The sequence below is a fragment of the Calypte anna genome, chromosome 6 (assembly GCF_003957555.1).
Source record: "Calypte anna isolate BGI_N300 chromosome 6, bCalAnn1_v1.p, whole genome shotgun sequence".
Taxonomy (NCBI): domain Eukaryota; kingdom Metazoa; phylum Chordata; class Aves; order Apodiformes; family Trochilidae; genus Calypte; species Calypte anna.
This window is the reverse complement of record NC_044252.1, coordinates 4697928-4828735: the sequence shown is the minus strand read 5'-3', so window position 1 is coordinate 4828735 and position 130808 is coordinate 4697928. Positions and strand designations below refer to the sequence as shown.

General features: G+C 41.8%; 1 protein-coding gene across 1 annotated transcript; it reads left to right on the top strand.

The window, feature by feature from the left end:
- Nucleotides 1-31868: 31868 nt before the first annotated feature.
- Nucleotides 31869-130490, top strand: ZCCHC24 (zinc finger CCHC-type containing 24). The gene is made up of 4 exons (XM_030453422.1): nucleotides 31869-32407; nucleotides 49614-49814; nucleotides 115469-115633; nucleotides 124454-130490. The coding sequence occupies exons 1-4, from the start codon at nucleotides 32168-32170 to the stop codon at nucleotides 124565-124567; spliced, it is 720 nt and encodes a 239-aa protein (XP_030309282.1). The 5' UTR covers nucleotides 31869-32167; the 3' UTR covers nucleotides 124568-130490.
- Nucleotides 130491-130808: the final 318 nt, after the last annotated feature.

Sequence of the window (130808 nt, the reverse complement as noted above, 5' to 3'; positions counted from 1 at the left end):
TAGCTAAATTTTTTTCAATAAACCTTTTTTTTTTCCCCCTACAAGCATTCTTTGAAGATGAGTTGCTCACATGGAAGCATTTAGAGAGCCAAAATAATAAAAGTGAAAAATAAAAACCTCTAGTGTTGTTTTCCATTTAAATTTCATTTGCCAAGACACCCGAGTAACCTTGCTGATGAATCACAGCATTATACAACTTGGGCAGGGAATAAACTACTTTTTTTGCAGCTGGATTTTTTGTCAACATTCTAAGAACCTCCTTTCCAATGTTTCCTTCCCTCATACACAAACTTTGTAACAGGTGATTGCATTTAGAACAGAAATAAATTTGATGGACATGTTCATGCTTCTTAAAGCAATACCTCTTGTTCACCCATCAGCTCCTTTTGGTGCAGGGGCTGTTGGTTTGGGGTTTTTTTTCTCCTTCCACAATACCATCACGGCCAATCATTGAAATCTAACAGCTGTGATAAAAACTCAAGAAAATAAATGCCTTTTCTTTTTGCTCCTCTCATCAGAATTTTAACTGGCACCACAGAGGCCAAGACAGCTCCCATAACAGGAGTAGTTCAAAGCAGGTGAATGCGTGTATTTCAATATAAGATTGGCTTATTGTGGCTTAGTGGAAGTTATAAATTTATTCCCAGATGACCTTAAGCCTCATTGATAAAGATCTTTTTTTTTTTGATGTAGAGGTAAAGCTAAACACCAAGGCAGGATTTGATGCAGAGTGGAGTCCAAGGTTCACTAGAGAGGCAGATGGAAAAATTAAGAGCAGCTCACATGGAAAGGCAGCTGGGGATCATTGTGCTCAGTCTGCATCACTATAAACCATCTGACTGTGCCAGCCAAGTTAGCTCTAATAGGAGACATCTATTAACCAGAGAAATTTTGAGTGAGACAGGTTAGGAACCATTCATAGGAGCTGCTCCTCCCATCTGATGAGGACACAGTCACCTCTACAAAGGGTTACTTCCAAGCAGGAGTTGGGAAATACACCAACACGTTTCTGCAACTTAAGTGCTGTTATTTTTTCATGTAGAAAAGCCCTTTGAGTATCATGCCTGGGCTAGAAGGGATGTATGAGGAAGTTTGTACTTCTGAAACCAGCCCAGTATTTATTCCGGATCCAGTTGTGCTCACTTTGAAGTCAACTGCAGTGTTCCATGGGTTTAACCAAGGACCAGGCTAAGGCTCAGTTCTTTGAATCCCTCCATTTATCCAGCCTCAGTGGCTCAAAGTCCCACACCTTTGACCATGCATTCATAAACAGAAAACTGGGCTAGATCTGGAAGCATATGGAATATTTCCCTGACAAGGAAGCCATTGTATAGAAACCTCCCTAGCTACCATTTTTAGACAGTCACTGAACATATTTCATTTCTGGAAATTTTTCCACAGGAATGGCAACCTCCAAGCCCAAGCTTTTTGGGAGCTGTAGCAAAACCCTCCTCCTGGAAAAGCTGTTATGGGTAGCAAATGAAAGAGGTACCATCATGCAGCAGCTTTCACAGCATCTTTTAATCATTAAAAAATAATTAAATTGATGAAAACTGGTGAAAAGTGACCCAAGTGTATGCAATATAGTATTGCCTGCTTGCAAATGTAGGCAGCCCACAATAATAGCTTTAACTTCTATCTTCAGAATATCTTGACTTGACAGAATCTAAATTCCCAAACTGCCTCAGAAGCAGAAATAAGCACTGGGGGAAAATATGTTAGCAATATGAATCTTGTGACTAAGGCTGTACTATTCAATCAATGCCAGAAGTGCTGCTGGGGTTCTTAGAATCATCATAGAATCAACTGAGTTGGAAGGGACCTCTGGGATCATCAAGTCCAACCCTTGATCCACTCCTGCTGCAGTTCCCAGCCCATGGCACTGAGTGCCACATCCAGTCTCTTTTTAAATATCTCCAGACACGGAGAATCCACTACTTCCCTGGGCAGCCCATTCCAATGTCTGATCACCCTCTCCATAAAGAAATTCTTTCTAATATCCAACCTAAACCTCCCCTGGCACAACTTGAGACCCTGCCCTCTTGTCTTGCTGAGAGTTGCCTGGGAAAAGAGCCCAACCCCCCCCTGGCTCCAACCTCCTTTCAGGGAGTTGTAGAGAGTGATGAGGTCTCCCCTGAGCCTCCTCTTCTCCAGCCTCAACACCCCCAGCTCCCTCAGCCCTTCCTCACAGGAATTCTGCTGGATCCCTTCACAGCCTCCTTGCTCTTCTCTGGACCCTCTCCAGCACCTCAATCTCCTTCCTGAGCTGAGGGGCCCAGAACTGGACACAGGACTCAAGCTGTGGCCTCACCAGGGCTGAGTACAGGGGCAGAATCCCTTCCCTGGACCTGCTGGCCACACTGTTCCTGATCCAGGCCAGGATGCCATTGGCCTTCTTGGCCACACTGCTGGCTCATGTTCAGCTTCCTGTCAATCCAGACTCCCAGGTCCCTTTCTGCCACTCTGTGCCCAGCCTGGAGCTCCCCATGGGGTTGTTGTGGCCAAAGTGCAGGACCTGGCACTTGGCCGTGTTGAACCTCATCCCGTTGGAATCAGCCCTACTCTCCAGTCTGTCCAGGTCCCTCTGCAGAGCCCTCCTGCCTTCCAGCTGATCCACACTCCCCCCAGCTTAGTGTCATCGGTGTGAATTTGCTAATTATGGACTCAATCCCCTCATCTAAATCATCTATAAAGATATTAAACAGAACTGGACCCAACATTGATCCCTGAGGGACACCACTGAGACCACCTGAGGCCACCAGCAGAAGGTGATTCAGCTCTTCACAGCCCTTTCTATCCCTCTGGGCAGTGCTGGGTGCTGCCCCCTTATCAGCTGATTGGCCTCACCTGGGACCACCAGCATCTCTTCCCTGCTGCATCTCATACTCCACAGGGAAAAGATTCCTGATGCTTTTTGAAAAAAGAACACAATGATCTTTCAAGATCCCTTCCAGCCCCTAATATTCTGTGATCTCCATTATTAGAAGAAGGAAGAAGATGGCTTTTTTTTTTTTTTGAGCAGTGAACCCTGTCTCCTGCTTTGTTCAAGATGACAAAAATCATTAAATCCACTGAATTTAAGTGCTCCTGAACATGAAGAAATTATATGGCACAGTTTATACAGTATCAAACAGACTGACCATGTGCAATAAGTACTGATCCTGCTTTCAATAGGTCCCTCATAAAGAAGTAGCTTATGATTTAAAAAAAAAAATCAAAACAAACAAAAAACACCACAAAAACACCTGTTTTGGTGTATTACTGTGATCCTTTTTCTCTGGATATATAGCTATGTAGTCTAAATCACACAGCTGAACATACAGAGCATTAAATACTAACAAATCATTTTCTTGTATTTTATGCAAGAAGTTCTAGCTCCAGCAATGTATTTATGTAATTCCTTGACCCACTAATTCTTCCCTTTAATTCTATTCAACACCATATATGATGTTGGTTCAAACAAGTGACAAAGTGTCACATGAGAAGTGCCAATTTTTTGTCACCTCAAACATCTAAAAATACACAGTTACACAAAATATGAGAGGCATTTTCCAAAGGAGGCCAGGTGAATTTCTGAGTTACAGAGCTGGATGTTAACTTGCACATTGAATTACTGCTTCCCTTCAAGAAAATGTCAACAAGACCTCCACATAAAGCCCCTTTCTCTTCACCTTCAGCAGTGTTACACCTGATACCCCCACAGGGACAGTCACAGCAGAGTTGCTGCCAAGAAGAGACAAGGCCACTCTCTCCTTTTCCACCCTTTGCTTCCAGCCAGGATTTCTTTGATCCCTGTTAGACCAGCTTAGCTGTAGCATGGATTCCTACCAGGAGTGTAGACCTAAGAGCTTTAAGATTTCTGACTCTCCTCTGTATCTCTGTAACAAATTTCCTGGCAAAAACCACAGGAACAGTTTACTGGTAAGGTCAATATAATGGCACAATTTGGATGACTGGTTTTCTAGAATAAAATGTGACTGCAGCCATTTTCCTTAAGGGTTTCCAAGAGGGAAAGCATGCATAAACATGAAGTATAACCTACTATATTACAGATATTTATTGTACATATGCATATACACACATATATTCTACACATCGTACAGATATACATACATATATATACCTTGTACATATATATACATATATATCAGACATATATGTTATATTATATACATAGCAACATACCTTTTAGGACTGGTTTTCTAACTAAATCCAGCCTGGAATTGGAAGGACTCCAGCATGCAGTTCCTAAGGTAACCACAGAAACCATCCTGTGCAGCTGATGTAGAGAAGAAAACAAGGATGTTTGCTCCAGTTAAAATTACAGGAAGTTTACCAGCTAGTTTTAATTGATTTTTTATTGTTTTATAGTCTTTAAGATCTTAATATCTAACCTGACCTTTACCTGAGCCCTCATGTGTTCTGTATGCATTTTGAACCAAAGTTTGCTTTAACTCATATTAACAACTGGGATTCTGTACTAGGATTTCAAACCAGTTCCAAGGAACAGAGTTGGATAACAGGAAAAGGGGCTTATTGAGATAAACACACACACACACCTGCACCTCCAGAGTTTAAGCTCCCAGTGTGGGAAAATAAAAATATTTATCTAAGTACCTCTGAATGCAAGTGCTCTGGGTGAGTGAGAAATCCAGCTGAATGAGTTCTAGATCTCATCTGGGACTCATCTCATAGGGATAGTTTATCCCTATGATAATTATTATCTATTAAGATTATCTGTGGTTTTGCAACACCACATTGAACCCTGCTTCACCATCAAAAATGATTTTCAGCCCCATAAATTTTCTGTGTGGAAACTTAATGACAAAAACAATTACTCTTTTATTACTATTATTATTATTATTATATTTCTTTTCTTTTAAGCCCTGTCTCAAGGAAATGGAGAGTGAAGCAACATGGGCAAGACTACACTCAGCAGTATCAATAGATTTTCCTAAGCAAAGCAAGACTTGAGCAGTTGAGCAGAGGATTTCCTTCTCTTGGAGCAGAAGAAAATCAAGATTTTCTGACAGGTCCACAGGAAGTTGAAGACCCAGCCACATGCTGTATTTCAACAGCACATTTTCAAACATTACCTTTGCATTTTCTGTTGAAGGATACTTGATTTGCAATAGAATTTTTGTTTTTTCAGAATTTTGTATATAAACCAAATACAAGTGGAGATGGTTTTTTCTAGCACTACCTGGACTCTGTTATGCCCTGTACAAGGCAGGAGGTTTGCACTAAGCTGGCTGTGGTTAATCCAGTGATTAAAACAGCTATGGTTCTTTATAAAAGCTGTACTAGATTAATTCACTTTCCTATTGGTCTTTCAGTTATTTTCAACAGCAGTGCTTTGGGATTCTCCATACTGCAAGTGCAGGTTAAAATATTAAAGAAACATTTCCATTATAACTGGGATGTAAACTGAGAAAGTGTCAGCTATACAAATACCTACACCTATGATTTCACAGACTTGATAATCCTTGTGGTTACAGACACATACTCCAGGTTTCTAGAGATTTAGAAGGAAAAGGTTATCACCCCACAAATATTAACAAAATATTAACAAAGGAAAAAGATGTTTTGTGAAGTTATTCAAATGACATTTTGTCCTTTTAACTGACCCAGATTTCTGTAGGTCACTGGCAAGTTATTAGGAGACATCATCATGGTGGAGTTAATCAAAACCTTTTATTAACCAATGATTCAGGGATGAATAAACCATTATTAAATGATAATTAAATGGTGGTCAAACATTCCTCTACTTACTAGCTTGGATGCAGTAAGCCTGAGAGCTAATATAAAACTTTGCTGACCTCCCTGGAGATATCAGATGCTGGGTAAGGGATCTCTTGACCTTGTGGAGTAACCTGGAAAGGTGTCCTTGCTCCAGGGGAGATCCCCAGGAGATCTCAGTGGGCTCTGGGAGCTGTGGGTATTTGTGTCACCAAGGAACTGCCTCCTGGTCAAGCTCCCTTTGGTGTCTGTAGCAGCTTTAGTTCTGCCTGGCCCCAGCTCAGGCTTGTCCTGTTAGCACCTGCTAAGACATCACCTAAATCCCCTGGGTTCCTGAAATGATGCAGCAATTCAGAATAGGTGCATCCACCACACCATACAGTTTGGGAAACAAATACCTCCCATTCTTACATCTCTTATGACTCCTGCATAACTATTCCATACTCTGGTCTGACAGCAATATTACTGTGATGACTTCCTCCTTACTTACTCATCACTTTGCACTTCTATTCCCTCCTCAGGTCTGTGCCCCTCTTTCTTATTTGTGGGGTAATTCTGTGGGGAAAGGAGTGCCTGTAGTTTATTCATGTATTGAGACTGTCAAAACAGTGCTGGAACTGAAGACATAGCTACCCAATGAACAGGAAGATCTGGGAAATTTTGGGTCACTGGAGGTCTAGCATGAGACCAGTGTTTCAGATTTCCTTCCACACTATGGGAAATAAACTTCAGTGTGAGGATAAAAGCCAAGAGCACTCCAAAAGTATAAATGCCAAAAAAGTATAAATACAGCTCTTTGTATTTATTAGTCAAAATTGAAAGGCTTAATAAAAAAATTCCAAAGACTAACAAAACTTCAAGTTCAAACTGTAGTTAAAAGTGTAATTTAGACCTTCTTATCATTGCATCTGAAGCCTGCAGGGGTTATTATGTACCCTGAAAGCTCTGGGGAGCTCCTTCAGCTCAGTGATGATATGGGTCAGCACCTCCCCAAACTCTGCCTCCAGCTGCAGCTGTGTCCAGCTGTGGCAAAACACTTGTTTGGGGCATAACTCTTGGAACATAACAAACTTGGGCTCGTAGACAGAAGGAGCATAATCTTCCCATGACTCAGCCCTGACTCACTCAGGAGCCTTTACCACATTGAGGGAAAACCACTTTTAGCACAGATGATCTTTCACAGCAGAATGCTCAAAATATTCTGCAACCATTAAGGAAAGCAAACACTGGAAAAATGCCTTTCATAGGTGTCCCAGCCTCCCCTGGGAAGCATCCTAACCACAGATGAGGGACCAAATCCTGAGAGAGCTCACTAACACAGTATTTAACTCAAAGGGAATAAAACCAGTTTTATGTTCTTGGGATTGGCAGCAGTGAGGCAGCATTTCTATAAAGGGAAGGAGTTAAATTCAGCTTTCAAGTTAGAGGGTTTTTCCAAACATTGCCTATTCAGCTGAGGCTTTGAAGCAGTAAATTCTACTTGCCTTGTCCTGAAGTAGCAGGCAGGCAGAGCTCTTGCCCTGCAGCTTCACCTGGGCTCCCAGCAGAGTCCTTGCACCCCAGCCCTGCACATGGAGGAAGCCTAATTATATCCCAAAATATTGCATTTGTATATTTAGGAGCAATATGAAGAAAAAAAACCCAAGAAAAACCAAACCAAACCTCAACAAACCAAAAAACCCCACAACATTTTGTTAATTTTTACAAAGCAGAAGCCATCAGGAAAGTCTGATGTGACTCAAGGCATGAAAAAAATGCCAGCTCAGTGCTAAAAGGTAGAACTCAAACCTTCAGTCTCTTTAAATACATCACATGGTGAGTCAGAGCCCTCTCCTGGAAACAGGGAAAGACGTTTGGTTGTTCCTTTAAATAGTGCTGTTTAACCCCCACGGATATTGAACACCCACAAATATGTGCCACTGACATTCCTGCTTCCTTCAATTTTAGCTGAATCCTAGAGCAGGGACTGAAAAATGAGAAAACCCTGTATGTGAGGCTCAGATGTGAACAGACCAGATTTGGGGAGGTGTCCAAGCTAACAGTTCAGCTGCAGACTGTGACTAGTTGGTTTTATTTGTTTGTTTAATCTCAACTGGTGGATCAAAATGCTGAGATTTCACAAAATCCAAGTATCCCAGGAAGATCTATGCACAGAATAATATTGATTTTATCTTAGAGTTACACATAGACTTGCCAATAGAGGGAGTCCTTTTACTGGCTACCAGAACTAGTGAATATTCACAGAAGTTTCCAATAATAACTCTATCCCTGCTGTGCAGCTATCATTGCACTAATAGCAAAAATGAAAAAGGTTTGCAACCTAAAGTCACCTCAGGGTATTCAGCAGATCAAAACACTGGGCTGTATCAGCCATCCAATCACTAGAAGCGCACTGGAGAATTCAAGTGGCCATTTGTATCATTACAGCAATTATATGTATGGGCCCAGCTCTGAAACATCCATGAGAATAATTACTTTTAAACACATTGAGAATAATTATGTCAGATAACTATGAAGTTCCCCTCTGCTGGCAAATCAATGTTTAACTGTCCAACTCGTTTGAGTTCTGATGTTGTTAGGGCCTGGCAAACAGCAGCTATTTTGTTAACCCCTGCTGTGGGTTAAAAAAGAAATAAAAATCATCTTCTACGTTGTAATTTCCTTCAAGTGTTGCACAAGTTTAGTCACAACCAGAGTAACCTGTGTACAGTAAGATAATCCCAGCTGCACTTGCTCTTTCATCACAACATGAACCAAACTTTATGCTGAACTATCAAAATGTTAATTTAGTATTTTGGAAACACTGTTGGGATCCATATTCTTCCTGCTGCTGCTTACCCTCTATGCGATGTGACCAGTTCCCTTCTGTCTGGATGGGAGGACTTCAAGAGCTGATCCAATGATGATCCAAGGGTCCAGGTGATGCTCATGTTCCAGATGAGCTTGGATACAGCATCTCAGTGCACTGAAGGAAGGTACAAAAACCACACAGAAATAACATCTGTGCTTACTACACCAAAACAAACTCTTCAGAACTACAATGGGTTGCCAGAGCTGACAGAGTTCTGTGGAAGTATAAAGTAAGTAAACCAAGACCTGAGCAGCTCTCATGTTTCCTCACCTAGACTTGTGGTGACTTACCATAAAGACCAAAATATGAGGTTATGGTCACAGCTTTATGGCACTGGTTCCTCCTATCACACAGAAAGTGACATTTCTAGGGCAGATAGGATTCAAGTGCTCATGAAGAAATTCCTAAACTTCTGCATTTGTTCTGCTTGACATTAAAAATAAATGCAACAAAAGAGAGAGGAGAGAGGAGGGAAGGAAAAAGGAGAGGAAAGGAGGAGAGGGGAGGAGAAGGCAGGGCAGAGAATGGAAGGGCAGGGAAGGGAAGAAGGGGAAGGGCAGAGAAGGGCAGGGCAGAGAAGAAGGGGAAGGGCAGGAAAGGGCAGGGCAGGGATAGGAAGGGAAGGAAAGGAAAGGAAAGAGAAAGGAAGGGAAGAGAAGGGAAGAGAAAAGAAGGGAAGAGCAGGGCAGAGTGGGACTGGGCGGGGCAGGGAGGAGCAGGGAAGAAGGGGCAGGGAAGGGCAGAGAAGGGAAGAAGGGGAAGGGATAGGGCAAGGAGGGGATGGGTAGGGAGGGTATAGGAAAGGAAAGGAAGGGAAGCGAAGGGCAGAAGGGGAAGGGCAGAAAAGAAGGGGCAGGGAAGAAGGGGCAGGGAAGAAGGGGCAGGGAAGAAGGGGAAGGGCAGGGCATGGAAGGGAAAGGCAGGAAAGGGCAGAAAAGAAGGGGCAGGGTGGGGAAGGGAAACGCAGAGCAGGGAAGGGGAATAGCAGGGCAGGGAAGGGAAGAAGGGTAAGGGCAGAGAAGGGTGGGGAAGGGTAGGGAAAGGTAGGGAAAGGAAGGGAAAGGCAAGGCAAGGAAGGGAAGGGAAGGGAAATAGGGGAAGGACAGGGTGGGGAAGGGCAGGGGAAAAGGGGAAGGGCAGAGAAGGGAAGAAGGGGAAGGGCGGGGAAAAGGGGAAGGGCAGGGAAGGGAAGAAGGGGAAGGGCAGGGCGGGGAAGAGAAAGGCAGGGAAGGGAAGAAAAGAAGGGGCAGAGCAGGGCAGGGAATGGAAGGGCAGAACAAGGAAGGGAAGGAAAGAAGGGGAAGGGCAGAGATGGGCAGGGCAGGGAAGAAGGGGAAGGGAGGGGAAGGGCAGGAAAGGGCAGGGGAAGGGGCATCACCTGCATCACCCCCCTCCCCTCCTTTCACTGCGCCCTGGGTTTACACAGAGATTCCAGCAGCAATCCTAACCCAATGAATTCTCCTCTGAAATCAGTTCAGGATGGGCAAACCAGTGCCAAGTAAACTCAGAACTGAATCAAAACTGAACCTAACTGGTTATGAGAGCCAAATAGAAGATTTTTTTTCCTTCTTCACTTTCAAATGAGTAAACCTCTTCATTTTCTACTCCTTGTTAGCACTGCAAACAGATCAGCTTTGCAAGTTTTGGACGTCTGGCCATTTTGGATAAACATTCCAACCTTTTAAATATTTACAGACTAAACTCCAGAGCTAAATGTTTATGCTGAGCTGAGTAACTTCAGCATTATATTTAACAGAAAGGCTACTAAAGTAGTATTGTTTCAACCAGCAGGTGAAGACACACACTACTGAAACAACCAACATTTTCAAGGAAGGCATTAATATTAAGCTGTCAGGAAATATTTTTTACATCTTTATGTAGTAGGCATTATAGTTGGAATACATAAAACTTACATGGTTGGAATACATAAAACTTACATGGTTTCTAACTTTAAATCTATTCCCAGGCCTTTCGAAAATAATTAATTATAACTATTAACTTAGATAAAGACTAGAATGTGGCTTTTTAGGGGTTCAAATAGTGCATACTTCTACTTCTTGTTTAATATGAGATAAACCTTTATCCTTGTTTTTTAAGGAACGTGGCCTGAGATATCACCAAGAAGAGGATTAGGATCCTATTGTTATTCCTGCGCAGGACACAAGTGAAATGTCACTTGGATTTAAGAATGCCTTGTGTTCATTCTGACAGGTGCCACATTACACAGGGTGGACAACTGGTTTAGTCCAGCAGACAGAGTTTCTGGAGCAAAATATCTGTTCTCAGCCAAATTAACTCATGATTTTAACTCAGTTTTAACTCATGATCTAGCTTTTGCCTGCTCAGGTTCATTTCAAACTTGTCCCTCTCTGCCTGGTATTTTTATTTTTCTTGGGGACAGCAAGAGTATCTAATAGTGTGTGAATCAGAAAATGTGTCACTCACTCCAAAAATATCATTTCACTTGCAAAATGAAAACAAACTGGGCTACAGCATTGCTTCTAAGGAGCAGAAAAACAACTTGAAGGGAGCTGGATGGTGGCATCAGCTCAAAAGGTGTTTTAGTCTTGGCTCAGCTGCTTATGAAAGCAAAAAAAAACCTTTCCCTCTTAAAGCAATGATGCAGATATGAGTATTTCTTAACTTGTGTGGTTCCCCTCCAGGTAAGGTTTGGATGGATGTGTTTTCTGCAAGGTCAGGAGAGCTTTCCCTGGATCAGCTCCTGGTGGGTTCATACCACGACACCTTTCCTGTTTTGCACATGACAGCACAGTGACCTTTTTCAGACACCAGCTGCATGTGTAAGATTTCTGAGCTGGTTTAATACAGTTCCAACAGGCTCAGACAGCACAAAGCTGGAGGAAAGAACTCTTGGCTGGAAGCTTTTTCATCTCTAAAGTCCTTCAGAACACGAACTCCTGAACAAATTGAATGAACATGAATAAATTGAATCCAAAGAGACCCACCTGAGGATTTTAACTGGGTTGCCAAACTCCTAAATGTGATCACTTGCAGCATTTTAGTTTTGCCTTTTGTCCCTTTCCTTAGCTAAGATTATTTTCACTGTGTCAGAGCAGCTCTGCTAGAACTTCAGTCAGATAATATCAAGTTACCAGAGACTCAGTACAGACACATCCTTTCTGATGGACCCCAGGTACTCAAGCAGCAGCTCCTGAACCAGCTGTTAAAACCTGGAATCACTATTTCTCTTCCATAAAACTCCTTCAGCTATGTTCCAAATGGCAGGCTGCCCCTCACACCCCATACAATTTTCTGAAAGTTCTAAGAGACCAAAAATGTCCAGTGGTTTACCATATGTCTATTTCTTTGCTATGTTGGAGATAAAGTGGGGTTTTCAAAGGAACTAACATCCTCTGTTATATTTTAAAAGGATTTTCAAAGAGAGGGCAGCACCAAAAGCATGGAAATTACCAAGAGAAATGGAAGGATATGATGGGTGAGAAGCACTGTTTTGTTCTTTGTTTCCATTTTTTTTTTACTAAGTTCAAATGCAGAGGCAGTAGAGACACTGAAAGTCCTGATGGTGATCTATGAAACTGGTGCAGAGGAGAGAGCTGCATTTTAAGATGATTTATATCAGCCAATTATCACTGAAATTACACCAGAAGACTTGGCATGGATCTCACTTTTTCCAAGACTACTGGAATCACAGTTCAAACCAGGATGCTCCATCCCCTCCTGCACATTTCTTTTGCTGTCTGGCCTGAGAGCATCTTTGGGGCACCTTAAAGACAGCAAAGAAATTGTCTGAAATCATCAGGTTTGTCCCAGTGGGGGACATGATCTTGAAATAGAGCTGTTCTCTGGGTGTGAAACTGAATTGCAAAGCAGGACTTTTGACTAACTGAGAGCATCTGATAGTCCCCAGAGTGGGAATCATTACTCATAGTTAACAAAGCCTTTTTCCTATAAGAACACTCTTGCAGTATGTAAGACAGAAGAGCAGGAGATGATAAAGGCAGCCTTCTTTTGGGGGAGCTGCAGCCTCTGCAGCCAGAGGGAAATCCTCTCCTCCTGCCTTAGGCTCTTCTGCTTTTCCATTGCCCAGAGGAAGCTTCCGCTGCTCTTGCCATCCAGAAAGGAGGATGCAGACAAAGCTGAGACAGAAACTGTGTTGTCCTGCAGGGCACTGCTCTCCAAACATTTGGGAAACTGATTCAAAGGCAAGAAGTGAAGAAAATCTAGAAAACCATCATCATTTCTATCCCATTCCATGGCAATGCAGCATGTCATCAGTAAGCCACCAGCTTCAAGGTGGACCATCTCCCTTCACACACCATGAAAAACAACTCCAGGGAACCATATGGTGCCTGCTTGAATCCCTCAGCAATCCCTCTGCCCAGCCAGACCCATAAAGAGGATGCAGGGGCTGCCTGCCTGAAATTCAGTACAGGACTGGAGCTGAATTCTCTCTTCTGACAGCTGCTTGGTAGCGTGCAAGACCCTCGCTGCTGAGCCCAGATCAATCCTCAACAGGCACATGTTCACCTCTTAAAATAGTACATTCTGGCAACAGGTTGTAAAAAGAACACAGATCCACATGCTATAAAACCTAATTACCAGCACAGCCCACAGCATGGCCTGCCCTTGCCCAGGATCTGGAGTAAAAGAAGGTTTCACTCCCCAGGACTCCTGAGAGCTCAGCATGGTGACTTTCCACCCCTGCACTACACTCTGGGGTGTAAATCTATTTGAAATCTCTTTTTCTATACTGAAATGTCTTTACAGGAAGAACATCAGAGTGGCATGCTAAAATTGGGGAAGAAACATCATTGATTTGTCTCGTTGAACCCCATGCCAGAATAAGGCTGCTCCCACCTGCACATTTGCTCGTGCTCCAGCCACAAGCTCCTCCTGTTTCTGAAAAATTGGTTCCACTGCCTCCAGCTTTGCAAACTGATAGAGTTCTCCAGCAGCAGAGTAGAAAATTTCCCCAACTACAGCCTGTTAGTTGATGTTATGCCACTGTTTAATTACTCACTTCCTTCACGGGTGCTTTTGTATTTAAGGTACTTGCCAGCATTTACCTTCAATACTCTGCATGAAGATTTTTTTTTTTACTTTAAAAACCAAGCTGAGTTACCTGGGTAAGAGGACTTGCTTCAGAAAATTCCACAAAACAATTCCTTATGCTTCTGAAGAAAGTTTACACTCAAAATCCACTTGGATATCTAGTCAGGAGAGGCCACATGAAGCAGGAGAGATCTCCCCTCAAGATAACCCTTTAACAGCTCTCCCTTGGAAACTGGATACACAGAGGGATTGGAATAGAGCAGCAGAGAATGCATGCTTAGAACAAGAGAAAACAGCAGCTGCTACTGTAACTGCTGGGCATTTCTGCTTTGGAGACAGCTTGAAAATTGCAAAGAGGTGGTAAGAACCAGTAAATTAAAAAAAAAAATTAAATAAAGTCTCTAATTCAGCGTGTGTAATCTTAACCTCTCCTGAGTGGCCACCTGAACACAATGAAACAAGGAGAAGCTAAAGAGAAGTCACAGGAGATTTAGGTGGGATTTTGAACAAGATGCTAAGTCCAGTCCCAAACTCGTGAGCTCTTCCTAATCCTATCTTTAATGAATTATCATTTAAATTGACACAGCTACTGATCCTATTACTGGCTAGGTACAAAAACCACTTTATAAGAGTAATAATTCCACAAGCACTGAGGTTTCTATTCAACAGACCATCTCATGTCTGCAGATCAAGACTGGGGCACAGCACTTCTGGCAGGGAAAAAAAAATAATCTCAGTCCTCAGTGTAATTGCAATAAATTGATAATTAACTGCTTAATATGCTGTGTAATGAAAGGTTGAGGGTAAGGTGAGAGAGATGACTTGGATCTCTGCTAGAGTCTGATACCAGGAAGGCTCCTTTGGATCCTCCAGATTTACAGAGGCTGTTAGCTGAAAAGAAAACACTGTGAGGATTTCTATGAAGCTTCTGTGAGAGGCAACAAAAGTTGTGCTTTCTGAGAAATGTACCCAGAATGAGAATATCTCCTGCTGGACAGCTTGGACAAAGAACTGGGACTGCCAAGAGCTGAGGAAAGCTGCCAAAGGAGAGAGAGGAGAAAATCAGGCAACAGAAAAGCACTAACATTTTATCAAGGGAATCTTCAGGGAAGGGAAGAGCAAACTCACAAACACCACCAGTCACCATACACAGAACACTGAAACAGGAAAGAGCCAGAAATGTCAGCTGGGGAGCACAGCAAAAGAGTTAGAACAGGAAGCAGGGAGATCACATTACAATCATTCCAAATGGGGGATTTTCAGAGAGGGCCCAGATAGACCATAAACCAAACAGCTACAATCCTAGAACCCTTTTTAGTGCTGTGAATAGTGGAAAAAAAAATCATATATGTGCTGGAGTTAGGATGCTCCACAGTCTAACCCACAAGCATCCTTTTATGGATTCCCACCTGTAACCTGCAGGAAACAGATTCTCAGGTTTGACTTGGTATCAGGGCCCATGTATCAGACACTTTCAGGTTATACATGACTTCCAGTCATCAATATCTGGGCTTTGCTCAATAATTGGCTGGACAAAAATAAAATTTATATCAATCCTTGCATGAAAACCAGACAAAGCAATTACAAGCCTATGCAGAACCAGTGTTATGAAGGTAATCAGTTGTTAAGACCATGAGTTGAAAAATAAACCTTTTTTTTTTTTTCTCCATATCCAAGATAGGTAGGAAAAACCCAAAAACCAGACACCAGCATATTCCAGAATATTTCCAGAAAATACAACCCATGAGATGGTACCAGTGAAGCAAGAGAATATTTATGTTCTGTCCTCAAATAAACTTTTTTTTTTCCTCATTCAAAGCAAGCATTCTGCCATGAACTTTCATATGAGTTTGGGAAGGAATTTCAAAGAAATACCTGAAGTTTTTTTCCACCTCTCATATAATCAGGCCTGACTTTAACAAGAAGCTATACCTGACTGTGGAAACCGAGCTGCTGCCTTAGTGCCACAGAGAGATTAGATACTACTAAAATTAAGACCATGGAGCCACATGTCATGCTTTGCAGCATAGTTACTTCTCTTGTTACCATCTTCAGCATAAGCTTCTTCAATTTGGTGAAGTTACACAGGTGATGTGGCCATGCAAATGTAAATATGAATGCATTTTGTATTGCAAGTCAACATTTATACCTGCTACTGGAGGTTTTATTTTAACTTCAGCTGCACCTGACTCATAATATCCTGTTTTATTGGTTGGAACGTGCATATAAGAATATAAAAAAACATGGCATACATTTATTTGAATATTTCAGGCAAGCACCTATGTAAGGATCTCGATTGGAACTGGCTATAAATTATTATAAAAACCATACAGTAGCTGGCACTGAACTCTACGTGGCAGTAATGTACCAGCTCAGTCTGTACAGCCAAGGCTTAAAATAGGTAGGGGATTATATGCTGCAGGTGTAAATAAAGAGCTATGGGCCTTGTGAACTTTGAGGAAAAGAAATAAACCCTGAAAAGAAACTCTAAAGAGTTTATTATTTCCCACAACTTAGGGAGAGCATCTCCCTCCTCTCAGTTCTGCATGATTTTGGAAAATCATCCCTGCCCTTTGCTGTTCTGAGAACAGGAATCTGAAAAATCTAATTTTATTTTGAGGTCATCCTGCCCGGCTTTGTAGGATCTTTTGGAAGAGAGCTCTGCAGTTTTCCACCCTCAGACATCTGATAGCTCCACTAAAATTAGCCCCATGGCAGTTCCTCTGTTGGAGATCCACCTACTGCTGAGCAGAGCTCAGAATCCTCCTGGACCCTCCAACCACTGCTGCTGCCCCAGGGGCTGAAACAGAACGAGTCTCAGTGTGCTCTGGAAATCATCATTAATAAATTATCCCCCAAATTAACCACATTAAAAGTGCATATATTTCTGCAGATGAAGCAGACACAACTTCCACTGTTCTCTGACCACACGAGGCTCTGTGTGTGTGTGTGTGTGTGTGTGTGCAAGTCACTGAGTTTATGAAGAACATCTTAACATAGTTTGTACAGCTGTGGCATCATTTTTTCCCCTTTGCATTACATTTTCCTCTATTCCTGTCCCAACCAGTTCAAGGCTTAACAAAATCAACAAAATGCCTCCATTACTTATTAAGAGCCAGTGGTTACAAGAGCTTGACAAAATCCTGCTTCTCTGAACATCCACTCTGATAGCTGAGAGACATAGGAACCAGTCCCTCACCCACACTTAAGTGTTTTTCCCCAAAATCACCAAACCCAGGAAGGCTGCTGGCATGCCCAGTAGTACCTAGGGACACATTCCTGACAAGCAGCAGGCTTTGCTTTATATTTTAATTCATCTACATCAAAGAGTTGCATTCTGTGTTTAAGTAGAATCAAAGATGATGTCAAAAAAAAAAAAAAAAGCTTATAAAAACTTTATATATATAACTTTTATATATATATATAACCTTCATATATATATATATAACTTTTATATCAAATTGCACATGGCAGTTTGATAATTTAGCTTAGTTTCTTATTAAAGGAAGCTTTATAACATCTAACTTGTTAATCTAACTAAAATATCTCTTTTTTTACTGAGATTAAAGGAGTACAATGAAAAAACCTCACATTTTCAGAATATGAGCCAGCATTTTATTATATCCATATAATCCATATATAATTATTATATCCATTATATTTATATCCATATTTTAACTGTTCAAGGTAACAAATGAGATAAAATTTCAGCTGATAAAACAGAACGTATTCAGAAATAAACTGATTTAATAAATAAATTAACAGCCCAAATCACTTTCCATTATCCTGTCACCTTCCTGTGGTGAGAAGATATTAAGACAATACATCCAATGAGACACTTGATAGCAGTCTTGCTCTTCTTTCCATTTAATTATGTGTAATTATTCTATAGTTGGACCTTCCAAATGAGAACCTACAGAGAACACCACAGTGAAGCTTGGAGCAATCAAGTCCCTTTCCTTCTATAACACATAAGGCTGTAGGAAATGTCTTTTTCCAGAAGCAGGGAAACTTGAGCCACCTCAAAAGATGAAGACCATGGTGATCATAAGCTAAATTGCCATGAAATTTGGTATGTACAGAATGTGAAGAGAGGAATGGAGTAGGTAGGGAGGCATCTTGCCAAGGGAGAGCATGCTTGATAGCATCTTCCCATAGGGAATAGAATATCACTCCTCTGCCATGTGGCCTTTTTGTTATCACTTTCCAGCTTGTTTTTATTTCCTGACTTTATACTGGTAGCATGGAGGAAGTCTGAATTCAGCTTTGAGGGTATAGAGAGGCAGAGAAGAACATGGAAGTTGTTAAAGGAGTCTATAAAGGTTCTATAAGCTTGAAGTTAAAAGGTTTTATTTGAAGGTGATTTTTGAGCAGGCAGATGACAGAAATCTGTCTCCTCCAGTGAAGTAAATTAATTAGGGGAAAAAAAAATCATCCCAGGAGGTACACAGAGTTTTGATATCCAAAAGCAAGGAACACAGTGGGGCTAAGAGAAGGACTCTATCCTAGAAAACAGTGCCTATTGCAAGTGATTTGGAATCAGGATGATCCCTCCAAGCACTCCAGTTTCTTAGTTGTACAAGCAAGAGTTCAGGTGCTGATTTTTGGTGTGGAAGTGATTAATCTCTATAGATGGTTTTGAGGAGGTGAACAAGAATCCTGTGCTCAGGTGACATACACATTTTAATGAGAGAGAGCAGAAAGGAAACACTTAAAAAATAAATATATATATATATAAATGATTTATTTCCTAATGAAGGTCTCAAATTATTTAATCTAGCAAAATGAAAAGGCAAGGTAGCAGGATAGCAGAAAGGAAACACTTAAAAAAATTTTATATATATTAATTAACTATTTCCTAATGAAGGTCTCAAACTATTTAGTCTAGCAAAATGAAAAAGCAAGGTGAATACAGGACAAAAGAACTTCCACAGAAAGAAAGCATTTCATAATTCAAAAGATCCCTTTACCTGGGAGGAGGGCAAATAAAAAAGGCAAAAGCAAAAACCAACCCCAAACTGATAACTTGTGGCTGTGAGGCTGCTCTTAATGCAGAGGGAGTTGGATCACTGGAGCTGATGCCCTACTTGTTGCAAGGGTGTTTTTCAGCTCAAGAAGATATTTTTAGCCCAAGATAATAGGAAGATTATACAATTCTTGGCAAAATTCACTATCTTTCATACTAGAGTTGGTCAGAGTAAACATTTCCATAGTCCCTGCCAACTTTAAATAGTTAGACCCTTCACACAGCATTCTCTGGTGATGTTTTGGATGCACTTTTCCATGCAAAATCCCATTATCCACCAAGGTGTCCAGCAACATCTAGTGTATATATTTAATAAGGCAACAGTAAAATGGAATAAATATGAGCACACACAAGGAAACCCTTAAGCCCAGTGCTAAAATGCAAACCCAAGGGAACCAAACCATATTCCAGCCATGTCTGCAGGGCTGAGTGGTCAACTAATTAGGTGAAGTCTTTTTGTAGACAGCTGACTGAGTCATATAACAGGGATTTAATTTTTTTTTTCCATTCCTTTCCAAGGAAATGACTGAGTAGACTGAAAGGGAATAAACCCACACATCAATAAAAACCATCAGAAAGAAAACACACAACTGAGTCAACAGGTATTCTGTGCCTGGACAAAGTTAGTTACTACTGCTAACACAGCAAAAAATAAAGTATTTGTGCTTGGATATCCAGGATATATACCAGGAAATACCCAGAAGTTCTTCCCTAAGCAATTTAAGAGCCAAATGAAAGAAATAAGAAATAAGAAAGAGGTATATGGGTGCAGGCAGCCTCCTGAACTCCTACATTTAACCACCAAAAAGCAAAGAGTCTGTATGTTCTGGGTACAAAGCATTCCCTTTTCCTTTTGATCACTATATTTTTTCCATTTGCTTCTTTCTGACCTTGATTCTTCTACTTGAAAGATCACCCAGGCCAAACCCTGGCATATCCCAAATTTAAACTCCATGCTCCTGATAATGCAAAATGGGATAAAGAACCAATAATTTTAGGGCTTTTTGTTTCTTTATAGTTACTAGGATTTTTTCAAGGACCACCTTTTATTTTTTTGTGCTTTTCACCATAGACTGTTTCTAACACCATTTAATTCTTCAACAACATTTGTCAAACCAAGGAATTAATCTGAAAACATTCAAACTATTCATTTTTCCCCTCCTATTTGTCTGCACTACAAGCAACACATCAGTGAAGGGAACCTTTAACCCTGCTTTTCATATCACATTTTTTCCTAATCATGATCCCAACAGGAAATCTCTGCTGCATGTACTGCAGATGAGAAAACCCCTCCAGCAAAGGTGGGTTTTTTTTTTTGAAAGAAATGTTTGCAATCCCCTTGGCAGAGCTTGAGGCCACTTAGAGCAACTCTGCCCCAAGAGGGAGGTCATTCACTGCACATACAGAATTATCTGAATAATCAATTCCCTTCCTAAAGATCCCCAAGTTTGCAGCAAGTCCAAAGGGTTTTGGACAAATTCTGTAAGATGATTTAGCTTGAGCTAAATGTCAAAAACCTAATATGATGTCTCAGGCATTGTGCACGACAGAGAATGAACAATAATACAATTTGTCCATAGTAAAATATTCCTTTTCTGTTAAAAATTAGGAACAGATTTTTTTTTTTTCTGGACATGTTTGAAATCCATTTTTCCACCAAATCTGATCATGCATTACTGAAAAGATTAAAAAAAACCCAAAAAACCCATTATACTTAGACCACATTTTGTCTTGGGTGAAAAGTGGGAAGGAAAAGCTGCACTAAGTGCTGACAGATGACCAAAAACCTTCCAGGACTTTAACTTAATGTCCATGTAGAAAAAGCAACAGAATCACTGGGTCTTACAGTAATCATTGGTCAAAACAAACATCTGGGACAAACACAAACATCTGGGATAAACATTCTAGTAGCCACTTTTTAAGCCTGGAAACAAAAAAAAAAGGTAATTGCTAACTATAACTGCTGCTGGATCAAGTCTGAGTGATGCTCTCTTTATCTTAAGCCAGACACAGCCTGAAGGAGGAGGAAGCAAAATGGGGTATTTTTAAAAATAGTGCTTCAAAGCAGAGGAAAATAGATTTTTTTTTTTCCATTTTCATTTCCTTTCTCTAAAAACTTATAAAGTATCCTACAAAATTTACCACCTCTTTTAAATTCTTCATCTGTAAATTGTTTCATGAAGTATCATTAATAAATGAAAATACGTTCCCTCCCCTTCAACAGTTTGGCTGTGCTAATAAGTTAACAGAATAGGCAACAGTGGAGTTTCTGTGATGTTCACAAGGCACTGGGAAGAGCTGTGTCCCAAATATTAGGAAAGACAATAAATAGTTGTGAGCACACGTGTATAACCAGAGACAAGCATACTTAATCCTGCTAGGGGAGAAATAGAATAAAAGCAACACAGATTTCCACAGATGTAGAATAATGAAGGCTGGGATAAGCAAATTTATGAATTATATTATGGATAGATGTATTAAAGGATGGAAAGCAGCAAGAGAGTCATGAAATGGTGTTCTGAAGGGAAGGCTTTCCAAAGTAATGCTTAATAACTTATTCCAATCTTAATTTTTGTTTAAAGTTTTGTCTTTTTTTTTTTTTTGTAGATGAATTAATTTATCAAAAATTATCTTTCCTACATATGATTTCTTCACTGTAGATGGTGTGGGAGCAGTGGGTTGGGAGGCCTGGCTACTCCCCATCCACATCTGGCTCTGCTTTTTCTGGGCATGCAGATGTGGAGGAGTTCACACAAATCTGCAGAGCATTGAGGAAAAGTGCATTTCAGTTCCATTCCCTCCCTCCCAAGGCTTCTCAGCAGAAACTACATGCAAGCAATGACTCACATCCAGCTGCCAGAAAAACAGCAAAATTCCTTTTGGGCTGCAGCATTAAATAAACCCAACCCAAAATACAACAACTTTTGCTGTGCCCAATGCCCCTGACCTCCTGAACCAGATTTTGGGTAACATCTAGAATGCTACTGATGGTGATTATTATTCTCAGTTCCCTGTTCTCATTCAGAGGAGGAAATCTGGAGTCCAAGGGCCTGAAATTATTCCCATGATTGGATGTACAGCATTACTGGGAGTCCAGCAAGTTTTCCCAGAAGCAGGGAGGATGAGCAGAGATGAGACGGAGAAGGAACCATCCTGGTCAGCAGGGACCCCTCAGGACTGCAGCCAGGCACACAGAGTTATGCTGGTTGCAGGGGCAATAAATTTAACACCTTTTGTAACTTCAACATTCACATTTTCCAAACTCCTGGTTTGAGACAAAAGCTGGCAGTTTTTCTGTGCTGTGAAACTATAGGAAGCTTTCCAACTGCTCAACATTTTTTTGTCTGGGGTTTTCAAGTTGCTATTGTTCTTAAAAAAACAACAACAGCAAAACAGAACAAACAAAAAAAAAAATTGCCAATAGAAATCTGGAAAACCACAAAGTCTGTCAGAGGAAATAAATTCACAAAGCAGCTCTCATCTGAAGAGAAGTAGGAGAAGAAGGGGGATGAGGAGGAAAAGCATGTTCTGTGTTGCCTTATATTGAAATACTTAAAATGCTATTATGCAAAAAGAGCTTCAGGTTATTAAACAAATTGCTGTAAAGTGTAATTTCTTAATCAAAAGAGTAATGGGCATCAAATGTAAAGTCAAAACCAAATAACTCTGCATTATATGCCAGTAAGACCTGCCAAGCCTTGAACTCTTAGACAGGTATATTTGGGAAAGCAAATCTTTAGTATTTTTAACCAAAGCTACACACTGAGGTTTGTAAAGGAGACACTGGACTTATTCCAGGAGATGGAAGGACTCCAGGTGGAGTCAGGATTCTAGGAGCAACCATGGCAGACCCAGAGCTTTCCACTTGTGGGATGAAAGGACAGCTTATTAATTCTGGGAATCTGTCACAAGCAGCCAGTGGAAAAAAAAGGGAACTGGAGATATTCCAGGTGAGATGTAACAAAAATGGTTTGCAAACAAAGCACTCACCACAACCTAGGGGGGGGTTATTGGTTTTGTTTTAATTCTGAACTGGGTGTCTGCTCCAGAAATACCAACAGCCCAGTTTAGCTGCACCTACCTTGCTGTAAGGGCAGAAGTTGGACAGTAATAGAACTTTTAGGGGAAAAAAAATGTTAAAGTGCTAAGCTTGTAATAAATAACTAGCTTATGCTTGAAACCTCAGGGCTTGGGCAGACACTTAAAAGGCAGCAAAACACACACATGGCCAAAAGGACTGCAGAGCTCCAAAAAGCCCTGAAAGTTTGAGTTTTTGTTGCCTTCACTTGAGGATCAATCTCCAAGAGCTACAGGCATTAGAGGACACTGCAAGGTGACCCTAAGAGACATCTCTGGTCCTGGGAAGGACAGGAAAAACATTATTTTTGTTTTCCTGAAGTATTCCACAGGCTTCAAGTGAGCAGGCTCAAGGTTCCAAGCCTATCCCAGCCTCAATGCCTCGGTGCCAAAAGGCAGCCAGGTCCTTTCAAGTCACTGCTTTGCAGTGGGGTTTCTCACTTCTAGCAGTGCTGCAACTTTACCATGTTGAGGGTGTGAAAAGAAAGGAGTCAGTGAAATGAAAGCTTTTACAGTTCCCCAGTAGCCTCTGTCACTCAAAACCCAGCCACTCCTAATCCCAGTTCTAATAAACACTGGAAACCATTCCCCTAAAGCCCATGTTGCAAAGCAGGGTAAAGGGAAGGTTTCAGACAAGAATCCCAGGGGATGGCAGCAGCTTTAGCAGCCAAGGCAGCTCATTAGAAAAAGGCAAAAACTAGCTCAAAGGTAAACAAGACCTTTATTTGATCCTTTAAAGATGACAAAATTCAGTGGAACAAATAGATTTCAGAACATCTCAGCTCTGTGTGTGGATTGGGCTTTTTGCACACTGGGCAACAGACCCCACTGCTTCTGGGATAACACATAATATATATATATGTGTGTTTTCTGTGTCCTTCAAAATGCAGGAGGGACATTTTGCCATTTTGAGCCTCTTGCTAAGAGCAATACTCAGCTGAGAGCCTTCTTTCATACTGCTAGAGAGGAGAAAGCATAAAAAGGGATGTAACTGGGAAAAAAAACCCAAAAACACATGGGAAATGCTGTAATTCTTCCTAGATGGATGGGAGGGGGAAAGGCAGGAATTTGCCTTCAGTCCCAGGACCAGTACAAGAGAAATCTTTCAAGAGCAAGGAGGAAAAATATCTCAGGTAGGCTCAGTTAGAGAACATCTAGATCAACACTTTAGCCCAGACCAGAAACACACTCCTGCCATAAATCTTGGGATTGTTGTCTCTTGCTCTGTTTTAATTCATGTTTCAGAGCACACACAACACACCCCAAGCACAAATCTGTGCCAAAACATGCTCTGAGTGCTGAAAGGCATCCAGGCTACATAGCAAGACTAATTCTTGTCATAAGGAGGAAAAAAAACCTGAAATGAGCAGGGTGTGGATGCCAGGTCCCTTGATCCTGCTGTAAGAAATCACTGCTCCCAGAGCACAGAACTCACTCCTGTAGCTATAATCCTATATCTATCTATCCCAATCCTATATCTATCTAATCCCAAATGTATCCATCTGGGTTGGACTGCTGCTTTCCCAAACAGCACCCAAATTTTTATGGGCTGAGGAAGGGAACAAAGGAATTACTGATAAGGAAGAATCCTGTAAGGGAAAGGAGGTGATTAAAGCAGCAGGTCAATAAGAATGAGGCCTTTTTCCCCCCAATCTCTGGGAATTACTACAAGCCAAGATAATAAGTTTAAGAAAGGATATATGACTCTTTCAATTTCTACTGAGTTATAGCTGAATGGTTTTTAGGCTTTCAATGGAATATGCAGGTACCATGGAGCCATAATAGTCAGATTAAAAATGCATTATAGATTCTGAGGAGCCTGAGCTATATCTCTGGGTAACTCAGTGGAATTTATTAGTCCTTGCAGACTGGCTGCTATTATGATCAAAAGCAATTACTCATGTTAAAAGTGTGACTGTCAGTTTAAAAATGTCCCAGTGTAACCCAAGCCTCCTGTGAACACACAGCTATCCAGAAGAGAGATCTTTAGGGGGTATAGCATGAATTATTTATTTATTGGCCTTCTAGAGTCATTCTTTTCTAAAGAATTACAGTCACATAACTACAGTGCTAGAGAGAACAAGAGGACCTTTGAAGTGCAGAAACAGTACAAGATAAAGGTATTTTAAAAGAGAGGATTGAACCAGATCTGAACCCAGTGCAAACTGTCCAACTCCAACTGAAAATGAATTATTATTTGGGAAGTACTTTCACAAATTGCACCTCCAGCTGACACCCCGGCCACAGTTAACCACAAATCAAAGCCAAACCACCACATTTTCCTGGGGATATTAGTTGTTACTGTCAGTTCCCCTCAAAAGACTTCCAGGAGAATCATAATTTTGACAATTTTTTCAGCACAGTCGTCTTTTCAGTTCATCAAGGTGAAAAGTTGAAAAAGAGCTTCACAAAGGGATGTTATTTCTAATATATTGTTATATTCTTTACTAAATATAGCTAAGTTTGAGCCAAGTGAAACTTTTTTTGTAATACTCAGCTTCCCAAGCAATGCCTGGTATTTTTCTGCTGAGAGACCAAACCCACTATATAGCTAAGTGTTTGGGGTTTCTTTCTAGTTGCATGAATCCTCTTATCTCACCTCAGGACATCTGGCAAGAGAGGAAAACCAATGCAGGAGACTGACATCTTCATTCAAGTCACTCATGACCTAGAAAAAAAGCTGTCTGAAAAGCTCTTCTTGTGCTGTGCCTCAGTGTGGATGTTGCCATTTGTCAGCCCCACTTTGCTCTCCTGTGATGCAGTCAAAATACAGATGCTCACACTGGAAGGAAAATGATTGGCAGGTACCAAGTCACACCAGAGATGAAGGAGAAGGTGAAATTTTATCTGCAGAACCTATGGATTGGTCTGGACCTCCCCAGATCTCACTAGCAAGGGATAAAACCCTTTATCCCTAATATTATGAACAGAAAAAAAAAAAAAAAAGAATTTATATCTGTTTCTTTGTGAGTAATCTGTGCTTGAGTGTCCTACTTCTCAGAACAGTAGATAACAAATTTCTAGTTCTTTAAGATCTTTTTTATTGTTGTTATTTCTCCTTTTCTCTGAACTCAAGAGAGGGAAGATGAACACATGCCAGTGGCTAAATTCCCACTCATCACCACCTCCCTCATTCAAAATACATTAGTGACTAAGGAAAAAAAAACTACAGAGAGAAGGTCCAATCATATCCTATGTACTAGAAGTGGTAGCAAACAAACTGCATATCCCACACAAGTTAAATAAATAGATACATACATCCTAGAACATGAACCATTTTCTTTTTTTGGAAAAAAAAAGGACCCAGAGACTCAAGATGTTTGATTTCAGTTCAGTTTTTCCTGAGCAAACATTGTAAATGAAGACAGCATTTTGTGTGAGACTTTTCCCCAACTCAAAGAGATCAACAACCAAAAAATCAGCCAGCTCAAATCCCATTATATTTCTCCCCAGACCTGGATAAATTTTTCTCAAAGAACATTTTGCTGTAGCATTCATTTATTCAAAGCTTTTCCCATGGGAAAAAACATCTTTGATGCACGCAATACATAACTGTGCCCTTAGCAAAGCTGGAATTTGGCAATTGCAGGAACACCCAATACCTTTGACTTCAGTGGTATGGCATTTCTGCTGGGGAGCTGAAGCTGCTTTCCTGAAAGATGTTCTACCTGGAACCATAAAAGGCAACCAGTGGAGAGGGAAGCCACCACGAAAAAAAAAATAAAATGGGATTTTCTAGACTTATCCTTTATATTTTCCCAGCATAAAACCATGCAAGGCCGTTTTGCTAGGGTTTGTAACTGGAGTATTAGGGTTATACTGGGATACCCACCCATTTTTGATGCCCATATTTATAAACATATCAATTCTGATGCACTTCTAAAATGTGTCTTTGAAAGCACTGATGGAGAGGAGTGGTTTTTTCTCAGAGGATTACAGTGACAGGGATGCTGTGGCAGAAACAGGGGGAAATTTCACCTGGAAAATGTGTTTCTGTATCTACAGAGTCACTGTATGGTCACTGTGTGGTCACTGTATGGTCACTGTGTGGTCACTGTGTGGTCACAGCTTGGCCTGAGACAAGTGGAAGAAAAAGTGCAACCAATATTAAAAGTAGGAAAATAACCTTTGTGGTTCTTTTCACGTAAAAAATGCAACATTTGGTCATTGCCTCTCCACATTTCCTAGCAAATACAACATTCCATAAGGCAGGAACACTGGCAAAAGAATTTTGGACCAATTACACCCTTGCAGACTTCCTCAGCTTTCATTTTCACTCTTCATTCAACAAGTTATTAGTGTTAATGATACCCTTGGCTAATGCCATCCTCCCAGGACCAGGTGGTGCACGTTAACACCTTCAAATTAACAGCTAAGTTTAAGATAGAGATACTGGGAGGCTCCATCAAGCCTTTCTGTGAGAAGGTGCTTGTCTCATTAATGGCAAAGGATCAGATGAGCACTTGCAGGCTGGTACCAGTTTTAACTCAGGAAGGGATGGCCCTGTGCTTGCTTCTCCTTCCCAGTTGCTGCTGCCTTACTCTGCCCTCATCTTTAGACTCCCATCTCTTGGATTCCTCTGTCAAGCAAGAGAAATTAGGATGAACTAAACAAGAGGAATTAGCTGCTTCAACTTCTGTTTTGGACAGAGCTGCTGAACTTTTGGATCAGTGCTAGAGACCAGGAGATCCTGCCTTTAAAAACAACAAAAAAGAACATTTGAGAAGCCTGGGCTTTGGCTGAAGAGCCTGCAGAAAGCTTTACAAAGCAATTTAAAAATCAAACCAGGCTTTCTCCTGCAGGTACTCATAGCCAAGGTGTCTTGGGTGCAATTACTCAGCAATGCACCCACATCTTCACACACAGGAAGCAGGGAGGACCCAAGACTTGAAAGACAAACTGGCCAGGGGCAAACCCTGCATGTTCCAGGATGATGTGTTGAATCAACCACCCACTTGGTGGTTTGACATGGTCCCAAGTCGTGCTTCACACACTACTCACAGCTAATCATTACTGCTCGTGGCAAATATACACCCAAATTCTGCATATGAATGAACTAGGAGTTCATATTCAACCTTTGGCAGAACTTTGTGTCAAAGCAGAGGAGGAAGAGTAGTGGTAGGGGGAGAAAACAAGAGTTCTGACTTTTGTACCTGAGCACTGGGTTGCAGCTGAGCCTTTAGGTAGGTGTGAAAACACGTGGTGTAAGATACCCAGGCACATGCATTTCCCAGACTTGCTCTCAGAAACTTTGGTTTGTGCTGTTTCATTGCTGGCAGCAGAACTGTTGTACCTACACAGCAAGCACAAGTGGCTGTAACACCCATCACTCAGAGATGCCACCTGCAGAGGTGCTTTTACAGTTTACAACTCTGCTGAAATGCCTTCTCGTAGTTTGAAGAGAGCTTACACACTGTTTCCACTGCACAGCTAAATTATTTCATAATCAGATAAGAATCTCTGCGGCAGCACACGAAAAACATTCCCTTAGAATATTCCAGAATGGCCTGTTGCATCACAGGAGATTCTGTATTCCAGGGAGATTCTGTTATCTCCTGATTATGGAAACAGGAGAATCCAGAGGTGAGTTCAAGTCACCTGTTTTCTCTAGCCTTACTAGCAGTTTTTGGTATTTATTCTATTTTCTTGTCAGATCCCCATCTAGGGCATCCCATGCTTCTAGATTAAGAAGCAGACTAAGACAACAGCAGTTCAGACCAGGACACCTTTAAAAACATGAGAATCCAGGGGATTTGCTATTAGAGCACATTCATGTTTAAAATATGAAGGACCATTAAAAAGGAATATTAAAAATCACCTATGTAGTTTAAAGGCTGGCAGCATCTAAAGGTATAAACCTTGAAAGCAGGGGCATAACTACATTAGATTCTGGAAAAAAACAAGTCTTGGCCACAAGAGGAAAATGATGTTCCTCCCTCTTGCAAAGATGCCTTGGGAAGAGAGCATCCATGGGATGTCCAGCTGACTAAGGCAATAGGATGAGTGGGGAATTGTAACACCAGTGTGAATAAATGACATGGTGACCCAATGCTTTGGGGACAAGGCTGGAGTTGATGTTGTCCCTGTCTTTGTCTTTGGGCTGTTTCAAAGCTTCTGTTTTTCCAACTCACTAATTCAGATTATTTAAAGTTTCCTGTTACAGTTTTGGTTGGTTTTACCAGGAGGATAAATAAATAAATGTTTCAGCACCATAAAGCTGGTGCAAAACCCATCCAGCTGGAGGCACATCCCAATGTAACCAGTAGGAACTGGGCACGTCCTCAAGAAATCTTACAACTACTGGACTGGGGATATTTTTGTCTTCCATATTTTGGAGGACAACAGATGCAATTTGCCTTGACAACTTCTTCTCTATTGCTCTGTACCTGTTAAATGGACCATCTGCACTGATCTCCTCACTCATCTATGACTTCTAGAGGTGAAGAAATAAAGGGCTTAAAATGAAAAAATAAAATATAAAATCAATTATCTTTACCATAATGGTTCAGTAGTAAATGGAGTAATATTTCTAAGCTAAGAGCAGCATGGAGCCCAGAATGACATGGGGAACAGCCTAGAAACACTTTTCCAGAAGAAACTGCACCAGGAGACCAGGATGACAACAAACTCTCAAAGTGTGGGTGCTTTTTAGTTAAGTTGTTCATTGAGACTTTTCCAACCTTCTCCTTTTAAATACAGCATTTATTCAGCTCACTCATTCCTCTCTGAGGAGGAAGCCACCAGGCCCACCATCAAGAAGAGATTACAGCCAAAACTTTTCTATGTTCAAATGCAGCTGGTGGGACACACGATGTCCCCAACATCACAGGGGGTTGCTGCATCTTTGAATGCATCTCTGGAAGAAATGCACTGACTCTTCCTTCCCTTGCCCCATCGCAATCAGTGCTGTGTTGGCTAAATAAAAGAAATCAAAGCAACTACAAGGAAGAGGATATATTCAAAGTACAAAGTATCAAAATAGAAAAAAAAACCCCAGACCGCAAACCCTTCATCTGAAACATAGTATCACCTCAGGCACTCTGTATTTTGACCTCTTTTTTTCCAAGAGCCCTGTGATGTTGTCTTTTCTCCTCCTTCAGAACTTCAGTTTGCTTCCCAGCATCTCACTAACCAGACTGCCCAGTGGAGCTGTTAAAATAAAGCCCCGTGTATTTTGTTTTAATTTATCAAGTAAAATAGGGAAGTGATAAGAATAGAAATTGTTTTTAAGGAAGGAATTAGCCAGCCAACAAAACCAACAACAAAAAAAGAAAAACCCACAACAACAAACCAAGCAGCTTCAGCCCACTTCCCTCTCCTTGGTTTGATACCATATCCTGGCTTTACTGTCATCATCTGCCAGAGAGGCAAGTTCCTCAGATGTGATCTAGATTTCTTGCTCTTTTTTACATTTACCAAGTAAACCCTGGAAAAATCCTCCTCTAGTCACTAAGACTCACTCACCTTTTTGCTCGTGTGAAACTGTTTTGGGTTTGGGATGTAATATATATTTTTTTCTATTATGATCATCTATATGTTGTGGTCACTTTTAGAGACCCTTTATCCTGGTGTCATTTGTTCCTTCTTATGCTGATACACTCATATTTAGATGTGCTCCAGAGGGTTTGCAAACCAAGACAGCATACAAAGCAGCAAACTGCATTCATGCTGCAAGGACATGGCCATTAAAAATAAATCCTAGCATCACTAAAGGCGTTCAGTTTGATTCAGCTGGTCCAAACTTGACCTCACCTTGCAGGCCTGGAAAGTTACCATCTTCACCTTCACTTAAATTCCTGCTAGCAGATAGCTGTGCTGCCTTAGCTACCTGCTCTCACAAGTGAAACACATTCATCTTTGCTGTTTGCAGCTGACAATTTAATAGTGTTTGCTACTGTGCATACACTGACCTGCATTTTCTTCTCCTTGTAACCATGCCTCTTCACAACAGTGATTTTTCTTCAGTCTTAGCAGACTTGTATCACCCATTATGGCAAACCTGGGTGCTGCCTTTGATGTTTCAGATTGTTTCTGTCCTCTAAGTAAGTAAGGTGCTGCTTGCTTTTTTTTTTTTTTTTTTTCCCCTGCCAAGATCATCCTAAGGAAGACATATTAATTTTCAGTACCAGGAAAGAGCCTTTGCTGGAGTTTTTAAGTTACCTATTGGGAGTTTCTTTGGTTTTAAGAAGAAAACTCCTAGCCTGATGCTTACAGTGTTGGTACCAAAGTGAGGAGTAGTTGCACTGCTCCTCCTCTCATCCCAGGGAAGGCAGTGGAGTTTATGAACTGTAATTACCAGCTTACCCACTCAAGGCTCTTTCCTAAAAAGAGAAGCATTCATCATCCTCTTTTGTGCTACCGACTCCTTAAAAGGCCTACTCAGCTTTAGCTCCAGTGTATCCCCCCGCAGACGGGCTCCCCAAGAGCCTGCGCCAGGGATACCTCCGTGGATTTCAAAGGGAAAATCGCGCCGCTCGCTGCCTTATTTGGGAAACCCTCACTCTGCAGGGCTCGGCGTAACCTCGGTGACCCAACAACCCTTTGTAAGCTCTGACAGAGATTTAACGAGAAGGAACCTCAGCTCACGATGAACTCCGAGCATCGGCAGAGAAACAGGAATGAGAGGCAAGAGGGAGGGCGGGCTGAGGAGGCGCAAGGAGAAACCGGCGGAGTTAAAAACAACCCCGAAACGACCCGGGTAAAGGAGCTCTCGGAAGGGCTTTGCGTGTGTTTTGCGTAAAAAAGAAAAAAAAATCTTCAGGAAGGAGGAAAAGGAAGGCCGGGGAGAGAGCGAGCGAGCCAGGCGGGCGAGTCGCCAGCATCCCGGGGACACCCCAGGCCGGCGGCGAGGGGACCTCCGCCAGCACACACGCGTGTGCACACACGCACATAGGTACGCACACACACACAAGTGCACCAACACACACGTCCACACACGTCCCCCGGCCCGGCAGGGAGGGGGCGGAGCGGCTCCGGTCCGGCCGTGCCTCCCTCCAGCAGCGCGGCCGCCGCCGCCGCCCCCCGCACCCCGCGGGAGGCCCGAAGGGGCGGGCACCGCTCCGGAGCTCCGGCAGCTCCTCCCCGCCGCTGCCTGCGGGACTGGGAATAAAGACAGATAGCGGGGCAGGCACCGGCCGGGCGGGGAGGGAGGGCGGGAGGAAGGGAAGGAAGGAAGGCGCAGAAAAGTTTCGTGCGGAGCCCGCGGGCGGCAGCAGCAGCAGCGATGCCCGTGCTGCGCGGAGCGCTGGGGCTGGCCGGGCGCCGCTGGCCTTAGGGGCAAAGCAGAGAGGCGCGGGGCCCATCGAAAGCCCCCGGCCCGGCCCGTCCGGAGGGCGAGGAGGAAACTCTCCGGCAGAGACGGGAAAGCATCGCCGGCGGGAGAGCGGGGAGGGGGAGCGGCACCGCGGGGACAGCCGCCGGCGGCAGAGCCCGGGGGAAAGATGAGCTTGTTGTCAGCCATCGACACCAGCGCCGCGTCCGTCTACCAGCCCGCTCAGCTCCTCAACTGGGTCTATCTCTCGCTGCAAGACACGCACCAGGCCAGCGCCTTCGATGCCTTCAGACCCGAACCCTCCTCGTCCCAGCACCCCGACCTCGGCTACACCAAGAGCACCCCGGAGCTGGGCTCTTCGCTCAGCTCCAGCTATCTCAACAGCTTCTTTCAGCTCCAGAGGAGCGAGGTGAGTCCCCCCCCGACCCTCCCCGGGACACCACGACCGCCATGATGCCTCAGCAGCCTCCCCCTCGCCCCTCCGCCCCTTCTCTTTCTCCCCAGATCCGGGGGGCACGGGGCTGTCCCGCTCCCCTCCCCGCTCGCCTGCGGAGATTCGGCCGGAGCCGCGCAGGCTCCTTCCCCATCCCGGCCCCTTCCCGCCCGCCGGATCGGGCTGCCTGGCCGCCCCGTCCCGCCGCTTGGCAGAGTGTTGACAGTCTGGTCGATAGTTACACCGAGTCCCCTTCAGCGCCGGGACCGTGCCAGGGCTACGGGACAGGGGGGGCCGACAAACCACGCACACACAGACACAGCGCTACATCTGTTTTAACACGCAAAGTCCGTCTCCCCCCCCTTCTTTTTGTTCAAAAGAAAAGGAAAAAAAAAAGTGATACTTAAAGAGCTTGATATAAAGAATAGCTTGAGAGAAATCAGAGGGCAGCGTTATTTAAGAGGAAGACAGAGACAGGAACGTGACAAAAACAATAGTGGAAAAAAGTTTTGCGCACGTTTGCTAACGCCAGAAGGGGACCAAATGAGAGCAAAGGGAAGGAAGCTAAAAAGCCAGGGCATGCAAAGACAATTCACTGTGGAACTCCCTGTCACAGGAAGTTGTTGAGGTCAAGCACTTCTGCATTGGAGGGACTTCACATGGCTGGAGGAGACACAGCAAGGTGGCACCTCGCACATCACCTCCCAAAGCCTCTCCAGAAACCATCCAGGAATGGTTTTACTCCCTGCCATGGGCTTCTGGATGGAGGCACTCAAGGGTGGCTCCATTTGACAGTGGTTGGATGGGTTATGCATCCGACCTGCTCTGGCAATTCCCACAGAATGGGAATGTGATGTTTCAGAGTCCTCCCAGCTCCATTTAAAGCACAGGTTTAAAAAGTATTCTCTAACAAAACACACACTGCTGTTCTGTCAGCAAAGGTATGGGGCTGTTAATTGAAAACAACTCAAATTCCACAACTGCTGTGGTGTTGTATCTGTTAGCAGTTAAGAGGAGTTATATATAACATACCCAGTTTAAAAACACCAAGTCTTAAGAAGCACATTGATTCTGAAAAAAAAACCAACCAACTCAACAGGCAGCATAATTTAAACTTCCAGCTACCTACCTGTTGATTACAAGTTGCAGATTTTGCCCCTTCTGCTTGGCTTGCAAGCTTTGTGGTGCCCAGGTGGTGAAAAGATTCCAGGACTTTGGCTTATATGGACTCCTTCCAGATTGGGATTCTGCTCAGATCCGTGTTTGTCCAAGTCAGGATACGTTCTGCTTACAGTGGGTCCTTTTTCTTCTTGGGAGAAAAAGGAAGAAACAAGTAAATGGAGGCTGCATTTGGGAAGCCCTTGAAAGAGTCTTCAAGAAACACTTTTTTATTTCCCTTAAAGTTCCCCCAGAGTTCATTTTCTGCTTCTACCATACTGGTTGCAAGTAGAAGCTAATCCTTTTGTCACACTCTCACTTTTCACTTGCCCTACACTTCCTTCCATTTTTTTTCCCCCCAAAAAAACTTTTTTCTTCTGGAAAAAACATTTTCCCTGTATGCCAGGCTTTCCCCCAGCTCCTTGCTCCAAGCAGTCAGCCCCTTCCCAGCCACACTGCTTTTGGATCACCTTGGATGCATTTCTGCATTGTTTCTTGTCATCCACAAGCTGGATGGATGCAACTTTATTCTACTCTTTTTATCTTCATTAGAGTTTTCTGAGGCACAAGGATGCCACCTGTGAATGCCAGCTCTGTAGAAAGCTTAGAGTATTAAAAGTTCACAAAATAAGGAACCATATCCCATGCAGATCTTGTACTATTTTTTTTTTAATATCAAGCTTTCTTTTTTCCAGTTCATTTTTCAGGCTGTGACAACAATAGCATTGACTATGTGATGGATAGAGACACTTCTGTTTCCAGTCTTTACCTGAACTATGTGTAAATCCAGGGTAACCTGAAAAGGTGGAAGGGGGCACAGCCTTCTCATATTGCATGGGAATGCATTTGCCCTGATGGATTTACCCCAAAGAAAGTAGGGAACCCTTTAGTTCCTCAGGCTGATGCTGCTTGCTTATATAGGAACTTCAATTCAAAGGTTTAGAAGGTGTTACAGATAATGGTGCTCAAGAAGAGTTCTGTCAAAATATTAGTTTTCTTTCCAGAAACTAGACTGCTTTTTTGGCAGGAGACACCCAAGAGTTTCCTACGATGTCGTGCTCTTAATTCTTGGCATTCTAACATCTGTTTATTTGCAGATGCCATTGAGTATACACTGCATATTTCAACTGCATAAAATTATTTTGGGGAGCATTATACTGTATGCCACTTTTGCATCAAGTGGGCTCCTGTTATCTTTGGAACAACACATAGCTTTCCACAGTTAAACTGGTGACTGGTTTCTACATACTGCTTGCTTTGGTTGGCTTTTTTTTTTTTTTTTTTACCTCCTAGTTTTGTCCTGGGTTGGCTTAGCCTGGAGCTGAGCTGTGACAATGATTGACACATAGCTGTACACAATATTTGGAAAGTGACCTAATGAGGGGCCAAAATAGCAACAGATTGAGAAACGATAGGATTACAGGGTGTAAAATAGTCACACATACTCTGTGGTGCCTTGCAATTGAAAAATCCTGGAGGAGAATGCTTGGAATAAGGGACAGCACTCATGGAAAGTTGCTATTATATAGGGTTTGCAAGCCTGCATGGCAGTGCCTGTGTATGTGACTTGCATGCTGACCAAAGGAACTGGACAGAAAAAAAAAAAAAGAGAAGTGCCAGCACCCACAGAGTAGTCTTGCACTTCACCAAGATTTTTGTCCTCCAGACTTTTTCCACTACAATGGATGCCTTCTAAATAAACATGATGAACACAGCTGTTTGGTGCATAAAAGCCCATTGTACCAGCATAAAAAAAAAAAAAAAGCAAAAGAAAAAAAAAAAAGCAATAATAAAGGTTTAAACAGTAAAGTGACAATGAGGGGTTTGTTCCATGTGCAAGAGGCATTTTGCAAAACAGCCCTGCTTTAAATAAAACTTTACTGCAGCCTTTATTGTCCTAGATATGAAACGAAAGCATGTTAGAACATTAAGATGCATTAAGCTGGCTATTGAACTGAGCTCCACCCTCATTATAACACCATCCATCAGAGCCAAGTATTTGAGGTTTTGTTGTGGGGCTGGTTACATGGGAATTCAAGCATTTGAGGCACAGCCAGGTAGCTGTAGCTGAGTGTCACTGAGAAACCTGGAAAAGGGTGTAAGAGAGGCAGATGCTATTTTTCTGGCCTGACAGCAGGCACCCTACCAAGTCCATGTTGACTTTGGTGAAGAAGAACCAGCAGCCAGGAACTAGAAATGACCGTATTCTCATCATCAAACTTGTTTCTTTGAACACAGAGTGCTAATTCCAGCACAAGCCAATATTTACACCCGAGAAGGAGCCTGTGTCCCAGTGAATTCTTTGCCCATGTGCAATACTCTGAGTGTCTTTCCAAGAGGGGAATTCCTTCCAGAAACCTCCATGGCAGCCACTTTCTGGACCTAAACCAGATCTTATTTAAGCACAAATAACTGCATATACTAGATTAGAAAATAACAACTCTTTTTAAAAACTCGTTGGGGTTTCTGACTCAGGGACTTCCAGATTCAAACCCTAGAGGCAAAAGGAACCAACTGGAAATGAGAACAACGTGAGCTCCTTCAGTTTGCTGCAGTAAGGTGCAGATCACTCAGAAAGGAACATTTAGGGACTTAAAAAAAAATTAGAGAGTGTACTGTGGAAAATAAAGTTCAAACCCCTGTGAAATAGAAGGTTTGCAGCACTGGGATAAATCGTGTTTATCAAAGCACAAAAGTTTGTGTGGTAATGACATCCATAAATTAACAACAAGTACTGAATCCCATGAAAGCACAAAAACATCTGGAAAGAAATTGGCATTTTTACAGAAACCACATTTTTCTGTCAGATGAACTTATTTTCCATCTATCACTCACAGAATTTGAGGAATACAGACTAGCCTGGTACTGGATGAGGAAGGACCTGTTATTTAGCCTAGCTGAATTAATTCTAAGTAGGATTAATAGGTGTGTTTATTTGTAAAGCTTCATCATCCTCGTAGGATCAGAAGAATGCAGGGACTGCCATAAAAGATGAGGCCACTGACCCACTAAATTAAGTGTCATATCTCTGAAAACAGCCACGATTAAGAGATTTAAAAGAGAGAACAAAACCCACGTAAGAGGCTGCTCACAACCTATAGAGTCCTAGGGGAAATAAGAGAGATGCAGGTTAGCAGAAAGAGCCAGATGCTCCAAAACATTTCTGATTCCCTTCAGAATTCTTAGTTTTTCTAACACAGAGCACACTTCTGACCCACAGAGTGCTTCAGCACTTCAGCCAGGACTTCTTGCTCCTCCTTTGCAGAGCAGGCAACCCCAGGATTCATCTCCTCTGACTCCAGCCCAGTTATTGACAGCCAGAAAATACAGCAGACAGGTTGCCTGCAGTACATGAAGATACCCTTTAATAAGAGTGATTATCTGGCTTTCTCATTATTTTTTTTTCTCAGTAGTCTTCAGGTAACTCTAACATTTCAGTGCCCTCATCCTTTTGCAAATTTTATTGAAATGGCAACAGCTCAGCAGTTCATGAGCTGGAGGAACTTGTGCTCTCTGCCTTGGGATGACTGTTCATTAAAGACATTTTGGGGCTACTTGAGGTGCCAGTCACCTCCTTTCAGACTGTTTTTCAAGAATTTACATTTAATTCTTGCATTGGGCCTTGTAAGAGATTCCAGGGAGCTGAGTCAGGGAACAATACCCTTTGGGTCATTTTGGTGGCCTCAGCCTCCTCCATCCATCCAGCCAGCTCTAGAATCCTTTGGATGATTCTGTCTCAACAAATGATGTGTAGCTTTCACAGCCCCCTCTCTATTCTGGACTCAGATCCTATTACAGGTATTTGAGCTAACAACTTCAGTATTTCCAGTTCCAGTGTTTTAAAATGCAAAAATTCAGGTTTTTAAGTCTAGAACCATTCTTTTTTTGCTCCCTGTTCTTATTTCTGCAGCCATGGCCTATTTTTTTTTTACTTCTATCCTTGGAAAATATTCTTTTGCCAAGGAAGAAAAAAACACCTATACATGAATGTGCTATAGGATGTGGAATCTGAAAATAAAATCTCTATTTTGTGTAAGTGCAAAACTCAAGTAATCACACAACTTACACTCCTCCATTTGTAACCTCTTAGTTATGGCTTCAAAATTCTCTCCTCTTCAGGATTAATGACATTTATTTGAAGTACACTGTGCTGCATATGGTAATGTTTTAAGTTATTACACTGATGCTGAATTACTTAGTAGTAATTTCCTTATAGAATAGACACAAGAGGCAAATGTGGTTCTCTTAAGCAAGTAATCTAAACTTAGCTATGTGGCTTTTATTTGGGCTTCCTTACCTGAGTAATAGCAGCAGAAAGCTCCAAGAAATAAGAAGTAGTAGAGGTGTTTAAGTTCCTCCAGGAGCCAGAACCTCTTGGTTGCTTTCTTTCCCTTCCCAGAGCTGAAGCAAATGTTGCTGTAGCCCTGCAACACACCTGCATTAACTCTACTTTAACTGGATCAAACACCACTTACAGCTGGGCTTTAGCTCACAGCAACAGAAGTATTATCCACCAGGTTCTTCTGCAGCTCCTTGGTATCACATCAAAGGCTGAACCATGTCTGGAAAGGTGACAAAAACCAAAATATTAATTTCTGAACCTAAACCTTCCAGAAGAGGGATATCAGCTTTCTGCTTTACTGTTGATTTCTTTTTAATAGGTATAACAAATTAGTAATAAAAGATAGACCAGTTCTATGTATTTTTTCTGATTATTTGAAAATAATTGCCAACTCTATTAAATCACTTGGGACTTGGAATTTATGCAAAGTCCTCATTGAAAGAAGCACTGGCATTCACTTTCTCCTCCACCAATATTTCCATGTCATCAGAAACTTGCCAGGAAATACATAGAAAAAAAAAACCCTCCCAACCCATAATTGGAGGCAAACACCTGTAGAATTCCTGTTGCAATTCCATGTTATACACACAGCTTTCAGTTACAGTTATCCTGTGTGTTTACAGCATCTTCCATGCCAAGGCACCCAAACAAAGGGGTGATGTAACCAACTCTCTGTTGGGTAATGATTTTTCATCCCTTCCTCGTTTGCTCTGCAGACACAGACTCAGTTATTTGGAACAGCAAAGGAAGATCCTTCTCCAATGAATGCACAAGTGATCAGTCAAGTGTGACTTGAACCAATAAATTCATTTATGAAGTGTATGGAATGAATGGGGAACCCAGAGGTGCACGGAATGGCTTTTATCCAAATGCCAAGTCCCCTTTGCTGTTTTTGTTGATGTTCAGGAGGTTTTGTGGGGTTGTAGGAGACAGAAAGCAAACAGCTTTTAGCAGTGGTCCTGTTACTTTGGTAATAAACAATCAGAAGAAAAGATCTCATTAGTGGAAAGAGAAGTTTTCTCATTCAGAGTTTAAGTGGGCCATAAAAGGACTCTCACACCTGATTTAAGCAATATTTAAAACTAAAATCAGAGCATCTTTTCCATATTGCTTTAGGAAGCATGAAAACCACAAGAGTGCAGTTGCAGAAAGGAGCAGGCACAGGAATTTCTGTAAAGAAACAGAAACAAACGTGTTGTGTTACCTAACCTAGAGGCACACGTATAAATGGTGCCTCAAAAGTGAAGTTTCTGAATTGTTTTGTGATATGTAACTGCTAATATTTGTACCTCTTCCTAGGTTCTTTTCCTCAGGAGTGTTGCCAGAAGTCTGATGCCCATTTTGCCTAAACAGCCCTTCTTTCTCCTTTAGAAAGCCACAATGGAATGATTAAGTTAAATGGGAAGGATGTCTTTGCTTCATGGCAGTTTACTTAGGTTCTGTCTGGGTTCCAGAGAATTTCTAGTGGATCAAAGGAACCAATTAAGTTTTACAGAGCTATTCAAATCTTACAGTAATGTTGGCATAATCCAGACAGACAGTATTTCATAAGATCACTTTTTTTTTTTCCCTTGCAGGTTGTTTTTTATTCTCAGAAACATTACAAACAATCCATGATCTCCTAAAATTAGACCCTAAAATTACAGACAGATTCACTTGAGGAAAGCAGAATAAATACAGGGTTACAGGGCTTGGTCTTTGTCCTTGTCCCTCATTGTCAAGCCAGGCCAGTGCAGCTGTTGGAAGTTTTGGTGGCTTTTAAGTTTTAACACATCACAAGCCTGGCCCATTGCTTTCTGTCATGTATTTTGGTGTAAGCAAATACTAACAAGCTCAGTACTTGGAGGAAGAGGAATTTTAAGGGTTCTTTTCTTACCTCTTTTGGCTGCTGCAGAGAGGGGAGCTGCTACGTAATCTTCTAAACTTGCATCCCAGGAAATCAATTTCATGTTTCTGCAGATTTAGGCTGAAGATAAGTAAATGTCCTTGTGGTCCAGGACTCTTGCATATTGAAAGCAGAAATATGCTCCTGCTGTTTTAAGTGACTACCCACACCTATTCCCTGCACAGGGCAGGATTTGGTGTCTCTCTTATAGTGCAATATCCTAGAAGGAGAGCAGCAATCTGGAAATGTACATCTACATCTCATCCATTTACCTGCCAACCAAGTGAAGGTTTTAAAGGGATCATCGTGCTCCCATAGGTTTCTGGGGTTCCAGGTCTTTAAACTTGGTGGTGGTCATGGCAGGGGAGTTGGAGCCTGTATTTCTTCACACTAAGCCAGCTTGCTAGGCAACTATTTGTATGAAATCCTCAGAGTTGTGGATACCTGTGGCTGAACAGGAAGAAAAGGAATTATTTTACAGTCATTGCATCCTGCAAATAGTGGATTAGTAAGAGCTCTTAAGAGGGTTTGAGCATCAGTGGTCCTTGAAACACAAAGATGGTCCTAAAACCATCAGCATACATTGGAAATGAATTGAACAGAGTAATACATTCATTCCTCTAACAGACCTAACCTGGAAAAAAAATATCCTTAACCCTACTTGGAAAGCAGATTACCCAGTTGTTGTTATAAGTTATCTGAAGCAGCTTGCAGAGTTTTGGGTGTACTTGCTCAGATTGCACTTCAAGCTGTGCTGTATCACGACTGATTAAGAGGGTGGCTTTAAATGTAGATAAAACTATCTAAAACCTGGAGTCACAAAATGAAATTCCAGCCTGCCATTTAGGACATGGAAATAATTTATTTTCCTCACTATATTCAATTTAATAAAAGTTTTTGTCTTCCCCTGAGTGCAGGAGCTGAGGCCCTAAGCCACATAGCGAGGGGCCCATTCTGGGCAGATGATGAATTGTTCCTACCTCTGACAGTGACCTTAGCTTTGCCTCTTTTCAACTTTGGCAGCCATGGAGGAGGTTTCTGTGCCAAGAAGGCATTACTGAATGTAAATGATATAAACAAAACTGTCTCGGACTTGAAGCTCTCTTTAACCCCAAAAAGCAAAAGCTTTCATCGTGCAAGAGCTGCACAGGAGGTAAATGCTTTCCCAAGTGTGCCTTGAACAGGCACAGATCTATTTCCGGGTGTTATTTTTCTTCTGTTTGGAGTGTCAAAAGACCCAGCAAATGAGAGGAAACCCGACTCCTGTTTTTCAGCCTGCAGGTCAGATTGAGACAAGATTTCCTGCAGGAAACAGAGATGTTAACAGCAAGCACAGGGGTCAAAACATGTCCATCCGTTTCTCCCCTCACATTCTGCTACACAACCTTCAAATCCTCCTCCTCCTCCTAGAACTATGTCTGGACAAAATAAGTCCTGCTCTCTGGCAACTTGAGGCAGGAGTGGGATGGAGGTGTTGGGAGGGAGCCCTTCCCCTCTCATGAAGGTCAGAGGGATGGTGGTGGCAGCCCTGGGACAGGCTCAGCTGCAGCAATGTAGGGACAGAGCCAGGAATGAAAGCTCCTGCCTGGATGTGTTTGAGAAATTTGCAACCTGAATGGTCCCCGTTGTCCCTAATATAGTGCTCCTGTGTTACAGCTTCTTTTTAACATAAGTGTGCAGTTGTTCAGCATTCAGTAGATGAAAAAGATCCCTGCAGAGCTTGATGCCATATTTAGAAGGTGAAGACTGTGTACCTCTGACCAGGGGATATCTCTCTCTCTCATTTCATAGAATCATAGAATCATAGAATCAGCTGGGTTGGAAGGGACCTCAGAGATCATCGAGTCCAACCCTTGAACCACCATTGCGGTTGCTAGACCATGGCACTGAGTGCCACATCCAGTCTCTTTTTAAATATCTCCAGGGATGGAGAATCCACTACTTCCCTGGGCAGCCCATTCCAATGTCTGATCACCCTCTCCATAAAGAAATTCTTTCTAATATCCAACCTAAACCTCCCCTGGCACAACTTGAGACCCTGCCCTCTTGTCTTGCTGAGAGTTGCCTGGGAAAAGAGCCCAACCCCCCCCCTAGCTCCAACCTCCTTTCAGGGAGTTGGAGAGAGTGATGAGGTCTCCCCTGAGCCTCCTCCAGGCTGAACACCCCCAGCTCCCTCAGCCTCTCCTCATAGGATCTGTGCTCGAGTCCCTTCACAGCCTCCTTGCTCTTCTCTGGACCTGCTCCAGCACCTCAATCTCCTTCCTTAACTGAGCGGCCCAAAACTGGACACAGGACTCAAGCTGTGGCCTCACCAGGGCTGAGTACAGGGGCAGAATCCCTTCCCTGGACCTGCTGGCCACACTGTTCCTGAGCCAGGCCAGGATGCCATTGGCCTTCTTGGCCACCTGGGCACACTGCTGGCTCATGTTCAGCTTCTTGTCAATCCAGACTCCCAGGTCCCTTTCTGCCACTCTGTGCCCAGCCTGGAGCTCCCCATGGGGTTGTTGTGGCCAAAGTGCAGGACCCAGCACTTGGCCGTGTTGAACCTCATCCCTTTGGAATCAGCCCAACTATCCAGTCTGTCCACCTTTACACATCAGCATCTAAAGGCTCCTTCAAGGCACATTATGTAAAACAAGTGTCCTGACTGGCAGGCACAGCAAACCTTTCCCTGAGATAAGGAAGATCGCAGCACTAGCAGGGAGATAAGAGGCCTGCCTGAGCTTCAGCAAGCCTGAAGATGGTGACTGAACAACTTCTTAACTTAGTATTCAGTGCCACTGCAGAGTAGACAGGGAGCAGCAAGTTTTTCACATCTCTGAAATCCTCAAGGTTTTGCATCAAAATGTTAAATACCAGTGGATGTGAATCAAGGTGAGATGGTGGCATGCATTGCCCTTCAACCTTGCCATGAACTGAAGGTCCATCAGCCATCCACAGAGCAGGGTGTTGCATCCATCCACCTGTTGTTATTCAGGGGCTCAGCAGTGATGAGGAGCCACAACCTGAGAAGCCACAAACAGCTGAGCTTTCAGGTCTGGAATAATTAGTTTAGACAGATCCATCCACCCCATTCAAGAGCCATCTCCCTACCACTGATTTGCTTCACCAAGTCATTCCTCTTTTGTAGTGATCCCCTTAAGACACTGCTCCTGCAAAAGGGAAGCCTGGTGCCATCTACCTGAAAATACTTATAAGTAGGCATTAATGATAGCAGTTTAATAAAAGCATGGATTTATCTAAAAACCCCTACAGAGGAAGCATGAATTAAGGTGTACTTTGCTAATTTAATTAGCCAGGAATATATTAATTGAGGTTTACTTAGCTGTGTTTTAGATGAGGAAGGGGTAATTCACATTTTACTCAAGACAGCCAAAAGATCAGATTTTTTAACAGCTAACTTGAACATTGATTCAGAAGGCAACAGAAACCTAAGGTTTTTTTGCTTCCTCAAGACAAACATTTTCTTCACTGCTGAGCAGTTGTGCAATGAGAAGATGTTCCTGAGTAAACTCTTGTATTATTTTCTGGGAAAGTCTGGATAATTTGTCAAAGGAGCCAACTCAGGCATCAGCCATACAGGAGCAGCTCTTGAGGTTTTCCAGTTCAGCCTAGATAATTAAACTTCTCTATTTCTTCTGGCTCAAATTAATACAACTAAATATATGACAGTATTTTCATTTAATCCCTCTATTTTCAGAAGGCTTTATGGTTGCCCAGGAATTCTGACTCTGAACTGGACATTTTCTTTGGGGACGAAAACAGGGAGGTTTTTTTACCACTTGTATAAAGCTGAAGCACAGAAAAGTCAATGACTTGGAGTGCTCTTCTTCACACATGCTCATCCTCAGGTGGAACAGCTGTACATCAACACACTGCATGGCCCCACAGAGAAGTCCCATGGCAGAAGCAAGTCTTGGGGCAAGAGAAGAAGAGACAGAGATGGGCTCCTATATTTTTGTATATTAGCCCAATACAAGCCCCTGAATTAGTGTTTAAGTAGCTTGAGATTCCCCTTTGGCATGAAAATAGCAACTGAGTGTGGGCAGTGATGTTTTTATCCTATTGTTTTCCCCATGACACAGCACGGGCACGTATTCCATTCTTATCTTCCTGAAAATCCATGCTGATAACTTAAGCACCTTTTGACATTTCAGTGCAAGGCTAAGAATTAGCATGGCCAGCCTGGTTACCATCAGACACACTTCACAGACTGGAGAATGTTCATCATCTCCAGTATATGAAAACCTTACATTTTTCCAGCTAGGGCATCCCAGCTCCTTTTTCCAGCAAACTTCTAACAGCCCTGGAGTCCCATGACTTAAACTGAACTCAGAGAGTTAAGATGGCTTTATTTCTGTTTTCTTTCTTAGGCTGGCAATATCCTAAAGCAAAAATGTCATCAAAAATTCTTTGCTCATCACTTTTCAATTACAGGCTATCTCATGTAGTGGAAGAACTGATGACTGGGCTATGTTATAGGAATGGTGAAATGCTACAGGACCTCACCAGGACATGGAATCAAAACAAATGTGGAGAGAACCTCTAGCACAAATATTTTACAGCTCCAGCATGTTGTTTCACAACTTCTTCAGGGGTACTCTTAAAAAGCTGTAACTAAGGAAAGGGGTTTTTAGTACTGGGTTGTTGTGGGGTGTGTTCAACACTAGATTTCAGATGGCACAGTCACAATAATCATAGCACATCCAAAAGAAATTCTCTTGCTAAGGTGGAGCAATCACCTCTGGCAAATTCAGTGTTAAATCCCTCAACTAGGAGGAACAAAGGACATCTGTGTCAAGAGATGCTGTGCACAACACTTTGGGACCACTAAATGGTCTCTCCTATCCAGTTTTAGCTATTGTAGTTAAACAGCAGATGACTTCAAAGAGGGCAAGAAGTTGCATTTTCTTCTGTTACTTTGGCTGGTCTAGATATTTCTTTCTCTCCTCTGTTTTAACTGGTAACCTATCATATAGGGTGGCAACACAGTTTTTTTGTTTGTTTGGGGTTTTGTTGTGTTTTTTTCAGGGGGGGTGGGGAAGAAGTGGTTTTTAAATTTTTTCACAAATATTTTTAGATTAAAAAAACCCAACAAAACCCAGTTCCAATGGCACCACATAAACATACTGGTGAGATGCAACCTATCAACCACTGCAACCAGCACAGGTCATTCTAGCTTTAGGTATGTGGTGGATCTGAACCCATTTATTACTATATTAAGGTTCCATCAGTCATTCTGAGGGAGGAAACAGAATTTTCCAGATATGCTTCTATGTTTCCAGTCCCATGATACCTAAAAACATTTCTTCTGTAAGTCCTAATGAAAGGTGCTTCTCCCACATGAACAAGTTGCCATTCCCTATTAACATCAACTGTTCTGGAAGATATTTTCCATCACCTCTGGCCAGCATTAGAAGGTGTCATAATTGAGATGCTTTCATACTATCTGTGCTTTCTGCTCCTCATTAAAAAAAAACCTTTACAGCTAAAGCAGGAGCTGTACCATGGGGAAATCTGGGAAGCAAGACTTGCCACTTATTTCTTCAAATGTTTTATTGCATATTCCTCAACAGTACCATTGCCTTCCTTTTTTTTTTTTTTTTTTTTTTTTTGTTTCAACATTCTACCAGTGCTAAAAAAGAAGCTGAAGAGATAAATTCTCTTTCAGTGTTTCCTTTCCACCACTTGGCACAAGCAGCCCCAAAAGCTGTCTCTGAAAAGCAGGGACCAGCCAAGAGAATCAAGATCACTGCCAGATCATTCACTTAACTGGGAATTTCTTAGAGGTGAGTTAGATGCTGGAACTCTTGAGTCACCCACGTCTGTTACCCAACTGGAAATCAGAGAAACTGAATTCTGGAAGACAATGGCTGCCTCTTTCACAAAGGACATACTGCAGCACTACAGATTACGTGTCCTTTAACTGGAAATACTTAGCAAACAAAGGAAGCCTCACTTCCCAACACCACCAGCAAATACAACTTAAAATTCTACTGAGCAGAGAGATTACCTATGGAAAATACACCACCAGATTTTCAGCTTGCTCCACTAAGCCAGTAAGTTTCATGGGAAGAAGAAAAAGCCAGAAAAACAAACAAACAAAGTTACATTATCAACTCCAACTTCCCAGCAAGCCAGTTTCTAAATTTTACAACTAGGTCCCTCAACCTCCCAGAACAGCAAGATAAGGAAATCCTGAATTCATTGCAGCTGGCCTGATGAGCCTTGTAATTAGGACATGCAGTGTGGTCTCTCAGCTTGGCAGCACTAACCCTTTCACTGCCAAATCCTGTTACAGCTCCAATTCAGACTATTCAAGAAGTGCTACTGGTTGTCTGCTTTTTAAAGAAATAAGTTGGCTGTGTGAAGGCAAAGCTGTCATTGCTTTTGGTGGAATTTATCATAGGAGCTGTCTCCTTGACCCTTCCCAGATGTGGACTAATACACTGGATCTCTGAATAAATCAGAATGCATTTCTCTCTGCCTCTATTTTCCTTTCTACTGCTGTTTGTCTGAGACCAGCAGCTTCTCCCTGTGATCATCCCCTGAACATCTCCTTCGAGTGTGAAGCTGATTCAAAATTACTCAAAATCCTTCTTAAAAATCCCCTTTGCAGCAGGGTAAAGACTTGGCAAGGGCCCAATTCCTCGTTTGCTCTGTTAAGTGCCCCAGACAAAAAAAAAACCCCAAAAACCTATAAAACCCCAAACATTTTTATGTATCCCAATAATGTTCTTTCATCCCTTGTCTCTACAAAGACAAAATGAAGGAAATCAACATCTGCTTTCATCACATTCACTCCATGTTTCTGAGCTTTTGCTATTTGATACCAATACCAGGGGCTGGGATAATCTTTCCCACTTTCCCAGTCTTTTCCCTTATTATATAACGTGGCTTTTTTGGAAGAGATTTTTTTTCCTCATCCCTTTCTGAAGAACTGGAGATTTCCCCAGCTACCAAGAGGATGTAACACTGGTTGTGCTGCTGCTCTTTATAGCATTTCCAAGTGCCAGACTGATGTGCTTTTCACATTGACTTGGAGTTAAACTGATTTAAAACCATTTTCCAGGTCAGATTGGCAGGAACTGCTGAAGCACTTTGCCTGACTCTGTACCAGGAGGGATGGACTGGGATCTTGGGATCATCTAGGAGTTTTCCTAAGCAAATTCATTGTTCTTTGGAGCACCAGTGACATCCACCATGACCATCTTCTCCTTTACTGTCATCTTCTGGGATGTTATATTTGGGTTTTTGTTTTGTTTTCTTTTCTTTTTTTAACACTGGGCCCCAAGATGATTACAGGGGAGTGTTTCATGGTGGTGTGTGAATGGTTTGGTGTGTCTCACTCTGGCCCTGCCAGCTGAACCAGGTGGCCACTTCCAGAGGCACGTGTCACTCTTTGGTGGCTGCTGAGATTTAGTGTCAGCACAGCCTGTAGTCTGGTGGGGTCCTGGCCTTTGACAAAACTTCTGGCTGCCCTGGTTGAAACAAAGAGAAGTTTGTAAAGATTTGCTGAGAGAATGGGCAAAACTGAGGTCACTGCAACCTTTACACTCCTGTTACTGACCTGGAACGTGCCAAGAGGAGTTGGTGGAGAAGTGAATTGCCCTCTACCCACTCCTGCTGCCAAACTGTTCCATTATTAGAACAGCTCAAGGATGTGTAGAAAAGGAAACAGCCACCTCTGTGAGCCATATGTCCAAATCAAAGCCCACTGAGGGCAGGAGATTTCTATGTTGTGTTTTGTCACTGGGTTGGTCCTGTTGCAGAAACAGTAGCAATGTGGCAATGAGTAAATAATCTGGGGGTTCAATTCTGTGTATTCTGTGTGTCCATCCAGCCACCCTTCTGTAAAAATCAGGGAAGAGGAAATTTGCAAAGTTGCTGATGGGTGCAGTGCATGTGAAGGACTTTAAGAATCTCTTGGCTGGAGTGGCTCTTATAAAGAAAGATTTTCTATTATTCCGAGTGTATGTAAGAGAAAGTGGCTCCTAGGGGGACAACAACTTCTTGAAGACCCTTGGTTAATACTATTTTGGCATCCACAGCACTTCCCCTTCCTTTTAATGATTCGATGCCAAGAATTTCTCATTCCAACAGTGTCCAATAAATCCTAGAAAATAAATTCCAATGACTGTTGGAGGTATCTTTGGTTGCTTGATGACTAAAGCAGCTAAAACTTTATCCTTGCTTTTTGAGATTGCTTTTCCTTTTCAAATGCATGGGTTTAACCCCTGAAACAAAGTGATCTTCTCTCAGCACCTATAGACTCCATTAATTCAAAGCTATTTGAACTAATCCTGCTCCCTGCACCAGCTTAAGCTTCTTAAGAAGGGTCAGTGGAGCTCAGCACTTTGTGGGTGACTTTGCTGAGGGTGGGTGAAGCCAATTTTCTGTATGGCAGTGGCCATATTTAGGTTGAATTCCTATTTACAGGATTCACCATCTGCAGGGGTGTGGATGAGATTCAGTGATAGCTGGGACTCCCCTGGGTAACTGAGCCTGGGGCTTCTCTGTGATTTTTTTTGGTATGTCACTGTTACCCCAAAAATACATCTCCCTGGATGGTTGAGATCTCTTGAGGGAAATGTAATTCCATTTTAGATTTATTTCCCAAGCTCTCTAACTCAGTTTCAACAAATGAATCAGTCTTCAACATGTATATAACACATTATAAACATATATGACAGCTAGAAGACTCCAATGAAATATTTGGATTTAATAGAACTGAAAAATGAGGTCTCCACAGAGGCACAGATTGGCCTCTTCTTAGCAAACTTTCCTTTAAACCAGCAATAATTCTCTGATGCCAGGAGAATGACATGAGCTGTGCATTATTCTGAGATGTATCAGATCTAACAAAGAAACACCCTGGGAAATCTGTCCCATCATTTCAGGGTGGAGAAGACTGTCAGTAATTGGCCCTGGTTCTACAGTCATTCATTACCATGTTCATTTTTTTTTTTTTAAGATATTATTTGTTTTTTAAACTCCTACTACACAGGGGTTTTTTGAGCCTTAACACATTAAAGTTAAAGAATCTTTGTTATCTCCATTAGGGAGATTAGCTATTTAGGTGATTATGGGTTTCCTGCTGTTCTAAAGCTACTGAATGGCAAATTAGGAGCTTCTGATCTTAATTTGCAGATTGAGAGAGTGAAGATCCAATGGAGGTGAAGTACAAAAACCAGGTATTTGCTGTTTATCAGGAAATGTTTAAATCACAGCAGGTTTCCTCTTAGAAAATCCAAGACAGATGTAACTCTGAAGATTTCTTGTTATTGTTTGAACACAGGTCTCTCTGCTGATGGTCTCATTAACCAGATTGGAAATTCAAAATTACATTTTTTCTTGGTGTTCTTTTCCTTTCCCTGAGCTCAGTGTTGTTTGTGGAAGTCATTTTGGACAAAAAAAAAGTTCTCTTTTGTGGCTTGTTCTTTCTTTCAGCTTTTTGCCTGCATATTCTAACTCTGCCATGAATGTGGTCTGATCAAACACAAGAAAGCAATGATTGCTTGGTGGAAAGGTTGGGCTAAGTGAACCATGGCAAGCCCAAAAGCTTCCCAGCAGTCGGAGTTGGCTCCATTACATTCCCTTTGTGAAACCTCTTCCTAAGAGCCTGTGAATGGCTCTCCTCAAACGTTCAAATATGCAGCCATATTCTTAATGAATAAAAAACCCAAGAAAACCCATTTTTTCTGCTATTTTCATCCTCCCCCTACTCCGATCAGTCTCAGAACAATCCTTAATACAATACTGTGTTTCAAGGGGCTTTTTTTTTTTTTCTTTTGCAGGCTCTGAGCAGCAGTCTGTACAAGAGTGCATCCCCTTATGGCTCTCTTAATAACATTGTGGATGGGTTAAGCTCCCTCACTGAGCATTTCTCTGACCTGTCCCTTTCTTCAGAAGCCAGAAAACCCAGCAAGAGGCCACCTCCTAACTACCTGTGCCACCTCTGCTTTAACAAGGGACACTACATCAAAGACTGCCCACAGGTAAGGGATTTATAATATTCTGGTAAAATATTCAGGAAAATTTTCACCATTCTTTAGTTTAATAGCAAAGAATCTGACTGAAAGAGTTCTTTGGAGAGAGGAGCACTGAAGAAATAGCTTGACAAAATGCCAAGCTAGCCATGTGTTCTTTTAATCTATTCTTTATCACGGTGCTGATGGAAAAAATATGCTATTTCATTTGCCTAATAAGAATGACAAAATATATTAACTAAGCATATGATAAGTAGAATTGTTTTTTAAATTTAAAAATTGTCACCATGTAAGTTTCTCTGGCAGGCGTTCTGTAAAACACATTTCCAAGCAGCACACTCTGCAGTCACTTTGGCAGGGACACTTGATAAAAATATAACAAGTTACGTATGCTAAAGGAGAAGAAATTGTGACACTGGGTGAGGACTTTTGAATCAGTGTCACAGGAACACGAGTTCCAAGTCTATCTGTCTCGGAAAAGAGGTTTCCTGTCCTTGGCACATGTATCTCAGACTTTCAGACCTTTTTTTCTAAGGGCAAAACTGGCAATAGTTGTTTCCTCAGAAAAAAAAGGTATAAACCAGGGTGCACTAAAGCCACTCACCAGTCTGCAGGGTTTTTTTCCTGAGGCTCCAAGCCACAATGTGTGATTTTTCTCTGTCCTCTCAAGTTTCAGCTGGATGCAGGCACGTTGCTGGCTTCAGCTTTCACAACTCCCGACAATATTGTGTGTGGAGTTCCAAGGGAATTAAAGTGCTGCCAAGACTCTGGAAATACAGATGTGGACATTACTGGCATCCCCTTTGCTATGGCTTTAACCTCCTACCCTTCCTAATGTGGGACTTTTAGAACTGCAGAATTAATCTGCATACAATTAACAGCAGTTAATTTGCTGCTGAGGGTGGCAGGCACACAGGAGCCCAAACACAGGCAGAAAAGCATCAGCCATCAGGTCAGCATGAAATCAAGTCTAAAGTCAGATGAGTTTTAGCTGAGTGCATTCCTCCTGCTCTTAGGCATAGATTTGAGCTGTTTTCTTTGTGGACTTGAGCTGTATATCTTTCATTAACTCTAATGAAAGCTCTGGAATTAAATTACATTTGCAGTTTTGGGTGGGGCACCAAAAAGTATTTTTGCTTCACATAATTTCTATATACGTTGAGTAACCTGGGCTTTTTTAGGGGAAAAAAATATGAAATGTTCCTTGCTAGGAAATAAATATGTATTTTGGGCTCTATACCTCTGCACTCACCCTACTTGGCTTGATGTGTTCCAGCAAAATGGAGAGCTAGGAGCATCTAATAGCATGCAGTATTTAACAAGGGGCTTAGAACTACAACTCCTATAATGTGCAGCAGAAACTGAGTGCTGAGCTGTGGGAGATGTGTCAGGAACCAGATGAAGAATGCACCAAGTCCCCTGACAATCACTACGTGCAAGCTGCAGCTTGCACAGCCAGTCCCAAGTGGATGTGTCAGAGTTGGAGCAGAAATGCATTATTTATTTCCGAGGTATTTTTACAGTTTGAGGCATTAAAGAACTGTTAATAATAATTAAAAACATATGCACAGGAATCTAGGAGATGCAAGCAAATTAAGATTCCTGTAGGGAGATTAATTGGCTTAAATTGCACCTCCTATATACTTTTTTTTTTTAAGATTTCACTAGCAATGTCTTCAGTTTCTCTGTGAACCAGGATAAAGACTTCTTACAGTCTGCTTTCTGAGCTAGGGACTAATGGGTGAAGAAACACAGGACCAGGAGGCACTTTCTTGCTGATGGCACCCATCATCTGTAGTTACAGGCAGCCCTATCATACATATCATCCCTTTTGTGAACTCAAGTTTGAGTTGGGAAATATTTCTGTATTTTGCCCCAGCTACTGCTCATGTGAGAAGCTGCCCCAGCACTTCAGTCCTCTCCTAGTCAGAAATCTTCCCGTTTCCAGGATAAGTGTAACTCGTGGCCACTTTATAGGCATTTGTTCTCCTGCCAACATTGTCCTCTGCTGAAATAGCTCTTCTCCCTCCCTGGTGTTTATCTCAGGATGTATTAATAGCTTGCAGTCATCTCTCAGCATTCATTCTGAAGGTCTGACTGAGCCAGGTTTTCCCAACCTGCTCACAAAAAAAAAAAAAAAAAAGAAAAAGAGATGGGCTCCTCTCTGCTCCCCAGTCCTTCTCAGGGTGGTCCTCTTCTGCCTTTTGTCCCCTTGGGCACACAGAGAGGTGACATACCAGAGGAGATCATCACATCAGTGCCTCTTGCTGTGTGTGAGCAGCCCTGATAGATCAAAATTTAGAGTAATGTAAGGAGCAGCTGACATGAAATCAGTTCTGCTTTATAGGAGAGTTCTAACACAAAACATTTAATGCTCTAGTCAGCATCTAAACTGTCTTGAGAAAAAGCAGACTCAAGCATTCACAGAAAAACACTCTGGTTTTATCTAAATTTGGGGACAGATCTACAGGGGGGACCCTTGTGTGCACAAGATCTGCTCAAAACATAGAAAGCATTAAAGCAATGGCAGGCTCAGGCCTCTCTTAGAAAGACCCCAGTGGTTCCCACTGCTGGACACACATTGATTTGTTCATTTGAACATTAATAACACCACTCAATAGCTCACATGTTGATGCTTGTTATTTCCAGTGCTGTCAAAAATGAAAGTTTTTTTGCTAATCCTACCTAAAAAGGGCTTAGCCAAGCCCTTTATATAGCTTATATAAATATAAGCTATGCATACTTATATTTGGATAGAGAAAACAGATAAACTAATCTGATTTGGACAAAAATGCCTATCAGTAAACTATATGGTATTTTTATTTTCTTTTTATGTAACTTCCTAATAAGAAACAGATTTTGAAATGGGGGGGTTTATGGAGTTTTTTCTGCATAACAAAGAAATTGTGCAACAGCTCTAAGTCTTTATATCCTCTCTTAATTCTTTTTGTTATAAACAGTGTAAATGTTGATGGGAAATCATACTGATGAAAGTGTGTGTATCAGTTCAGATTGGTATCTTAAATGGTGATAATATTCTGAGTTAAATAATTACAAACAACAAAAAAAAAAAAAAACAGCTTTAGCATTTGAAAACCTCAGGTGTCTGCAGTTTGTCCAATATCCTATCCAATATTATCTCTTTGGGAATTGAAATGGAATTTAGCAAACTTTTATTACTTTGGCATCTGGTTTGTGTGATCTGTCATGATAAAGTGTGTTTTCTGTTTTAGCAACTACCAGAAATAAGAGCAACATTATGGCTGCAACTCAATATTTCCAGATTGCTAAAACTTCTATTGCAATTATTATATCTACAGAAGTTAAGGCACTTTTTTTTTTCTTTAGTGTCATCTTCACATCACACCTACATTGTCTGAACCAATGTTTGAGTTTCAGTGGCTTAGGTGAGAATATTTTAGTCATCCTTCTCTGATGTTCTTTCACATATAGATCTCTCATTGCCTTGAATCAGCTGAAAAATGTCTAGAGAATAAATGTTAAAAGCAGTGCTCTTACACATAATATAGTGGTGCTCTTAAATCATAGAATCATAGAATTGGCTGGGTTGGAAGGGACCTCAGAGATCATCGAGTCCAACCCTTGATCCACTACTGCTGCAGTTCCCAGCCCATGGCACTGAGTGCCACATCCAGGCTCTTTTGAAATATCTCCAGAGACAGAGAATCCACTACTTCCCTGGGCAGCCCATTCCAATGTCTGATCACCCTCTCCATAAAGAAATTCGTTCTAGTACCTAACTTAAACCTTCCCTGGCACAACTTGAGACCCTGCCCTCTTGTCTTGCTGAGAGTTGCCTGGGAAAAGAGCCCAACCCCCCCCTGGCTCCAACCTCCTTTCAGGGAGTTGTAGAGAGTGATGAGGTCTCCCCTGAGCCTCCTCTTCTCCAGCCTCAACACCCCCAGCTCCCTCAGCCTCTCCTCATAGGGTCTGTGCTCCAGTCCCTTCACCAGCCTGGTTGCCCTCCTTTGGACCTGCTCCAGCACCTCAATCTCCTTCCTGAACTGAGGGGCCCAGAACTGGACACAGGACTCGAGGTGTGGCCTCACCAGGGCTGATCAGTGCCATCAAATATCCCAAATAATTATCTTTAAATAGAAGTACCAACAGATGGACATGCAATAGGAGATATTCTAAGTCTCATTTTCCACTGCATTTTGAAATTTGTGGGTGAAACGTATGGCAAGATCCATATGAATGAGGCCAACAGTAGGAGTCTTCCCATTGCCAAGAGCACTCTTTGAAGCAGATCCTGTAAAACCCAAGTACCTTGAGAATATTTACTGAGGTCGATGGGAGCAGTGGGTAATTACTGGAGCTGCTTGGGTTTGCATGGATTTACTTCTGTGGTTTCATGCAGGATGTGGAAGAAATCAGTGTCAAGCTGAGGTTACTCCTTTTTTTTTTAGCCCTTAGCTTGGTTTGCCAGATCACCCTGCCCCAAAGCTGTCCCTCCCTCTGCTCAGATAGAGTGGATCTTTGGCAGCAAGCAGCTCTTTGGCTGCAAGTTTGCAGTGATTCTCATGCCTGAAGCATTAATTTCGTTTGTCTTCTGCCTTCTGGTTATGCAAAGAACTCAGATGTCTGCACTCCTCAAGGAGCCCACAGCTGGATTTCCTCCAGTGGCCACAATGAGCAAACTGCCATCTTTACAGAGATTTTACCTTTCTGGGTTTTGGCCTAGAGATCCTAATTTAAAAAAATAAAAATAAAAAATCAAAGACAAATGTACTGGAATTTACTTTTCAAGTGGAAGACTTGTAAACCTTAAAATCCACTCTGAAAAGAATAATTTTTGACAGTTGTTATTTTACAGTAGCCTTTTGGATATCAGGTGATGGCTTCTAAATAAAAACACCTTTTCTTCATTGAACTGAGTGAAATATCAATATTCTTACTCAGTTAATGGATGAGGGCTCAAGCTCTCCAGTCCCTAAGGAACCTGAAACCCTGTATGGCTCAGTTTTGCAGGCTCCAACATAGTTTTTGATTGAGGTATTCTTGCTGTGATTTTATGTGGTGCTGTGGGTATCTCTTGTTTTTCAGTTCTGTAGAGACTTTCAGTCTTAGAGAGTTACAAGAGGCCCAACTGTGCAGTCCCTGATGAAGCAGTATTTGAATCACTAAAATTAGGATTCCTCTTACAGAAAAAAAGATTAAAATATGGGACATAGAATAAAATAAAACAATGGTTAAATTCATCCCTGATTTTAACAAGACCATTACCCAAAGAGAACCTGTACACCTGCATTACAAGGAGGAAAAAGCTGCTAATTTATAGATACTTGTTTTCAAACTGCTGAAATCAGATCTCTAGATACCCAGCCCCTCAGCTATCTTTAAAATACATGTTGATACATTAACTTGCTTTGTATACTGCATATGTCTTCACCCAAATATATCTCTCCCAAGACACTGTACATTTGAGGTGTTCATTCTGTAAATACCTACACTTACACAAAACTTCCACCTCATGACATATTGGACCAATTTGAGGCTCTCAAGTGTCTTGTTTATACACAACATGCTACTTTCATTTATTCTTTTTTTTTTTTTTTCACTCAGAACCTGCATAAAATTATTTTAGATGATTTAGACTTGGCCAAGATCTTTTAAATTACTTTTTCACCACATGCAGCCAACTTTGACAACTCTGTGATATCAAATATCAACACAATTTATTGCAGGGCTGTGTTTTTGGGTTTTTTTCCTCATAGACTTGAACTTAGCCCTGCCAAGATTTCTTAGAGTTCCTGAGTTTAGCTGGATATAGATCTTTGATAATTTCTACTTTTCTTCTGAAGACTTACAGATATATTCCAACAGAAGTATGGTGGGCTGTAGTTTTTGTCACTGACGTTTTACCTCTGGAAATGTAAGCTTTTTAAGAGTCAGAAAATACTCATTTCTTTCTGGTGTGGAAATTCAGAGTAAGCTGTGCATGTCATGGCTTTAAACCATTTATCAGAGAGACAAAGAACTCAGCTGTCTGTGAGCAGAGGGGACCCAAACAGCCTTGCTTTAACAACATGCTCCTGAAATACTAGTTTTAAAACTGGGTATAATGTGTGGCATTTATGGCCAGTTGTTGGTAAACTGGGTACTTGGAAAGAAGATACTGAACCCTCACAAACCAGAACATGAAAAAAAAAATAAATATAATGATTTGTGAAAGACTGGAGAGAAAAGAAATTACTTTGTGATCTCTGCAACAGGATTTCTGTTGCAAGACTGAAGAACCAGTGTGGTTTGGCCCCACAAAAAGCCAAGAGTAAGTTGCAAATATGCAGAACATGAAGGGCACAGTTTGTTTTCTAGATCCACAGCTACTGGGTCCCCAGGACTGGACTTCCATTAAAATGCTCTTCCTGACTGTGAGTGTCTGGGAAGGCTCTTGGAAGACTTTCAGAACACTACAGCTAAACACACATCAGTGTTTTCACATGGGATCCTGAGCAGGAACAAGTGAGAGAACATCTCAAAGCATCTCCCAGACTTTCTACTATTGTGTATCTTTATACTAACAATACAACTCATTAGCTTAAGGGTGCATAATTTGTATTTAAAACTCATGCATCACAGCCAAACCCTGGGCAAGTGACTGGGAGGCTTTTATAAACTCCTTTGAAGTAGACTGAATATTGCATTGGTCTAAATCTGAACTCTGTTTACCAACAATTTGGTATTTGCTTAGTTTGCATTAAAACTTCTGATAAAACAGAATGAAGTGCTGAGCTTGGAAATGAATACTGCCAGCATTCCTCTTGAGACAGAAAGCAGGGGCTCTTTCCAGCCCTCCACAAGCTGATTTATAGATAAGGTAGAGAGACAACTACCAGGTCAAAACCCACACTGGTTTATCAGCTCATTTGCACTGATAAGAAAGGAGTAATGGAAGGTTAAGGGAATTGTGGTTTATCACTTCTTAAGAGTATTTTGGCTTAGTGTGAAATATAGGTTGTGGAATTTCCATCCATACTTGGAAGCATCCAATATCTGACTGGACAAAGCCCTAGGAAAAAATGATCTGGACTCAATATGGGTCCTGCTTTGAGCAGGAGGTTGGACTTGGGGATCTCCTGAGGTGTCTTTCAAACTTAATGATTCTGTGATTCTGTGCCAATTCTCTCCATTTTCAGGCTCTGCAATAAGAGCTCACTGGTTTACTTCAAGATCTTTGTATCTCCTAATTCTAATGTCTACCACAAAGCTTGCTGTGCTTTTAAATAAAATACTCCTGCAAAATACAATACTGCAGAAGATACAAGTTGAACCAAAGAGGTGTTTATTACAAGAGAAAATAGAGAAAAAATAGACCCTAAAGCTTGGAAATAACACCTGTCAAAACATTCATGTCCACAGACACTTTCAGCAAAAATGTAGCTTTTTGAAATGTATGTTTAGAAAGTCAGTCAAATAACTTCTATTTTCCAAATGAATTATCTGTAGGAAAACCTCTGTCTCACAAATTATTCAGCTGAAAAAGCAGAAGGTTGAAGCAGACATCTGGAGAGGAGGGATCATTCCTTGCTTTGTTATGTTTCCTAAGTTTGATGCACTCCAAGGAACGTTTAGATTTTCAGGCATCATTTCCCAGCATCTCTAAAGTGAAAATGGATTTTCTGAGGATCCCCGTGCCCAGTTCAAGGAATCCTACAAGCTCTGAGGGGAGGCTGGGATGGTGTCAGATAAATGGGGCACACTCCAGCTGTTGAGGAAACCCTGGTAGGGGAGTGACTGCCTTGTCTCCCCCTCCCTTTTCCTTTTAACTGAGTGTACAGAGGAGGGAGCTGGCAAACAGAGAGCCAGAGCAGTGAAAAACAACAGCAAATCATTAAGAGTTTTTACTTCTGGCAGCTGCAGCTCAGCTTCTCCTTGTTTTTCTGGTTGTCCCGGGACAGCCTGGAGGTTGTGAGGACACAATTCCTACCCAAGGGGCCCCTCTCTTATTTTCCTGCTGTCAGGATGTACCACTCAGTCCTGCCTTTTCCTCCTGGTACTCCCCTCAAGAAATGAAGATAGGAAATGGAAATTAATCCCTCTTCCATTTCCCTGCTACAGCCCAAGTATTGGAGCTGTTCTGCTATAGCTGCCTTATGTCAATGAGTGTAAAATGTATTTTCACATGGCCCCTTTTATAGCTATAAAAAGGTCTGCTATGGTAATTAATGCTTATCTGTGCCTCGTGGGATTTTGTATAACCTCCAGACAGGCTGAGCAAGCTAGATCAGAAGCAGGAGAGAAACCAGGACTGTATGAATCAGGAACACAAGTCCTGGTGCTGTGCTGATGCTGTCAGCCTCTCAGACATCAAGTTTTGGTGGCACGATGCAATCTGATTAAATAGTCCAGGTGATGCTTTTTGGAGCAGCATTCCCCACAGAGCACAGCACTTAAAATCAGCTTAAAATCAACTTCAAATCTGGTGGCTACAAAGGGATACCTGTGGGCTAACATTGGTTTAGAAGTTATCTACCTACTGAAGAGTAAACCATTGATCTTGGAAGTGAGACTGAAATTCCAGGGCTTGTTCAGTATTCATTCTGTAATCCTCCAGAGGTTCTCCTTGTGTCATAGAATCATAGAATCATAGAATTAGCCGGGTTGGAAGGGACCTCAGAGATCATCTAGTCCAACCCTTGACCCACCGGAGCAGTTGCTAGACCATGGCACTGAGTGCCACATCCAGTCTTTTTTTAAATGTCTCCAGGGACGGAGAATCTACCACCTCACCGGGCAGTCCATTCCATAGCCTAATCACCCTCTCCGTGAAGAAATTCTTTCTAATATCTAACCTAAACCTCCCCTGGCACAACTTAAGACTGTGTCCTCTTGTCGTGTTGAAGGTCGTCTGTGAAAAGAGTCCAGTTCCCACCTCGCTACAGCCTCCTTTCAGGTAGTTGTAGACAGCAATGAGGTCTCCCCTGAGCCTCCTCTTCTTCAGGCTGAACAGCTCCAGCTCTCTCAGCCTCTCCTCATAGGGCCTGTGCTCGAGTCCCTTCACCAGCCTGGTTGCCCTCCTTTGGACCTGTTCCAGGACCTCTACATCCTTCTTAAACTGAGGGGCCCAGAACTGGACACAGGACTCGAGGTGTGGCCTAACCAGCGCTGAGTACAGGGGAAGAATCACCTCCCTGGACCTGCTGGTGACGCTGTTTCTGATACAGGCCAGGATGCCATTGGCCTTCTTGGCCACCTGTAGAGCAGCTCTCCAATCACTTTTCCCTCCTGGAAGGAGCCACACAGCAAAATCCTCAGCCTTCCATGAATGGTATTTTTGAGCAAATGGCATAAAAAGTGACTGCAGATCTGTAAGTTTGCTGAAACAGCAGAATTTGAAGGCCTGGGAGCCAAGTTATGCTCTTTTTTTTTTTTGCAAATTCAAGTGAAAGCAGAATATATATTTATTTTGAATTTGGTTGGTCTTTTTTTTCCACAGAAGGTAATTCCTAATACTTCCAATATTATAAGAAACTGTTGCTACCCTTAAATTAGAACCATTAGGCAACCACTTTTTCGTTGTTTTGTTCTTCCCTGTTTAGATTCTGGAAATGTTACCTCTACCTCCATTCTACATCCAGAAATTAAATCTATTTAAGTTGTACAGGTGTCTAATGTGACTTGCAGAAACCTAGTAATTTCCAGTCTATATTCCAGTCTAACTAACCCTAACAGGCTGAGTGACCACACAGAAAAGAAAGAAAAGAAAAAAAGGTTATTAAAGGAGGAAATTTAAAAAAAAAAAATTAGGGTTAGACTAGAACAGCTGAGAACAGAACTTCAGGTCACAGTCAGGTCCTGTTTTAACTCCTAGGTTATTTTTCTGCATCATCACACCCAAACCAATACTAAATAGATCAAATTTCTAATTTCCTTGAAATAGCAAAAAAGTCATGGTCAGATTTGTGATAATTTTAGTAGAAACTTTGTTCTGTAACAATTTGTGTTTCACACTGGAAAGTACCTGTCTTGTTACTGGTAGAAGGCTGTTATTTAGGGAAACATTTCTCAAGTTTGTAGAAGCTTAGTTTTTTCTTAAAACAACCTTTTTCTTTCAGATTTCCTCCATTTTTTTTGTAGTCATTAGGGAAAACAAGGAATAAGCCTCTTTTACTTCAAAGTCCAGTCAGTGCCAAGTTATTAGCTAAGGCAATAAGACCATAGACAGGCACTTAAGCTGAAACATTTGGGGATTTTAGCAGCAAGAGCAGACATTTTGGAAAGGCCATCATCTTGGTTACCAGTTCATCCTCAGATTTCTTCTGATTTTCCACCATATTTTTCTGCTCTTTGTTTCTAACTCACTGTTTGACTCTGCAGACACATGGACAGGAGGACAGCAGCACCTTTGGAGATCCCCTGTGTTGCTGAGCCCTGTAAATAACCAGCATTTTGCTAGGAAAAGCCATGATTTAACTACATGTAGATGTGGTCTCAAGCTGTAATTTTGGGGGATTAACTTCAGAGTGACTGAACCTTTCCCAGGTTCAAAGGTTTCGTGTACAAAATGCTGGTTTCAAGTCCATTTCTAATTTTAACCCACTCTGCAGGTGTGCAGCAGCACAGACAAATCAAAACTTCCACCTGAGCCTGGGTCCCAACACCACCTGGCAGGCAGGGACACCCAACCCAACACTGCCCCATGGGTCCTAGGTGGATGAGGACAGGAGAACCTCAGAAGGCTTCACAAGAGCAGAGATGGTTTTATAAAAAAGCAGGTTAGCCTCACTCCTAAATGCCTGATTTACAGGAAATTAGGAGAGGAAAAAAGTAGGGGAGAGAAAGGAAAAGAAATGGCAAACAAGGAGGCTTTCCCAGAAGACTGAAGCAGATTCATCATCAAGCTAGAAAGGGCAGATTTGGTTTAAAGTTTTAAAAAACAAAACTTAATAAGAGTCCTTCCAGCCCTGCATTTTGTATCACTCAATGCAAGTTAGGGCTCTACAATTTAAAAAAAAAAAATCTTGTCATTCCTGATTATGAAGTTTAAAAGATTAGAGCTAAATGATAAAACTGCAATACTGTCTTCATAATTGTTACCAAGAATCATGAAAAATTCTGCCTGTAAAGTCAAGGATTCTGGGTCAGATTCTCTGTACCCTTTACCTGAGGACAAACCACCACCAAAACAGTCACACTGATTTTTGTGCTGCACTTCCACTTGCTGGAGTGTTCTCAAAATATAAGAAAGCAAAAAACCAAGCCCAGGAATCTTCAGATTTCCTTGGAAATTAGTTACATAAATTGAGGGGTTCATTCCAGTCCTGAGCTTGTTCTATGGCTGTGGCAGGTGAAATACATATTCACCTGCCAGATACATCTATAACTTTATCATGATAGGTGATATCCATAGCTGCTGAGACAGCATGGTACACATATATAAGTACATATATAAAACATACTCCATGCTACAGAGCACCCTTGCAATTTTTTGAATTAGTGACTGAAAGTTTCTATCAGCTTTCTGCCCATCTAACTATTTTATACAGCTGTATCTCTCCTACATGGTGTAATGTGAACAGCAAATGCATGGGCTGAAGCTCTGAGCAGGGTCCTGTTTCAGTGAGGAATAAACTTTTCTTGATTGTGAAGGTCTGACTTTTCTACACTGGACTTTTCTTTTTCATCCATAATCATTTTGCCCTCTCAGCTTTCCACTATTTTGCAGTTTTCTTTGACTCCTTATCCTAGACACATCTGACCACCTAGAACCTGAGCACAAGTAAATCCCTTTTCCTCTGAATGACCCAGTCACAAATAAGACTTTGGAGTCCTGCTCATCCCTGTTCAGTGCTCTCAGAAGAAGGGGATCTGATGGCACTGGGGAAGGATAATTTGGGTTGTAAAGATGGGTTTTGCATGCCTGTAACCATCAGCATTTGCAAATAAGATGTCAACCCAGAGGTGGTTTGCTTAGCACCATCTATGGGGCTTACTGACAGATGCTTGTATTTCTATTTCTGTGGGTCAGTAATGGAAACTGTGGCAATTAATAACAGTCTGGCTTTTAGGCAGTCTTGTTAAACTTAAAAAAATATACATCTCTCTTGCTGGTATCATTTACAGAAGTCTCTTGAGCAGCTCTTGTGAAGCTATGGTTGGTTTGGGATACATTATTTCCTTGCTTATTATACTGAATCTATTTAAATAAGAGGGCAGGAAAAACTTAGCATAAACCTGAAAAGTTTTGGTATTAATGGGAAACTATTGGAAAGGGTTTTTTTTTTTTTTTTTTTAAATAATGTTGCCATATTTAAGTAAAGAATGCCCCATTCTCCTTTGTAGCTGCTTGAGGCACAGTATATCCAATATTAACATTAAGTCTGTGCACCTAGGAAGGGCTGTACCCTTTATGCTGTGCACACTCCATGACACATTTTATGTTTGTTTGCAAAGTCGGAGAGGAGAACCAGGCATTTTATGTGTTGTTTTTTCTTTAGTATAGCATAATTTTTAACTCTCATCTGCTTTCTTCTGAGGGCCCATTCCTGATTCAGCACGCATGAGCCTGCTAATGAAATCCAGATGTCAGACAAAAAAAACCCAATAACCTCTCCCACCCATCTGGTGGATCAGGTTTCTCAGAGATTGGAAAAAAAAGTATCAGGAGAGATTCCTAGAATGTCTGAAACTTTAGATTTCAGTGTGTTTTCAGAGAGCAGGGGGCAGCAGGGGGGTGCTTTGGAGGTAAAATTGATAGCAAGGCAAGATTCTTGGTGGCAAAGTGAGCAGAAACTGAGTGGTTGTGTTATCAGTATATTCCTAATTCAGTGCTGTTACTAAAAAGTTACACTGAGCATCACAAACAGCAGTTCTGAGTCAGAAATTTAAAAAAAAAAAAAAAACAAGAAAGAAAACAAAAGGAATGTAAAAATTTGTCTTATTCTTTGGCTTTGCTGTTTCAGGGTGCCAGTGCCTCCAGAGACTCAAAAACATGGGATGAGGAATTATAAGATCAGGCCCCTCTTTTCTTTGGAGGTTTTTTTACAAACTCTGAGAGCTGTGACTCTGGGTTTCCTCTTTCAACCCCCACCTTAAACCTAACCCTAGTCCTCGGCTGAGCTGTTCACACAGTGCCCAAACCCTTTCCAAGACCAAGACCTCAGGGGACACATTTTTCACAGCCCTGAGCTTCTTTGGCAGCCTCTTTCCAGCCCAAATCCAGCTGTAGCTTTAGGCTTTCACTTGACCTTAACCCTGACCATAAACCTAAACTTCAGACAGAGCAATCCAGCCCTTCCTAAAACTGAAGGTTTGTATCTTTCCTTTCTCTCTACTGTTTTTAGTTTCTGAAATGTATTACACCCTAAGTCTGAGAAGAAGAGGTCAGAAATATCTGTACCACAAGTCTCCGGCCAAATAGTCAACTAGAAAAAAAAAATACTTTTCTTTTTTGAGAAAATACTAAGTAAAAATCAATTTTCCTTGAGCTTTTTATGTGAGCAGTCCAAAGAATTTTCAGACAAGTGAATAATTGAAATAAAAGTGGTGTCTTCAGCCCTTCCAGTAACATAAGAGCACATCAGGGTTTGCTTTGATTCCAAGAGGCATGTTTCCATAGGCACAGATTGTGCTGCACTGGGAACTTCCCTCATTTCAACTCTATTTGACTTAAGCCACAAAGTTGCTTTTATGTTACTTTTGTGTCTACATTTCCACAGCCAGGCTCCTCTAGATTGGCAAGATAAAGTTTGGTGGGTTGCTTTGCCAACTCTTTTGGGACAGGAGGCTTTTTCTTGTAGACAGGCACTTCCCTGAGCAGTGGATGTTGGGCTGATGGCCTCACTGGGAAGGAAAACTTCCTCTCAGTCTCTCTGTTCCTTTCACTTCTTTTCTGATCTAAAATTTAGCATCTCAAGGGTGTTTTCTTGCTGTTGGTTTTCTTAGTTTCTTCCCATGGTCAGTCTTGTGCATGTGATTTGGTGTCCCTGGTTAGTAACTGCATTAAACACCAGAAAAATAAGGTACCTTTCCCTTGGAATGGGAGAAAGTTCCTGGTGAGCTTTGGTTCCTGTAGGGCATGTCCCATCTTCTCAGCTCAGTGTATAACCCAGGAAAGGTCTCCTTTGCCTACAGACCAGAGCTGCTCTGCTTGAAGGAGTTTCCATGGTGCCAGGGAGCAGAGCACTTGGCACAAGTCTCCTTCTCTCAGCACCTCTCCAGGATTTATCTAAGCATGGTGCTTGCAGACATGGGCAAGTTCTGCCTCAGCTCTGGGCCACCTGGCCCAGACTACTTTTGATACAAAAGTCCTCTAACCTTACTTATTAGAGATGTAATGACTGAGATGTAATATACAGAATTCTGTAGATTTTTCTGTAGGTTTTCAACAGCCAGAGCTGCACACCTGGGGATGTTGCAGTGGTTTCCTTGGAGGACTGTGGCTATACCTGTTATGATGGAGAGAAATCTCCAAGCATTAGGAAATGGCAGAATTCCTCGTGGTTGCTGCTGAGCATCTGCACAGACTCCAGGAGCTCAGACTGACCAGAGCTACTGGGCATCTGTGCCTCCTCCAAAGGGAACTTCTCTAGCTACAGGCACTTGAAAGTACTTGTTCATTACTATGGATTTGACCCAGGTTATCAAGCAGTTCATTAGTCATGAGCTGGCCTTATCTGAGCCCTGGTTCACACTGGTGATTCCTTGGGATGATGGATGGTTGGAGCTGTGTTGTTTTAACCAGTTCATCTGGTGCTTCTACACAGGGGTTGAACAGGAGCAATGAGCACAGAAACCACACTGAGGATCAGTGGCTCTTGGAGAGGGCAGACTGAGTGATCCTTTCCATGAAGGATGCAAACCACCTCACTGCAATCCCTTGGACCTTGCCCTTCTTTCCCAGGAGGAAAAGCAGCACTTTATGAAATTATTTCTCTTCATCAACATTTCATGTCCTGTCTTTTCTCTCAACCCTATGGCCTTCTCTCTCACAAGCCCCTAATACATTTGATGGCTGATATGGGCCCAAAGCAGAAGCTGGGAGAGATAAGAGGGAGGGAAGTGTGAGAAGTGAGGAGACAGCTGTTGCCTGAAGACTGCCAGCTTTTGAAAAATAAGCAGAGAGGGCACTGTGCAGCATCACCCTGAGGTTAGTTAAATAAGAACTCAGTCTACCTCCCATCTGTCTGTGGGAAAGACCTGCTTGTTTTGGTAGGAGCTGGAGACAGACCTAAACACTTTGGATGGTTCAGTCTTCAGAAACAGGGCTGTCTTGCTCCAGCAGAATTATTGGAGCACATACAGGGAGCCTGACCCTGCTGACCCCACCTTCTGCATCCTGTCATACCTCCACTTTATCTCACCTCCATTCTTGGGATTCTTTTCCAATCAATTCTCCTCCTTATCCAGTGCTAACGTTAAACCCCTCATTCCTTTTCTAGAGTATCAATAGTTTTGACCCATTTAGTCTCCTTTCCAAGGTACCTCCCAATTATGTAGGAGAATTAAGGCTGAAGAATGGGTATATGCCACATCTAAACTAATGTGGGGACTGGAATCCGTGGCTCTTGTATTCCCAGAATACAGCTCCCAGAGGCACAAGCCTTATCTACCTTTTACAAGATCAGCCTTTTTCCCTCTCTTTTTCTATTTTAATCTCCAATATTTGCCATTTCATTCATCACTGTCATTTTATGTATCACTCCAGAAAGCCTGTTGTTTATTTGCTCAGCACATCTTGCAAGTTAAGGCACAGTGGTTTCATCTCTGGATATCTTTAGCACACCTTGGATGGTTATGTTACAGCAAAGAACAGAGCCAAAGTGCAGTGAGCACCAAGAGTTAAATTTACAGAATCAGAACTATGGAAAAACAACCTGAAAGGCTTGAAAAAGCCCACAGTAGGTTTTCATAGGACTCCATAAGTCAGATTGTCAGACAGCAGTTTAATATCCAGCAGTAAATATTCATTGTCTTTTGGTAAAATTGATGTATTCCATATTGCTTCTTAAAAAAAAACCCCAAACAATTCCTGATTCCATCTCACTTGAGTTCTAGCCAAGATAACTGAGTTTGAACACTCTAAGAGGTACCATACTGCACCTCTCCAGAAGACAAAGCTTTTTGGAGCTGATTTTCTTTTAAGCCCTGCCTGACTTTTCTGTTGGAGTAAATTCCACAGACTGAGCAGATAAACATCCCACAGAACAGATGTTTCACGTGCAGCTGAGCCTTTTCTGCTGCTGTAGCCTCATTTCACAGGGGCAGAACCAGACAACTGTCCTACAGAACACAGTATAGGACGTGAGTATCTTTTTATTTATCTTACATCTGGGGAAAAGGATTTAGGTTTGGGGCCTAACTATGGCTGGTTGCTAAACTCTTGTGATATTGTTCCTTTAAAGCAAAATAGCTAATATTGATTTTCCAGAAATATTCTACCAGGAAAAGCATTTGCTCAAATTTTTGGGAAGGTAGTTGAAGACAATTCACTAAAAATCTTAGATATTTAAAGAATTATCTGCCATGCACTCAGTCCTCTTCTGATTTTAGTCTCATGTCCATTTCCAGTCCTAAAGAAATAGGGTCTTCAGCACATCTTCTTGTCAGAGAATTGATGGAAAGAACTCAGATTGCACAATGGGGATGTTCATCTCGAGTCAGAAGACAAGGCAACTGCTGGCCATTTATTGTACCTTGCACTTTCCTACACCTTTCCATGAAAAGCCAACATTTTTCATGCTGTACAATGCCCTTCATTAGAAAGCTGCCTCCTTCTTTCTGCTCCAAGGCTGGAGATGGGAGTTTTGAATGCCTGCATCTCAGCAGAGATGGAGACCCTTGTGAGAGAGGTACCAGCAGTGCTGCAGAGCTGGCCTGCTCTGGATGCCTGCCCTCTTCCAAGCATTTTCCTTTCCACTTAGGCCCTTGGAAGTAATAAACTTTCCACTTGTTTTTGCACAGCTGACCTAATTGCTCAGAGAATTGAAGTGCACTGGTTTATTGTTGTTTTTTTTTTTCTTTTTAATGACGAGTCTTGATTAAACCCCAAACCACAAGACACAGCACACGAGATCATCAGAGATGATGCAAAAAATCAACTTTTTAAGAGCATGACACTGGAAACTCAAGTTCAGCTGATGAAAAGCAGTGGTCTGAGGTCATTTCAGAACCACTCTCATGAGAAGAGCAACTTACCCAATGATTGAGATCACTCTATCAGTTATCTGACCTCTTCATTCTTCACCACACCCCAAACACTGTCCTCTGCTGACTTCATTAGTCCTTATTTACATTCATTCCTCTTTTTCTGGCTACAATTCAATGTCATATTAGAGAAATGAAACAAAACAAAGGTCTTTGTTTAGGATCCGTGTGGTAATAATGATGGATTTTTATTTTCAGATTCAGTTCAGCCCCAAGTGCTTTTTCATAGTGTGAAAAGCACCTCAGGACAAGGAATTCAACTCTGGGGAGGATTTATGGGATGGGGAATTTGTGGAATTGCCATCACTATGAGTGAGAGTCAAAGCTGTTCTTGTGTTTTTCCAAATTATAAAATCCTTTCTGATTTTGACTCATTGGCTTTGACCCTCATTTATATGATTATTTGAATTAGTGTAACTAAATTTCTGCTTATGGTCATTTGTCCTAAAGGAATAGGATGTAGTCACAAGCAGGTAATATAATGTCCTAAAGGTTTAAGTATGGAGACTAACAAATAAAAATGCTGGGAAACCTCTATAAAAAGGATTCTAGATGAAAAACACTTCAAAGCTGCATTTGGTGAAAAGTCATGGGATTTTTACTCTCTGATGAAAACCAAAAAAAGACATAACACAGCAATAAAACAACATAGTTTCTGTTTTATCAAACTAATGAACCATTAAGAAATCAACTGCAATTTTCTGACTGGTTTTTTTTTTATATTCAGATCATTTTGGAGCAAACTTATTTCACTGGCTTTTCTGATTACCCAATGATGTTTGAATTTGTGATGTTAGTCATTTTGCTATTCTGGCACTGGTCTCTCTGAAGTCTTTTTTTCTCCCCTCCCATTTGCTTCTTACACTTTCAATCAAACTTTGTGGGCTTACATGAAGACAAAGATCTCATTTTTAAATGCTACAAATCAATCCTGAGCACCTTCTACACCCATACATACACATCACCACTCAAACCAACAGTTTCTAAATGCCAACTAAATTGTTGTCACTGTTCTAATTTCTCTCTCACTATTAAATCAAGCCAACCATGATTTCCCTTTCAACTTTGTCTTTTCAAGAGCTGGGGCTTAAGCTAGTCCAAACATACAGGAGCTAAGGACCAAAAAGGAGTAATAAGCAGTTACACTAAATATCCATAGCTTTGGCACTTGTAATTTTGGTCAGGGAGTTGTATCATGGTGTTAATTCCTTCTAGAACCACTTATGAGAGTATTTTTGCCTTTATTTCCCCTTCAGCTGTAACTAAACCAGTTTCACTTTGGAAAAGGCTACTTCAGAAGCAAAAGTTAAACATGAAGCAAATACACCAGTGTTCTGCCAAAGTTAGAGGGAAAGCAAAGAGTCTGATGGACTTCAGGGCTGGAACAAACCAATTACAGGCTACAAATGTGCATTTGAACAGCAGTCTGGGTAAATGCTGCTTTCTCTACCCTTTTGGTCCTAGAACTTTGCCTCACTTCTCATTCAACCTTACAGTCTTGCTTTAGTCCATGTAGAAAAATGTTGTCTTGGAGTTTTCATCTACTTTACCACGTGTCTGATCCTCACAATCTTTCCTCTTTAGAAGACACTCTCCACCACCATCATCACCAACAGTGAGGGAATGCCTTAACAGAACAGTGCAGCATGCACTTGTGGGTTATTCTCTGGAGTGGCACTAAAGGTACCAGCCTTAAGATGCAAAAAATTCCAGCCTAGAGATGCTGCTTAGTGCCAAAGTACATCATTTCCCCATCCACTTCTCATTCAACCTTACAACCTTGCTTTAGTCCATGTAGAAAAATGTTGTCTTGGAGTTTTCATCTCCTTTACCACGTGTCTGATCCTCACAATCTTTCCTCTTTAGAAGATGCTCTCCACCACCATCATCACCAACAGTGAGGGAATGCCTGGGGTTCTGAGCATGCACTTGTGGGTTATTCTCTGGAGTGGCACTAAAGGTACCAGCCTCAAGATGCAAAAAATTCCAGCCTAGAGATGCTGCTCAGTGCCAAAGTACATCATTTCCCCATCCACCTCTGTCATTCACCTTTTGGGTAGCATATGACAAGTTCATAGCCAGTTCCTTCCATCTTGCTGGAAAGTGAGCAGGGTACTTTAACAATTGATGAAACACACAGTAATCCCTTTTTCTGTCCTGCACTCTACTTTTACATCTTAGCAATGCCATGCAGAGGATCTGTAACAAAGCAGCAGTATTCTTGCTTGCTTTAAAAAGCTGTTTCTTACCAAAACCTCAGCCTCCTGGAATTTACCAAACTGCAAGAGCAGTTGCAAGATACATCATGGAAAGTTGGGTACAACAAACATCTCTTTTTATAATTTTCTGTTCCTACTGGGTTCTTCTGTCCTCAAGGAAGTTGTGTGTTTTCCTGAGTTATGTCTTTTCCTGAGTCCACATTGATCTGGGCACGCATGCTCAGTTTGTGTGGAGCCCTAATTGCAAACATGAGCAAACATGACCTCCTGCAAACATCAGCAATTGACAGATCTTACATTTCCTGGAAGGAGGAGCCAAACGAACAAGATGATGGAGGAGGGAAGACAAGAGCAAAAAGAATCCAAAGTAAGTACCTTGCCTGTATGGAGAGATGTCTATATATTTATTTCTAGTGGAACTTCTTAATAACTTCTTAATAACTTCCTCTGGGGGAGGAGGTGGAAGAAGCTTCTGTTGTGCTCCCCTGCTAGGAACCCTTTGAAAAGCTGCACTGAGAGCTTTCACTTTTGGTGCTAAATGGGTTTCTCAGCCATCTTGCTAAAGCAGCAGCTCTCTGCATTCCCTCTGGCAAGCAGTCCTCTGTGTGTGGCATTTTGATTTCTTGTTAGTAGAAGTAGAGCACTGAGACTTTAGAGTTAGCAATGAGTTGGTGGGGTTTAAAAGCAGCCACTGATCCTCTTATATCATTGATCCTGCATCATATTGGGTCTTACACGTCCAGATCCCTGCATGGCATGTTCTCAGGCTTTGTTCTTGTGAATTTCCCCAAAACTCATACATGGACCAAGGAACTATGGATCTAGAGGCAAGAATCTCAGTATTATTTTCATTGACTGCATGAGTGAAGTTTTCCTCCTTTTAATCTTTGTGCACTGCTACATTATGCAGAATAGCAGCATTTGGCAAACCTGGAGCTCAAATCCAACTGATTTCTATTTAATCAGTGTTATTCTTACATTGCCACAAGGAACTAAAATAAAAAGGAAGATCACACCCTGCTTGCCTGCCTCAAAATACATATTACCTGTTTTGTTGCTTGTGCTCTTCCTGTAAGGTGTATAACCCCCAGGAACTTATAAATGTGTCTTTAGTACAAATCTGGTGTGATTCTAACCAGTAGGATCAGGATCTGACATAGCTCAAGTAAACACAAACTTTAGTGGCTGCAGGACATCTGACTTCAGCTTCCAAACCTTACAGCCCAGCTCTGTTGGTGTTTCTGCTGACAGGCCAGAGTGGTTAAAATCTAAATTAAGACCAAGGTGACACCCAAAGAAAGGCTGTGTGGCTGAGGGAAGGTGGGCTTGGAGAGCCAGCACACTCATCCCAATTGCCAGAGAAGGATTTTAAACATAAAGAGCAGGAGAGAGGTTCCTGCCAGCTGTGCAGAGGGGCAAAGTCTTCCTTATCATTTGCTGATCTAACAGAGAACTTCCCTTTGCTGGCACTTGCCAGCTAAAAATTAACTCTTGTGAATGCCTTTCTTACCAGGAAATACTAAGGCACAACATTTAAAATTTTAGTGGGCCTGAAAGAGCTGTAAAGTTATTGTTTGGGTTTGAAAGAAGGCCACCAGCATCCAAGCATCTTCTCTAATGGTTTTTGGTAGGTAATATATGTAGATGTATGCTGTCTGTCCATTTATTTGTGGACAGGCATCCATAACAAAAAAGCTGGTATAGTGGCTGCAGCACACACCTTCAGGAGAAGTGCCAAGAGTGGAAAAAACACTGTTCCCCATCAGCTTTTCTAAAGTAGAACTCTGCACAAAACAGGGTCTGCCATGCCTACTGGTTTAGTCTCCCAAAATAACTCCAGCTCAACCAAGATGTGGCTTTCAGACTTGTTGCCTTTCCCTTGTGATGTGGCCAGAGGGATGCAGGAAGCCTTGAAGCCTTGCCTGTAACTGGACCTTTTGTATCCTGACATACAGGGCTTTGAAACCTAAAAGTGTATTGCAAAAACTATCTGCAAAATAGGGTCTGCTGTAAATGTTTCTGTACTTATCCAAACAGAAGTTTTGCAAGAGGCCTGGCAAGTTCTTATGATTTAACCAATCCCAGCCAACTAAATCCAGTTAGGCATTTTCACATCATTCCCATGAGTGGCAGTCCCTTTGATAGCATGATTTGCTTTTACATGACAGGCTGGAATATGAGGTTCCATCCTCCTACGAGGTTGGGCTATAGCTCCTGATGAAATGCAGTGACATCCAAACTAGTCCAGTCCAGCCCATTAAGGAATTGATTGCATTCTTTGGGATGATATTAGGAGTTAAAAGGGTTACTTGCTCTGGGATTGGTCATGTAATTTAAGTTGATGTACTCCTGGAAAGAAAACCAGCACAGCTAGCAGAGAAGCATGATGGGCCTATGGAAAATATTCTTCAATTAAAACCCTCCTAGTTTAGAGAATATTTGCTTAGAGCACTTGGGGCTGGCTAACTGAGAGAGCAGAGAGATTCTGGAAGGCAATAGTTGACTATTTTGCCATCAGAGATCTTATTTCTTTGGAGGGAAGTTGTAATCATGGGAAATAGATGAAACAGAGAACCTAGTGGTACCCTGAGGAATGCATTAGTCACTTAACAGCTAGCATCACACATGGTTTTTAACAAGTTGCAGCCATTGCTCTATTTTATCTAGAAGTGGAGCAACACTATTAGTAATGTGTAGTATGGTCACTTTGCTTTTAGGCATTTTTCTTCTACATAGTCACAAAGGTCCCTAGCCCAACAGGGATGGGAGATGTCAGCAGTGGGAGAGAGAGTTAATATATGCAAAAGAAACAAGGAAAAAAACAAGTTAGAAACCATCCTAAAATATATTAGGTTTCCTGTGACAGAACCCAGTCTTTCTCCTGGCATCCTCTCTGCAAGATCCACTAGTGATGCTTTGCCTTTGTACTCCATGATGTGGCCAAATGGTAAATTAGCTTTTATTACTTTCAGTCCAGAAGTTGCTCTCTGAAACAGCCTCACGTTAGTGAGATTCTTCTTAGTAAGTTATGGAAATGTTATAAGCCTAAAGAAAGATAATCTTACAACAAGCAGTTCAGTGGGGACAGTCCTATCTGCTATTGGCTTTTCCAGTGCCACAGACTGACCACAAAAACACAACAGAGAGATTGTGTTCAGCCTTCCCCAGCTTAGCTGCAGTGCGTAGTGTGCTGAGGAATTTGGGTGACAAAGAAGATCCTTTTTTGACAAGAAGGCACTAAAGTGCCCTCAGAAGCCATTCGTATCGCATAAAACAGAGCTGTGTTTGTTCTGCCTAATGGACTGAGCATGGGGTATCCTCCTAACAGAATCAGAAATATATTCCTTGGTTTTACCACTTGGCCCCAGGGCACAGCAGTTCCCCACACGTTCTCCCCAGAAAATTTGTGCTTTTTCAAAGTCATAGCCAGGTCCTGTGTGTGTCCCTGGAACTTCAGTCTAGAATCCTTCTCCTGGCTACATGTCCTACCTGTAAAATGGAAGTTGGAAGCATCATGGGGGTTTTGTATTATTTTTTTAATGTGAAGGGTGACACTCAACTCCATGTTTGTAGTTCGTTGAGGAAGGGGGTTGTTTCATGGGAATCGTGCTACTACTTCAGTTACATGGGAGTAAATAAAGCCAGCAAAACAACATAGCTTTCAGTAAATGATACAGAAGCCATGGAGAAATTCCTGGAGAATCTGACTTCCATGGAAGCTTGCTGAGTCAGCAAACTCTTCTAATTTTGTTCCCTTTCTTCAGTAGTTCCCTCACTCAGCTTTGGAGCAATGTATTCTCAGGAATACATCTTTTTCTTCTGCAGGTCATCATCAGTTTTCCTAGTTGCAGAACCCAGGAGGAAGACTTTGTTTTATCTTTGTGCATATTGACTTGAAAATCAGCTCTGCTTACTGTCTGCCACCCCACAGGCACAACAATAGAACATAACAGACAAACTTATGTGGTTAGAGCAGAGTTAGGCTGACTGTGAACTCACTGAGGCCATGGACTGAATCCCAGCCAGTTTCCTGCACAACAGGCTTTTTCAGATATTTTTGTTTGCCTTTAGACTTCTTGTAATGTGTAGCACATTGATTTGGATGTGAGATAATGCTCTTGTGGTTTAAGATCTGGACTGAGATTTAAAAAAATCCAGGTTGAATGCTGACCAGTTGTGTGCACTCGTGTTAGTGATACTATTCTCAGTTTATATATGAGGAACTGTGGCAAAATCTCAGATTTCCTACTAGGGTCTAAGTTCTTTTTGCTAAAGTACTATTTGATCCTTTTGTACAGCTCCTACTGCCATAGACCCAGGATCTCTGCTCAGTGGTAAATGATAAATAATTTTTAGGCAAGAGCTGAAAAACATTTCATCACTGCCTGTCTGCACAGGTCTGGGGAGGACAAGTGTATCAAATCAGCACAGCTGGCATGCCACAGGTTTACAGAGTTCTATTTACAAAAGGCATGGGAAACCAAAGAAGAATTCAAACATGGTTCAAAGCTTTCAAGTGAAACCTGATTTAGTCTCCTGGATGTGCCAAGCAGGGCTGGAAAGCAGAGAAGAACAGTTTTTCACGAGATTTTCCTACCTCTGGTCAGGCCAAAAATTTTGCAAGAGCAGCCTTTCTTAAGATATTTTGGCACTTTTGCTTCTGGTCTTGCCTGGAGGCAGAGCCATGTGAAAACATTAATGGAAAAAGTAACTTCTCTCAATGTGTTTGATCTTTAGCTACAGCCTGAAAAATTCCTGTTCTTTCTCATACTCTGTCTCTGCCCAGTTGTTATGTGCAAGTCTAAATGGTTTTTAACTCACGCCTCCTTCCTTTGCTGCTGTAAACGTGCAGCTTCACATACAGCTTAATACTTCTTTCTCAAAGCTTCAGAAAGAACCTGAAAGCATAAACTGAAGTTTCAGTCACAAAAGGAGAAAACCACACTGTCCTTAGAGCCAACCTGAAACTACCCAAACACCACCATCTACTTTATTTACCCCAGAACTTCCTCGCTTGATGCCAGACCTGTGTGGCTGACTTGTGTGTGGCCTTGAGGAAGCCACAGCAGTCAGTAACAAGACTGCAAGACCTGGTACAATGTACTCCCTAGACCCTCAAAACAAATGGTTTTCCAATCCTCAGTCTATGTCATTCCCTGGAGGACAAAAATATTTCCAATCCTCAGTCTAGGTCATTCCCTGGAGGACAAAAATACTGGGGCAGGGACTGCCTCTATCCATGAGTTTCTGCCAGGTCTGGTGTGAGAGGCAGCTTCTCACCACGATTCCAGACCTCTCTCCTTTGGAGCTTTTTTACCCTCCATGAAATTCAGCAAATCATGGAACACCCAAGGTTAAACAGGAAAGGATCTCTGGCTTTCTGACCAGAAAGATTTACTTTGACCCAGATGACTGGAGAGGTTCTGCATTTTCCCTTTGACACAGCTGATGATCTTGACTATGGCCAGCAAGCAGATAAAAAAAAACAAATTAAGATCACACTGTTCCCATCAACTTATCTAACCTGCTTATGACTATTTGCAGCATTACTCTAAACACAGTGACATTTGTGCCAGCATGCCTGCCTGATTTCTCTCTCACCCTGTTTATCTGCAAACATTTGTTCAGTTCAATCAGCTGCCAAAACTAAAAGTTGAAGTGAGGGGGATTTATATGAAGAAACCTTCTCATTTTTTCTGGAGGGGGGAATGGGAGATGAATGGACTGAGCCTTTGAGGATTTCTTCAGAGTAGCCCAGAGTGTTGTCCTCACCTCATCATTCTCACCCCAGAACACATGTATGCATCTTAGGGCCTATCACATATGTTCTCAGACTCTTTTCTGGAGATAGGTGATAACCATACTCTGGACCACTGAAATTTCATTTAGTCTGCAATTTATTTCTTGCTTTAGCTGCAGCTGTTTCTCAGATGATAAAAATAGGTTTCTGTGCTGGTGCTATCTCTGCCTATTGTGATTTAAACAAGATGCATGACTAGATCCTCTTCTGGTCCACATGATCCAGAATAAAAGAAGGGTGAAACAAAATTTTCTTTCTAGCAAAAGGAGGGGGAAATGGATGGGAAAAGGAAAAAGCAACAAAGAGACAGTTACTTCCCAAACCTTCAAGCCTTTCTAGAGCCTTTCCTAGAGTTCATGGCAGGTGGAATACTGCACTACAGCTGCCTCAGTACCTCGTTAGGTACTGGCCTGGTTTGGGCCAGGATAGAGGTAATTTTCTGTCTTGGACTTTTGCTTTCAGCTAAGTCTCCTGTAAGTAACTTAACAGTAAGTTTCTCAGTGTCTGCCTCTAGGACTGATCACACTCCATGGTTATAGTTACAGCCAGAAACTGGTGTGCAGAACCAAGGGCACTGCTCAGCTCTGAGGAATATTTTGCCCTCTGGAAGGAGAAAAGGAGTAAAGAGGTCCCACCTCCAAACCCTCCTTTGGTGAGGAGCAGGCAAAATAAATGACCAAAATTGACCAAACAGAGTATTCCATCCCATACACCTCATACTCAGAATAAATTTGAGGGATCACAAGGGTCAAACCCCTTCCTGCTTCCCCCTCTTCACCTGTCCCTGTTTGCTTTGGCATCCTGGGAGGATTCCATCCATTCCTCTGCCTGTGGTCCTGATCCATCCAGCCCATATCTGTGTGTTCCTGCCTCCAGCTCCCAACTGCTGCTGACTCCAGGAGTCCAGCCTGGACTTTCCAGGGCTGCCCTGCAGCCTCGGTGGTGACGTGAGAGTTACTGGGGGAGGAACATGGCATCAATTTTCCTGTATATTTGTATATATTCAGTAATTCTTCCTTTTTATCATTACAGTTTCATTAAAGCTGTGTAGTTTAGTTTCCAACCCATAAGTCTCTCTCCCATTTTCTCTCTCCTTCTTTTACCAGGGAGGGGAACTAATAGGGAGCATCTGGCATTCAGTTTAATTGCCAGGCCAGTGTTAAACTGTGACAGGTACATATTAATAGAAGAAAGGTACATGCCATGATAAAACCATTGGCCCAAGGGACAGTAAACAGTTGATCCTTGCTTGCCCCTGTGACAAGCAGAAAATAGCACTGCATAGTTCTGCACCACTGTCAATAAGCCAAAGGAGGAGTTAAGGACTGGAATCGGGTCTGACATCAGCCTGGGCAGCAGGTACCAGAAACCAGTGATCAGTGCATCAGGTTTCAGCTGGACTCACCAAATCAGTCCCTTTCAATGCACTCTTCCCTTCCAAGTAGTGGCATTCTCAAGGTCTGTGCTTCTCTCAAGCTATTGTACCCAGCTAGAGCAAAAGAACATCCACCCAGTCAGAGGCTGGGTTACAATGGGCAGAACTGGAAAGGAGTGGGATGGAAATAAGTTCCATAGTTTGGTAGGAGCAATCTTTATGTTATAAAGAGTGGTAAACCTGGGCAGAGAGAGGCAAATATTCTGCACAGTGCCCTGGATTGTTTTGTTAGTGATTTCCTTTCTGCACAAGTCATCCTTATAAGAGTTTTTGTCCAATTTTAGCAACCCTGCAGTAATGCCTTCAAAAGCAGATGAAACAAAGATTTCAGGTGACTTTTAATTTCAGTAGCACTACTGAACTTGGTCTCAAATAGCTCTTAACTAGTAGAGACATTACTTTCTTTAGAGTGGTGCTGGACAAGAGCAGCAAATAGGAAAAAACACAAGGCTGGCTGGGGAGGCTCAAGTAATCCTGCAGTTACATGTCTCAAACTTGAGCAGGGACCTGATCAATGCCTTGGGCTCTTCCCATGCACCATCAGGTGCTGACTGTGGAAGCAGCACAGGAGGTTGCTGTTTTCAGTCTCAGGAGTGAGAATATTTATCAAGAATTAGAAAGAGCTGATTTAATTGAATCAGATAAAATACTACTTTTTGCAGAAGCCTGTATTGAACTATATCCCAGCTAATCCTTTAGGGAGCTTTGGAAGGGTGTGGATATTGGGTTTGCCTCATCCTTGTAAACCTTTGCAAAGCTGAATTACAGAGGAAGAGGCATAATGTTATCCATTATTATCCATTATCCCTTATTATCCATTTATTCCATACAACCAGGGTACAGGTGATACTTAAAGTCTTTCCTCTAGATATATCCAATTCATTTTAGCAGGCTCAGAAAGATCTTGGTAGGGATCTAAACCAGGGAATGTTTATCTGAAACTCTGTGAATTCTGCCATTCTCAAACAAGATTAGGAAAGAGAAATAATGTAGCCCAGATCAAAATGAATACTATCAGGTTAACAACCACTAGCCCTGGATGGGCTTAAACTGAAGTTTCTTCAGTCCTTACTCTAGAAAAGCAAATTACTCAGATTGTGTGGAAAGGAGTTTTACCAAATGCCCAGAGATACACAAGAAAAAAGAAAAACAGTGGGGAAAAACCCCACAACCCTCACCCTGCCAGAACATTGCTCATATCCTACAGATCTTTGTAACTGGAGATATCTTTGATCAGGAAGCACCTGTCGTCCTTTAGCATTGGATGTGCAGCACTGCAAAGAGCAGAACACTTTATTAAATTATTTACTTATGGTCTTACTGAAAGCATTTCATAGTTCAGCTGCCTGGATTGCTTTCTGCTTTAATCTGGCACAGCTTTATCTCACAGCAAAAGGCCCTAAATCATCAAGTGTGTTCAGGCACATCTCTGATGTCATACCACATGCAGTAACCATGTATTTATGATGTGATATGCTGTGCATCTGTCCTAGTGGGTCATTCCTATCGTTGTCTTGATCAGCAACAGTATTTTTCCCTTTTTTTTTTTTTCCATGTGCAGTGTTTTGTTTTACAAAGGCATCTTTGGCAGGGACTCAGCTTTAGAAGTTAGTTGCATCGACCTCACTGGACAAGTAAACTGATAGAAACCAGGAGATATGTGTATGTTTACAGGGACATACATTGATGGAAACCTAGGGAAAAGGCCAGCTTATTTTTTAGAGAAGAAAAAGGTTGTGCGTGCTCATTACAGCATACGTTCACTATTATTTATATTTGGAGTGAATGTTAATTGCAAATAAATTCCAGTTACTCCTCCCAGCTCTAATGCTCTGTTGGAGTTCACTGTAGTACTACATTGTTATTCCAAAATGTTCAGGACAATTTCTCTCCTGGTTTAACTCCACTGCCTGTGATGAAGCTACATTAGAATGGATTTGGCCCTACAGTTTATCTTTTTATCTTTTTTTTTCTTTTTTTTTCCAGTGCTGCTGTTGTACTTGGCTTTGTACGTGAGCAGAATATAAAACCAGCAAGCTTACATTAGAAACAAGTCACTAGAGAAACCCAGAAATGTTTCTAAGCTATCAAACATCTTTTCATGGGGTGTAAATGACAGCTCAGTTCATTTCCTTTCTTTTCACTATCTTGTGGCAGGAGGACAGTGCTCACTGTCATGTAAACATCAAGTTTTACGTAAGATTTCCCAAAAGTAAAACAGGAGTTTGTGTTGCCTGGTTCACTTTTCCCATTGTTTAGACACCAACCTGAAATCCCCAGTACAGAATTACAAACCTAAATGGTTACAACTCCAAACCTGTTCCCATATATTCATGGTCAGCATTTGTGTTTCAGCTGGTACAACCCCAGCCTCCTGGCTTTAATGCTGATCTGCTAACCCTAAAATCCAGCCAGAGAACCCCTGCTCAGTCATCTGTTAGAGCAGCCTCTCCCTAACACAGGATTTGCCCCCCTCTTGTTGTCCCATTTTAAATGAGCTGGTGATGAAGCTTCCATGCTTCACACTGGAGTCAAATCCACATTCTAATAGTTTGTTCTTTTATTATTATTTTCAGGGTTCAAAGATGAACTGCTTTAGTATTCTTCAGGCACGTGCCAGGCAACATTTCTTTCCTAACCTCTTTCTGGTTATAGAGCTTTTTGTTCCCAAAAGATTTACATCCAAGTGAAAAACAAAAACTAAAACCAACCCTGTGTACTCTATACATCCAGGAGTATCTGAGCAGGCAGGCTGGTAACAAATTGCCATAACCTCACAGATATGCACTAAGTATATGTTTATCAAATTATTTGAAGTCCAAATTTGTTTTAAAAAGCACAGGGGAGGAGAAAAAACATTTCCAAGGATTTGCCCCCACTGTGTATATAAAGTGTGTTATCCTCTTAGTGCAGAACAATCTGAAGATGATGGAGAGCAGAGATCTTCCTGGTGTGCTGAATATTCCAAAATGCTTTATGCAGTCAGACCTCAAATAGTTGGAACTGTGGCATGTCTGCCACTTCCTAACCTGACAACTCTTTCTTAGTGTTATGAATTTTCTTCTTAGCCATTTAAGCTTGAGTCTTAAAAATAATAATAGTAAAAAGAACACTCACCACCACTTACTTTATAGCAGTCTGAGACTTCACTTACAACTGCCCACAAGAATTCTTCTCTCACTTAGAACTTGTGTTTGGTGTTTCTACAGAAATATCATTCTACTTCTGAAATCTAAACAATTTAATTACTTATTAGTAAAGTATCATCCAGACTGGAATTTTGCCACCAAATCCTACAACAGTTCCTTGAAGTCAAGTACTTGATATATCAACACTCCCTTAGAAAACCTAGTGACTGTTTCTTCCTTATGGATTATTTTCCTAAATTTTATTTGTTACTTTATCAAAATCCCTTTTTGCTTATATTTTGCTCTAGACTAACACAGAAAGGAAATAAATTATGAGCAACAACAGATTTTGCCATAAGTCATCTCATCAAACCAGGATTCCCATGGTCTGAAAGCTTAATCACCAGCATTTTAGAAACTCAGCACAACACTTTTAGGGCACCTCATCCAGTCAGGAATTCTTCTTTGATGACCTTGAGGAGCTCCTGCTTGTTTTAGATGTCAGCTACCAAGTTCCCAAATCAGTCCCCAAATAATTTTTCTTCCTCCTGCAAAAACACCTTTTCCAGCAGCACTTGAAGTGTTGGGTTTTTTTATCATTTGCTAGATTCCTAGCTTGAAAGAAGGAAACAAAACCTACTATTTTACTGACACTTGTGGAGCTTTCCCACCCTGCTGGGGAAGTCTAAATACAAGCAGATTGGAGCAGAAGAGGAACAAAGAAGCCGTGCTGGAGGAACTTGCTCTAAAAACACAGCTGAGCACGCAGAGCTCCCAACGCACCGGAGACGCAAACAAAAATATCAAGTGAGGATGGAAGCTCTTGCTGGGAAACCTCTTGTCCCCGGGCATCTCTAAGAATATATCCAGCCCAGAATTATTTAGGCAAAGGCCAGTGAGAGGCTGCACAGCTCAGAGATCGACCATGCAAGTCCACATAAAGCCTTTTGTGTTTAGGAGGGGCCAGGCTTTTGCTCAGGGATCCATGTCTTATTGTTTAGCCACTGGGGTGCTGCCTGCTGCTCCTTGTTAGGGCCCCTGCCTCTACAGGCATTTCTTGGTACAGTCAGTGCAAGCATTTTTTAACTATTACTTACAAAATGGCAGTGGCTTCCCCAAGGCCATATCTTTGTTTCTTTGTACAATGCTGTGATTGTGTAAATTGTCTTGCGTAAGCACATCAGCCCACTCTGGAATTCATTTCTTTTTTCCCCCCTTACGGCCTTTCATTGTTGTTCTTTTATGGTGGGATTTGTTCTTTTGCCATCTTGTCACAAATCCATTCCTGTGGTTATGTCACTTTTAAGGAATAGCATGGTTAAGTCTGGCCTTTCAATGTGCCAGTGTCTGGGGAGCTGCTGCTTCTGCTGAGAGAGCTATTGCCAGCAAACAGGATTGGCTCCCCTGCACTGGCACACAGAACTGCAGAGCTCCCAAAACCACAAAGCCCAAGACATCCACTTGTAGTTCTTACATCGAGGTCCTCCCTGAATATAGCTCAAGGAAGTGTCTTAGAAACCTGGCAATATGACATCAAAGCTAGGGAGTAAGGAGAGAGAGCTTCCCCTCCTAGCATGGTCATGCAGAGCAAGCACTTGGAGCATGAATTCAGACACCGTGAGCCTCAGCATCACATACAAATATTTCTTTTTTATTTGGGTACAGAAACAACCACAAATGGAAACCAGAGCATGAGAGGAACCTGCAGTTTCAATTCCTGATGATTAGACACTGGGGCAGATCTTCACAGCACATTTGTTTCCTCCTGGCTCCCCCTTAGCTGCAATCCCACTTCAAGGGCAGTGTTAGTAGCATACAGTAGCCTACAGTTAGTAGCCTTTTAGGTTGGATATTAGAAAGAATTTCTTTATGGAGAGGGTGATCAGGCATTGGAATGGGCTGCCCAGGGAAGTAGTGGATTCTCCATCCCTGGAGATATTTAAAAAGAGACTGGATGTGGCACTACTGCTGTGGCAGTAGTGGATCAAGGGTTGGACTTGATGATCTCTGAGGTCCCTTCCAACCCAGCCAGTTCTATGATTCTACAAGCTCTGTCTCTGGATCATTGATGCAATGTCTGCTTCCTCAGTTTCTGGTATTATCTGGCAAGTCACAAAGGGGTGACCTGGAAACACACCTTGAGATGTCTCCATTTGCTTTTGCTGCAAACCAAAGGGCCCAGGCTGGGCACAGAGCTGGGCTTGGTCAGCTCCTGGGAGCACCCATCATGAGATGTCTGCAGGAGGGAGGCTGCTACAAGACAAACACTCAGGGTTTCTTGCAGACCATGCCTGCAGAAATCAGAAACCATCCCAGTCCTTACTGACAGCATTACACCAGCTGCCAGATACCTTTGCCTCAGGAGCACAGGAGTACACACCCAGGGTTGGGCAGGAAAGGGTTAGCTATCAGGCCTTCTTGGAAGAAAGGAAAATTGCACTTAATTACTACGTGTCACCTAGAAGGATTGAGGCTATTTACATTTTAGCCAAAGCAGCACTCCAAGGGAACATATAAATCAGAATCAGTATTCTTTATTTGCCAGCAAGGATATAATCCAGATCCCTGTATCCTAAATGTGTTGGCTCATCGCTAGAAGAACGAGACCCATGGAGGTTTTTTCTCCCCACTCATACAGAGGTAGCCACATATTCTGCTCACTGACCAATAAGGAATAATCTGAAGTCTGCCTGAGGGCAATGGAAGGTCCACAGGCTTCAAGCAGGCTTTGAAATGAGCCTGGATAGATCAAACATAATGAATTAAGATATTTTTTATGTATGTGCTCCTAATAATGCAATCACACTTTAGTGCACAGTGCTGCAAGCATTAAAATATTATTTTAAAATACTTTAAACTACGTAGATAAAATAAATTTCTTCTCTTAATCATATTTGCTCTTGCAAATCTATTATTGTAGCCACATTAAAAAGAATCAATATCCTTAAGGCTTGAATGCTACCCATGTTCAGATCAGATATCAGACAAACCACAAAGCTTACTAAAAGATGGGAGAAATCAACTCTCTATAAATAAAGTGTATTATTCACAACACTTGATAGTTTAGAGAGAGTTTACCTCTTAATGTCAAGGTATGTAATATTATTTAATTTTAATATTTATTATTATGTAATACTATACAATCTAAAGGATGCTATATTAGTATAGGCTTACAGTACTGTTGTCAAGAAGAATTAAGAAGCTTGATGTGGTTGAGAAGTATTTTTTTTCCTTTGAATGGCACGACCTTGATATCACCCTTGAGTTTAACGTGTTTTTTTAATTAAAATTAATTGGCATAAAATATAAATACTTCAGATGGAGTGGGAGCTGCCTTTGTAACAGTGATTCTGCAGAACTGCTTGGCTCCCTGTTTCTCCCCTTAAATGTACACAAAACTGTTTGCATGAGTGAAGAGATGGCTAAGATATAATTACTGAACCTTGACTTATGCTTCTGAGACTGTGTCTGGCATGTGAGATTGAGGTCCATCCTCTGCTAAAACTCCTCATGTTTACTTCTGTTAAAATTATGTTCATCCTGTTCATGTCCCAGCACGCCCAGTTGCTGGATTTCAAAGGAATGGTGGCCACAAGTTTATCTACAAAACTGAAATACAGAGAGGCACTAGGAGATAGTCCTTGCTTTTTGCTTTGGGAAAATCCCAAAATACACAGCGTGAAGCAAGCTCAGGAGATGTGCAGCAGATGATCTGTATGCAGCAGTCAAGTGTATGTCCAGAGACAGAAAGCAAAGATCACCAGAAATGTCCAAGTTCACTGCCTGAGCAGATGACAGCAAAAGGAAGAATTAAACCCATATTCATCCTAAATGTCAATGTACTAAAAAACAATGAAAAGAAGAAAAAAAAAAAATGTACAGCTTTATCCTGTTGTAGTTTCCTCCCTGGCTGCCCAGGTCAGTGCCATGCCAAGCTGACAGAGCCAGTGCCCAGTGGTCACCCCTTGATGAGCAGAGCAGGCAGGGAGCCAGCAGGCTGGCCAGAGGATGAACACAAAAGGAAAAGTATGCAAGCATCCAGGGTATGGTGCTTTTGAAGTTAATCTAGCACATATTTTATATTCCTGATCAGAGGGGTTCCAATGGTTTGTGTTACATGGAAAGAGGAGAGTACTAAGGAGCTAGGCTTCTGCTTTCTTCCTGGCAAAGCAGATTTGGATGCTTCTTGCCAGGAAAACCAAAAGGGAATTAAGATACAAAGCAACTTCTCATTTTCCAGGGTGCTCAGTGAGGATATTATGCTTGAAATTGCCATGAAGTAGAAAATTTAATTTTCAAGTGGTGGTTCTGAGAGTGCATATTTCAAAATGGGAATCAAACATGGCATGAAAAAGGCCCAAGTACTTATAAAGCCTTCAGACATTTGCAGCCCTCCTCTGTCTGCATTTCTGTTCTTGATGAGGCTGTTGTATAAACAGACATTTCTGTCCTCTTCAAACTGAATGCTAAGGACTTTCAAGTTAGGAGGAAATAATTATCACCACACAGACCAATATAACAAAAACTGCTGTTGCAGCTCACTGAACCAGACCAAAACCAATTTCAGCAGTCAGGCTTACATGCTGTAGTTACTTGTGTGCTTATCTTGTTGACATTAAGTGACTGTTGGTACTGTTGATATGTATCCCCTTCCCAAAATACATGACCTACAAATCAGTATCCTACTAGGAAATGCAAATGCATCTAAAGAACCGATTTAAAACTGATGCCATCAGCCCAATTTGCCTATCACAGAGAAGATGCCTGCAAAGAGTTTCTAGTTTCTCTTTCTTGAGGAATTGTCTGATTTTGGAAGGATGGTGGAAGGCAAGGAATCATTATTAGGATGCATGCACAGTTTCCAAAAGGGGTTTTTTATTTGGAAAATTAAGTCCAGATGCATCCTTCCACATTATCTTAGGCACTAAGGGTTTGAAGTATCATCTAGAAGAGACAGGAGATGAGTACACTTGTACAAAAGGGAATCAAAGAGCCCATCCTTTAGGTTGCAGTCCTGAAAATAGCTAGTGCAGAGTGGATGCTAATTTTCACAACCTAAAACTGAGACCTGCAGCAAACTCAGGGCTGTGCACAGCTTTGCAGACTCTGCTGCAAAGATCCTGTCCCATTTGGTAGAGGGCAGGATGCTAGCAGGGAGTGATAAAACAGAATAAACAGAATAACATCCATACAGGGTGCATTCTTTTCAAAACTCTGTTACAGTTCTTGAACACCAGTAGGGACCAGTCACCAGGTATTCATCACCCATGAGGAAAAAAAAAAAAAAAAGGAATTTCAGTTGTTTGAAGTTTTTGAGAGAGAAATCAACCTTTAGCTGTGCATAGAGGTGAGAAAAATGAATACATAAAGCTGAGATTTTCCTCTGTGCCCTCAGCATAAGTGCAGGCAAAAGAGCTACAACCTCTCTTCATAGGAAGATGAAGCTTCCTCAGTATCCTCCACTCCTTTCCCAGTTTTCCTTCAGTAACCTTCACGCCAGCTTTTCTCCAGCATCTGCGTCAGCAAAACTAACCAAGCAAAGGGGAGCTCAGAGCTGGGTCTAAAGGAGACTTCAAGCGTCCTGAGAACTTTTCCCAAACACAAATCTTGGCCTGGCCAGAGTGCAAAGAAGGCTATGGGAAAAATACATCCAGCACGCAGGAGGCCAGGAAGGCATGACATGTACTGGTGTCCTGTGGTCTATTACTGCCATGGCTTGGAGAGCTGCTCACTTAGAGGGGCTACTGAGGTCGCTCCAAAATTGTGATCTAAAAGCTTTTTCCCCCCTCTCTTTCTCCTCCTGAGCCCAGATTTCCTTCCAATAACATTGCATCTTCCAAAAGAAACAGTCAAAACCTCCAGATTTGAAAGAATATATCGTACACGAAGGTCTATAGCCCAACTGGAACATTAATAATGATTTTCTTAAAAAAAATTCAGAAGTGAACTTGATACCAACAAATCCTTAATCATAAATGTAGGGTCTCAAAGCCCAGAATGGGTGTGAGCACCCTATTAAACTCAAACCAAAGTGAGGCCCAAGGCTTTCCATCTGCATTAACCTTCATCACAGCCCCTGCCTGAGGTGAGCAGTGCATCAGCCCTGCTCACTATAATATATTATTAATAATATGCTATAATTAATATACTATTAAGCAGACTGCAGATGAGTAGAGGCATGAACTGCAAAGCCAGGTTCAGCCCTAAGCATCTCCCAGGAGATCAGCACTTCCCAGCCTCTTTGTCAACTCCAAAGCTTTTGCCCCAGAATTCTCTCCTCTCTGTACACACTTCAGTGCAAAAACAGCATTTGAAATGAATATCACAGAAACTTTTGCTCTTTGAAAACCACATCTGAGCTCAACCTACTGGCAAAACACATTGAGTTGCAGAGAGGGGGAATATGAAGTAGACAACGTGAACTTCAACAGAGCCCCACAGCAGAACTGTTGTTATTGTTGGCCTGGGGATTCTGCCTTTAAATCACAAATGACTTTAAATTGTAAAAACATTGATAGCAAGAAGAATCCCCATAGCTGCAGTAAATAAAAGAGCATCCTGTCCCTCTTTATGTCACAGATATTGTGGGAGGTGATACCAAACCATAGCTTGGCAAGTGCTGCATTTCAGAGAGTTCATAGAATCATAGAATTGGCTGGGTTGGAAGGGACCTCAGAGATCATCAAGTCCAACCCTTGATCCACTACTGCTGCAGTTCCCAGCCCATGGCACTGAGTGCCAGATCCAGTCTCTTTTTAAATATCTCCAGGGATGGAGAATCCACTACTTCCCTGGGCAGCCCATTCCAATGTCTGATCACCCTCTCCGTAAAGAAATTCTTTCTAATCTCCAACCTAAACCTCCCCTGGCACAACTTGAGACCCTGCCCTCTTGTCTTGCTGAGAGTTGCCTGGGAAAAGAGACCAATGCCCCCCTGGCTCCAACCTCCTTTCAGGGAGTTGTAGAGAGTGATGAGGTCTCCCCTGAGCTGCCTCTTCTGAACACCCCCAGCTCCCTCAGCCTCTCCTCTCCTCATAGGGTCTGTGCTCGAGTCCTTTCGCCAGCCTGATTGCCCTCTTTTGGACCTGCTCCAGGACCTCGATATCTTTCCTAAACTGAGGGGCCCAGAACTGGACACAGGACTCAAGCTGTGGCCTCACCAGGGCTGAGTACATGTGCGTGGACACAGACCCAGGGAGAGAACTTGTACCACAGGGATTTTTCTGTGTGCTAATTACCCCAAGCAGCACAAAGCCATTTGCTCTTCCTTTTAGACTGCTTCTCCTGCATTTTTGCCCAGGCTCCTATTACCCTGGAAGTGGCAGGTGGCTTCGCCGGGCTCCTTGAGCCTGGCTGGCACATTCAGACGCCTCACCGCCTTGGGAAGGGGACAGATTTTCTGTTTTGTCTTGGGTTGGTTTGCCCTGGGAGTCCCACCTGCTCCTGCAGCTCACATCCCCTGAAACCAGAGCCCATCCTGCAGCTGCGTAAATCATTAGGATCGGGGCTGCAGCGCAGGGAGGAGCGGACGAGCGGCTCCGTTTCTCCCTCTGCCCCTGCAGTAAACAACGTAGCCCCCGGCCTGAACCCGGTTGCGAAACCTCCCGGCTCTGAACTTTTAATCTCGGCACCCAAATGGGCTCCACAAGAGGCTCTGCTCCGTGTTTTCCTGCCGCCTTCCCGGCTGCTGCCAGCCAGGGAATTCTTTCCATAGCTGATGCGGCCGCCCTGGGAAAGGCTGGCTGCAGGGAGATGGACCTGGTGGTGAGGTCCTCCACACCAATGCCCGGGGAAGAACCTGAAAATTCCTTTAAATAACTTGTCAATACCCAACGTTTGTCTCTGATCGGGTAGCTTTTATTTTCCCTTAGAAGCTCTTAGCACAAAAAATCAGCAAAAAAAAAAAAAAAAAAAGTCATGAAGTTCAGCAGAGATCAGAGCAGGGACATCCCTCTGCTAGATAATGCAAATGGTTTTTAATTCAGATATAATTATAACAATATGTTCTACACACTGATGCTTTTTTTTTTTCCTTTTTTTTTTTTTTTTTGTTGCTGGGTGCTGGAATTTCCCAAACCAGCAAAAGCCACCACATCACAAATGAGGAAACCACTCCCTTGGTGAAGAAAGGATGGGACATTAAATCAGGGTCAAAAAAAGCCCCCCAAAAAACCTAAACCCTCAAAAAAACAATCTGTTCATTGAAGCTACCCAAACACAGAAGTGGTGGCCCTGGGATCTGAGCAGTAATGCTCTGCAGATGCCTCAAATCCAAGTCATGGTTAAAGGAATTCCTAAAGTCTCACCCACACAAGAGGTTCTGGTTTAAAGCCAGCTCCAGGAAATGGCACTCTGCAATCTTTCTTTCATAGAATGAGGACTTTTTTGGAGTCCTTTTTCTTTATAATGATTCTACCAGCCAGGTAAAGAATCAGGACCCAGCTCTGTGAGCTGAGAGGACGTTTATCCCTCTCCCTCCAATAATTTGGTTAGGCTCATTTATTTTTATGCCATGCCCTGAAGGAAAGATCCTGTCTTGAAATATTCTAAAACTCTCTGTAAGCACAGAACCTCCACCCAGGTTATTACAAAGTCCTTACAAAATAGGAAAGATGGCTGTCATGTTGATTTCAATTTTCTAACTTAAGGGTCTCGTTATAAAAGGCTGTTTAAACCACTATTTTGGTCAAAACTGAACTCTCAAGCTGGATTTGGGCTTTCTTACTTGGACCATGAGCCAGCAGTGTGCCCAGGTGGCCAAGGCCAATGGCATCCTGGCCTGGATCAGGAACAGCGTGGCCAGCAGGTCCAGGGAAGGGATTCTGCCCCTGTACTCAGCCCTGGTGAGGCCACAGCTTGAGTCCTGTGTCCAGTTCTGGGCCCCTCAGCTCAGGAAGGAGATTGAGGTGCTGGAGCAGGTCCAGAGAAGAGCAAGGAGGCTGTGAAGGGACTCGAGCACAGACCCTATGAGGAGAGACTGAGGGAGCTGGGGGTGTTCAGTCTGGAGAAGAGGAGGCTCAGGGGAGACCTCATCACTCTCTACAATTCCCTGAAAGGAGGTTGGAGCCAGGGGGGGGTTGGGCTCTTTTCCCAGGCAACTCTCAGCAAGACAAGAGGGCAGGGTCTCAAGTTGTGCCAGGGGAGGTTTAGGTTGGAGATTAGAAAGAATTTCTTTACAGAGAGGGTGATCAGACATTGGAATGGGCTGCCCAGGGAAGTAGTGGATTCTCTGTCTCTGGAGATATTTAAAAAGAGACTGGATGTGGCACTCAGTGCCATGGTCTAGCAACCGCAACGGTGGTTCAAGGGTTGGACTCGATGATCTATGAGGTCCCTTCCAACCCAGCCAATTCTATGATTCTACGATCTGTCTAGAGATATAGATATTCGCAGGCTTTAAGGAGAAAAACTCATCTGTGTGTGTGAAGGGGGAAACCTGACAGGGAGAAAAAAGAGGGCTCTAAGTGTGATTAGAGCTGAGTATGTGTTAAAAGCAGAAGAGAAAGAATGAGCTTGAGGAGGGGAGGTTGCTTTCCTGAAGCTAAATCTCTAAATCGTGCTTACCAAGTGTCAGGTTTCAGAGCCCTGGAAGATCAGCAGTGGTGAGATGTTCTGTTCACAGCCTGTTCCTTGGGCTCTCAGGAGTTTAGTTCTGGTTTTGTAGTAGACTTTTAACCTTTTTCCATCACTTTGGATGTGGAAGTCCATAAATTTATTACCCAGGTAACTTGAACTGGGCTCAATTTTTGTAGCAGAGGGGAAAGTGGGAGGTGGAAAACAACTTGCCCCAGATGCACACAGACATGTAAAGAGCCCAAGGGAAATTTGAGGTGCCTCACCATTTTTGTGTATTTTCTAGGCCATGTTTCAAAATGCCAGCTGTCACTATGTGTGTAACCCTCCTGTAGCTGCAATCAAGCCCCTTGCTGCTCACCATTTGAAAATACTCTCACTGCATCACTCTGCAGCTTTGCTCAGTCTCTTATTTCCAAATCCATTTGCCATTTCACTTGGAGAGGCATTAGATGCCCCAGGTGTTTCTTTCCACTTCCCTAAAATCCAGGAACATCTCCTGCCTGTGCTTTCCTGCCTGTTCCAGAGAAAACTGTTTCATAGGGAGAGAAGAAAAAAGAAAAAAAGAGTTTTCCTCTTTTCTTCCTTTCTTTCCACAGCATGAAAACCACACTCAGTGGTATGGATAACTTCTCAGGTCTCAGTTGTTCAACAATACCTAAGCAAACCACCCTCAGCAGCTGCAGAGCTTTGAATTATGTCAGCAGGGTGGTTGTCATCTTTGGCTAAAATGTGTCTTCACAGGAGTAATTTTTTTTAATGCCTCTATTATATATCTTCTTTCAGTTCCAAAGGCTCCAAATGAATCATAGACTCGTTTGGGTTGGAAAATGAGTACAGATATCTTGGATATATTCCAGCAGAGGAACACTCTCCTCCTTGCAGTCAAGCTGGAAACCTGGTTAGCACAGGAACATGTACTTTCAGTGCCTGGCTTTCCCCAGCTCCTCATCTATCATTAAAAAAAAAAAAAAAAAATAAAAATCAGTTCTTTTTGAAACACCATTGGGTCCAGAGGTTATAGCAAATTCTAGCAAGTGGACAGAAAGTTTCCTCCCTAATTTTGTTTTCCTCAGGGAGCTGTGGTTTCTATGTAAACACTTCTATGAGCAGGCCCCTTTGAGACATGCCTGGAAGAATATATATTATGCCTAACACATATGCACCATATCTTAGCAGCTAAGAAAAATAATTCTGTGGTCTTGCTACACTTCACCACTACCACCTCAGCCTGGCTGAGCTAAAATTTAGAATAAAGAACAAAGTAGGGTAGGTACGTTGAGAGAAAGCAATGGCTGGGAACTTCACTGTTGTTTCTGGATTTTGTCCCATCTTTTCTGTTAGATCTTAGGCTTCAGGAAATAGTGTTTGAAACCCATGAAATAGGGACAGGGATAACATAACCTGATATTCACTTCTCATGGCAGTATGGAACACTAAGCAGCACCAGGCTGTGGCAATCAGAGAACTGACCCCAGAATTTAGATCATGATTTCAAAACATACAAAGGACTTTTTTTTTTTTTCTCTTTGTTTTTTGGAGGGTCTGATACACATTGTCTTGCTATAGAAGATCCCCTTTGATGTACATGCACATTCCATAAGCCAAGAGCAATATAATTAGGCCCTTGGAGGAAAAAGAGGGAAAAAAAGTAAAAAAAAGTTATTCTTGGAAATAATTTGGATCTACATCTCCTGACCAGAGAATCCTTGAATCTGCTTAAGCAAACTGTTCAGTGCCTGAGCCCAGCCCAACTCTGGATTTGTAGTTATAAAAAGGACAGAACACAAACCATGGACCTGGATGCTCATGAGCTCTTAGGCATTCAAAATTCTGTATCTTTTTTTTTTTTTTAACTCCTATCCACTCCTAATTATTTATACAAGACATCCCTGAATCTTTTAGTTTGGTTTTTTTCCCCTCACGTGCTCACTTACAATGTCAGGCTGCTTCAAATACTTGCAATGCTTACTAAGCAAAGCTCTGAGTAGTGAGTCTGGGTTGGAGCACTCCAAGTTTTTGTCCAGAATTCCAAGTGCAGGCTCAAGGAAAAAAGTCAGTTCTGGGATATACAATGACAGGATGTTTATCTTTAAGGTGTGCACATCCAGTAGGCAGGTTCTGAATTCATCTTGTACATAAGCACTGATATTTTTTTCTCTCTCAGCAAAATAATTCTTTATCCCAGTGGAATAAAAAGGGGGAGGCAAGCAGGGAATATTCTGTATGTGTGGAAGAGCTTGCAGTTTGGTCACTTGGTGACTCAAAGACCACAAAACAGAAACTGAAGCTTTGCATGATAGGATGGGAACAGAAGAGCTCTTGCATCCAAGGGGTGAGATTCCAAATGAATTCACAGGAAGTGAATTACACAGGAAGTAAAGGGAAGGAATACATTTACCATTAAAAATCTGTGATGTGTACACTAGAAACAAGCCAGTACTTTTCTCTGAATGGTACATTTTTATCACCCCTACACTCATAGACTACCAAATCAAAAAGGGAAGAGAAGTGAGGGCCCTTTCAGCCTGTCCAGAGACAGGAAGGAAAGAAAGGAAAAGCATTTTTCCTCTTTTGTCATACCTCTAGGCCCAGAACAACACATTTCAGCATCGTTAGGGTTTGGAAGAGACTACAGACACTATCAGGAGGTCTGAAATCTTGGTAGCAGTTTGCCTAAGGTTTTGAGTGTAAGTGGGGTTTGAACAATGCTTAGAGTGTATTCCTACACTTACTAGTAACCCTAAAATCAAGCTTTCAGATTGTTTCAAAACTTTTTCCTTTTCAATGGCATTTCTTTGCTAAAGTTTTATTTTAGCAAATTAAACTCCCTACAAAGACTACTTCAGAGGAGGGAGGTTTTTTCTGCAAAACACTCATTCCCATGCACTTACCACCTCTCTCAGGAGGTGTGAAGACTGCAGCAAAGTCGTGGCTGTTACAAATACCCTTCCTTAAAACACTGAAAAAAGAACAATCTGATACTTCTAACATGTGAACAGAACAACTCTCTCATCCACCACCTCCTGTAGGCAACAACAGGAACACTCTGAGGGATTTCTAGTCTCTGCCCAACTCCAAGTACATACATACATATAGGTGCAATGTACAGACTTGGTCTGACTTGGTGCTTGGCAGCCAAATTTGATTAGATTACAGATCTCCAAACACTTAAGTGCTGCTCCTGGACCTCAACCCCCTGGAAGTTGAGAATTAATTACCAGGAGGCTGGTTTGGTTTTATGTTCTGTTTGGTTTGGTTTTTTTTTTCCTTATTTCACATTCCCTTTTTCTCTGCTTTCTGGCTTTGCCAGTGAAAGTGCCTACTGCTTTTCCATTCCTGTTCCTCTTTCCCAATTTCTGTGGTTCAGATGTTTGGAAGTGCTCTGTAGAATTCTGCAAACTTCTCCCAGCCATGCCAAAGCAAACTTGAACTCACAGCCTTCTGAGGCTTTTCCATCACTGCTGACACTTGCCTGGTTATCTGCCTGCTATGAAGTTTTTCCTGGGGTTTTCTGACCATCTTTGCTCATCCACTGTGTTACGGCTAAATGAGCTACAGAGGCCAAGTTTGGGTAAAAAAAAAAAAAAACAAAAAACAACCCTGCATTTATTTTTTTCTTTGCTTGGTTGCATTAGAGAATTGTTAAAATACAGAAAGGTAGAAACAGGGGAGTAAAGGGCAGAGAGAGAGAAGCAGTATGAGCATCTGTTTGAGGGAGAAGGGGAACTGTAAACGAGGATGGTCTTAGTGAAAAGAAGTACTCTCTCTTTAAAAATAAAATGAAAAATACCCTCAGTGTTCTCTTTACTCTTTTTCATTCTTTGGCTTGGGCCCAAAGATTTCACTGTCCTTGTCTCCAGCATCTGGAAACCATCAGGGTAAACAATAGAGTGCTAGGAACTGGAACCCCTGCCTCAGCTCCCGTGGGACCTGGCTCTGGAGAACATGAGAACACAAACCATTGGACACCATGTGGTCAATTACTTCAAACTAACAAATCTGTGTGCCTTCCTATTTTCTGTTTTCCTTGGCACCACATGACCCTTTCACAATGGAACCCAGCTGTTGAAAAAGCCAGACGGTTTCTTTTTTAACCTCTTGCTTACTTTGGTGCTTGCTTTCCCCAGCGAGCTCAGGGTTGGCATGTGCCCTAGGTAAAAGTGTCCCTGTTATTAAAATCCTGGCTGGCTGTAATGTTTGCCTGAATTAGTCAGCAGAGAGGCTCAGGAGTATTAAGAGGATCATGCTGCAATGAGGACTCCACAGGTGGTGCAGTGTTTGCTGGGTTTCCTGACATTCTGTGCCAGCACTTCGAGCAGATACACGGGGACATTTTTATGACCTGCCTGTTTTCTGCAATCAATAACTGCACGTGCAGTTGTGACCTGCTTTTTAAAGTCTGTATTCCTACTCTGAGTGCTATGTTGGCAATTAAAAGAGCTCAAGTTGTCTCTAAACTACAGACTGGTGAGGGAGGCTGCCTCTCTATCAGTGCTGTTAAATAAACTTTGCTCTGGATTAACCATGCCAGATCCAGAACTAAAGCTGGGGGTCAGGGGAAGGGCTGACAGGTCCTTGTCCTTTCCAGGCTTCTATTCCAAAAGATAATCTTTGAACTGTGTGAACCAGGCCAGCAAAACTGACCACACACAAGCCAGGACTTCCATAGCACATTGAGATGCATTTTCTTTGTGTTTTGTTTTTGTTAACTTTCTCCTGGTGGTCCTGAAGGGAATGGAATTGTGTGTGAGATATGGGGCTTCGTCTTGAAGTCACCTTTGAAGTTGCTGAACATTCCTAGCACACACTAAAGGAAGGCAACTGTTCAAGCCCTGACATTTAAACTAAGCTCTGAAAACCCTTTATTCACTTCCAGGGAGCTATATTGAGCTATACCACCTTATTTCTATTAAGATTACAGAAATTCGTAGGAATTTAGCTTAGGATCCTGCCAATTTATTTCCACTTCCAGCAAATATTAATTTTTTTTTTCTTTCTTTCACCTTTTTTGGATTTATACATAACACTTTTTTAATGTAATGACCTCACATTAAAAGACAGTCCAACTAACACAAAATGAAACAAAGGAATAGTGTATACATATCTGCTGTGAGCTGCAGACACCCACCATAATCATAAGCAAACAAACCAGCAGACCACTTGGGTAGGCTGAATAAGCAGGGAGTGCTTTAAAATGGTACCCACAAGTTTGTTAAAGATATTCTATTGAGCCTAAGACTAAAGAGATAGATGCCTGTAATTGGTGGGATCTTGTTCCTCCCCCTTCAGTGAAATGCAATGTGTATTTTGCCTACAATTTTATAGTTCCATTTCTTTTAAGGGTGACAAAGGTGAATCATTAAATGGGGTTGCTGGAGGAACTCCTACTGCAGGACCTAGGCATTAAGCCATTTTGTGGTCAGTAGTATAAATGTTTTGGTTTTAAATCCCAGATCCAGCATATAGCTCAGTAGTAATACTAAGGAAGCTTTTCCCCTCCGTTTCTGCCAAGGGTTTTTGATCCAAAGTGTCTGCAGAATTGATTAGTGTGATCCTGAAAACACAGAAGCAGGTAAGGGAAAGGGGAGGGATAAGACAACGTAGTAGCAGCTTTAACAGCACAGTGCATAATCTTGAATATTATGAGAGGGTTGGTTAATTGTATGGCGTAAGTCCAAATCAATCTATTACTTGCCTGTGTGAACATTCTGGACTGCTTCTTGCCTCACTGACAGATATTCATAAAAATAGAGATTAAAAAATACAGTTCTTAGAAGGAGTGCCCTGCTGGTGGCAAGACCTGAATGTCTTACAAGAGTTAAGGGAGCCTGGCCTTGCTATGACTGAAGCAGCCCCAGCACAGCTTGGATGCAAGCCAGGACGCAAATGAAAACACTCTAATGGCACTGATGGATGACCTCCTTCTGGCAATAGAGAACACATCTCTTCTCTTCATCACTCACCTCTTCAGGGTTTGACACTACTGGCCATGAGATCCAGCTGTTGCAGCAAGGAGAGGTGGCAGACAAGCAGACTGATGTGTTAAGGTGGCTTCAGGGCTTTTTCAGTAGAAACACTTTCAATAGTTGTCACCCTTTTCTTGGATCAAGAACTGGTTTTCTCTCTGGGCTCTTACAGCACCAGGTAGTTTTCAGTGCCTCCAACCATATTGTTTCTACATAGTGAGCCCACGTTTAGTGGGGTGAACTGAATTCATGTATAAAAACCAGCTGCTTGAAGCTGAACAAGAGCTGACACTGGCAGCCAGATGAGAGAGCTTTTGGAAATGATTTAGGAATGGTACAATCTCAAGATCAGTCAAATTTAGCCACTCTTTTGAGATTATTATAGTGTTACCCCAAAAATAACTTGTCCCATTATCAAGCAAAGGTTTTTTTTCTTCTCCTCTCCAAATACTGCAGTTTAGCCCCTCTCTGCAGGATATGATCCAGATTGCTGTGCTCAAATCTTCCTCACCTCGAGCTCAATACTGATACCTGAAAATGATGCCTACACCTCAGAGGATGCTAATGGTGGTTGTAGGGACAACATGTGTCCCTAGCAATGCAAGGGTCAGCTTGCCTTCTATATCCTCCCACAAAACAGAAGGACAGGCTGTGTCACATGCTGAGATCCTACAGACACTTTCACTGAGATTATGGGATATTCTAAACATGTTTGCTTAAAGTGCTCCATCAAATCCTCAGCTTCAAGTCGCTTCCTAAGGATACCTACAGTTCCTTCTGCTAAGATCACCAACAATTTAATTAGTCCTTGTCCCCCAGAGCAGCAACATTTTTAATGAGGGAGACTTAACTTCAGGAATAAGAGGGTTGGGGAATTCAGGGCTTCCACACGTTTCCCTGAGCACAAGGTCTGTACGATTTGAACTTGTCTTTGAAGTTTAAACACATGTATGTTTAAAATGAAAAGTCTTGTCTAGAACAAGGTTTCCACTGCACTAGAAGGTGAGATTGCCAAATGATATAACATAGGGTAATGCGTGGCAGTAACCTGTCCCTGATGATGATTATCCTGAGATAAGAAACTTTCTAGGATATTTTCTTTCACCTTTCTATGCATCTAAAGGATGTGTATCTTCTTGCTGGTTCTGAAACAACACAGCAAGCAGAAAACTTCTTTTTCCATCTATTAGTAATATGCTTAATATAAGTTAATACTTGTCTGTGATTGTTCCCTGTCTGAGGAAACCTCTTTACCCCTCAGTCAGAAGCCTTTTTTTTTTTGTTTCCAGTCAAGTCTGGGAAAGTGATTGCAATTCTGGTGTTGTAAGAGAGGTAAAAAGACAAATTCTCAAGTTCTCAGCAAGTTGTTAGCATTATAAACAAAGCCATTGCCTACACTTATTTTTTGTTTCAAATTCAGAAGAACCCAAAGCCAATCTGCAGTATTTTCCCATCTACTCATTTCTGCACTCAGCTGGGCTCGCCTGCTTGTTTTTAAATGGAACTGGGACATTGCTAATTGAAAACAGTTTGCTGATGCAATTTTCTCTTGAAAAATAATGTGCAAGTTGTATTCAGTCGGGTTTCTGTGACTTTTTTGTTAATTGCTACAGATTGTGTTTCTGTTTCTATAATAGATGTTAATAAATAGGTCCAGAAGGTGCATTTCCTGCAACTACCTACAGTACAGCCCTACATATCACCTCTCTTGACAGATCACATAAAGTTATATTTTTGCCTCATGGGGATGAGTTATTACTAACCACCAAGCCCCTCTGAGAGAAGTCTGTTTATCATAATGTGACTGAAAGGAGCAACCAGTCTGGGTGGAGGACAGTACTGATGGAGAGAGAGGTGTAACTGGAAAGAAAGCTTCATTTGTAGATGACAGGGCACTGATGCTCTCCAGGGAATGATTTAAAGGAGATTTTCTATGAGATTTTATGCACACTTTTTTTTTCTCTCCACTGTTGAAGTTTCTGAACATTAAGAACAGTGACCCTGAAAAGAGAAGGGAAGAAGAAAAGAACAAGGAACAGCATGAAAGTCATAGCAGGAAAGAAATGAAACCACACGAGAGGACTCTGTTAATTAACTACTAATAAGCACAGACTATCTGATAGTCTTTCACCTCATTTACTCCTCTGCTTAGTGGAAGAGAACTGATTTCAAGAACTGATCAAGAAGGATGTGCATTTAGGCAGGGCTGAAAGGACTGATTGTGCTGCTCACACTGCTTCTGCTGAGGAGAGATGGGGCACCCAGGTCATACCTGCCCCTAACACTACTCAACATTTGGGACAGCTGTTTCTCCCTCAAATGGAACACACAAATGTTTTAATTTCCATTTAACTCACCAAATTCCCCACCATCTACAACAAGTGTACATTTTGTGTCTGGTTTGTGACATTTTGTCTGCAGTGCAAGGTTTCAGAATATTCTCTTCAAAATCTTACACTGGGCACAACAACTCCTACTAAGAAAGGCCAAAAGAAACAAAAGGGGAGTAAGACATTGCATATAATACAGGAGAAAATAAATAAATAGTATTTAGTTTGCTGCTTCTGTAGTCAGGCACCAGAATATAATGGAATTATGGAGTTTAGAGAGTGCCACCTGAGCAACCTTTGTTTAACTGCGGTTCAGCTAACATCTGGTCTTGTTTGTATTTGGGAACATGTTTAGATGAGTAAGCTGTTGGCTTATGGAAAGCAAATGTGCAAACAGTGTAGATGCTGCAAGGGGAAGATCATCTTCACACTGGCCAAATGGTCACAGGCTCTTTCCTCCTCTTATAGACCTTGCCATGGGAGAATATCATTAATCCAGGAATTCCAAGGCATCCATAGGAAGTCAGTGTTCCTTAATAACCTCATGCCTTCTGCAAACTCTTTTCTTCTCTGTTCAGCTCCCTCCATATAAAGGAGCGAATACATCCTTTGCTTTGGGGGATATATTAATCTCTATCCAAATGGCCTAAAGATGACCACCATACTCAAATGAGCACAAAACTCTGTGCTCTGAGGCTTTTATTTATTTACTATAGTAAACAGGTTCTTGAATAGTTTTACTCCTGGACATGAGAAAAATTCTCTATCCATTATTTATATGCTCTTTTTACTGGAAAGGTCCAACACTTCCCTTTTGTCCTTCCTATTCACTAGGACAAACACTACAATGACCCACTCCCAGCTCCTGGAAGCCCCACACTGTTCCCATCCCCCTGCCAGTCCTGTTCCCAGCCAGGAACAGGCAGCTGGCTGGGACACTGCAGCTCTGCAGGCTCAAATCCAGGCAACTTCCATCACTGCTTTTCTAGGGAGAAGTTTTGAAGTTCAAAAAGCTCTCCCTGCCAGGCAGGAGGTTCCTGGGCAGTTTTACTTCTGTTCTTTTTAAATCCATAACACCGGTTAGGAAAAGAGACGCTACTTTATTTTTTTTTTTCCCTCTTGGTTAAGCACTTGCAGTATAACCCACTTTCAGCTGAGCTAATTGTTTGAGAGAGGGGAGAATGCAAATCCCAAATTGTCAACAGACTGTTACTAAGTTGTGGCTGAAAGCAATTTCTCCTGCAAGTTTATGGAACAGAACTTGCTGCAACGCGGCCGCCTTAAGATTTCGGCGCGGTTCTCCCTTACGCAACGTTGAACACATCCTCAAAGTCCCAAACCAGTTTCCAGGGAATACTGACAGAGAGATGTTTTTCCAGAGAGGCGTATTATGTTATGCAAAACCCTGCAAAGCTGTGTACATGTTAGCTGGGATGGACCACCCAGCTTTTATGGGCTGCCGTGACCCACCCCAGGCACCTGCATAGAGAGCAGGGTGCCTCCTGCAAGTAGCACCAAAGCAGGGGTGTCTGCCTGCTCCCCCAGGTGTGATGGGTGTATGTCCAGTGACAGGAGCTGAGGTCTAGGCAAGATAGATACCTGCATTCCTAATCTAGTGTCCTCTCCCCTTCCTTACACACCAAGGAGAATGACAACAACCCTGCTGAGCTCTTCTGTGCCCGCCAGCAGTGGCCGTGCAGCCTGCGCAGTCACAGCTGAAAAATCCTAATAATTTTAAACACATCTCCTCAGTTAACAAAGTCCTGTTAAATGCAGAACCATCTGCAAACAGAGATGGCTGCAAATAGGTCCAACTTTTCCACAGACAGGTAGGGAGAGTGGCATTGGAAGTGCTCCAGTTGTTTTCCGGCACTGTGGAACAGCAGTTTAGTTGAAAATCCAAGATCAAACAAAGGCAGAAAAGATTTTTGCAGCTGTTCTCCTGCCCTGAAAAATTGTTGTGTATATCTCCTTTTTTGGAACAATTCTTTGTTTCACAGTGCCTTCAAAAATATACTGTCATCACAAATCTTCTTGCCAAGTACCACTCCGAGCTGGTTATTCACTGCTGCCCCTTTCCCAAACCAAACTGCAGCATTTTTAAAACACTTCTCCCAGTCCAGGACTGGGAGCAACACGCTCACTCTTTCAGGCCAACCTGTGAGGTAATCAGCTGATCTTCATTTCCTCTATATGAAGCAATGAAACATCTGTTTCTTAAGGGAACTGAAAGATAGTCCTTGTGTGGTTGCAGTCTTCTGGCAACAACAGCCTTTTTAGGGTTTGTTTTTTTTTCCTTTCAAAAACACCTCTGGTTTGACAGCTTTAGTTGTAATAGATCACTCAACTGGCACTAAAAAGCAGGGTGTGAAACTAATTGGGGGACAATCCAAACTTAATTAGAGACTTGATTTTTTATTAAAAGGTTTGAGCAAGTTGATTTGTCTTTCCCTACCTACCCCTACTTACAGAAAATATTTACATGTTTTAAGCTTTACAAGTTTATGTAAAACGAAAAATGTGTTAAGGAACCTTGGATAAATCCTGAGAAAAAGAGCTCAAAGGTAGGCACAGTAAGAAATGAGCTTCATCCCATCATGGTTAGCACACATCTGCCCTAATATCTGAATAAGCTATTAGACCATAAACCTAAATAGAGGAACAGGGATTCAGTGTGTTTAATGGCCTTGGGGTGTTTTCAGACATTTACAGGAAGGAAAAAATGGCTATATTATCAACGATGGCAAATGAAATAAATTCTGGAGGTTATACTTAAAGCTTTTCAGAAGTTATATGCATTTAAGATTGCTAATATCACGTAATATAGAACAGTCAATCAGGATCCCACACTTGGTTACATCTCTCTCCTTCATAGTGCATTGTTGTTTCTCTTGTAATCCACTCTATTGACTTTGCTATAGATTATGTTTATAGTCCTTAAACTCTCCATGCACATTGAAGAGTTCTCCTTATTTGTTCTTCATATATTTTTATGCAAAAAAACTCAAAAAAAACTATCTACACCACTGTTTTATACCCAGTGGACCATGCAGGACAGGCAAGGGAAGGTATTTTTCAAGTACTACTTTGCCTGATGTTGAGGACATGACTTCAGTTCATGCTGTTTAAACCCAAGTCCCAAGTGATGGTTTAGGAACAAGGCACCTAACTGTGGATGTGTTAGAAAAGGAAAGACCCTCTGGATTCCCCTTCTCCTGAACACGCAGATATCAAGAGGAAGGAGGAGACCTTCCCTATTTATATCCTGATTTCCTGTGCAGAACCATGCCTTAAAAAGAAGCAGGTGATGGGCAGTCTCTAAAGTGATTTCTTGCACGTTTCCCTGGATGCATCCTGGTACCATGGAGTGTTCTGCCCACAGGACAGCCTGACAGCTGTAGCATCTTGTACATCCCAAGCACTGCACACAACCATTAAAACTGATTAGCAGTGACATTCTTGAGAAATATTTCCTCCTTTTATCTTCAAGAAGGAACTGGAAGGGCTTAGAATACAATTCCTCCTGGTGAGTTGGCTTGGCTAAGCCAACCATTAGGAAGGGCTCACCTGAGGCACCATCCCACTGTCCTGAGTCTTCTCTGTCAATTTCCATCAACTCACAACATTTAAAATGGAGTTATTTAACTACAGCTTTGTCTGTGATCCATCTAGAGGTAATTTCATAAAAAATTGAACTCTAACATTTACCCTTTTAAGGAAAATTCTCTATACTTGCTGTGAGGTACATCTCACACTCTTGTATCCATTGCTGCATGGAAGTGATACACCTAGAGAAAACTTAAAGTCCTTAGCTTTCTGTGTCCTTTTCTTATTGCTGCTGTCATTAACCTCACATTTAGAGTAATTTTGTGTGATGATAAAATTCTTCCACCTTCAAAACCAACTGATATCCCATTGTCATTACCACCTTGGCATTTAATAGCCATGAAAAGGATCTTCTCTTACTGAAGACCACACGCCACTACTTTTCCCCTTTGTTGCTGCTCAGCTAAAAAACAAACCTGAATTTCACCATGGCCTCAGCCGGAGACGTGGTCAATGCAAGGCAGCTCTGTGAGACCTGAGGACAAATGGCAGCTCCAGCGGACTTGTGTTTGACAAGAAGAACATTTTCTGTCCCTTCTTCCTGAGGCCCTCTGCCCATCTCCCGCTTGGTCAATGCCCTCTTTGTTCCCTCCCAGCTGACAAACACCAGCATTTGGGAACGAGGATGGCACTAGGGCTGGGAAAGGGGATCTATTCCGGGAGGCGGCGGGCGCCGGAGGCTGCGCAGTCGCCCGCCATCGCCTCACCACAAGGAGGCCCTTGAAGGCAGCGGCCAAGAGGGGACACAGGGCCCGTGTGTGGGGAGACGTGCGCTGGAGGACGTGTCCCCAGGGCTGGTGGCACACCTGCACCAGCTTCCTCCAGTGCCCTCCTCCTCCTCCTCCTTTTTGGCCCAAGACACAAAGAGGCAGCTGCAGAGGGGCCGGGATGAGGAGCCCGGAAAGCGGCCACCGCTTTTGTGGCTGTCGGAAAAATCGAGGGTTTGTGTCAGGCCCGGGGAGGATAATGGGGCTCTCAGCAGGCACACACTGAGCTGCACATCCCCCTGAATCAAGTTAACTGGGCCTTGGGAGGACTGGTAAAAAAATAGTAAAGAAATCGAGGGGCTGAGAGATGTTTGCAGACATGCCAACCTCTGCAGAAGAGGCTGAATCCATAGCTGACTGGAAGAACGCAGCCTTGATGGTACAAGGGTGATTAAACAACACCCTTAGACTCAGAGACCTTACACTGAGTCAGGCAGAATACACTTGTTCCTATTAATGTTCTATTTTACAATTCCATCTTGATTTTTTTTACTTTTTACTTCAATCGGTACCACTGCTGAAACACTCCTATGCAACCAAAAGAAGAACCTTAATAGAACAAACAAAATCAAGGTTTTCTCAATGGTTTGGAATTTTTTCTTTCCCCCCAAGGCGAAGGCAAATACTACTGCATGTCTGTCAGCAGAGCCAGCATGAATCTATCCTTAGACAAGCAGCTCTTGGTGCAAAGAGAGAGTGAAACAGGAAGGGGGAAACAGCAGCAAAAGATAAAGAACTTCTCTTCTCCCTTCCCCAGATCTTCATCCCCCCCCCTCTCTCTAAATCTCTCCAATCATCCTTTGCAGCAAATGCTACAGCAAGCATTTACACCAGATGCTTCTTGCACAACAGCCTTTAAAAAATGAACAGTTTCTTAGCCTGGAGCAAACAACTGGGAGAGAGGATCTGGTAAAGACAGCCTGCAGTGATCTGTTCACTGTCTGTGTCAGGATGACTTTGGAAAAGTCAAAGATGGCCTTGCTCACACCCATGTTCCCCCCTGAAAAGTCCTGAACGTAGCACAAAGCCTTGTTGTGCCTTCTGTGCCCTGGGTGGGTTGTCAGCTCTCACGAGGTCTCTGCTAGAACATGCATTCATCCTTTCTGTTGTTTGATAATGAGATTTTCACTTTACTTGCCTGCTGGGACAGAAGTGGAATCAGATATTTTGAACAGGGTAATAATGGGTGTGATCCCTAAAATAGAACTAGCACCTTAGGATAAGAGTGCTCCTAAAACATGTACAATTGATGAAACACTGCAGCTGTCTTGCACGTGTGCAGAATTTCTTCTCTATTAAGAGAGATACCGAATTGCTGGTGAATTTTGGTGTTGGCTTGGTTTTTTTTCCCCTGGAAAAACCTTTGGGGAGAAAGATTATTTACTCTGTAAGGTCTGCTCATCACCCTGCCCATCCCCTGGTGTTGCTTAGGCTCAATTTATGTCAGAGAATCTGGAACTACCCTTTGGCCTCAGGCTACACCCCCGTGTTGGTAACAGATCTGAGGTACCCCAGCTTCACATGCTCAGTGCAGTCCCCTGGGAGACTCCCATGGTGGCAACTACTTCCCTGTACAGAGGCAGGAAAGATAAGGAAATGCTGTGTGCCAGTGTCTTTGACAATAAAATACTTAAATATAGGAAATGCTGGCTGGGGCCATTGTACAAATGGACTGTGAAGGCTGCAAAAGGTTCAACTTCTTTTAAAAAAGGGATAGACAAAGAGGTAATGGGAAAAAAAAAAAAAAAAAAAAGGAATAGAAACATCATCTGCTGGTTTTAAAGGAAACTGTGATTAAACTCACTTGTATACACAGTTACCACTTTGTTTCACTTTTCTGACTATATTAGGGTCAAAACAGAGTTTCCACTCAAAATGTTTAACAACAGTGATTATCTTAATCTCAAAGTTCCTGCCGCACAGCTGAACATAACAAGCCTAAAACATAGGTGTCCAAAAAACTTGATTTCTTACAGTACAGCCAGGCAGCCTGAGGAGTCAGACATGAATTTCCTATTTCAACACATAAGAGATTTTATATCTCTCCAAATCCACAGCTGTGGACCAAGACACATAACATCCATGGCCTTATTCAACCTATGCCCTTTCTGCTTCCCAGAAAGTTTCAGGTATCAGTCCTTCTCCTGGCTTGTTTTGTGACAGATTAGAAGAATAGAATTAGTCATGAAGAGAGCCAGTTAACTAACTTGTAGCCAGAATCTGAATCACTGAAAAGGCTATAAATTTTATTCTCTATCTTTGCTTGGCATCAGTCATCTCCCAGATGCCAATTCTTTTCTTTTGATCTAGCCAGAACTCTGATGTAAGAAGAAATCCTCATCACACAACACTTTGAAGATGTTCTGCTCTCACCCTTCAGATACCCATTAGCATCCTCACTCTGTACATGTTGATTGCCACCCATCAGGTGCATATGCCTGCAAGATTTCACTGCAAACAACTGGTTCTGTTTAAGCCAGTGAGACTTTCTGAGGCAATGAAGAAGTTAAAAACCTCCTCTTTCATAATAGAGAGACTTATTGATGAGAAGGAAACTCAAGCAAGGAGTTCCACCCAAGAACCTGTGCCTGGGTCCAAAGCAAGTGAGGAAGTGAGAACATCTCAAGTGATGCCATGCACATGAACTAAGTCAGGAAGCTGGGATTTGAGGGCTCTTGAAGTAGATGGACTTCTATGTGGCTGTTCTGGGCAGAAGGGGAAGGTTCCCAAGACTTCCTTCTATGCATTACGTTCATGTGTATTTCTAGAGTAAAAAATACTGGGAGCAGAAAAAAAAAAAGTTTCTTTTCACGTTATTAAACATAACAAACATTTATGCAGTTTATGCAGATATCAGCAGCTGAAGTCATGTTTCATTTCTGGGCTATGCATAGCATGTCTTTTTCCAGGCTCAGAAAGAATGTTGTAATTTAAAGCAGGCTGACTGACTCAATCAGTGTTTTTCTATGTCATCCTGGAGACAGCCTGGTGGGGGGGGGAGGTGGAGGGAAGGAGGCTGAGGTGGAGAAAGGGAGGGTGGTTGCTCATCTGGTCTTTATTTCCTTTCCCTGTTTCTTAATAGTTCAAGCAAAGGGCCCATTCCAGCTAGAAGCAATGACACTCTTGCTGTGGTATTTCATCTTGGAGGAAGAGAGCCAGCTCTGTGTGCCAGTGTCCTGGGAGCCTCCATCCTTATGCTGCTTTGGGGTGGGGAGTTTAGAGAGGGTGCAGGGGTTGTTCTTCTTACAGTGGGAAGATTCCTAGGGAGGGTCCATGGAAATCCTTAGGATAACTGTATATGCATTGGCATTGCCTTCTGCCATGTGGTTTTTCTGTACTTTTAAAAAAAATGATGTGTCGGCAGAGATGTCACAGGCATTTAATGGACTTGGAGTTTGTAACTACTTTAACCAACCAGGTTGCAGGGAAAACACAAAATCTATGAAAGAGAAAATACCTCTTAATCAGAGCCTTTAAAACAACTGGCTCAAAAGGGGAGGTCAGTCAGTGTCATTGGTGACAGTCCTACAGCAGTCCTTGTTCAAAACCCTTCTCTGAGAACTGTGTAACAAGATGCATGCATACTGCTCAAGTTTGGTAGTAAAGAAAATTATTATAGTCCCAGAACATGAAGTACACAAGTACTGCCCTTAGTCCAGGTGAAAAATCCAATCACTGAAAGATCAAATTATTTGTTTGCAGCTCCACAGCAAGTGGCTGTCTTCATGCTAGAAATGAAGCCCAGGCTTGTGGAGGCCCCGTCCTGTCCCCTTACCACAAGACCACGTCCTTTTCCTCATGACCTTCACTGTCCTGTTGGATCTTTTATTCTATTTATACCTATCCTAATGCAGTGTGCAGGATATGCCAGGAACCAGGTCTTGAATCCTTAAGGATTTAGTGGGTAGTTGAAAGAGATCCTGTCCCTTTCAGAGCAGAAGGAAGGAAGAAGGCTGAGTTCTTCTAGAAACATCCTTTCCCCTGAAATTTGTCCTTATCATCTTAACAATATTTCCTTTGCTTTCCAAGAGTTGTTTTGAAGAGATAAAACCTTTGCAAGAGCAAAAGAATTTCTAATTCAGGCAAAAAGAAATCCATCTTCATTATGATTCATGCACATATGAAGGGAACAAGAAAATGGAGTGTGTCAGCCCAGAGCATGCAACAAGCAGCAAAAAGTCAGATCAGAGAAAAAAAGCCATTTCCTGAGTGGTGACACTGATAAAATTGCATTTTATGTTGCACTGAGTTAAAAAACAGTCTACTTTGCCACCACTGCCTCCTCCTCATGTATTCTCAAGCCCTCAGTGCAATATCTTCCCCTTCTTGTTCCCCTTGCCCAGCCTGCAGAGAGCAAAGCACTCATCCTTTGGCAACTGTCAGAGAGCAGAATAGGGACTAATTCAAGAAACTGCAGTGGAACGTGATCTGTTCCTTAAAAATTTCTGTCTTAATTAAGGATATTTTAATACCTGTTGTATTAGGGTGGTGGGGACTACAAAATGTTGACTGAGGAGGAACAAACAACACTTTGCGATGATGCAGTTTCATTTGAAAATGAGGCAAAGAAATTCACACTAGTTTTAGATACATGAATGATGTCAAAGCTTCTAATTGAAATAAAACCACTATTTATTGTCAGCATCTCATTAATACCACCTGCACACTACAAACCACTGTGCCTTGGGGAGAAAAAGTATCTCAGCATAAAACAGTGCTATCTCCTGACATCCCCAGACACCAGCAGGCTGGGTTCCTAATGAACAAGAAAAAGCAGCAGATTCCCAAGTTGAGATTTCTTCTAAAGATCCCTGAGGTGTTCAAATCCCTCATAAAGTGCTTTCAGCAAGTGTAGCCCAGCAGACACATGGCCCGAGAGGAAAGCCACAACAGGTCCTGACTTACAAAAGTTAAAAAGGCACCAAATGATAGAGATAGGATAGAGCAGGATTTTACAAAGCCACTCAAGCAGCAAAAGGAGCAGCTCTCTCACATCAATGCCTATAATCCACTTTTAATACAGGCTCTTTCTCTACTCCCCTTTTTAAGTTGACACCCAAACTGTATCAAGCTGCACCTTGTGTAAATTTAATATCCAGTAGCTCATGAAAAGTGAGGACTAAATGTTTTGCAAATTGCCATGCTGCTCAAGTTCCCCTGCAGCTTCCACAAACACTTTGAAGAGACAACTATTATTCTGCATGAGGTTTGATGTGAAATTAGTGTCATATTCTCAGTTGAAACATATAATAAAAGGCAACGCAAGCTCTTGGTCACCACATAAATTGGAAAATTCTCTGACCCAAATCCTCTTTTGAAAATTTGTTTTCACCAATAAGTGGCACACCCAATCTGGTCTGGACAGAGGCTTCTTAGACAGTTTCTTTACCTGAAAACTTAGTAAGGAAAGAAATACCACCACAGGATCTACTGGAATCCTGCAGCTGCATCTCAATAGCATAATTCAGTCCAAATCTTTTCTTCAGGTGCAGACATAAGCACATCTCAGAACAGCAATAAAGCAGAAGGCAGCATCCCACATCCTGCATGGGGCTTCAGAAACACCTGCCACACAGATTTGAAATTAAAGGATGTCCACTGACTCCTGTCTGCCTCTTGAAGTGTCCCTGGACCTATGGGGAGGCAAGGGGGATACTTGAGCTACTCCATTGCTTTTTGGAGCACAGATGATCATGATCTTTAGACCTGTCAGGTCATCACTAGAGCAGTGCCCCAGGTGTGCCACGTTAGCCCTGGGAGAAATCTGAAACCCACATGAAGTCATCTGAGGTGAACCAATGAAACAGGTCCAAAAATATGAGTCTTGACCTCAGCTTGGAAGAGGACATGGCTGATTATAGCAAGGGTGTGACCCTCGTTGCTCCAAAACTCTGGTTCCAACTACTGAAAAAAAAAGTCAACATATTTATTACAGTGTGCTACCAGAGGAGAAGGGGAAGGGAGAGAGGAGGAGGGTATTTGCCATTGTATGTTTTCAAGCAATAGATGAAGAGGGACAAAAGAGTCCACACATCAGGAAACTATTAAAATGAATACATTCCTAGTTTCTTCGTAATTAATTCAGCATGGCCAATTTTGTATCAGAGAAGGGGAAAGAAAGACTTCAACCACTTCCTTTTATCTCAAGCTGTTTGGAAGAATATGATCTTGTAACACTGAAAAGAAGAGCTTCACTGCATCCCAGCAGGCGAGTCTCATGTTAACCCTTCCACTTGCCTAATCTTACATGCAAATCCCTATTTTCTGGATGGGATACAATACTTAAATTATACAGTAGAGACCCAGGTTCATTAAGGCACTGTCCATCCTCACTTTCTAGCCCCAGCCCCATATTTTGTGTTAAACAATAGACTGAAAACAGTCTGCAGCACACAAGTCCCTTTGAGAATTTTTTTCAGTTTGCTTTGTTGTGTGAGATAACATTTGGTTCACATTTTGATGGTTACCTTCCCATGCATAAGGAATAGAGACCTATTCCTTCCTTCTTCTTGAAATCTTAGCTTCTGAGTTAGGCTGATCTACTCTATACTTTCAAAAGAAGATTGGTTAGGCAGCTATTTATAAGCTCAAGTAATTCCATTGTTTTCAAGGTCCCATGGGAGCAAACATTAAAGTTGGGATTGGCCACAGGCACAGATAGTCAGCTTGGGGGCTGTTTCACAGTCATTCAATAAGGAAAAAAAGGAGAATGCACAGGTAAAATAGCTCCTTGAAGTAAAGTTAACCTGGATAATTATTTGCAGCTTTCATTAACAGAAGATTTGGGTAGGGTTAGTTGAGCTCTGTGCCTATGAATGTCTACCAAACACAAGAAACACTTGATTATTGCCTGTTGCCCTGTATATGACATGTGCTATAACTGAGGATATAAGCACACTGTTCAGAGTAATACCAGGACAATCCATTTGAATATTGACAAAACAATTTAAAAATCTGTGGTTATTTAGAATTGTGAATGCACAGGGAGTTTCACCTTCTCTTAAGACTCTGCTAACAAGGTTCATCTAGAGAGAACAAGTTCCTGTGCAATAAGCTGTGCACTCAAATTTTCTTCTATGAAAAGGTTTAACTGGAAGTTTTTGAGTGTTATTTGCCTGGAATGTTATAACAGCATTTAGATGGCCCAGATAAAGTTCAGGCTTCCGTTGTGTTAAACAAGCTACATCACTATACACAGCTCAAAGTGATAATTCAGTGTCGTAAGAGCAGCAGACAAGGCAGGGAACAGCACAAGGACCACTAAAAATGAAGAGCCAAGGTACACTCTGGTTACAGGACCTGACCAAGATCAGACAGGGACTCTGACAGGAAAACATAATCCAGGGGTTGGAAGTCCAACACCAGTACCATCACCATAAGACTGTTCTTCCCAAATGCTTTTCTTGCTTGTGTCAATACCTCAGAAACCTTTTTTGTTAAGACGGAGGTCTTGTTATTTAATTAATACAGTTATTTTCTCAGGCTGTATGGTGCTGAGTTTGTACATGATTCCTATCTCAGTAGTAGCTATGGAGTGATGAGCAGGATTCATGAAGAGAGGAACCTACACTGACACAGAGAGTAACAAATATTTGGTGATTCTGCCAATGTTACACTTCAGACTGACTTAGCATAGAAAAGAATATTATATTATATATTTTTGGTCCAAGGATGGTTCTAATGATCAGCTCAACTAGGCATTTTGTAGCAGAAGGAAAGCCTTTGTTCCAAAAAGCATGGCTAAGATTCTGAAAAATCTGCAAAACCAGATTTTTATTTAAATGTTAGAATGCTTGCCAAGCCAGTTTCTTGGATTCCTAAACTTTGATCAGCATGTCCATGGAAACCATGCCTATTGTTTTAATCACCATCAGAAACCATGTGTGTGTAATTAGTAACAAACACTGCTAACACTAATTTTCTTGGTTTACCATTATAGAAATGAGAACCAAATCCCAGTTAACATGAAATATGTTGACAACACTGATTTTTCAAAGCAACCAGGAGATACACACCAATAGATTAAAGAGACAGACATAAAATTGGTCTTGTGCCATTTCCAAATTAACCTACAAAAGTTCATTGACACAATTTAATTGATGTGCTTGTAAATGCTCCCCAAAGAGTTAAGTCTTGGCAAGTGAAAAAGTTTGCAACAGCAGAAAAAAAGGGCATTTGTTCAAGCAAAATTAAAAGACTGATGTTATTTTGGGTTGCATGCTATACAAAGTTGGATGTTGTTTAGAGAAGAAATTCTGATAAATCCTATCAAGTTTACCAGGTGCCTGTCTGTAATAGTTTCACTCTTTTGGACTTTGGTACAAAGCTATCCCCTACCTTGACCAGGTTTTAAGAGCAGTAAAGCTGTGAGGAAGAGTCTGCTTTCTGACAATTAACTCCCTTCTTTTCCTAACTGACCCCTACCCAATAAAACTTCTCATCATTTCACTAACACACAAGTTTTACTAGAGACAAGAAGGCCAAACCAAAGCATTAATTTGCTTCAGGTCTCCCCTAGATGCTATTTTCTCTATTGTAGGTACTAATGAAAAGATGCAATGACAATTCAGTTAAATACCCCAGAAGCCTCCAGTGACCTCCATCAGCGTTATCTTACACCAGCAACACAGACTGCACACAGCAAGGAAAAATAGACCAGCTGCATTAAAATCCATTTCCTAAGCACATAACCTCTCTCTTTACATATTCTTTTTATTTAAATGAAAACAAAACTCAGCAAGGACCAAGAAAAAACACTGCTCCATCTGAAGAGTCCCTCTTCTGGGTCATCTGGCCATAAGTGTGTGTCCCCATTCTCTACACAGGGCTGAGAAAGCTCAGAGGACCTCAGTGTATGTCCCAACACTCCACAACCTGCTGCAGAATCAGGACTCAAACACCAGGACACCAAATCAGTCCTAATACTTTTTCCATGTCCAACTGAGCATTTTGTCATCATTTCATCTTTCTCAAAGCTATGCACATGCATTAGCACAAAAATAAGAGTGCTGGGCTAGGTTTTCTTGTTGCTATCTTCTAGTTGTGCTGATTTAAAATTGAGAGTGCCAGAGGGTTCACATTTCAAAATACAACCCTGCCCTCCCCACTCTCACAAACCAGTTGGGAACCAGTCAGCTCATCAAGATGTTCTTTGCTATTCTTGCTTTCCTGCTTAACTTGATAAAGCATCCTTATAGGCTGATCCTTATGGAATTCTTCTAGGAAGGGGATCCACCTATCCTTGTCATGCTGACTGCATCTTCCCCCTGTGCTCTACACCTTTCAGCTGTGCAACAAAAACTCAGGGGAAGAACAGTGTTGAAGAAATTATTGTTCTGCATTTTGCTGGAACTCTCTGGGCCCCCCTCCCCTTGTTGTTCATAATGAATCTAGCTTTAGGCAGGGCATGTGGGGAGTTTTGTTTTGGTTTTGCTGACTCTGCAAACTGATACTATGAGAGAATTGTCTAGGGAAAGCAAAGAGTCCTTTATTGTGTCCATCACTGCCAAGCAATTTGGCAGATTCCTCCACAAGATGCACAATTCAATAGGTTGAGAGAGCTTGGCTGGCCAGTTACCAGCAGAAAATCTCAACTTAAACACTTCAAAAAATCTTATTATGGCCAATTTGTGGTTTTGGCTGAAGAAAGAAGAGGATGAAAAATAGAGGCAGCTGGGTGTCAGTGAAAGATGAAACATCAATGTCATTTCCAATTGCTGTGCCCCACAAAAAAAAAACAAAACCCAAAAAACCAAAAAAACTGGCTTTAAATGTTCTTTGAGTAAGCTAAGGCAAACCAGTCCACTGGCTGGGTGAACCTGAAAATATGATTTCATTTCTCTTAGTATTTTTCTGGAAGACTGAGGTGATGCACAGCAAGGTGATCTGGCTAAGTCCAGGCAGAGAGAGGGCCTGGCAAGGGCTTTTGCAAAATCTGTGCTGCTTCCTGAATTCAAGGCCAGAGGAAGTGAAGTCCCCCTCAGCCTCAGAGCTAAACCCACTCTCCCTTCTGCAAATCCCCTGCTGATTTCCAATGTTAAAGCAGCACAAAGACTCTGTTACCTAGGCCTGGACATGGAGACATACTCAAAGTAACAGCTGGTTTCTGGTCCTTCTGGAAAAATCTCTGTGGTTTGATCATCTCCAAAGGAAATGTCTGGGATCCACGGGGCTGTTGGGGAGAGGTTTGGTTTGATGGAGGTGAACCTGTCAAATCAGTGTTTAAAATATGAAACTGTCAACTCCTCAGGCAAAAAAAGAATGCTGAAAACATGAGAACCTCATTATGTTTTCTAACCTAGCTTGAATATTTTCTCAAATGTGGTAAGATGAAAATTCTGACAAGCTTTTGAACCCAAGGGTACAAACTTGGCCAAAGCCTACTTGTCCCTAAAAGCAACAGAACAAGATACATAAACATGGTAACAACAAACTTTTGCCATTACAAACAGAGGCATAACTTTGCCAATTCAACTTGGAACATGAAGAAATCCCCGTGTGCAGAAAGATAAGGAAAATGTAATGCTCAGTAAGAGAACTGCAGGACCTACCCAGGGTTCATTAATAAACACCATTCAAATCAAACCAGGGCATGGAGGGAATAGGAAGCTGATGGTTTAAATAAGGCAAATCCCACATTTTGTTAAATAGGAGCCCTTAGGCTAATACCAAATGACAAAATGTGTCATTTTGCTCTTTTTTGACCTTCAGTTAAGAAAAATCTTTGGTGGAAACAGTTCTTGCCCTTCAGCTGGGTGAGCAGGGAGACACGAGAGAGGGTGCTCGAGCACCCTGCCAAGGGCTGGCTGCTTCTTGGAAATGTTTATGCAGCTCAACTGTGCTGCTGCTGAAGCCACAGATACACCAAAAAAAAAGAAGACATCCAGCCTTAGACTTCTCAAGCCATTAGTGCATCTCACTCAGGTTTTGCCTTCCACCAAATGCTGTCAAATCTCTGTTTTGTTTGGACCTGAAGGGTGGAGGGAGTTGGAGAGTTGCCTTTGCTGCTGTCAGTGCTTCCTAATGATGTTTCTCACTAGAGAAAATGAGGTTGTTTGTTTTGAGAGGATCCAAATGCCCTGTGGGGCACAGTTTGGGAAACTGAAGAGATGGGAAGGAAAATGACATCTGTAAGGGCAAAGCATAAACATCCATAAAGCAGAAGAGCGAAACACCTACAGAGAATGTTGTGGCTTTGCCAGCAAACTAATTAAAGTCACTGACTGAGGAGGGAGCTGTGACAGCTGAAAAGTTAAAATAAAAATAAATCAGAAGTTTAATCTAGCAATTATAACGGGAAATTACCAATGGAGTCAGGGATCCTATGTTCTTTTCCTGGTTCTGCTTCCAATCTAGTGAGCAAATCAGAGAAACCAAATTTTACAAGTAACTTATCATTTGGAAATTCTCCATTTCTGATGCTCAGCTGTACACCTAGAGGACTCGACCAGCCAGCACCTCCAGTGCCCTGCTGTGTATTTGTGAGGAAAGAGCATTTCAGGGTGTTGGAGCCTTGGATGTCAAGTACCTGACTTGGAGAAACACAGTTTTCAGCCCACTCCAAGTGGCCACCTCTGAAAGTTTCCCCATCTGTGAATTCTGGCTAGCACAACATATTGCTGGGGGAGTCTGATGTTTAAATGCTCTTTAGGGTTGGCATAACATATTGGAGTGGGAGTGTTATGTTTAAATAGTGTTTGTAAACGTTTACAAGAAGTCTCAGACACACTCTGTTTCCAAAGCCAGTGCTATTACTTTGGGAAATAGTAAGACTGCTTCTTAGCAGGGGGAATGAAGCTGCATTTCCAGGTCTAGCTGCAGGAAGAGTTTAAATAGAGTGCAACTGAAACTAAGAAGTAAATCATCTCCTGTTCAGTAATGTAACCCCAACTGAAATAACCAAAAAAAGCAATCTGTGATGCCTCAGGAGGAGAGGGATGCCTCTCACTGATGGGAGCCCTCTGTACACAGGGTTTCTAACTCAGTCCCATGAGAATTTCTGGATGTAGAGAGCATATGGCCCCTTCTCACACTGACTTGAGTTGTGCTACAAATTCCTCAGAGGCAGAGCCAAATTAAGTGTCCAGAGTAAGGATGTCTCTATAAATTGACATTTTCCTGCCCTAGATTCAATTACAATCTCCCATCCTTACCAAGGGACACCATGGATCAGAGGGTTACACTTTGGGTGCCTGCCAGCACTCATTCAGTCATGGAAGTTAAAAGGTTTCTCATTATACCAATCAACTTCTTTCTCCTATGCAATATCTCCATAAATCCATGTGCTGTAGTGTCAGGATATTTACATTGCTCTGCCAGATTGAGTGTCACAAAGAGAATTGTTACAGACCTTTGCCTATTTGTAGCAGAGGTTGCTACTTCATCTCATCTGTTAAAGAATATGCATAAAATAGAGAAGGTTGTTTACTGACACTAGAGAAAAAAAAAAGAGCAGGTCTGGTGTCCCTGGGCTCCTCTTGCACCCGCCAGCATGCAGGGGGGAGTGCACTCAATGTTCTTTTCTTTTCTTGCTCCCACATGGAGCCCTGGAGGTAACACAGTGTACAGCATCTCCATCAGCCATGGGAGCTCAAGTCTCAGAGCTCCTGCCAAGCTCAGGTCCTCTGCCAAGCACCTGCTTTTTCAACTGGTGTTTTCACATAGAAAGCATTTGGACCTGCACACTGAGAAACCATAAAAGTTCCCCAAACAAAAACAAACCCTTTCCCAGCAGGATGGGTCACTGAACTTTTCTACTTTTCTAAACTTCATCTTGGAACCTTAGGAAGAAGAAAAAAAAAAAAGCCACAGAGGTATAACATAGAAATAAGTGACAAAGACTCCTTTAATAGGTGATCACACCATTCTGACACTTTACAGGCAAAAAACATACAGCAAAGACACAGGCAGTGTTTCAATACCAGTCAGAGACCCTAGGAAAATGGCTTCATCTTTACAGCTATCTTCAGGATAAACAGCTTTCTCCAAGGGTCATTTTAACATCTGGCCAGCACAGCAGTCCATTTGAGAATCCCTTCCTATTTCCTTCAAAATATAGGAACCAGTGAAACCATGGTTTCACTGAAACCAAACGAAGTTCTTGAAATTGTAATAAAATACTAATGAAACCTACACCTTGCATGCATACTGAGTCCCAGTTTGTGCAATCCCATATAATAATGGCTATCTATATACTAATGAATTGCCAATACTTCACTGTTTAGAGGCTTTGCAAAGCTAAATTATAAAAAGTTTTCTTGATGATAGGTTCCAAGTGGGGAATAAATGAAGATCTAGTTAGGAAAGATACTAATTTACTAGTGAGCTACTTCACTTGGGGCTACCTATATACAGGCCTAGCAATATGTACTCAATAGAAAGGATCTTATAATGAAATGGAGATTAAAACTACTCATTACAAAAAGCTCATAGGCACATATCTAAATATTATTCAGTGTCACAAGTTCTTGAACTTCTGAATACACCAAAACACCCAAAACTGTGTAACTTCAACGTGTTAACTCTGCCTTAAGGGGATATAACCTTCACGTCTGCCTCCAGGATCTCTGGGCAAAAATTTCCTAATTAAAAAAAAAATAAAATTACTTTTCTATTGCTCTCCCACATCCCTTTCTGGTCATTCACTGCTACTTCCCTTTGTTTTTTAGGCTCGTCCAAAAGGAGAAGGTCTGACTCCCTACCAGGGCAAGAAACGGTGCTTTGGGGAATACAAGTGCCCCAAATGCAAGAGAAAATGGATGAGTGGAAACTCCTGGGCTAACATGGGACAAGAATGTATCAAGTGCCACATTAATGTTTATCCTCACAAACAGGTAGGAGAAGTGCAGACAGGCTGAGAACTAGGAATGCTCTTGACTTGTTGAAGTGTGGGTAAGACTTAAAGAAGGATTGACATGGACCACCACATGCCACAAGGGAAATTGTTTCCCAGATCAGGTGCTTTTCTCAGGCCTGGAAATCTAGAGTCACTGGACTTTATTTGTCCTACCTTTAAGTAAAATTACCTCCACACCAAAATTGTTATTATAGAGACTGTGAGGTAATCTGAGATGGAGGGAAAAGCTCAGCAGTAGCAATGGGCCTCCTAGTTCTGATTTTCTTCATATTTACATCAATTTAATATTTAATTTCACTGGTATTATTTCCCATTTTTCACCTCTTGAAATAAGGCTGGATTTGGTCAAGGGGCTATGTCAAATTATAAAGATCAGTGAGAGAACAACACTAAGATAACACCTGCCAGCAGAATTCCTTGGTTAATGACAGCAAAATAAGAAATAAGACAACCTTGTTCAAGAGAGGTTTCTCAGTTTTCATACCAGGTAATGGGCAATCAAAGAACTTCAAGAGAAAGTTTTTTATTAACCTTGGAGGGTCAGATCTAAGTAGCTCTGCAAGGAAAGCTGTGCCTGCCACCCATCAGCCATAGTTCACATGGTACTCACAGCCTCCTTTCCTGCAGATAGCAGCTGCATCTCTCCCTTGAGGTCATTTCCTGCTTTTCCAGCTCATGATGGAAAAACTGGCAGTCAGTTTCTGCTTGTATCCCACCCCAAACTGGGCACAAGCAGTTCTTCTGTCTTTAAAGGGAGTCAGATGAACCAAACGTTTGGGCTCTACTCTTTTTTGCCTGAAAAACTATGCTACAGACTACCTGTTAAAGCTGAATTTTCATACAAAAACTCTGGATAAACTCATGAACAATGAATCTGTACATCATGGAAAAATTTGAGGGGGATTTTACAATATTACAAAAAAAATTAAAACGTTGTGAATGGAAAAAGTGAATTATTTTAGGAGTTTGGAGGTGTGATTTGCTTCAGGTCTAATTCACCCTAGCTGAATGTGGGTAATAAATAGAGCTCTGCACAACTCAGGTTACCTGTTGCCCACTGAGAGAGTGCTCAGCCCATGGAGAGAGCAAAAGAAATTCCACCAGGAGCTTTAGGTGTCTCATTAGGTACCTAAGTGCCTGCAAGATTCCTATATAAAAAGCTCTTTCCATGTGCTCATAAGGAACACCTGATACCATTTCATGAACATTTGGAGGGAAGGAAAAAAAGTGCTTAAGAAGGATACCTTGACTTTATTATGAAAATACAGCAAAATATGGAAATTTATTTCAAAGAACAGGAAGAAGAGAGAAAAAAATGTTTATTAAGCTTAATCACATGAAAAAATACTCATCTATATCTCCTCCTCTTGTACACGTGTGTATAGTGGTCTAATGCCAAGGGCAAGACTTGGCCCAGTTGCTAACATTGCATTCCCATAAACCACCAAAATACTGGTTTAAAATGTCTGGTACCTTGGAGCAAAATTAATTGCTTAAAATTAATTAATTAGTTAAAATCTAACATTTGGAGCCTGCCATGCTTGTGTCAGTAGCCTTGGTTTCAACTTCACAAACCTCATGTGCACTGCAGGTTCCCACAGCTGCAGCCACCACTCCTGCCACACCATTCCCTGAGGACACCACAGCTCAGGATGTGGAAGAGCTTTGCTCTTCCTATCCATCCATGTGTTCCTGTCCTCCCAGCAGGCATTACAGCTATTGCAGGTCTTCAAGAGATGAAGGATATTTCAGTTAAAATAAGTCCAACATTTATGGTTTGAGAGTTAGAGCACAAAACACTCATTGTGCACATGGGATTGTTTGAGTAGCTTTTTGTTTTATTGGGGTTTTACTTTGGTTTTAATTTTATTTTTTGTTTTATATTTTTCCTAATTTTGCTTCAGATTTTTATTACTTTGATTACCCACCACGGGAGAGCCTTCATGCATGTTTGAGGTCCTATGCACTTCTAGAAGTTTCTAGCAATCACTTTTTTCCCCTCCCTCTCAGTGCATCAGTGGATGTCCTCAGTTACTTATGTGCTCCTCCTGCCTTTAGTATATAGGATCAGATACTTTCAGATTCATCTGAATCTTCCATTACACAGTTTTTCCAACTTAAACAACTCATCCAAGAAAAGATGCTGCCTCTCCCCAGAAGTCATATTTCTCTTTTGCCATTTTCACTCCATTCAAGCAAAATAGTGCTACTGTTTTGTAGTATCTTTTTTTCACTGAAAAATCACCAGATTATGTGAGATGACCATAGCACAAATATTCCATAAATTAACTTTTTTTTTTCTTTCTAAGTAACTGAAATGAACTGCAGAAGTTTGACCACCCTTCAAGCTCAGATAGTATTTACCTTTAGTGAAATAAACAATTTCTAGTTCCAAACCATTTTGTCAATACTTCTCTGCAATGTGTTGCAACTCATAACCTCCTTTTCCTCTTGCCCTGCCATTTGGTAAAAATACCTTTTCATCTGTTAGGTCACAATGATATCTTGAACAGTATTTTAAAAATAATGGTCATTTTATCAGCAGATGACAGTCACTGTTGGCTCCTCAGCATTAAGTGTCCTTCAGTACTAACAGCCTCCAAAGTACATAAGTTACTCTACTGCAGACAACTCAGTCTAAAACCAGTCAGATGCCACATTTCCCTGGTGAGGGAATATTGTAAAATGTCCCCACTCACAATAATATAAAAATCCTGATAACTCACACCAGGTCAGACAAACCTCCCCTGTTTGCATCTGATACTGGGAAGTAGAGCACACTTAGAGGAAGATGTAGGAAACAAGACACAGCAACCAACTCAGAAGGTACTTTTCCTATCCTCTGACATGGCCAAGTGAGTATCTCTGCATCCTCCCACTTTCCCCCCAAATAGATCAACCTCTTTAGAGTCTGTTCAGTAGCTGACAAATAACCACGTGCCAGATTGTGATGCTTTAGTCCAATTTAGGATGAAAAAAATCAAAAAGAAACCCTGATTTCAGGATTGCTTGTGAGTTAAGAGTTTATTCTCAATTTCCAGCCTTGCCCTTCTCTCCAGTCCTCATCTCCATCTCTGCATTTCATCTTGCTCAGTTGCTTCCCTCAATCCCTGGACTTTTTTACTCCTTGTTCAGACTGTCTCCCAAGGGCTGCTTTGTGCCCAGGTACTCCTATGGAGCTGGCTGATGCCACAGCACCAGAGCACTGAAGATTTTCTCCACTCTGGATAGCTCTGGGGTAGCCATTCAAGCACATCTGCTGGGCCTGGGCTCAAATCTGGATTTCCTGTGCATACCTTTGCTTAGTGGCTCCCTGGAGAGGAGAGGAGATCAGCCACACTTCCCTGCCACCTGCTCTTTGTTCCTGGAGGCTCCTTTCACTCCAGGAAAGGATCCTGTGCCAATTCCCCACAAGGAATGTCTCAGTTCAGCCTCATGCTCTTATTCCACACAGCCTATCTGTGAGAATGAGCTTTTTAATCTCTCTGGGGCAGGAAAAGTCTTCTCAGCAGTTTTACAGCTGTGTATATACTTTGGAGCTTTCCATAAATACAGCCCTAAATCTCTGCATTTAAGAGAGATGCTGGAGCATGTTTTCCAAGAAGAAGCAGAAAATGCTGAGAGCAGGGATGCTGCCATTCAGTCCCCAACTCATCCACGGAGCAGAGAATCAGGTGGCTCTTGCACCTGAGCTACAAAACTTCTGCTCATCCCAAGGAACCTCTGAATGCATTTTTGTTTCCATGATATCCACCATGCTCCTCTTGCACGTGAGCTTCAAAGCTGCTGCTCATCCCATGGAAGCTCTTAATTCCCTTTTTGTTTCCAGGACATCCACCCCATCCCCCAAGTGGTAAAGCTCCCAGAGGGAGTGCTTGCTGGAGCTGACAGGACATGGGACAAAAACTGGAGGCCAATTGAGCTCGAGCCTGATTGAGGAGCAGGAGATCAAAGAGCTACCTTGATAAAGCAGCTCTATGGCTCTTCTAAAAGTAGTTTCCTGGATAGTTACTTTAGCTATCCTAAAGATAAACAGACATCTCAGAGGAGACTTAAACCTACCTCTTATTCTTCAAAGGAAGTTGCATTTTGTGGTTGTTTATGCTCCTTGCAATGGAGCCCATCCTTATAGCCATTCTCCAGCACTCTTGGCCCTGCACCAACCCGGATGCCAAGCTCTGAATTCTCAATTTTTTTCCTTTGCCTGCTATGGAGGCACCATCTGCACTTCTGGTTGATTCCTGACTGGCCCCTTATCAAGGCTTCTTCTCTGACTTTGTGGCTAACTCCACTGCTGTTTGTGATGACAGCTGTTGCACTGGTGCAGAACCAGCCATCTGGTGAGACTGACTTGTCCTCTTGGCCACTACAGTCTTCCAGCTGTCAGGAATTTACTGTTGGACTGGAAATAATTTGGTATGTAAATACATTCTTCATGATATTCAAACTATTATTTCCATGGGCAATGCTGTGGTCCCATCACAATTTCCTTACCCAAGTGCATCTGTATTCACCTCTGCTCTCCCAGGACAGGGAAGGATGGGTCTGATCACTCACACCAAATAAACTTTTGAATGGTTTCAGGTGTACAAGTATGGTCTTTTGACTCTTAAAATTTAATAAGCCTTCCCTCATACTTGTATGCTCCAGCAGTGGGAATACAGATTACCCCAGACTGCTGCTTTCCTGAATACTAAAGAGAGATTTTCACCATTTCACTGAATACTAAAAAGAGATTTTCGCCATTTCACTGATGAATAATTTCACTGATAAAGAAATTTCATTTCTTCCTAGCTGGTCTGTCTCAGAGGCTGCTGACAGAGCCTGCTTGCTCTCTCTGAGCATCAAGCCTCTGCTCTGCAGCCTTCTTACTGCTGCCTCTGGGATCCCCAGCAACAACTGAGGCTCTTCTTAATATCCCTGTTCTCCCCAGGCAGGCAGAAAAGCTGAGTCCCTTGCTCAAGAATGCACATTGCATCTCACCCTTTTTCCCCAGAGCATTTTTTTTTTATTTTATTGGACTAAAAACTTAGAAATTCATTATAGAATGTATGTCTTGAGGGAAGCATATCTAGCCTTGGTTCCTTAAAACTGTAAGCTCATTACCCTACCAGCTATAGTTGCACAATCCATTTCCATTCACATATCTGTCATTTAGTCATCAAATTTGCTCCATTAAGACTTGAGGTAACTAGTCCAGAAAAATGATTTAAGTGTTTTCTTACATTTCAATTTTGTTGCAATCATTTACCCCTCAGTGGTGCAATCAAATTGTTCCATTCTACAGAAAAAAACCCCCAAAAATTCAGTTCTCCTAAATGCAAACATAAGCAGCCACATTATTCCATTTTGCTCCTTAGAGGAAGCAGTTTTCCTCAAGGATGTCCTAGTGATGATTTCTGACACCTCACTTGATAAGAGTAAGTTTTATTTGGATGGTTTTGTGTTTTTCACTGACTTGTGGGGAACACAGAGCTCATTTGGGACACGTAGAGTGCAATAGTCCACAAGCAGAAGTTAATTTGCAGGACAGGAATTGCTATATAAATTTATTTCAGCTTCATTCCCCTGAGGCAACAGCTTTAGTCACTACCACCAAGAGCTTTCTTGGTGGAGCTGCACAAGATTATTTCCACCCAGCAACTACCAGGAGAAAATTAAAGAAAGATGCACAAAAATGAAGTAAGAGTGCCCATCCCTGTAGTTTGGTTTTTTTTTACTGAAAATATGGACTGCCAAATCCAGGATGCTTGCATTAAAAAAAAAAAAATAGACAATGAAAATTGAATTATTATATTTAAATTCTCCACTTAATGGAAAAAAGCATACCTTTCCCAGAGAAACACTGCAGGATTTTCTGTTGTTTTACAAGCTCTGTCTCACTTATTTCTGTGGAAAATGACTTTTTCAGCCAAAGAGCCTGTTCCCTTCTCCACACCCTCTCCAAACCCATGGCTGAGTTTTCATGGCCTCAGCAGAAGCACAGAACTCTTTCAGCCTCCTCAGCAACCCCTAAAAATAGTGGGCAGCTTGGAGCATCCCAACCCTATTGCCCTGCTCTTGTGCCAGCATCTTCTCCTTTGACCACACCAAAGGTGGTGGGAATTGTCCCATGGAGTCCAAGCTTGATGGGCACCCACAGCTCTTTAGCTGTCTTACCAACCCACCCTTCTAGCACAGGGTCAAAAAGGTTGCAAGGGTGTGAAGTTATTACTCCAAAGTCCTCCACAATTAGCACCTAACAGCAGCAGGATAAGAACAGTTGTTTCTCAGCGTGTTTGAAGGGTTTTGGGTTTTTTTTTTTTGCCTTACAAGAAACCCAAAAAGAGCAAACAGCAAACAGAGGTAATCTGGGACTTCGTTTTATGCAAAAGTTTGGAGTGTTTTTAGGACAGAAACCACAGCCCACTCACTACCAGTTTCGAAGTCTCAGCCCTCCAGCATCTCACCAGAAAATGCAGCCTGAGCTTTGCTCTGCTCAGCTCCTTCCAGCTGGCCCTTGGCAACCTCCTTCCCTGCCTTCATAACCCCTCTCTCCTCAGCCTCTGTGTTGTAACATGCTGGTAACAATAACATTTCTCAAATCAAAATGCTTTGCAGGCCAAAAAGCTGAGCTCAATCAACGCAGGGGGAAAGCAAACCATGGAGAGCTATTGTTTCTGAAAACTGTCCAAAAACTCTTGGCACTTCAAGGCATTCCCAATGTCCTTTGCACTATTTCCAGGAAAAATGATTCCCAAGGCCTTGTGTATTAAAAAAAAAAAATAAAAAAATCTGGCTTATATCAATAAACATGATAACTGCTGTATTTTTTTTTCCCTTTTAATCAGAGCACATCTAGCATGTAGAAGCAATCAGAGCTGAGTCAAATAGCCTGCTGTAGTGTAGCATTTTGAAAGCCTCCAGTTCCCTGTGGAGGAGCAAAACTTCTGAGCCTGAGCATCATCACTGACTGCATTATGTAACACAGATTCTTGAAGAAGCTTTCTGGGCAGATGTTGGTGAAATAAGTGGCAGAAGAGCAGTTTTCCTGAGCAAATGAACTTGTTCAAGTTGTCTGTGCTGTGGCAGAAGCACTGCCTGCACCAGTGATGGGGCTACAAGGCAACTGTGGGGCTTGCTGGTTCTGATCTCAAATCCTAGCACAGTCATTCAAAGTCCAGTGGGGCTGCAGGGGGAGGTTAAAGGATTTAGAGGGGTCCATCCACCTTCCTTATCCCCTACCTGATATAAGGAATCCCCTTGCCAATTAAGTTGTAAATGAAGTTAGACTCAGAGACAGGAGAGATGAAACTTGAGGCATCTCATGGGTAAGGACACTAAATCAGGAACAAACCACTGAGTAGCTCCCATGTATTGTTATTACTACCTGTGCAAGAGTTTTGCACTTATAAACCAATATAACCAAGCAAGAATTTGCAGATATCCTTTATTCAGGAGAACACACTACATTTTGTCTCATTTTAGCTATTCAGAATGCTGAGAAGCCCCTCTGTTCTCTGGATTATGAGGCATTCCTACAGTGCTAGACAGGAAAATAAAATAAAAAAAGATTGAGGTATCTGCTCTTCCTGTCCACAGGGTCTCAGGTAGGTGGCTTTGGAATAAAGAGCTTAAATGAATATTTAGATGACCAGGTGTAGTTTAAGATTTTACAGATCTAGGAAAAACACAGCTGTAATTTTGTAATTTATACTCATCTGCCCCCTTCTTCAAGAATGATGTTTTCAAGATACAAGCCAGGACCCAGTATCCCTGTGAGAACAGTGAGAAGCTTACAGCTTGTTTTTCAGATTTCACCCCACGTGCTGTCTCTACCCCAGTCTCACAGAACTGTGTCTTCATGGGAAGACACAGTGTCTTCCCAGTGTCTTCATGGGAAGGACTGTGCAAGGGAACAGTCTTCAGGTTTCAGGCACATTTCACAAAAATAGAGAAGTTATGGGTTAGGGAATTTTGGTTTTGTGTTTGGTTGGGTTTTTTGTTTGTTTTCAAACAAATATTGCACTTTATAATGTTCTACACCTCACATCTGTCACCTCTCTACCTATTAGACTTTCCAAACATTTAACAGTACGGGAATATCCACTGTGGATATTTTATTTTCAGAATGACTGCAAATAAAAAAAAGACCTAAAACCACAGCAATTCCACTCTCTTATTTAGCTGAACATACCTCCAACCCTGTGATTTCACTGATTTTATTAAAAATACAAAGTCAGTTTATTACTCAGGTTGAGGGGAACACATGGTGTTGTGAGGTTGGGGTTTTTTTTTTTATTAATAGTATTGCAACTGCTCTATTTCAAAATTTTTAGCCTCAGAAACATGGGATTGGGTATTGGGAAAACCTCATTTGGCTCTGTAACATCTGTGGGTGGTCAAGAGAGTTAATCCTAATATTGGACACCCCTGCTGGCATTGCTGGGTAATGGGATTCCCATGCTGGAGGTATTAATACTTTGGGGACATCTCAGTTTCTGAAGCCAAGAGAATAAACTCTCCTGTGTTCCTGCTTTCATAAATATGCTCCCCAATTCAGTCTTTCAGTGATTTGTCTACACAGCTACCATAACCTTTATGAAGAAGAATGACTTAAAGTTGTGAAGCTCCTCTGAACCAACCCAGAGAAAAATGGGAATATGGGAAAATATTGCATCCCCTCGGGAATATTTCAGTCCCTTTAGCATTGCTAGGAGTGAGCTCAGGGAAGTGTAAAAGTAGGATTCCCATGTGTAATGAAGAGTAACAGTGACAAAACCTTGGAGCTAATGGGATTTCCCTCCTTTCACTGCAGAGACCCCTGGAAAAGCCGGATGGTCTGGATGTTTCGGATCAGAGCAAAGAACACCCCCAGCACCTGTGTGAAAAGTGCAAAGTTTTGGGCTACTACTGCCGCCGTGTGCAATAAAAACCTTCCAAGTGGCCTCTTCCATCCCCATCATCCTGAAAGATCCTCGGGCAGCACGTGATCAACAGCAACACAATAAATCAAGATAAAAGCTAAAATGATTGCCAATATTGCCTATCTAATAATATGCCTTACCATTAATAGAATGTAACATTTCTCCCGTGTGTGCACATGCATGCAACAGGTATTTTACAGGACTCTGGTTTGTATAGATACATATATATGTAGATTTTTTATATATATATGTACACACTCATATATAAAGTGTTACTGATAGTGTTCACACCAGAACCACGGTTCAGGTTCTGCTGATTGTTTACACAGACCCTATATCATGGCCAGGTGAAGTACTATTCAACAGGCAAGGTATAATATGCACAAGGATATATATATATATATATGTATGGCTTTTGCAGAGGTTAAAGAACTGTGGGGCCACTGATTGCAAGCACTCACCCACAACATGAACGTTATTCCTGTTATATGGCAAGAGAAAGGAAGGATAAACAAGAAAATCACTGTTTTCCCAGTTTTACAAAAGTCTGAGGCTTTTGTGCTGCTGATTTCTTGGACTTTATTTCTTACCATCGTTTGGGCAGGGTTTAGGCAAAATAGTTTTTCTTGAATGTGGCAACAAAAAAAGAAAAAACAAAAAAGTGAATGGTTGTTTGAAGGGGCAAGTTGGGTAGGAAGGGTTCCATAATGGGACCCAAAGCACCAGAAAGGATTCCAAAGGGTTTTGGAGGAGACAGAATTGGCTTGCTTGTGTGACTAAAGGAGCCTTCTCTTGTCATGTAATGCCACTGAAATGGTCCCTGCATGCCTCTGGGTTGCCCATTAGGCCACCAGCACACTCAATTTACTGTGAACATGAGGGGATAAGAATACTTAAAGCTGTCCCCAAAACACTTAATTGAAAGATGAACCAAACTCACTCTTCAAAACAGCTTGAAAGCCACTTTCTGGAAGTATTTTTGTGTCCTTTTTTTCTACTGTACCAGTTTGTTAAAAGGTAAAACTTGCTAGCCATAAGGGTGTTTTGAGGCATGGAGAACACTCTGTATAACCTTCCCTCTTTATGACTTCCTGAAGCACCTGCATTCCTGAGGAGAAATGTAGGAGTTCTATTTTGTTATCCCATTTCAGGTAGAACTTTGTGCAGGGACACCCTGCTGCAAAGAATTCATCAGGGACTGGGCAATATCATTAACTGAAAGTACCTCGAGGCAATATCCTCTTTTTTTTTTTTTGTCTAAGTGAGAGTACATTGGCAAAAGGACACAACCAGCAATTCACTTGCAGCACTCACTCATTAAAAAAAAAATAAATTAAAAATTAGAGGGGTGTTTGTTGGGGTTGGTTTGGTTTTAATCAGCAATTCCTATTTTGATGAAGTTGTGGGAATATTTTATGTCCTCAATAGCTTGATGTGAATTCAATTTGTTTTGAGGATCAATTCCACACCACTAAGGCAGAGGGATTTTTGTGCCAGGTGATAGCAGGATGTTAAGTCAGAGTCAAAAGAAAATTAAAAACTTACAGTGAGCATTTGACACTCTTTACAAATTTGCTCTAGGGTGAAACTTCCTTTATTTCTTGCCCTCCCACAAGCAGGGTGGTTTTCTGCTTATTCTGGTGGTAGGATGGGGTGCAGATCTTGCAGACTTCATTATTTATGGGTAGCCCAAGTGACCCAACCTACTGGCCAGAGCAATGGATCAATATTTGGACTCCTGGCTCTTCATTAGCCCTCTGGCAAGCCACAAGATCTCTCCAGCCCCCAGTTTTCCCAGCTCCAAAATAGGGATGGATAAAACCATTCCAGTTTACCTACCTCACAAGAGAGTTGTGAGGCTTCCCTAGTGCAAGTGTGTTGACACCACTGGATGTCAAAAATAGTATTAACTAAATTAATCACTTTGAAATTAATTTAGCCCAGCTAGCAATTCCATTAATTAAAAGAGCTGACAACAGTATTACTGAAGGTTAAACTAATAGCAGCTCAGTTGCCTCAGTCAAGATATGCAATTTTAGGGTTTTCAAATGGGAATGCTTTCTTTTGCACAGACTCAGAAATTACCTTAGAGACAAATTCTCTAAGCAAAGACCCTAATCTGCCCATAAAAATAGGAATAAAAGAATACACCTGCAAATCTAGGGGTGGCTTTTCAAAGCTTGACCTCTAGGACTAATCTTGATAGCTTGTTTCAAGCACAAGTAATTTTCAAAAAAGCCACATACTAAATCAGATTTTTTTTTTTCCTTTTGAGCACTTATTAGTATATGAATTAAAAAAAAAAAAATTTAAAAATCACCTTGATGCTTCACATCCAGCTAAAGGAAACTTAGAGAAACCCCCTTAGAAGAAGACGAGAGAAAATACATTATTTTCTCCCTTACACTAAGGGAGAAAACCAGTTTGGGTTTGGTTTTGTTGTTTTTTTTTCTGTTGAATACTTTCCACCTTATAACCACTAAATAGATAAGATAGCACATGTCTTGCTATAGCTACATGGATATACAGCAAACTACCAGACTCTGAGTAAAGAGCAACAGAATTAGCTCTACTTGTTGCTATTTTCACAACAGTGCCCTGTTAAAAATGGCTTATCCAGATTCTGCTCTGCACAGCAATGCCTTCACCTTCTGCAGTTTTAGGCTGTACTTTAAAATAAGGTTCCTAAAAAAATAAGTGATTGACTTCAGAACAATTAATAATTCCTAAAAGTGTACTTAGGAGAGTTCAGTATTTATAGAAGTGATCTTTTCCAAGGCAGCAGGCATATAAAGTGTATTTTGCCATATAAAATGGGAGGAAAAGTGGAGGGGAAGATCTGTCATCATGTAGGGGAAAAGCAGATAAAGGGCAAAACCTGCAGGGAGGGAAGAAGTGACACTGCCAGGGGTTTCACCACAAACCCCTCCTGGTTCTCAGCACCCCAGGGCTGGGAGCATCCTGCTTGCCTGGCCATCCCTGACAAAAGGGATGTGAAAAAAGGGTGACTGAGGATCCCTGGGGAGCAGCCAGCACCTCCCGTCCCTGCTTTATTCCCAGGATTGTAGCATTCAGCCCTGGACATTAGCTCCAAGTGTTGCTGGAAAAAGACACCCACAGAAGTGGGTAACAAGAGCTTGTGACCACACACCCCTCTTCTCTCCAAGGTAATTCACCTCCAGACCTAAATAACTCTTTCCAAATGGGAAAGATCTTAAAAATTCAGATTTTTTTTTATTGGGTTGATTTACCTCGGATTTTTCTGGATGCTTTCTGAAGTTCTCTTTAAAGGGCCTTGCATTTGGAACCTCAGCTAGTAATCCCTGACTGCATTTTCAGCCTTACCAGAAGCAAAGCAGGCAGCAGCAAAAAGCAAAAATCAATACAGGCCTCCCCAAACTCAATAATCTTCTGCTTCTACCTGTGAGAAATTTGACTTTTTGCACTTAGCAAACTTCATTTTTAACCTCAGATTCTTGCTATTGCCTGCCTACCAGCACATACTTTTTTTTTCCCCCCCTCTTACTCTCCCCTCAAATATTTTTTCACTTTCATTTAATCCTTAAAAAAGAAAACTAACCACAATTTGTTGGTCAGTCAGAACATTTCACACAGATTTTTGTCTGCCATTAGCACTGCTCTGGAGAAAGGTATCAGTGATTTGAACTGTGTAGGTTTTTAGCTGCTTTAATTTGATGTGGCTCCAATGAGGTTGTTACAAATACTTCAATTAATGGTGATGAAGCAAAATCCCTGTAGCTTAAAGAATGGCCCCATTTTAGCCAGTTCCTACTGCTGCTACCATAGATGTAAAATGATGCCACACAAGCAAAGTTTGAGGCCTTTCTGTCTCAAAGTTGCTTTTTCATTTCAGATAAATACACAAGAGTATATATTATTTCTGAAAATAGGTGTATTTTGAAGTTCCCCATTATATGGGACTTAGTTTGTAAACTAAAAATGTGAAGTTATGGATGCCTGAGAGAAGCCTTATACAGAGAAGCATTCTCTGCATTTTAACCTTGAGGTATAACATGAAATTCAGATTATACACGGGCTGCATACCTGTGACACTCAAGCAGATTTTCCAAAAACTGAAACTGCTCAAAACATGAAAAGTTAAGAAATTTTGGAAACGTCAGACTTGATAGATCAGTTCTCTTTGTCCTGCAGTCACGTACAAGCTTGGTTGTTTGGGTTTTTTTTTTAATTCCTAATGTGGATCCTAAGAGTTATCCACTGACCAGCACGTAACAAATTATCAACATGTGGTTTTCAAGTTAAAAGTGAATTGACATACATTTTCCATTTGCCTTTGCCAACCTATTTTCAAATGCAATGGAATGATCCCCACACAAGAAGCATTCTTTAAGGTATCACTCCAATCCATATCATTTCCTACCTGCAAAACCACTGCTGTCCTTTCAGTTTGCTGAAGTGCTCAGAGGGATGTTTGAGATCTTAGATATAGGGATGATGGTTTGTGTTTCTAGGATGAATTTCAAAGGGACAATCGTGTGCAGTTACTAGCTATAGATGATTGATATAAATGTTTACCCCTGTATGAAGTATTTTACAGTTTTACTTGCAGATGTGTATTTATCTTGAGTTATACTTGACATAGAGTTTCTTTCAATTTTTTTTTTTTTTTTTTTTTAATACTATGTGTGTATTTTGGAAACCTTTTTAGATGTTAAAATTTTTGAATGGTTACAAATATTTCTTGTAATACTGAACTATTATCTGGAAACTCTTTGCAGTAACTTTTCTGTATATATTTGAGGGCCTTTTTAAAAGAAGTATTGTTTGTTTTTTGGGGAGAAGTTTTTACAATTTGGAAGCTTTCATAAGGGCCTTCCTCTCAACTAGGATACTAACAGAGGTAAGAGATTTCTTAAGTATTTTGCAGAACTAAGGATGTATCCTCAAGAAAATATTTATGGAAGTAATTTACTTTTTTTTTTTTTTTTTTTACATTGCTTTTGTCTGTATAAAGTATGCAACAGAACTACATTAAGAAGGAAATATTGTCTACATAAAATATTATATGAAAGTTGGTACATAGTTCTGACAAAAAAAAAAAACCTTGCAATTCTTTAAGCCATATTGTTTTTGTTATCCTTGGATGAAAATATCAGTATTAAGTAACCAATATATTATTCAAGTGCTTAGACTTATATGAAAATGCTTATACAGTTTATTTATGTGTATTTGGGAAAGGATTGCTAGAAAAAGCTATCACTGGACATAGAGCAAGTGAGGAGCAAATATCAGTATTCTGTCACTTTATGGCCTTGTGAAAGACACAGAAGATGCTGAAAGCACCATAGGGGCTCGGAAGCACAAGTGTTGGGTTTCAAATGGTGTTTCTTGTCCTTTCCCAGAATGAGAAGGGAAGAGAGGTGGTTGGGACATTGTTTGACAACTTGACTTTCACAACTTCTTTGCAGACTGTGAGTTCAGCTATGCAGTATCGGCTACAGCAATAATGTCAGTCAGAGGATGTAAGAGAAAAGGATTTAAGTAGATTAGTAGGGATTTATGTTTATTTTAATTAGAAGTCATAGCAATATAGAATATGCATGTGCACGTATTTGAAGCATTTTTACACTTTACATTTCATGTAGCTTGATTATATTATGAAGGACTGGGGTTTTAGTTTGATATTTTACCATGCTAAAGTGGGAGGTCTGCCCAACCCTGTACTGGATTCTTCTTTCCTTTAAAAGGTTATTTAGAACAGCACTCACTGCATTGTGTACTAGTGCTAAAACTAACACTGTATCTTATTAATTTCTTCAGCTTTAAAAAAAATTAACCCAATTATTATTGTATTTGTTTAGCTGTACCCACTGACCTTGTCAGATTCAGCTGGTGATTTGTATAATTTCTGTTTCTGTAACTGTTATTAAACTTGTACAGCTAAAACAAACCAACAAAACCTATGGACAAAGGCCTCAGAGGTACCAGTTCTGCTTCAGCAATCAAGGTGACAGCTTGTTCATCTGGTGACTGTGTTGCTACAGAGACTGTAAAACCTCTGGTGTGGATTGTCCATAAAATGGCATTCCGACATGTGCCTTATTTGCTGGATAGTATACAGCTTTCCTTTAGTATTCTAGCATTTTAATGCTGTATTAAAGTACTGCAAAAAAAAAAAAAAAAAAAAAAAAAAGAAAAAACAGCAAAAGACTGAGGTGGTTTTCTTTAGACTTCCTTCCTTTGAAGCTTTACTACCAACTGGGT

Excerpts from the sequence above, each read along its gene's own strand:
- ZCCHC24 (XM_030453422.1), top strand. The coding sequence starts at position 32,168 with ATGAGCTTGTTGTCAGCCATCGACACCAGCGCCGCGTCCGTCTACCAG. Across the intron at positions 32,408-49,613 it reads TTCAGCTCCAGAGGAGCGAG|GCTCTGAGCAGCAGTCTGTA; the intron begins GTGAGTCCCCCC and ends TTTCTTTTGCAG. Across the intron at positions 49,815-115,468 it reads ACATCAAAGACTGCCCACAG|GCTCGTCCAAAAGGAGAAGG; the intron begins GTAAGGGATTTA and ends TTTGTTTTTTAG.